Consider the following 144,179-nt stretch of genomic DNA (forward strand, 5'->3'; position numbering starts at 1 on the left):
CCAAAATCAGATCACATTGCAACTGCCCTGTGAGAAAAAACAGAACCAAAGGATAACTTCTTTTATGCATCAAGCCCTTCAATAATTTGGGATTACTAACTGCCATAGAGGCCATAGATTCCTAAAATGTCTTAGAATCAACATCAGCTGCTTATTGAGTCCATTATTGGGAGAGGCATGTACAGGAGGTAAATGTTGACTAGAAAAGAAGAAAAAGAAATAATAACATATTCCATATTCATGGGTCTATAAAACTCGATAACAGCAGTTATTTTCTGCAATGTAGAATGCACCATCTGGTGCATCTGGTGCACTGGTGTAAATTGCAGTCTAGAATTTGTCTGATTCCGTAAGTTTTTTTTTTTTTTTTTAATCTTTGAAGTCCTATTTACTCTTTTCATATGATTTACTGGACTGCTCCATAGAAGATCAATTTTTCTTTTATTTTTCCTTTATAGATTTGATTAGTGAAACCTTCCCTCTGGATCTGATCAGTGTTTGCTGTTTTAGTCGTGCCATGCTTCTCATAGAATTATGCTTTATTATTCTATAAGATGTTATTTTCAACTGCCAAGGGAATGTGCTTGCTGTTAAAGTGGCTGGAGTATCTAATTAAATGAACAGTTTACAGACCTGAAAGCTATGTGTTTATTCAAGATTTAACTTTAAAAAGTTATTAATAGCTGTACAGGAGAAAAATAAAACTGTTTATTCACTTCTTATCAAGCCTGGAGAATCATAATACAGGTAGCCCTTGACTTAGAACCGTAATTGAGCCCAAAATCTCTGTTAAGTGAGACATTTGTTAAGTGATTTTTGACCCATTTTATGATTTTTCTTGCCACGGTTGTTAAGTGAATCACTGCAGTTGGTAGGTTAGTAACCTGGTTGTTAAGTGAATCTGGTTTCCCCATTGACTTTGCTTGTCAGATGGCAAAATATGATTACATGACCCTGGGACACAGGAAGCATCTGAATTTTGATCACATGATCATGAGGATGCTGCAAAGGTCCTAACTATGAAAAACGGTCATAAGTCACATTTTTCAGTGCTGTTGTAACTTTGAGCAGTCACTAAATGAACTGTTGTAAGCCGAGAACTACCTGTATACAAGCACTGAGATACACATGACAGGAATTCATAGCCCCTCTACATAGGAGCAAGGCAACCCTTGGATTTTTCAGTGTTCTAAAGTTAGACATGCTTCTGCTTGCTTCTCAAATGCTGTTGCTTCCCTTGCTCTGTTCAATAGAGCTTTCACTAAAGATAGTTTGGGAACAGAATCAAGTGTATGGCTTGCTACTACTCAATTTACACCAGTACTTCATTTCTGAGATAAATTTGAAATGCTGATCTTGCTCTTTAAAACTCCTAGTGATTTGAAGAAAATGCCTGGAATGCACAATCTGACTCTGTGGTTTCATCCCCAAACCCCACAAATTTTAACCTAAGACTGTCTACTGTTGACCTCACCCCATTCCTAAGAAGTCTGTATGGGGCTTGCATAAGAGCACCAGCGTGCCTACCGTCCCTGTCCTAATGTTTCCTCTACTTGTATCTATTTTATGTATTCAAGTCATGCTTATAATTATATAAATTACCTAATACGTTCTTGACAAATAAATAAATATATATTTTTAAAATTATATTTCCATTATTTGAAGTTTGCCTACTTTCAGGAGTTCTGTTTTTTTAACCGTATATCACTTGCTGAAGATAGATCTTTCTCAGTGGTTATCTCATCTATATGGAATATCATCCTCATGCATCTTTGCAGAACCTTATTTATATTATTTTAAAATAGGCTCTATAAACAATTGATTTTGACTAGTTAATTTGGTTCTGTGATAATAAAAGTACAGTGATGCTCATTGGCTTTCATTAAAAAGTTGACATCTTTTTGTGAATGAAAATACATTTTTAGTAGGTACCTCTTGAAATAATGGTCCTTCTTAAAAATAACAGCTTTGGAGATTTTCCCAAGCTTATTTTTATATGACTCTGCTACAAATATTAGGTAAAGGTAAAGGTTCCCCTCGCACATATGTGTAGTCGTTCCCGAATTTAGGGGGTGGTGCTCATCTCCGTTTCAAAGCCGAAGAGCCAGCGCTGTCCGAAGATATCTCTGTGATCATGTGGACGGCATGACTAAATGCCAAGGGCACATGGAACACTGTTACCTTCCCACCAAAGGTGGTCCCTATTTTTCTACTTGCATTTTTTACCTGCTTTCGAACTGCTAGGTTAGAACCGCTGAACTGCCTACCTTTCGATCGACAACCTCATCATTTTAGCCACTGAGCCACCATATCCCTTTTGCTACAAATATTAAATGTAGCATATTGCATTCTCTTAAAAAATCATACAGCTTTTTTTTCCTGCATGTTAGTGCAGACTGTTAGTGTTTGTTTTATTTAAGTATTAAAATTTTTAGTTTATATAGTATTTTTATTTTACTACATGTACACATGCTTTTCTATTGTTTAGTATCAACTTCTATTATTTGATAACACATTATTGTAAAATCCTTGTCCTAAATATATTAAATAAGAATCTAAAAACAATGAAACAAATATATCCTTTTAAATCTTGGGTTATTACAAAATTACCCTTTTGTCACAGATTTTTGCAAATTCCTTTTCACTGCCTTTTACTCCTAAAATCAACTCACCTAAGAGTTACTCTACTCTATTGTTCCTAATCTCCATTCTTTATAGACTCCTGGTAGCTCTCTGAAAATATTCAGTCTGCAAAATAAAATGGTGACAGCAGTTGGGTTCTGCAGCTGTCTAGCATTTCTAGAGATGTACTATATACTTACTATATTTTATACAAAGGATTATAAGACATTCAATCAAATAGGCTTAGAAACATTCTTCCTGTATTTAATGGCTAAAACAAGAGTAGCATAACTCATATTACTATCATTTACTATTATCAAAAGATTTAGAGGTAATTGTAAAAGATGACAAGTCACAAGTATCCAAAAACTTCCTGCCACATGTATGCAAGCTCTAATAAATTAATTCCACTACATACTGTATTTCGTACAATACTTGAATTAAACAGTGTTTTTTTTAAAAAAAAATACCAATTCCGAATGTTTCGACATAAAAAGGACATTGTTCTTTTATAGATATATCTTCGTAACATTAATAGTATTGAATCCAATAAAGATAAATATAACCAGGACTTATTATAAGCCAGCTAGAACATTTGGTGAGATGGGCACATTGAAGTTTAATAAGTAAAATAAATACATTCTTATTCCTAAAATATTTAGGAATGACATTTCTTCCTTTTATCTAAACATTCCATGTCCACCATCAAAAAAGTCTCTAAATCCATGCTAGAAATAAAATCACCTTCCTTAACGAGAACTCTCCAGCTATATTACTGGCACCTAATTAAGAATGGATTCTTTATTGGAATGGAAGCTTGCATCTCTCCAAAAGCTCTTAAAAATATTACATTTGCAACATGTTTAATCCTATTATTTTTTTCTCCCTTACAGATATTTTTGCTTGCTTCTTGCCTATCAGAGCAAGGCAAGCAAATGACCCAATGATTTTGAAGCAGATGCATATGTTTGCCATCCATGTTTCAGAACAGTCTAACAAATGCTTGATAAATATCAATACTGTCAGCACCTGCCTAGGTATTACCTGAAATGACTCTTAACGATTCAGTTGAGCCTTATTTCTATTTATAATATATATGACTTTTTGCTCTAAATCAATTTTGCTCTAAATCAACATCCAAGAATTTTAATCTAGATACCAATTTAATCTCAATAATCAATTTTATCCCCTCTGAATATGTTGAAATGAATACTATTCTTGTGCTCTGTTGCTTATTTACTTATTTTTTTAAAAAAGCAACAAAAGCAATATTCTTCCTATCCTCCTTCAGTTTTTTTCACAAGTATATTAATTCTTTTATTTCAAATCCACATAACAGTATTTCTACATTCACACCTACCCCAATAATAAAAGATAAATCGTTTATCATCACTTTAAAGAAAGAAGGATTAATCACATTTCCATAGGGAATCTATATATCATTAGCTGAAATTTAGATATAATATTACCCACTTAAGCTTATAGTTAAGGTGTTGAAATTATATGGGGTTAAAGTAATATACTAGATCATCTTTCCTTAAATACCTTTTCAATCTAGTATACAATATATCAGTGGTGAAATCCAAATTTTTTTACTACCGGTTCTGTGGGTGTGGCTTGGTGGGCGTGGTGTGGCTTGGTGGGTGTGGCTTGGTGGACATGGCAGGGGAAGGATACTGCAAAATCCCCATTCCCTCCCCACTCCTGGGGGAATGATATTGCAAAATCTCCATTCCCACCCCACTCTGGGGCCAGCCAGAGGTAGTATTTGCCAGTTCTCCGAACTATTCAAAATTTCCGCTACCGGTTCTCCAGAACCTGCCAGAACCTACGGGATTTCACCCCTGCAATATATCATATATTATTTTACATATCTCAGATTCCAATCAATATGACCTACTGTACATAGCCAAGAAAATAATCCACTTTGTATATATGTCATTTTTTGTCCTTCCTGAGGAAAAAAAATCCAACATACATTATGCAATTTTTTATTATCTATAATGAACTGAACCCTCACATAGCACCAGTTCTGTTGGGCCTGAACACTATAGATTATTAAATTGGATTACGCATTCAGAAAATCCAAAATGAAACTATAATTAATAATTTCTTATTACAATTTATTAAATATTATTTAAGTTATAATTGCAAGATAATGGAGCTATCATTTATTTGCAACCTATCAGAGAGATTCTAAACAATTGATCAACCTAAAAGCTAACACTGGAATATTAAGTAATTAACACATTTTAACACGACAATACAACAACTAATGTATTTTAATTGACTGCAAGAGATAAAAGTTGAGAGTAAAGTAGAAAAGGATGGGAGTGTTGACAGATGCATTTAATTATTCTTGGCTGATCTCAAAAAAAGTTAGGCAGACATAAGGCAGGTTATTATTTTTATGGGAGACATCAAAAATCTTAGGGCTACACAGTCTAGATGGCCAAATTAGACAAAAAATCCAGAGTGAGAAACTCAAATCTTTCTACTTTGAATTATATAGATGAGGGAATCTGTACAGCATATATATGTGTGGCAGAAAATGCAACAACCCTTTTGATCAATGAAATGTATTGTATCTGTTCGAGATTAAAACAGCTCTTCTCAGAAATACAATAAATCAGGGTAGGCAGTAGTAACACTAAAATCCACCAGTATATATCTAAGTGAATTGCAGTACAAAAGCAGGAAGATATACAAGCCCCAATGACTGAATGACAGTAACATCAAGGGCCTTTTTATGCCTCCTTTTAAAATCAGGTACTCCTGGATAGCACTAGTTTTATACAGCAGAAAGAGAAAGTTAAAGTTAGGAATATATCTTCTATAAGAAAATATTCTTGAACTTGGTTTATCCTCCCCAATGTAGATATCATAGCTCCCTTCAGGGAGTAACATTCTGATGGGAAAGCCTAAATTGCTGAAGTCTATCTACAACTTACAAGGGATGTGGTGGCTCAATGGCTAAAACACTGAGCTTGTCAATCGAAAAGGTCGGCAGTTCAGCAGTTCGAATCCCTAGTGCTGTGTAACGGGGTGAGCTCCCATCACTTGTCCCAGCTTCTGCCAATCTAGCAGTTCGAAAGCACGTAAAAAATGCAAGTAGAAAAATAGGGACCACCTTTGGTGGGAAGGTAACAGAGTTCTCTGCGCCTTTGACATTTAGTCATGCTAGCTACATGACCACAGAGACATCTTCAGACAGTGCTGACTCTTTGGCTTTAAAACGAAGATGAGTACCGCCCCCTAGAGTCAGGAATGACTAGGACATATGTGCGAGGGGAACCTTTACCTTTTACCTAATCTACAACTTAGAAACTGTGCAGTCCTTTCCTCCTCTTGAGAAAGAGGATGAGTCTCATAAATTTCCAAAATGCACACATCAGAAGAACTAAACCCAAAGAAGAAAGTTATGAAAGTTCTGAGAAGAGCAATCTAACAGGTTTATTAAATAGAGATACATTATTTTTGGCAAGGAAAGCGGATCCTTGCAAAGTTCAGCTCCAACTATGAGGATGGACCTAAACCTGAGTACAAGTTCAAATACCAATATGGCAAACACATTCCTAGTCTAAGTTCTGACACGGAGACACAGCCTCTTGCAACTCTGTGTCTACCTACCTAAGCCACACTCCCCCCCCCTTGTTCTGATTGAAGGATGTCATGGTTCTAATGCAAACCTCAACATTGAACAAACTGAAACAGAAAAAAGATATCATTTTGATGGGATAAATGGGAAGGAATGATCATCCCTTTTAAACAACAGAAGTCCAGATTGAACTCAACCCATTTTTTTTAAAAGAAAAATTTAAAGGGGAACTGGAGGAAATACAAATGGAAAACCAAAGGATCATAGCACTCTGGCCTCTAAATAACTACAAGAAACTATGGGAGAGGCCACCCCATTAGATGCTACAGAAAACTGACTTTTCTCAGTTTTTGGCATAAATATGGGTTATAAGTGGCTAACATGAAATATAAATGAAGCAAATCATCTCAAAAAGAAGAAAACTCACTATTAAAAAATGAAACAAGAAGTAGTCTGTTTTCAAGAAACACATTTTGGGAGAGGGGAGATATGAAATATTTATTGCAAAACTTTGGGTGAAGAATTTATTTCAGGAGAAGTTAAAGAGAGAAATGGAATTGTTGTATATACAGTACATAAGTTCCCACTGACTTTTTGGGGAAGTCAGCAGAGAAGACTGCAAATGGCAATTACATGATCACAGGCATTTGGCATTTGGCAACCAGTCATAAAAGTGAAGAGGTTGCCAAGTGTCTGAAATGCAGTTATGTGAGTGGGGGAACCAACACAATTCTGTAGGATGGCTGGAAGTACTTTATGATCTGAAAGCACCCATTCCGAGACTGTTGTGACTATGAGTGGTCAATAAACGACAACTTGTTACAGCCAACTTCCCACAGCCAACTTGCAGTGACCAACTTGCCATGGACAACTCGCCATGGGACAAGAGTTACACTAATATCAAGAAATGGTGCAATAGAATAATTAAAGAAAGGATGCAAAAGGAGGAACAAAATGAAATGTGAATGATAAAAATTAAAATAGTTTTGAATTATTTTAAATTATTAATTTGAATTGATGAATTGTCCCATGGCAAGTTGTCCCGCAGCAAGTTGGCTGCAGAGAGTTGGTGATGGTGAGTTGTCTCATTCTGGGTCAAGATTATAACATAATGAGAGAAATTCCTGTTACTGAACCAAGGTGGCACAGTGGTTAGAGTGCAGCTCATTGCTAGCTGCAGTTCGGCAGTTCAAATCTTACCAGCTCAAGGTTGACTCAACCTTCCATCTTTCCGAGGTTGGTAAAATGAGGACCCAGACTGTTGGGGGCAATATGCTGACTCTGTAAGCCACTTAGACAGGGCTGTAAAAGCACTATGAAGCGGTATAAAAGTCTAAGTGCTATTGCTATTGCTACAGATAAGATCTCCAATTTTATTTGCTTGTATGTTTAAAGGCCTATTTCAGATGACTTTTCAAACCCAAAATTTTCCCTTCCAGTTGTTTTGGGGATAAAAGTATCCACATTACAATGAACATTCTAATGTTATCTCAGCAGTCATAGATGGATGCATGTACACTGAAAAAATGATATTATTTGATGAAATGAGTTAATTGTAAGAAATGATACAGCCATGTCTCAGGTGTGAAAACTACTTACCTTCCCTACCGGTTCAGAAGTGCATGTGCCACGCACACGTCACATGCTCGCGCGGACCCTCTGCGCATGTGCACATGCGAAGAGGATTAAAACCAGGAAGTAATGACAACCGGGCGGGTGGGCGGAGCCTAACGCTGCCATCACTACCGGTTCTCCGAACCACCCACCGCCATCATTACCAGTTCGGCCGAACCAGTCCAAACCGGTAGCATTTCATCCCTGCCATGTCTCCAAGAAAACAGAGGAAAAACAATGTTGAAATGCCAAAATGTGAAAAGTAATGTTAAGTAAGAATGCTATCGTACATTTCATGTACAATAAAATGAAATACATAGCTTTCTGTGATTCTTCCCTGTTGAAAAAAAGTAATTTTATATTAAGTAGGCTCCTGACAAAATGACCTTTCTATGGATTGATTTAAAGCAAGAAATGCACAGCATATTGTCTTTGCTATTGGCTACAACTAACTAGAATTCTCCAACCTGAAGAAAATGGAAAGTTTTTTACTACATATGCTGAATGTTTGCTTTAATAAATTACTAAGAATTACATTTCAGACTATTCAATTTTGCTTGAAACTGGAAAGATGGAAGGTGTTGTTTCTAAAGCTCCAACCTATATTCCTCACCTGGGACTAAGTCTTGTTGAACTCTATTCTATTTACTGAATTAAAAAAAATAGATAGAATATCGCTACAATATATATATATATATATATATATATATATATATATATATATATATATATATATATATATATATATATAATTTTTATTAATATATTCTATACACAAATACACAAATAAAATATACAATCCTGCCACCATGGTATAATGTGATTACATTGTCCATAAATATAAAGTCATTCCTTTATACATACATATTTGCCATCATATATATACATCATCATATATCTATTCTATCCCACCTTTTCTGGACCCAATCGTACCATACTTTCCAACTGTTATAAAATTCTGAATCTTTTTTACCATTGATCAATCTAGTTAATCTATCTGATTGCGCACACTCATTAATTTTATATATTATTTTCAAATCTATCGGTAAGTATTGATTTTTCCACTCCTGCGCATATGCTAATCTTGCTGCAGTAATAATGTGAATCAACAAGAACCATATATCTGATTTAACATTCAAAGGTTTTGCCCCCAATAGGAAAATCTCGGGCCTTAATTCCAAATTAATCTGTGTAATTTCCAAAATCCATTGCCGTATTTTTTTCCAATATTTAACTGCCTGCGGGCAGGTCCACCATTGGTGAAAATAAGTTCCATTACTGTAACCGCACTTCCAACAGCAGGCAGATGTCCCGGGAAACATTTTAGCTAATCTCGCCGGGGAGAGATGCCACCGGTAGACCATTTTATATATGTTTTCTTTGTATGAAGAAGCCATAGTTAATTTCATATTTTTCAACCAAATCTGTTCCCATTGCTGGAAGTCAAGGGGATATCCAAAATTTCGCCCCCATGCTATCATACTATCCTTCACTACATCCTGTCCTATCTGCAGAGACAATAAATATGCATAACATTTAGATAGTATCCCTCTCCCTCCTTCTAATAAGATCTTATCCAATTCTTGTCTTTTAGGGTAGATTCCTTCACTATATAAATCTTTTTTACACCTGGAGTGCACTTGAGAATAAGACTACCAGTCTATTTTATATCCTTGAAGAGTTAATAATTCTCGTGACTTCCGATTACCCTGAACATCCAAGAAAACTTCATACGTCAAGGTTTTCTCCCCTTTATACAATGTCGGGTAAATCTGAGCTTCCTGTGCCGAAATCCAACATGGAACTTTTGAATATACTCTTCTTCTAACCTTTTCCCAAGTGTACCCAAGCGTCCTACATAAATAGTGATCATCAAAGTGTCTAGGGCGGCCGGATGCTCCCGGCCATAGAAAATAGTGCCAGCCATGTTGAAGACTGGCTCCCTCAAATGTCAAAAGTCGTCTCTTTTGTAGGACCATCCATTCTTTCACCCAAATCAAGTTCGCTGCTTGGTGATAGAGCTCCCAATTTGGGAGTCCAAATCCTCTTCTATTTTTGGGTTCTTGTAACATTTTAAGTCTAATACACGGCCTCTTTCCCTGTCAGATAAATTTAGATATACTCCTATCCAAATTTGTAAAAAACTCTTTATTCAACCTTACCGGGGCTACAAAATATATTTTTGATTAGCACTGTTGAACTGAGCAAGGAACGGAAGGAATAAAGAAAGGAAGGAAGGAAAGTCCTGTGGTTGGCAACTGCATTTTCTTCCATTGTCAAACTCCTAATCAATTATGTTATACATTATAGAAGTCGCCAAGGCAAGCTTTGCATTTGGCAAACTACTGACCAATGTGTGGGAGTGCTGCGGAATAAGCCTTGCTACAAAGCTCAAAGTCTACCGAGCAGTAGTGCTAACTACCCTAATGTATGATGTTAGCCAGTGAGACTTGGGACTGTATACAGGAGGCACGCTTGGCAATTGAACCACTTCCACATGACCTGCCTCTGTAGAATTCTGAGGATCCGGTGGCAGGACACAGAAGTCCTCTCCAGAGCAGGCTTGCCATCAGTTCACACCCTGCTTATGAAAGCCCAGACACGCTGAGCAGGCCATGTTGCAAGGATGCCAGACCATCGCATCCCTAAACAGCTCCTCTATGGTGACCTGCCTCAAGGAAAGTGATTGCATGGGGGGAACAAAGGAAGCAATACAAAGATACATTGAAAGCCTTCTTCAAGTCCCTGGATATCGACACAACCTCCTGGGAAACCCTGGCACAAGATCGATCGACATGGCGCACACTGATCTACCAAGGCTGCCAGACATCTGAGGACAGAAGAACAACCATAGCACAAGAGAAGCGAGCACTCCACAAAGCCAGAGCTGCAAATGCTGCAACAATGGTGCCCACACATGTCTGCCCGACATGTGGCAGAATATTTCGTGCCCATATAGGCCTTACCAGGCACCTGCGGACACATTGTGGACAGCCCACAACCTATTAAATGTCAAGGTCCTCTTCGAACACGATGGACGGACTTCATCAGAAGTAGAATATGAAAGCATTATTTGGATGAAATAGTTTGTAATGTCATTCTTGAGAAAGTAAATGAAAATTTAAGATGACTGATTGGACACAGATTTACATACATTTTGCATCTGAAAATATTTATCTATAGCTATAATTTTGCAATAAGTACTTAAATGTTACCAAGAATGGATAGATTTTATAGCAAGAGTGGAGAAACTATGGTTGTACAATTGCCAATAGCTACAATTACTATCATTTGTAGGGTCCAGGAAGTCATAGCAAATGCCCTAAAATTATAGATTCATCAAATTGATGCAAATTCTTCTTCTCCATACATAAAATATTGTAATCAAGTTATCTGTGTTTAAAACTTGAAAATCTAAAATTTGTTTGCAGGTGCTGTGATACATAACTTCAAGGCCCTAGTCCTCTTTTAAACACTGTATATCCACAACTTCAAGGCAGCTTTATACTGAACATCTTTTGCTACATAGAAAATATTTGAAAAATGGCTCTTTAATTAGAATACATGGCTGCTTTATTCTTAAAAAAACTGCAGTTTGCAGTATTAGTTGGGTAGCAATAATTTGCAACTTTACCATGTGTTCTTTAGATGTATGCCTTCAAACAAAGAAATAATTTTTGATAGGCCTTCAAATGAAGGACTGTTCTTTGTATATACTTGTGAAAGTTGTAACGTTCTTTGGTGTGAGTTACCAAATTAATCCAAGACATTTTGCTTCATACAAAGACAAGTTTTGCTTTATCCCTAGTGTTAGGTGAATTGATGAAATTATTAAGTAACTTTTTTTTTTTAATTTGATTTATATGCCGCCCTTCTCCAAAGACTCAGGGCGGCTTACAATGTGCTCAGCAATAGCCTTCATCCTTTTGTATATTTATACAAAGTCAGTTTATTGCCCCCACAACTGGGTCCTCAATTTACCTACCTTAGAAAGGATGGAAGGCTGAGTCAACCTTGAGCCTTGGCGAGATTCAAACCCTGCAGTAATTGCAGGCAGCTGGTCTTAATAACCAGCTTAATAACAGGGTGCCTTAAACCACTTAAACCACTGTACTACCAAGGCTCTTGATGCCTGTTTTCTTCTTTTCTTTTTTCTTTTCCCAGGACAAAATTATATGAACCACATGCTTTGTCTTGCACCCTACAATCTAGCCCATTGCCATCAAGTTCTGTGGAAGACATCATTTTATCATCAGAACTGAAGGAAAATTCAAACAGCTTGTTTACGCAGAATAAGGGGTTCACTGTACTGTCCTTTTATTGATTTGTTTGTTTGTTTGTTTGTTTGTTTATTAAATTTATATGCCACCCCTCTCCGGAGACTCAGGGTGGCTCACAATACATTTAAAAAAAAAACCATTCTAAAAACATTTAAAAGATTAAAAAACATTAAAAACCTTAGAACACATTCACAACATTCATGGCCGGATCTCGCCAGATCACAAAGTGAGATCAACGGCCCCAGGCCTGCCAGAAAAGCCAGGTCTTCACAGCTTTTCGGAAGGCCAGTAGGGTGGGGATGGTCCAGACCTCAGGAGGTAACTGGTTCCAGAGAGCTGGGGCAGCCACAAAGAAGGCCCTCCCACGCGGGCCCGCCAGCCGGCATTGTTTAGCTGACGGGACCCAGAGGAGACCAACTCTGTGGGATCTTACCAGTTGCTGGGAGCTATGCAGTAGAAGGCAGTTTCGAAGCAGCAAAACATTTTGGATCAGCACTAACAAGATACTTATTTTCTCTTTTTCATATTCAAAGTTCACAAATGGTCTGAATTGAATCTCATTTTAATGGTAGAAATACAGGTAGTTCTCAACTTATGACCATAATTGAGCCCAACATTTCTGTTGCTAAGCAAAAGATTTGTTAAGTGAATTTGCCCCATTTTACCATCTTTCCTGCCATAATTGTTAAGTGAATCACTGCAGTTGTTAAGTTAATAACACAGTTGTTAAGTGAATCTGGTTTCTCTATTGACTTGAAGGTCGCAAAAGGAGATCACAGGACCCCGAGATGCTGCAACTGTCGTAAATATGAGTCAATTGCCAAGTGTCTGAATTTTGGTCATGTGACTATGGGGATACTGCAACAGTCATAAGTGTGAAAAACAGTCATAAATCATTTTTTCCGGTGCCGTTGTAACTTTGAAGAGTCATTAATTGAACTGTTGTAAATCAGGGACCACCTGTAAAATAACTTCATGCACCATACTCACGGAGATCAATCGTAGCTTAGGAAATATAAAGCCACATAGCATGTCAATTCTAGTACTTGACGGGCTATCACAGAACAGAGTGTTGACCTATTCTACAAAGCACCAGAGGTGCTCCATCACTGAGGGTTTTCAAGAAGACACTGGGCAACCATTTGTCTGGAATGGTATAGGTTTCCTGCTTAAGCAGGGGGTTGGACTAGAAGACCTTTAAGGTTCCTTCCAACCCTGTTATTCTATGTCTGTCCTCCAATATCTCACCATTCTTTGATCTCTGAGCCACTTTATTTTTCCTGAAGATAAAAATCAGCCTTGGTTTAGCACAATCTCCTCTAAAATATTTTATTTCCTTTATCAAAGTATGGATTTTATGTCCAGACTGAATAGAGAAAAATTTACAGTCTTCTGATTGTTTATATTGGAGGCCATTGAGTATAGAAAAGGTAGAATTAGAAAGCCAACAGATAGATTTTATGTATATGTTGCAGTTGTAGTTAAGTACTGGATCAAAGCAAATTGATATAGATGTTCCTCTTCTACTTAGTTATGTTCACGTGCCCACACTACTCTTTTTCTGCACATATTTTGCAAAGATTTTATTACTTCTAATACAGTAAGACAGAATAGTAATAACTGTAATAGTGTGAAGAAAATGTCATAACCCAGCCAGTCATTTGTTCTTCTTCCTGATTGTCTGAAGCCATCTCTTTAGCCATTTCATCTTCATTTCTTCAGTGATTTTTTGTACCATTGCCCAATCATCACTGAAATGAGGCAAAATCTGCCATACATTAAAGTGACTTTGGTTGGAAACTCTAGAAATCACTATAAATGGGAAAATGCATTCAGAAATGGAAAATATGTATGTTGCTCTTAATTTTTTCATACTTCTGATGGCCAAACTATGTTATCTCTTACATCTTACAGCATTCCAATCATGGCCCCCAAAGACTGAGGGTATTCTCTAGAACAGGGTTCCTCAAACTACAGCCAGTGGGAGGATATGGCCCGCTCAAGCCGGGGGCGGGCCGTAATCCGGGGACCCAGAGGCTGTCCTGTCCACCTCACCCCACCCACCTGCCAGCCCCCACCCTTCAGCCAAGTGCAGGACTTACCTTAGCAAGCCCTGCAGGCTTGAACTGGAAGATAAGGCCAACAGAGTGCTTCTGGGGATGAGGGAGGGAACAACGGCCGTGTGGAGGTCCCGGGAGGCCTTTGCGCACCTCGTTTTTGGCCGGCACAGTACTTCTGGGGACGGGAGAGGGCAAAAACTGCCCAGAAGGCCTCTGAGGCCACGTCCACCCAGTCACATGATCACTTAGCCACACCCAGCCAGCCAGTCTGGCCCCCCAACAGTCTGAGGATCTGTGAATTGGCCTCCTGTTTAAAAAGTTTGAGGACCCCTGCTCTAGAATGAGTGAGATAAAAATGTTCTGTGTTGATTTTTCATTTAGGAGAAATTAAGAAAGATTATGGAATCTTTAGGAATCCATAGCACCTTTTAAAAACATCATTTCTCAACCAAACATTGGCCAATTTTGCTTGTTTTGGAATGTTGAGGTGACAAAATGGATGCATTACTTTTTCCCCTTAAATTCCCCAGAAAATAAAATAAAAAAAATATCATCCTCATAATTTTAGCCCTAAAACACTGTTGATACATCCCTATGGCTACTAAGCAGGTGACAAATTGAAAGATTGTCCGTCCCTCTTTTATGCAATATCCCTGCAAAAATAATGGGAGAAAGCTATAGACGTACTTGTTCATATTTCATTAGTGTTTTTCAATAATGAATTATCACCAGGATGAACAGCCAGATTCAAGCTTGGAGAAAGCTTCATACCATCTGGTTCATGCATCATACATTAGCCCATTCTAAGGTGTGTTCATTTACAATTGGTATGATCGGTGAGCCATTTCCCTAAAGCTTAGCATGAAGTTTGACCTTAGGTTGCAAGCCACTACTAGCACACAAGTGAACTCTCTATGAAACTCCAAGGATGTGGTTGAAAAGCAGCTGTCTTGCTCAAGACAGCATAGCGAGTTTTCCTGACACCTTTTTAAATAACACAGAACACTGAGTCGCATCAGTCATGTTTCATTATATCTGCTACCCATCCATTGCTGGAAGGAAATTGCTTATCCTTGTCTTTTCACACTAAAGAACAGTACATTGAGGCATAAGTCTATTTCCACTTATCCACTGCAGCATCCACTAAATATAGACAGAAAAAGATGCAGCGACACTTGTCAATGCTTTTTCTAAATATTGAGTAAAGGACCAACATAATTGCAAATGCTCTTCCAGATTTGGAGGATATCAGCACTTATTAATTAGCATCTGCTAAAATTATATTTAAGACCAAGTAAACATGTCACTATGACAGCTTTTTTCCATGCATTCAATTTCAGTGATGGGGTGAAATCCAGCAGGTTCTCATAGGTTCTGGATAACCGGTAGCAGAAATTTTGAGTAGTTCAGAGAACCGGTAGTGGAAATTTTGAGTAGTTCTGAGAACTGGTAAATACTACCTCTGGCTGGCCCTAGAGTGGGGTGGGAATGGAGATTTTACAATATCCTTCCCTCAGGAGTGGGATGGGAATGGGGATTTTGCAAAATCCTTCCCCTGTAGTGGGCTGGGAATGGAGATTTTGAAGTAACCTTCCCCTGCCATGCTCACCAAGCCACGCACACCAAGCCACACCACACCCACCAAGCCACGCCCACAGAACCGGTAGGAAAAAAAAAAGAATTTCACCACTGGAGTACTTGCAACACTAAAGACCCCCACAAGAGGGATGGGTCTGGAAAGTGGCACCTATATAAAACAGCCCATCTGTAAAGAAAACACAGACTATTCATAAAATTGTTACCAAAGCTTTCTTAGGAAATCCATCATCATTTTGCATCTATGAGCCTTTTTAACCACTAGAACAAATGGCAAGTCATAAAGGAAAGAATCTGTCCCTGCATCTGTTTCTTGCCGATCTACGGTTACTTAAACTTAAATCAGCCTGTATGTTGAATTAATTGGAAAACTTCCCAAATCTTTTTCCTTCTCTTCAACGTATAGATAAGGTTTCTTATCCTCATGTATTTTCCAATAAAACTTTTTTTCTTTAAATACAATAAATACCTGTTAGAATTAACTGATAACTGAGCCAGGCTCATACTTGGCACTCAAGACAACATTATAAGAATGTTGTATTTTTTAATAGGACATTCTGCTACTGAATTATTCAATACTTTTTTAGTACTCTGAGTATGCTAAGCAGCAGCATCTACTCTTGCTGAATACAAATCTTCAATAAGATTGTAAATTAAGATACATACATACTCACATAAAGTTATACATCCATAACAGCACTGCTGTTGTTTCACACCTTCCACCTGGGGAAAAGTAAAGCCAGTTTCTTGAATCTCAAGATGTTCACTGTTCCCACAAGGAGCCATAGCAGAGATTGCCTAAATCAACTTACCCTTGGATTGGTAAAAAAAATATATGTTTAATTGGTTTTAAAAACACAATTGAGAGTGGGAGAATATTTCCTCAGAAAATTCAAATTGAGTTTACTTCCACTTAAGTTACATAATAGTGAGAGTTTGAGGATGATCCATGGAGGAAGTGATTGGATCCTGGTTATTTGTTGAACTATATTTCTCAGCAGAATAACCAATGGTGGGGAAACTAGTCATTGTATTTAAGCAGTATCGGACAGAATGTGACAATTCACCACAGCCAACTCATCACGGTTAACTCGCCATGGCCAACTCACCAGAGGACAACTCGCTGCGGGACAATTCAACAATTCAGTTTAAAACAGTTAAAAATTATTTTAATTTTTGTCATTCACATTTCATTTTTGTCATCCTTTCTTCAATGATTCTATTCCATTATTTCTTTGAAATTACTGTAACTCTTGTCCCGTGGAGAGTTGTCCCGTGACAAATTGTCCTGTGGTGAGTTGGCTGGGATGAGTTGGCCAAGGCAAGTTGGCTGTGGTGAATTGTCATAGACCCGTATCTGGGCGTTGCAAAGGAAAAGCAAAAGAAGTAAGATAGAGGTACAGTATGTGTATATATGCCTCTATATGTGAATAGATGCTTAGATAATCTCAGCTACTTTGTATTGTACATTATTATAGTTTAAGGCGAAATCAACTCTATTTTCAAGCAAATGTTTCCAACCAAAGACATATTTCATATTTGCAGACTGTATTCACTTCCTATAGCATTCCACATCTGCAAATATTTTACGTATTCTGATTCGTAAGTAATTACATAGACATGTCTTATTAAAAGAAGTACCAAGTTTAAGTTATGGGGAAAGTTTTCTTGTATTATGGGGAAAGAGACTAGTGCTTGTTGGCATTCAGCAAAGTCCAAAATCCTGTTCTTGGACTCAGTCAAAGATAAATACCTTAACTGCTCTTCTTCATTGTATAAGTTATTATTTATGAAATAATTACTCAACATACAAAAACCAATGAGCTAGCCAAGTAGGCCTGAAATTCATTGTGTTCTTGTTTTACAGCAGTAACATCATTGCTACAGAAAATCTCATATTTCTGAGAGAAAAGAGGCAGAAAAAATGGGGAATTCAAGATTTAAGGTGGGTGGGTCAATCTGTCAAACACTATAAATATATTTATGGTTAATGTTATATTCCAGGGGTGAGGTGGGGGCAATAGGTTGGGAAATGGAAATCATATCTACGTGATACACTTTAAGTAGAAGTGAAATTGTATTTTGGAACAAGGAGAAAGAAGGCATACATGAATGAATTTATTCAATGCCTATTCCTGTTCTATTTCTGCTCCTGATGCTTTGTTCTTAAAATTCATTAGTACAGTTTTTATATGCCAAGGATGAGTCATGAGTCATGGCTGCAGGCTGGGCAGAGCACTTCAAGTTAGTAAAATCACCTATGTTTAGCAGTGTGCTGCTTTTTTATTTTACTTTTACAAGACTCTCCAGAAGATGCCAGATGCTGGGCTATGCTAATGGAAGCCACTGCAGTGTCACAGACATTTGTGAGGGAGCATCTGATGTCACTTAAATCTATCGGAAGGATTTTATAAATTATAAATAGCAACAGAAAGGTAGGAAATGATATTATATGACAACACTGTTCCAGGAATGAGTGCTTGGGTATGATATTATTAGACAACTTCCTAGGTGGTTGATTGTTTTAAAAAAATTCTACTTCATCCCCCCCCCCCACTTCTTGGACCCATTTGAAGCAGTTCTCATCCCCTGCAACCTTTTTGTCCAATCAGAACAATTTATGCCTAGATTGTTTACGCTTGTTTTCACACCCACCTTTTTCTATTTTTCCTATTTTGATTTTTCTGAAATCTCTCCCCCCCACTTTCATTGCTTTCTTTTAATTTTGGATGTTACTGCATATTTGATTAACAGAAAGAGGGAACTTCATTGGCTGAGTTCGTGCTTTGTATCCTTCCTATTAGGTTTGGAAAGAGCCTGGAGAACTATTGCTTCAGCAACTTCAAACCTAGCACTCATCTGATATGATGGAACTATGTTTCTCATTATTCCTTGCCAGCAGGATTATTGCTCATGTTAACTGACAGTCCTGACAAAACTGACAAAGTACAGTCCAAATTGGTTGGGGGAGGGAATCATGCAGATAAATTGAACTACACAGTCCGCCGGTCAAATTAAAAAAAGAAAAGAAATGGATACAGCAGTTGATTTCTGAGCCATCTGCAAAGTCCATCCAAATCCAGTTCCCTAACCAGTTTAACTTATTTCCTTTTTTGCCAAAAACTGCATTGCAGTTGCTTGTCAGCCATTCTTCATTCAAGCTGCTTACCCTCACTGTGAGATCTCTTTACTGATGATGAAACGTTGGACATAACTGTTAGTGTCCAAGTTGCCAGTGTGTGATTATAGTGTTGGTATTCAGGTTTTTCTATCCTTTTGACTGAAAATGCATAAAAAAAAAAAAAGCTAGCGACATCTAAGAAAATAGGATAGCCTTTAGTTTTTAGAGCATCCACAGAAGGAATCAGTTTGGCAGTAAAGAATCAGCAGGCAGGAGAAATGCCCATATCCCAAAACATATATAATATGATCTAAACAAACATATATGTTGTTTTCCTATCCTCTTTCCCCAGTAAGAATAATAGAAGTATTATATGACAAAGCTGAGATAACAAGAATGGCAGTTTTGTGACCAAGACTGGGGGATAAAATAGCTGGTAGGGAGTAACAATATTGAGACAGAGCTGAAGAGACACACAGAATAGAACTAGACACAAATGGCCTTTTGAAAATCTCCATCCAAGTCATGGCAGTGAAATTGGGTGGAGGATTTCTCTGACAAGCCTGAGCATCTTTTTACCTTAACGGCCAAATAGACTGAGTGAGTTACCTCATGATATCTTCCTTTGGGATTTGATCAAAGAATGAGAAATCTTCCATGGAAATTGCAGACTACTAGAAAAAAGAATGTATAGTGAATTACAGTACATTCATACACATGTCATTACTGGAATCCAAGATTATCACATCCTGTTCATGACAATCTCTCTTACACATTATTTCATCAAATTGAATGAGAACTGGAGGGAGAGGAAGATATTTTCTATTCCATAGAGTAAGCTGGTAGAAACTACTAAGTTTAAATGAAGGTCTGTGCTTTTTTTTATTTTATTTTTCTTTCAATTTTTATTTAGAAGTACAAACTAAACAGAACAATGAAACGTACAAAACATAAAAACATATAAACATCCATTTCAATACATGTCCAGTTTGTCGCAACTGTAATATACATTTCTCTTTGTATTTTGACTCTTCCTTATTTGGTCATTCCTTTTGTCTATCTACTATTGATCTTTGTTGACCTATGTCTGTTCTTTGTTTCCATCATATTATATTTGGTCATTTTGTTTACTTCCTATTGCTTCATCTCTTTCCTATCTTTCAACCAACTATACAACTTTTCCCATACTAAGTAAAAGTCATGATCTTCCCTAGAAGGTCTGTGCTTTTTTAAAGTTCTGTCTGAATCACATGGGCAACCACAGAAATTTTATCAGTATTACTTTTATCAAAATTATGAGAGCACTGTTGGCTTGTTGCACTGCAAGGTCTGCCCATACATATATGTGATTTATAATAGATATACAGGTGAGGTAAACTTCGTGTCATAACAGCATGATGCTACTTTTACTCTTCTGGTGCTCTCACATTGTGGACACTGCAAATGATTCCTAAATATTTACAAACTGTAAGGTCTTGCCTCTCTAATCTTCCCAAGAAAGCAGGACTCTTGAAACTGCAGTTGTTCCAAAAGGAGTTTTTATTGAAAGGTTTTGTGATAACAAGAGATCTAGGCAAGAACTGAAGCTCCTCGCTTAAAACCAGCTATTTAAAGCAATGCTAACAAAACCCCTCCCACACTACATCATTGCAGGGAAACAGAAACTTCATATAGGGATCACTCCATTCCTCCCCACTTCCTCCCACCAAAATGCCAGCATCCCTGTAGAAATATCTGAGACCTGACACATACCCAACTTGAAAAAAAAACCTTAGTGTATTCCATACTGTATTTGTAATGTATTTGTAAGTCTGGAAGGTAAGAAAAGATAAACCCAGTTGGGAGACATTTCAAGCGAAATGTAGCAAATAGCAGCAAGTACTGTAAATACTTTTTCTTGGCTTCTTAATTAAAACTCTTTCTCTTGAAAGATATCTGGAACCAGAGATGTGACCAGGGGCTATGGAGTCTCTAATCTTTGGACCTGCTAGTGTAGATTGCTGGAATCTGGAATGCAACCGGTTTATCATCCCATGTTAAGACTGTTAACTTGCAATTTAGCTCTCAAATTCAGCCTCGTAAAAATACCCACAGGTAATGGATTCTATTTTATTGAATGGGTTTGAGCATAAACTGAGGAGCCATTTACTGAAAATGCTTTCTTTTAATTCGATAACCTAGACGGATGCTTCAAGAAAGAAAAATAAAGTCTTGAATTTTCTACATTTTCCTTAAAATCTGAGAAACTTGCAAATTGTTCCAAGAGTTAAAATCAATAATACATTTTAATGAGACTTTAAAAAGCCATTTCTCAGCTGGAAGTAGCATTCTCTATTAGTATTTCTGTATAGTATCCGTCAACATATTATTACTCAACTCTCAGCTCATGTTTTTGTGTTGGCCTCATTACAAAAGGATTATTACTTAGATAACTTTGCCCCAAACCTCATTTTGATGATGATTGGGCCAGGCTTACAACCCTATTGTGACAGTTCAGTATTGATGGGAGAAAACTACTTCCTGGCTGTTTAATTATATTCTAGGAACAAATGAACTTGGCTTTTTGGATTTTGCTTATATTCACCCATAATGAAAATCATTTTATTACAGTCAACAACCAGCTAATTATATTTTCTTGCCTTCTAAAGGGTTGTTAATGACTCATTGTCTCCTAATGAACTGATGATCTTAGGCATGCCACTTCTCTGTTTATATAGTTGTGCCTAGTTGGATTAGAGCAAAAAGGCAGAAACACAGCACCAAAATAACCAACAAGATATGTGAGAGGTATGCACTAGCAAGACAGCAGGACATTTAGAGTTGTTCACTATTGTTCCTTGACAGCTAGTATTCAGATACATAGTGTGATGCATAGTCTGATCCTGGAAGTAAGACAATATCATAATTGTGGTTAGTAGAATAATTTGTCCAAATCTCATCTACCTCTTAGTTACTACATCCTGTGGAAATAACTAGTAAAACTTTTATTATTATTATTATTATTATTATTATTATTATTATTATTATTATTATTATTATTATTATTGCTGCTGCTGCTGCTGCTGCTACTACTACTACTACTACTACTACTTATTATTATTATTATTATTATTATTATTATTATTATTATTATTATTATTATTATTATTATTATTATTATTATTATTATTACTTTCGGAGGTTTCTCCTTATTCTCCTATTTAAGAGAGAACTTCCTGTCACTATCTGAAGATAGTTTATCTCATCCCTGGAAAACTTTGGCAAAGGAAGGCATTTATCAGACTCTTAATATACTGATTTTATGACATGGTCTATCAAACACACATAGAAATCAACACTGCTGAAAATCACTATTCTGCTGTCAAATAATACTGGTGCAATACGGGGTATGGAGAGGCCCCGAAATCTCAACCATTGATCTAGGAGCTACATACAGGCTGAATATTTCTTACCTTAGAAATAATTCATATCTACCAAATGCTGGAAAAGGCTCCTATTATAAATCATTGCAAGAGTTATTTAAAATGCCTGCTACTAAAATGCCACCATCAGTGAGCTGTTGGAAAGCATTACTTGGTCTGTTGTGCGGATGTTTGGATGGTTTAGGGGTGGGGAATTGTGGTGGATGGGAGTGTGTTTTGGGATTGTTATGTGTGTTGGGCCTGGTCTTTGGGTGTTAAGTAAGTTTCATTGTATGGGTATACTGTGTATACATGTACAATGACAATAAAGTTGTGATGATGATGATGATGATGTACCGGTACTTTTACAGAAGAACAGTGAGAAAACACCACTGAAGGTCAAGATTTATTAAATGCAGATGACTTCCAAATGGTCCATTGTTTGATACCGAAAATTATTCCTGTCTCCCCTGAATCGTATCAAGGAATTCTGCAAGAAATGATTGACAAAAGTAACTGCTTAGTAAGCCTAAACTAATGAGATTGACTCTTTTTGCAGGCAGAGGAGGTGGGTGACTTCAAGAACCAAATCATCTGTTACCCCTTTGTTCATCTTGTTTGATCATACACATATGCATATGTTATTGAAACTTTTAATAAAGATGAAAGAAAAAAATCAGAGGAGTTGGCGAAACTGACAAGTGAGTTAAAAAATGAGGACAATTCAAAATATTATGACGTATCGGGTATTTGGTACCACTGGCTGAACAATAAGATGAAAACATGATCCTAGAATCTTGACCTGGCACATGAATCATAGGTATATTGTATAAAATAATGTATTGTTAAGGATGAAGTTTTTTTTTTTAACCTTTGTTTCACTATATTGTATAAACACTGCACCTCCGAAAGGAGAGATAGATTGTATATTTTCTTTTTTGTTTTGGAAAACTCAATAAAGTATTTATAAAAAAAAAAAAAGAAAGAAAGAAAAAAATCAAAGAAAAAGCAAAACATACAAGAAAAGGAAAAAAATGAAGAAAAATATAAAAGTTGGTTTCTGATATTCTTCCAACAGTTATAAGCCTATTTTAATCTCTCTTACTAAAAGTGCATCATAATATTCTTCTTTCTATAAACAATCCTGTCTAATCATCAAAGTCCTGATTGATCCTGTATCAAGAAGGTAAGTTAAGAATGGAAGAAGTCTGAGAAAACTTCCTCTTTGGGAAAAGTTTGTATTTGTATCTTTTTTTTACCTGAGTTTACATTTTGATTCTATCCGCACCTACTCAGCCAGGGACCCCATATGTTCAATGTGATCTAGTCCCAGATAAATGTATAAAATTTGCAATCCAAATGAGTTCATAAATGTGTTGTACTATTAGCAACAGCATGAAACTTGTTCTCCTACCTCCACACTTGATCGTATAACAACCATGACTGGTGCCAAACGCAAGGCTTTTTAATGCTCTCATCCTAAGAGAAATGCTTATCTTTTTATCTTCAGCACAAATATTGATTGACCTGCTTTCTGCTAGGTACTGCTGGCCTTGGGGCTTTCACAGAAAATGAGAAGCTCTCAGAGGAGATGCTGGAGAAAAGCAAGTAGGTCATAACTGAGAACATGGGGAGGGGAAATACTGCAATGAGAAGGTCTGCATATTTTTAACAGAATAAGGAGCCACCCAAAATGTATAAAAAAACAATTTACCCAAAGGTTTACTTTGAAGTGCAACTTATAACCTTTTATGCCCTCTATAGGATCTAGCTGATAGCCATTCTTGATTGACTTTGAATGGTCCAAGTTAGCACAAGGGTCAACAGAGATAGCAAAGAACAATGTATTGCAAATAATATTAACTTTAACATAAATTATACAAAAAAGTTTATGAGAACAAGGAATAAGTTTTTCTTTGGTCTAATTATATTACCAGTTGGCATTCCCTCTAGCCTCATGGAATTTAAATGCAAGGTCGCCACTCCATACAGCAAGACTTGGTAGACGTTTTATTTACTTTTCCCACTGTATCTCTTCCACTGTTCCTTGAGAGAACATCAAGGAAGGTGATTAGAAAATATGCAATCTATTCCAGCATGTTATATCCCAGAGCTGAAATATATGGCTTGCTTGTACAGCGTATAAGTTCTCCAGTTTTCCTTTTAATTCATTCCTGTACTTTTAGAACAGTTTTTGCTGTGCTGTAATTTCCTGTACAAATGACTTATTGGTATTGTACATTAAAGTCCGTGGACAGGAAATTCATGGCCAGGTCTTTTTCTTCTTCTTCTTCTCTCAGAGACTATATTTCACTGTGCACCTAAACCTCTCTGCAGTTAAAAATCTTGAACCTCATGTTGTTCTCAATTAGGATGGACAGTCCTGCGATGCCGCTAAATAAATATATATTAGGGTAAAACAATTTCTTGAATTCATAGGATATAGCAGTGGTGAAATCCATTTTTTTTACTACCGGTTCTGTGGGCGTGGCTTGGTGGGCGTGGTGTGGCTTGGTGGGTGTGGCTTGGTGGATATGGCAGGGGAAGGATACTGCAAAATCCCCATTCCCTCCCCACTCCTGGGGGAAGGATATTGAAAAATCCCCGTTCCCTCCCCACTCTGGGGCCAGCCAGAGGTGGTATTTGCCGGTTCTCCGAACTACTCAAAATTTCCGCTACCAGTTCTCCAGAACCTGTCAGAACCTGCTGGATTTCACCCGATACATATACATATATAGTACATACACACACACACACACACACAAACACACACACACACACACACACACACACACACACACGGTAATTTATGAATATCCTATCTTGCACTTGTTGTTTCAATGGTCAGTACTCAAGCTGTCTTCCCATACTTCAATAAAATCTTAAAAGAATGAACTGAACTGAACTGAACAAAGTGAAATGACACAACTCTAACCATCAACCTTTTCTCAGATCAGAAAGAATGGGCAGCCAGGAAAACTTCAAAGGTATGGAGAGAGTAAGTTCTAATGGATAGATTCAAGGCCTAAAGCACATCTACAGAAATGTCAAAGCACTTAAAAGTGATGTACAAAAAGGAGGGGGAAAAATATCTCTTTTGAAGGGGGGTAAAAACCCCAGGAAAAGTTCAATACTATTCATATTTTTAAACCTGCGTTTCTGCACAGCTACAGAGGTCAGTATGCAAAGCAAAATGAAATGAAATAGCATTTTCAAAACAACAGCAGAGGCCAGTGGGAAAAGGAAGAGAGGATTTCTTTAGAAATGCAAAGGAATTTGCTATTGAACCATGATATCCACGAGGTTGCCAATATGAACTCTTACTATACATCAATGAGAAAATATGTGAGCTTTCAAATTTTACCCTCTTCCCTTCCCTTTATGTATTGCTGTGCAGCAGATATTATACTAGATTTGTTAATGTATTCCTCTAGAGTAGCAATTAAGTTTATTTTTAAAAATACTGGCACAATAATTCTCAGAAATGAATGGCATTACAATGCTCACAACTGACTTTTTAAAGAATGATTGGGTTCACATACTGCACTAATACATGTCCCAAAGGGTTCCCCCCCCCCCAAAAGGCAACTGAACAAAGCACCTTTGGGACAATTATGATCTGGATGACTGAAAATCTCCATAGACGGTTGCATGAATACCTGGTTTGTTTAACCAGAGTTTATCACATAAACCACAATTGAACTTGTATGATGCCACATTTGTAAATCAGTGGCTGTTCTTAAACACAAGCCAAACACCCTTAAACACAGTAAGGCCAGCTGTTGAAAGAGCTGCTCTCTCCATGTCTATGGAGATTCTCAGACATCCAGGTCATGGCTGCCTCTTGAAAAAAGCACCGTTGGGACTGCTCTCGCCATGCTTCACCCACTAAGAAACAACTGGCATAAATGAACAAATAAAATGGGGTAGTTGGTTATAATGTTTTTGAAAGCAGTTTTCTGGGACGTCTGGACCAGAATGACATCAAGGGTGCAGGGCAGTGGTGAAATCCAATTTTTTTTACTACCGGTTCTGTCAGCATGGCTTGGGGGGCGTCGTGTGGTTTGGTGGGCATGGCAGGGGAAGGATACTGCAAAATCTCCATTCCCACCCCACTCCGGGGGAAGGATACTACAAAATCCCCATTCCATCCCCACTCCTGGGGGAAGGATATTGCAAAATCTCCATTCCCACCCCACTCTGGGACCAGCCAAAGGTGGTATTTGCCAGTTCTCCGAACTACTCAAAATTTCTGCTATCAGTTCTCCAGAACCTGTCACAACCTGGTGCAGGGGGTTGGACTAGATGACCTCCAAGGTCCCTTCCAATTCTGTTACTGTTACTGTATCTTACTGTGAAGGGGAACTGAGCTGATAACTCCTTTCTTCCAAGAAACAGAGTTGCCACAATGGTTGGGGCAAAAGTCAAGGTAGCTTTTTGGCTAGCGACTTCCTATTCTCCCTTTTTCCCAATTTCTGCTTTTCTGAGATGACTCCTATTTTCTGTGTTTGATGTTCTTTTTGAAGATAAGTGGCAGGATCAGCAAGCATGCCTTTCATGCTCATCGAGGCCCAAAATTGAACATACTCCTTCATCCTCCTAATTTGCCCACAACCACCACCATTTGAAATGGATACAGCTTTAAGTCACTAGCCTGCTCTGGACCCCTTCAGTGGGATATCAGATACAGGTAGTCTTCAATTTACGACCACAACTGGCCCCAAAATTTACCTTGCTAAGCGAGAAATTTGTTAAGTGAGTTTTGCCCCATTTTACGACTTTTCTCGCCACATCTGTTAAGTGAATCGCTGCAGTGTTTACATTAGTAACGCCGTTGTTAAGTGAATTTGCTTTCTCTATTGACCTTCCTTGTCAGAAGGTCGCAAAAGAAGATCCCCATCGCTCCGGGACATTGCAACCGTCATAAATGTGAGTCAATTGTCAAGCATCCGAATGTCAATCATGTGACCAGAAGGATACTGCAACGGTCATAAGTGTGAAAAAAGGGGTCCTAAGTCACTTTTTCTCAGCGCCGTTGTCACTTCGAACGGTCACTAAATGGAACTGTCGTAAGACGAGGACTATCTGTACTGGCAACAGGAAAGAAACAGGGCTAAATACGAAATAAGCATGTAACCTGCAGTTGTGGCAACATTCGGTCTCCGTGGCCAGGCTTCGGGCTACAATAGGCTTCAAAGCAGGCACGAAGCAGCTCTACGCCTATAGCCCACGCTCAAAGCTCTTGTTCTCGCTTCAAATCGTGAATCAGCCGCTCCAGTTCCTCGGCAACCTGTTCGGGGTATTTTTTTTTTGCTTCTGTAACGAAAGCACTTGCGCAGTTGGGGACCTTTGAACTGTACTTAACTGCATTCCGACGACCACAGTATTAATAATCAGGAGAGAACAGTTTTACGTTTGCTGCGGTCGCCCGGGTAAGAATGTCAAACAAACAGAAGGAAAGCGGCGCGTTTCCCTTTCGGGATCTGTTTTCGGAACAGCGGGGATATTTACTGCCACGATTGATGACGGGAGGGCTGTGAAGCAGGTGGATGTCACGACTGCGGAACAGGGCTGGAACAGGAGTATAATGTTTATTGAACGCCTCTGGAGAGTGTCTTTTTCCCCTCCACCTAAATCTGGATTGATTGTTCTCATGGCAAGCGAAAACGCCAATGTTGGAACAATGGCGCCATCTCGAGGCGGTAGAGGGCACCAAACCCTCGAGATGCGGAACAAAAAAACAAAAACAAACCCGAATCGGGTGGAAAAAGGGAGAGGCGAAGCGAATAGAGGTGGGGGTGTTTTTGGTTTTTTTTTTTTTTTCCGCCTACGTTGAATTTGACAGTAATTCTGAACCTGATTCTGGGAATATTTTGAGTTGGGTCAGTCTGACCTTCTCTACCTACAGGATTATCTTGTAGAAACAAAAATGACTAACCACAAACGACAGAGAACGTGGAAGCTAGGATGCTGCAAAGAAAATGCTAGAGTGTCTTTTCATCTTTATTTACTTGGTTTCAAAGACGTTCTTAGATAGCTTTTAGGGATGCTCAGTATTCGAATGAAGCAGATAGAGTCTAGATCCAAGCATCCTGCACCCCTGTGTCCTGAAATAAACAAATCAGTGAATATAATCTCCAATATGAGAGCATATCTATTCATCAGGGTTCAACTGTGAAGTTCCTTGTGTTCTCTGAACTTGGTTGCTTGCAGATATTTCCTTATCCAACTAAGTAACATCATCAGTGTAAGGCAGTGTGAGATTTCCTGCCTGTTTATGTACAAAAGCTTTCCCTGCCAGTTTTAGTGGGGCGTAGTTTCCTCTACCTGTGAAAACATTTCAAAATTAACCAAAACAAAAAACAAAAACCACCCAATATTTTATTTTAAAGTTATGCCTGCTGGACAGAGCACATAAAGACAAATAGGAGGACATGTCTTCCTTTTGCTGTACCTTAATCGTAATTTGGGGTTGGGGGCAACCCTAATTGTGACCATCATATCAACTATTATAAATAGGCACGAGTTCTAGCAACTATCTTCTGAGAAAACCCAGGATATGCTCTCAAAATTAGGCTTCCTGACTTGGAAATATTATCTAGGGCTATTGTAATCCTAGCTATCGGACCAATATTTTCCTATCAGCATAGTTCCAATCATTTGATTCTGATATTTAAGCATATTTATCTTGCATGTACGCAGTATGTAGTTCTTAGTTACCAGCCAAATTGTTATTGTTGGATTTCATTTTTGGGGGAAAAAAATCTCCAAAGCTTCCTAATCTGCAATACTATTACAGTACCTCCATCTGCTATTTTCTTCATCAAAATTCTCCATATTTCATCTCATAAGACATCAGTCAAGGATTATTATTTTGTCACAGAGAAGAGGCCTTCCTATTTGACTCTGCTTTCATGTAATTTATTTTTGGGGGGGGAGGGATTCTGGGATTTTATCCTAAGGTTTTGAAGGGGACAAAATACAAAACTGATACAAAACAGTATCTGTTTTCCTTCTCTGCTACTTACAAGCCATTGCAGGGGAGGGGAGCCACAAAGTAGAGATATCTTATCCTTTTATTGCTAACAGATGAAAGGAGGAAGTATTTACAGAAAGACCTGTGTTATGTATAGTTCCAAAATTCAAGGTGAGTACCCACAAAAATGAAGGTTTGCCACTTCATATCTCCACATGAAACTGTAATCAGGAGGAGTCATGCTTCATTGGTGACGGGACCCTAAACTTAACCTTTCCGTTACCTATGCATTTGTCAGACTGAAAAAGCACTCATGATGCTAGCCAGCTGAGAGAAGGCTAGTCTGCAGGAAATGACAACAACATTGATTTCTCCAAGGGAACTGTCAGAATACCTGATAGAAAATCACCATACTAGCTGAATTTTTATGGGTCAACAGGGTAGCAAAATTGTTGAAGAAAACAAATGAGTCACCTGGGAAAAAGTGTTTGATGTCAGAATAAAATAGAAATAATGCTAGGAAGGGATCATAAGCAACGATCATTTGAACCCCAAATTAATTTTAAAACTAAACTAAAATTCATTAATTTACTAGCCAAATATTGCAGCATCCCTTCAAACAATTGATACTCAAACTCTAGAATGGTTGTTGTTTTTGTAATAAAAAATACAGCAGACTTTGGTGGCTATGAGGATGCAGTCAAGATGAAAGAATCAGTAGTTTGATTATATCTGCAGTATTTGACTTAGTGACAACTATTTAAACTTTCGGGATTTTTCTGATTTATTTATTTATTTTTGTTCCAGTACCTGGCTTGGTCAATTTATAAGTACCTTCATGGATTAGTTGGCTGGGTAGTCTTCTATATATAGTTTCAGTTTAATGGGATGGATTTTCTTATATTTGGCTAGCCAAAGATGCTCAAAGAAGATTAGGGTCAGACCTAATTAAGCCACTAAAGATGATCTTTTCTCTTCTGAAAGATTTCTGGCCCCTGACTCTCCTGATTGTCTGGATTTTGTTCATTTGTCTAAACCAAACAAACGAACTTGTTACTTGAGTAACAAGTATGGATTCCTTGATGAGACTTGAGCTACCTAGTGAAAGATTTCTGTGAAATGTTCTACAAAGTAGTCACACATTATAAAATAAAATAATATATAAAGTTGGAAGGGACCTTGGAGGTCTTCTAGTCCAACCTCCTGCTTAAGCAGAAAACCCTATACCATTTCAGACAAATGGTTGTCCAATTGTTTAAAAACTTCCAGTGATGAAGAATTCACAACTTTTGGATGCTAGATGTTCCACTGATTAATTGTTCTATCCCGTTATCCTATCTATTTCATTCAGGCTGTGATCACATAATATGGTTTGTTAGCAACTGATTATAGTTGCTAAGGGATGTCTAATTAGACTTGATTTAGTAGTCACAGAATTCAAATTCTTGTAGTATCCTTGGTGCAACCTCAGTTCAACACTGAGCTACAAATATTCCCTTTTATTCAAATTCTTGGCCTAGATTCTGATCTAGATACAAAAGATGATCATGAGTGGAAGTATTTACAATAGAGGTGGGTAATCTGGGGTTCCACAGCCAAATATGACTTCCCCTTTTTCATGACACTTGTAGCCCTTTTAATAATAACTATGGAATTGACTTCTTGCTATTTTGCTTAAAATGCAGAGAGCCACCCAAACTTTCCCCAAATTTCTGCTCTATCGACTGCATGGTTGTGCAGTGGTTAGAATGCAGTATTGCAGGCTAACTCTGCCCACAGCCTGGAGTTCGATCCTGACCTGGTCAAGATTGATTCAGCCTTCCATCCTTTCAAGGTCAGTAAAATGAGGACCCATATTGTTGGAGGCAATATGCTGGCATTGTAAACCACTTAGAGAGTGTTGTAAATCACTGTGGAGTGGTACATAAATCTAAGTGCTAAGTGCTATTGCTAAGACAAATTCCTTGTGTGTCCAATCACACTTACCCAATAAAAAATTCTATTCTATTCTATTCTATTCTATTCTATTCTATTCTATTCTATTCTATTCTATTCTATTCTATTCTATTCTATTCTATTCTATTCTATTCTATTCTATTCTATTCTATTCTATTCTATTAACATTGACAGTGTTGCTTGTCCCTGAAATCTTTAGTTGCAGAAAGGCAAATTCCAGTTGAATGTCAGGAAAAAAATCCCTAACTTTAAGAACAGCTCTACAGGGAAGCCAATTATCTAGTGAACGGGTGACTTCCCCTTTATTGGATACATTCAGATACTTAGACAGCCATTTGGAGAAATTTGGATTCCTTCAAAGAGCAAAGGAGTTGGATTTAGTGACCTAAATTCTTCCTCCTAGCTTCATGATTCTTTATGCCACCATAGAAAAGTATTGTTCTGCGATTCCTGCTCCCTTTAGCTTGCAGTATAGCGGTTTCTAAGTATCCCCACTGGCATCAACATATTGAATAAGTAACAGTGAGTAAAGTTAATTTTCATAAAGTCAATAAGGGTGAGCATAGATGGAAACTCTGTAACCTTTGCACAGTAGACTCCAGTAATTTAATCCTGTGATCTGGTTATAAAGAGAAAGAAAACAAATTACAAGAAGAAAGGGACACTAAGTGGGATTACCATTAATGTGAGGGGGGGCAGCACTCTTGATTGTGAAAGAAAACAAACTATTGGATTGAAGAGTTTAACTTTATATGTTGGCTTTTTGTGTTCAGACAAGCTAGCAGATGCTGTCACTCTGTTTCTGATTATTTCTCTCCCCTTCTCATTATCCTAGTTGGCCTAGATTATCAGTGATAGTGCCCTGAGCCACTTTGTGTTGGTTGGTGAAACATGAGTGATGGTGGTGCGTCCCATTAAGAACATAAGCGGAGTCCTGCTGGATCCGATTCTTGGCCCATCTAACCCAACAGTCTGCTTTCACAGTGGCCAACCAACTGTATAGAGAAGCACACTAATCTCCCAACAGATGGCTTTCAGAGCCAGTCATGCTGTTATCAAGGCTAATAGCGATTGATCCTCATGATCTTCTTGAATCGATCCAATCCTTCTTTGAAACGAGAAAGCTGGTAGCCCAAAAGCATGTCTCACAGTGGCAAATTCCAAAGTTCAATTATACCCTGTGTAAAAATAAATAAAAAATTGAAGTCCTTTTGCCTGTCCATGGATTTTTTTAGGATTCCATGGGGTGAATTCTGTTTTTACTACTTTGAGAAGGGGAAAAGAGCTTTTACTTTTTACTTTATCCATACTGGCCATAATTTTGTATCAATAATTTCCTCTCTCAATTGCTCCTCTCTAGACTAAAAAGCCCTAAATTCCTCATAGGAAAGCTGTTCCAGCCTGTTGATCATATTAGTTGCCTCCCTCTGAACCTGCTGTAGTCTTGTACAGTACAGCCTTGTACTGTTCATTTACATATATGACTGTTCAAAGTTACAGCAGCACTGAAAAAAGTGACTTATGACTGTTTTTCACACTTATGACCATTGCAGCATCCCCATGGTCACGAATTCAAATGCTTTGCCATTGACTCATATTTAGGCTGCAGTGTCCTGAGGTCACGTAATCATCTTTTGTGACTTTCTGACAAGCAAAGTCAATGGAGAAGCCGGATTCACTTAACAACTGTGTTATTAACTTAACAACTGCAATGATTCACTTAACAATTGTGGCAAGAAAGGTCATAAAATGGGGCAATGAAATGTTGGGCTCAATTCTGGTTGTAAATCGAGGACTACCTGTAGTGGGAAAACAAAAGAGCCTTGCAGGACAGAAGGAAGAGCTGCTACCAAGGCAACATCATATTAAAAAATAACTCAGCTAATTTCCTGGCCTGGCCTTCCTAGTGTGGCTGACACATTATGAGGGTACAGCCTAGTTGGATTATGTGAGAGACGAAAAGACAAGGGAGAATGAGGGCACCTCTCAGGAGTAATTTAACTGATCGCGTTTCATTGCATAATATCTTTTGTATATTTGAATGGCACTTGGAGTTCTTGGAGTGCAGACCATGAGGAATTCTACGGCTGTTAATTAGAATATGAAATTGGGGGGTGGGGGGGTGGGGAAATCCTAAACATAAATGGTAATCACTGTTGTGCTTTTGCCAAGAAAGCAAATATGGATGTGTCAATGTAATTCCCAAGGACTCAAGCTCAAGTCTGAAGAGACTTGAATGGTACTTATAGGGCTGAAAAATGATAAAGTGCTAAAATAGAGACTGAAATCACAGAGGAAAATGTGTTTCAAAGCAAGAATTCCTTTGAAAAAAATAATACGGTAGCAAATATTTCTCATAACTTATTAACTCACCCTTGCTCCAATAAAATTATTATCTGAGGGACCGTCTCTTGCTGGTCACATCTACCCGACCCATCAGAGCGGGGAGGCAGGGAATGCTGTGGCTCCCATCCCTGCACAAGAAACACCTGGTGGGACCCAGAAGAGGGTATTCTTCGTGGTGGTTCGCTCTCTCTGGAACATCATTCCCCAGATATTAGAATGGCCCCCTCTCTAATACTCTTCCGGAAGGCGCTGAAGATCCAGTTCTGCCAGTGGCCCTGGGGAACCCAGAGTGGGATGGAGCCAGTGGTGAAATGTAAAATTTGTTACTACCAGTTCTGTGGGCGTGGCTTGATGGAGGGGGGTAATGTGACTGGGTGGGTGTGGCCAACTTTTTTTTTTTTACTTTTAAAACTAATTTTTCTGCAACCTCTTCAGCCGAAGAGGTTGTTAAAAAATGCTTTTAAAAGCCTCTGACAATCCCAGCTGAGCCGCACGATCATCAGAGGCTTTTTTTTTTTTTTACTTTTAAAAGCATTTTTTCGGCCAAAGAGGTTGTAGAAAAAATGCTTTAAAAAATTATTTTAAAAAGCCTCTGATGATTGCGCGGCTCAGCTGGGCATGGGGGGGGGGGCAGGGATTTTTGCTACCGGTTCTCCAAACCACCCGCTGCCATTGCTACCGGATTGGATGATCCAGTCCGAACTGGGAGCATTTCACCCCTGGATGGAGCCCATTAAATGGCTCGTGTGATCTGCTGTCGCCGGGGTGGGGGAGATTTTATTATATTGTATTATACTATATTAATTTATTTGATTTTTATTAGTTTTATTGTTTTGAATGTGGTTTTATTTTCTATAAACTGCCTTGAGTTGCCATGAGCGAATAGGCGGCAATATAAATTCAATAAATAAATAAATGTGTTAACCCTATAGGTCCGTGATGGCGAAACTATGGCACACATTCCGGAAGTGGCATGCAGAGCCATTTTTCCAGACACATGAGCTGTTCCCCAACTCACCAGCAGCTGTGCATGCATGCATGCCCCAGCTAGTGTTCACGCCTCTGGTACGCATGTGCACAATTCAGGGGACCCAGTTGGTCTTCAGAGATTTCCTGCGCATGTGCACACGTTTGCACATGCGCACGAGAGTACTGGTGCGCAGCAGACGCAAGCGCAGATGGTGTGATTGTGCACACAGTGCACGGTGGGAGCGGCACGAAAGCTGTGCACATGCACAGATGGTGCAGTTGCATACACAGCACATGGGGAGGAGCTGCGTGTTACCGCAAATGGCACACATGTGCGCAAAGCACGTACCTGTTCGGCACTCAGTGAGTAAAAGGTTCGCCACTACTGCTATAGGTAGTTCTGTCTTCTTTATTAGGAAAATAAGTATGTGAGAAACACTGCAACATAGTCACAAAAATTAAGGTTGATTGCTAGTTTTCAACCACATTTGTTTTTCCTCTTTTTTTTCCCCATGAAATGAAATGAAATGAAATACTAAATGGTTTTCCTGTTCTTTAAAACAGCAACAAAAGCTTTATTAACATGCATATTGCTGAATCCCACTGAATATGTTATGGCATTGCACTCATGTTTTTCATGCCAGATAAAAAATTAGGATTAAAAAATGCTTCATTCCTGTTGAAATGTAGGCCAAGAAATTGCCTACAAATAAATAATATGCATGCATGGGTGATAAGCTCTCTAGATGTTGTTGAACTACAGCTCCCAGCAAGCTTTGCTTTTGCTTTTGCAAACAGGAGTTGATAGGGAGTGGAGAACACACGTTCCCTGACTCATTGGTATGAAAAGTAAAAGCAGAGAAAAGCAGAACAGATTATTAATACTAGAAATAATTTTGTATAGTGTGCTACATAAAAACAATAGAAGCCAAATAGGAGCTTTGCCAATAATGGAAAGTGATGTAGTGTCATGAAATAATGAGAGTCAAAGTAAGATAGCCTGAAATGACATATGGCCATTTTTGACCATTTTTCATAGCTACAGCATGTAAAGTTCTCTATCTGCCTGTTACCTGGTTTTTCCTTACCTTGAGCTTCAAAAATACGTTTGAACTTAACATGAATTTGAAAACGGGTGGTTATTTTTTTTAAAAAAAATAAAATAAAATCAGCAAAATCATCATCATCATCAGAAAATTGGCACTTTTCATTTCCTTGGAAATATAATGTAGATGTCATATAAACCTTAAATAATATATTTCATTATATAATGGAATAATTTAATCATAGAGGTAAGTTTAGATGAGTATTAAGATGAGACAGTTTTTAAGTTTGTTTGCATGGAATTGCTCTTGGTCTTGACTTCCCTGATTTCCTGTCTTGAAGGTCACTCCATTTTGCTTGTGATAGAAGATTCTGAATGTGAATATTTATCAATACTGAATACAACTAATTTACCGTATTTTTCAAGTCGCTCCGAACTAGCTAGGTGCGTTTTTCAAGACACACCTAGCTTTTGGGGAGGAAAACAAGAAAAAAAAATCTGCCTCTGCTTCCCAGCATCCATCCAGTATTCATCTATCCTGTTTGCTGCCACAGCGCTGGCCCATTCGCTGCCACTACCGTGGCCCGATCACCACCACCACTGCAGCCTGTTTGCCACCGCCATGACCCATTCGCCGCCACCACAGCCCATTCTAGAACAGCTGATCGGTGCCACAACAACTCCCCTCCCCCGCTGCAATAGTCAGGTATAACATGCACAGACATTTCCACCAACTTTTTTTGGGGGGGAAAGTGCGTCTTATACTCTGAAAAATACGGTAGTTTTATGGGAAAATGGCACTGTCTTATAAGAGAGAACAGCTAAGTAGTACTTAGAAGCTGGCAATTTTCTGGAACACTACTTGCAGAGAAAGTGGCTTTAAAATATTTCAGTGTTAATATGGAAGATCTAATATTAACATAGTGGAGAAGGGATAATGTATGTTGAGAGTTCATTAGCAGCAAAGATAGTTATTTTAGTAAGCTAGTAGATGTTGTTGGAAGAAAAATCAGGCCCAGTTCCAAGCGGGGAGAAAGATGCTGAAAATGAAATGTAGGCTGGCTGCAGGAAAAAAAGGTCTCTGTTTATTTATTTATTATTTTTTGCTTTAATTTATATGCCGCCCTTCTCCGGAGACTCAGGGCAGTTTACAATGCGTTAAGCAATAGCCTTCATACTTTTGTATATTTATACAAAGGCATCTTATTGCCCCCACAATCTGGGTCCTCATTTCACCTACCTTAGAAAGGATGGAAGGCTGAGTCAATCTTGAGCCTGATGAGATTTGAATTTGCAGTAATTGCAAGCAGCAGATGTTAATAACAGTGCTTTAGTCCACTGTACTACAGGCTCTTTTTATTTGGATGCCAGAAACTTCAGTGATAGCAGCATGTTTTTGGGGTGGCTGACAAAATGAGGTTGAGATAGGTGGGCTTTTATACATTCTTTGGGGATTTGTGATTGAGATGCCTGTTCCTGTGTAAGAATGTGCTCTTTAATATTTTAATGGCTGTCCCAAGATTCCTGTGGGTTCATGGCCAATTCTAGGTGTTTCTCTGAGCTAATCTTGTCAGCTCTGGCTTGCCTAATTTTGTTGCTTATCTGGAGTCTCTTTGCTTATGAATAGATTGGCCCAGTCTTTCTGAATGGGTACAAAATCTCCATTCCAAAAGACCAGCTTTTTCAAGCTTCTGCTTGAGGTTGTTTTTCAATGACAGGAAGACTAGGGCTTCTTTCTGCCTTTGTTAATATTTTTCCTTCTCTCCTCCTTTAGGGAAAACATTCTATCTGCTTCATTTTAATATTAAGAATAAATAATATCTTAATCTGGGGAGGGGAGGCTTCCTACAATGTAAAGCAGTATCCAAAATTTTTCAAGCATAATTCCTGAGAAGGGATTAAATAAAGAAAGAAAAATTGAATACTTTGGGCAAGCATTGGCAACTTGAAGCCCTACAAATGTTAGGATTAGAACTCTCATATATTATTGCCATGGGCATGATGGTAAGACTGAGTTTAAAAGCAATTGAAGTGCATTAGTATGCTAACACCTCATTTAAACCAGTAGCATCATTCAGCACAAGGTTAAGGGTGGAGTGGAATTTGATTTAAATACTAGTTTCACTGTCATTTTCAACATTCTAAATTTAGCTCCAAGCACTTCTCTATCCTATAAAAACTAGAGGAAAGCTAACAGCAGAAAGATTGTTGGAGCAGCTCAATGTTCCTTTTCTTTAATCAGCACAGGCTTCTGAGCATTTAATATATAGCTTGTTCTGTAGACAATAATACTTATCCATTCAGTGAAAAGATTTCTGCAGACAAGCACACTGACAATTGTAGGGCTGCAAACCTATATATATACTGTATGTCCTTTTGGTATACAGACAGAGGATTAGCCGGTAAATGTAGGTGGAATTCATTTATCACACATGCTTCTGAAATTAAATATATTACATTTCCTATACAAATAAAAATGATAATATAGGACTACTACGTACATCTGAGCAGTGCAAATCTAAATAATGATTAGATGGCAACAAAGAGATTTTTTTAAAAAAAAAAAACAATAATCTTGCTGCCATCAGGTGATACTTTTGCAGTACAGTTGTTTCTTTGTGTTACCTTCCTCACATAGCACAATGAAGTCAAGGAAAGTAAGTTTAACTACATTAGGAAAGAGATAAGGCAATGCATATTTCTACGGAAAATACTTTTAATTTAGTAGCATTTTTACATCATCTTACCATATTTATCAGCCTGATACTGTGCAGCAATTTAGACCATAATACTTGCAAACAAAGTAGAGGGAGCTATATTACATTAAAACAGCAGGGAAATCACTAAATGCACATAATTTTATTTTATCTTTTTAAAGCTAAGAGAGTAAAAATCACTCCTTTCTTTCACTGAAAGTATTTACAGTAATTCAGGAGAAAAACCTGTTCCCATATGTCTGCTAAACAAGTCTTTATAGCAATGTTTCTCAACCTTGAGAAGTTTAATATGTCGGCTCTCAGAATGCCATGTCCACCATGCTGCTTGGGGAATTCTGGGAGTTGAAGTCTATACCTCTTAAAAGTTGTCAAGCTTGAGAAATATTGCTCAATAGACAGTAATGCAGAGAGTCTTCGACTTGAAACTATTCTTTAGTGACTGTTTGAAGTTACAATGGTACTGGAAAAAAAGTAATTTATGATCACTTACCACCACTGCAATATCTCCATGGTCACATAATCCAAATTCAGGTGCTTGGCAGCTGGCATGTATTTATGACAGTTGCACTGTCCCATGGTCATGTAATCACTATTTGTAATCTTTCCAGACGGCTTCAGATAAGCAAACTCAATGAGGGAAACCAGATTTGCTTAATAACCCCATGATTCATTTCACAACTGCAATGATTTGCCTAACAACTGTGGCAAAAAGGTTGTAAAATGGGGCAAGACTCACTTAACAACTTTGTTAATCTTGCTTACCAAAAAAAAAAAAATGTTGGACCCAATTTTCAAGGATTACCTGTATTCTCAAAAATGTTTCTGCAGATCTCAGCAACCAGTAAGCCATATTCTGAGGATTTGTTGTTAGTTGCGGAGTCGTGTCCGACCCGTCCCAACCCCGTGGACAATTTTCCTCCAGGCCTTCCTGTCCTCTACCATCCTCTGGAGTCCATTTAATCTCTGAAGCCTACTGCTTCAGTGACTCCATCCAGCCACCAAGTTCTCTGTCGTCCCTTTCTTCTCTTGCCCTCAATCTTTCTGAGGATAGACAAATGTGGTCCTACTTCTAATATTTTATTAGATCTATTCTGCCTCTGAGCAGTGCACAAATGAGAAATAATCAAATAATTAAGATCACCAATGAAATAAAGATTTCATATGTTGATTTGTGGAATGTAAGAAAGTTATATGCTGTGTGCTGAAACTTTAAGATAGGTAGATACATAAATCATAGACTATCCATAGAAATGTATAGAAAAACATTCTTATTTTACAAGGGATGTGTGGATACAAGCCATATCAAGAATTTTTTAACTTTTGAACAAGATCACATTTGTCTTTATTTCTAATGGATGTTCTCAAGACAAAAAATATGCCTCAAGTGCTATGATTATGTGTTTAATTTGACATTAATTAGCGCAATTTGATATCCTATCTCTCTCACACACCCTCATGTGTTCATCGGTTTGGGTTATAAAATAGATAATTTATGTATAGTTTTTAACTTAATTGTGTTCAAGTCTGCACTACCTCTCAGCAAATGGCTCTGTCAGCCTAAAAACAGCAACCATAAAATTGTATTTAACAGCTGAAAGACAGAATTATATGCAATCAACAGCTGTTAGACTTGCCACTTTAAGAGCACAGCTGTTTGATTGTATTCACTTTTAAAGTGTTATTCAACCCTCAGTTCCCAAGCCCTTTTCTAAAGAACTGTCATTCTTCTACAAAGAGGAACTTGGTTGTAAACAACTGTAGACTGTAAAAAGAATATGTGCTGTCAGCAGTCTTTCCTCTTTTAGCCAGATCATGTTATTTTGCAAGGCCAAATGCTTCCACAGGATGCCAATTAAATCAGAAAAAAAGCGGCAATTTGTAATTATTTCCTTTTCTAATCTTCTAAGTGTTTAAATTGTATACAGAACAATTGTGTATGCATTCATTCAGTCCCACTATGTTCATTGGGACTTATTCCCAGGTAAATAGTAATAACATCAGCATGATATAATTTGCTGGTTAAAAGTAAGAAAGCCTCTCTCTCTCCCCCCACCCCACCCTTTCCACTCTTCCACTCTTCCTTTCCTATAAAATTCAATAGAAAGAGGGTGGGGAATCTAAGTTATAACAGGCCTATCAGAGTTGTTGTTACTGATTTATCATGTGCTTTTTATTTTATTTTTTATATAGTTAGAACAATTAATAAATGGCTCCAGAAGTTATAGGTGCTCCAACACTGGAAGTTTTTAAGAAGAGACTGACAACCATTTGTCTGAAATGTTATAGGGTTTCCTGCTTAAGCAGGGAGTTGGACTAGAAGACCTCCAAGGTCCCTTCGAACTCTGTTATTCGGTAGCTCATCAGTTATCACAGAATTGGCTGAGATATTGGCCATGTTATCTGCTCACCAGGCAAACTGGCACCAAAACCTGATTAAACCTGATGTTACACCAATGTTACCCCCAAATAGCAAGAACTTTCTGACGCAGTTAAATTTAGTAGTCTAGTCCTCAGCATGTAATCTCATGACAGGACAACCTTTGCCTGATAAAAGAATCAGTCCTGTTTGTATAGAGGCCTCCTGCACAGTGAATAGAAATCTCAAAGGTTCTGGGTTTCTTTAGCAAAAAAAGAGAGGCTCCTATAACAAAAGATGGTTGTTGAATATAAATCAGTTGAGTTTGATGTCTCTGTGACTGTCTTGATCTGCTATCACATGATACAGCCTCTTGATTGGGACAGGGCTTTTTTTTCCTCCCCAGGAGAGGCCATGTCATATTGGCCAATTCAGAAATTTTCCTTGTAGGTTTACCACATTATGATGCCATTACCTGCAGATGTCTAGTAGTGATATTTCCCCCCCAAATACAGTATTCCCTATTAGCAGAGGAAACAAGTCTTTCTCCTTCTAAAATAATCAGCCAAGGTATATGAAACATTAATGTAATTATGTGCAGCTGTCTAAGTCTTGTTCTTATGTTTCAAAAATTCACACTTTGGATAGGTAGGAAGGGAGAGGAGAAGGGAGGAAGAGAGAGAGAGAGAAAAGAAAGGGAAAAGGAGAGGAAGAAAGGGAGGGGAAGGAGAGGAGAAAAGAAGGAAGTTGAAAAGAATAGAAGAAGGGAGGGAAGGGTAAGAGGGGAGAAGGAGAGGAATGGTTGGTGTGGAAGAAGGGAGATATGGAATGATAGAAGAGCAACTCCAAATGTATTTTAAAGTTTTAGGATGAAGAATGAACCAATATGGAAACCAAAAGATAATATGTGTGATAAGAATGGTTAAAGAGATTGCAAATTTTATGTATGTTTAATGAGAAATAAAAATAAAGTTTTATTTTAAAAAATTCACACTTTGCTGTCTTCTGGAACACATTGAAAACTGAGCCAAAAGTATGAATAAAAACACAAAAGCATAACATATATATAGATATGTTAAAGTTTGAAATTACAAAGGAATTTCTGAAGGGCAAAATTAGGGGATTGAGGTTTACTGTTGTGTTTAAGCATTCTTCACTCTACAGTAAATCATGGCCAAAGTTTATCATTTGTCTGGTTTGTTTTTCTCTAACAAGTAACACTTGGATTATCTATATTTTATCATTAGTATTGAGGCTTTTGAATGGGAGAATGCTATTTTTATGTAGGAAGCAAATATATGGCTAATCTGTTAATATAAGAAACATTACTCTCAAGTAGCATGTCCATCATACTTTTTATTTCCTATTTATTATTAGGGATTATAAACACAGAGAATATATGTTTAATGTTTCCAGGATGACATTCAGTTGATGAAATCTTTTGCAGCGCACACAGGGCCTTACCAGGTAACAGGGTTAAAATTGGCAAGATGGCAGATGGAGCATTACAGTGCAAACCTTATCTCTTTTGATGTGCATATGAAAGAGGCAGGATTTACAATGTGATAGTTTGCTCTGTAGATTAGCAGTTTAGACTCTCCCCTTGCAGACCTTTCTGTTCCTGCCTCCTTATTTTGTTTAGAGCAATTGTCAAAAATCACTGACAATTTTTGAAATAAAAACACACAAGCACTACAGAGTAAGCCATTTTTACACTATATAGTGTAAAAAAGGGGGATCCCATCACCCAGAGAATAAAAATGGTCAGTCATGATACAACTCTATCCATCTACTGTGATCCATGTCCTTTCCCCAAAGCTAAGTGTAGTTGCCACCCATCAAAAATATTGTTTACCCCTAACCTAGAACTTGATCCAAGATCCAAGATACTTCAGCTCTTAACTTAACAAAAGACATTTCTTTCATTGTCTTCAAAGTTAGCTGAATACAAGCTTAAGAACTTCTCCCAGAATCAAACAACAACACTTAGGCATGTACCTTTTGTAATATTCCTCACATGATACATAATCAAATGCTGAATACTATCAGACTTTGCGAACAATCCTTTGACAATCATCCAGCTACCAATACAAGAGAAGGTTGATGAGTTTTATGATTGTTCATTTTGAAATCAACAAAGATGCAAGCAAGATGTGCTCTTTGGGATAGGAGAGTGGAATACCAAAGTTGGAAACTTGACTTGAATTGTATGATTTAAGGAAACTGAAATAAGGCTGGAGTCTGACTTGACAATTTCTGCCAGTCCAATTATTTCTTCATAGTTAACACTGTTCTCAAACAAACAAAATAATACCTCTACACATGGATATCAGCAGAAAGAGTATATAGAAATTAAATTGACTATATTATTGCTAAAAGGAAATAGAAGAACTCAATTATAGCATCAAAGATATGGCCAGGTGCTGACTTTGGAAAAAGTTCAGAAACTGCTCATGTGCAAGTTCCATGTTAAGCTAATGAAGAATAAAAAGAAAGTCAGTTTTCAGGATATGATCTTGAATATATACCCTCCATTTTCAAAGAGGACACCAGAAACTGCTATGAAGTCCTGAGCTTCATTGATAGAGAATCAGGTAAATTATAGAATGAACTTAAAGAAGATATTAAGAATATATGTGAAAAGTGACTGCCAAACATGAAGAAAGAGAAGAAAGCAAACTGGCTATCAGAACAAACCATGGACATTTGTCAAGAAGAGAAGAGAAGCCAAGAAAGACAAAGTTCCCAGAAAAGAATTAAATAATTTCAGAGACCTGTTAGAAGAGATAAGAAGCAGCATTATAACACCTGTAAAATCCTTGAAAGATGGAAAGAAATGGAAGAACATCTTTCAAAAGATCTTTGAACTCAGAAGGAAGTTCCAGACTTACTGTACATGAAAAGAGATGCCAGATGCTCAAACTGACTTTAGAAAAGGTTGAGGAACATAAGAAATTACTGCTGATGCATGATGAATAATTGAAAAAGGCAAGGACACTATGTGCTTAATTGTTTATAGAAAAGCCTTTGATTATGTTGAGCAAGTTAAGCTGTGGAATTCGCTCTGAAAAATATGAATCCTCAAATATTGCATTGTTCTCATCTTATATACAGATAAGAAAGCCACAGTATAAACAGAACACAGCAAAACAGACTGGGTTCAGATTGGCAAAGGAATGTGACAAGGTTGTAGTCTCTTATTTATTCAGTCTATATGCTGAATATATATATATTAAGGGAAGCTGGATTGGAGATGATGTGTGGTTTTAAAATTGGAGGAAGAAACTTCAATAACCTGTGCTATGCTGATGACAGTATTCTGATAGCAAAAAATACAACAGATCTGCAACCTCTAGTAATGAAAGTCAAAGAGCAAAATGAAAAAAAAATGAAACAAATTGAAATATAAAGAACACCAAACTAATGACCACAAGTAGGAAATGTATCCTTAGAACTGATAAAGATAGCAAAGTGATATATAGCTTCTACTTTTTAGATCAACTACTGGCAAGTCAAGAAATGTGCCATACATTAAACTTGATAAAGCAGTCCTGAAGGCCTTGTTAAATATATTCAAATGTCATATGTCTATACCTACAAAAATGAAAACTGTGAAGACATAGTATTCCCTGTGACAATTCCCTTTTGCTGTGGAAGCAAAAGTTAGACTTTGAGGAAGCAGCATAGGAAGACTATTGATGCTTTTGAACTTTTATTTTGGATAAAACTCTTGAAACATTATGGACAGCCAAGAAAACAAGCCAATGGATCATTGAACAAAATCCAGAGTTTTCATTAGATTGGGCTCAAATTTATTCATTTATATATTTATCTCACACTTTTATTATTTTAACAAATAACTCAAGGCGGCAAACATATCCAACACACCTTCCTCCTCCTATTATCTCCACAGCAATCTTGTGAGGAGGGTTCAGCTGAGAAGAGAGAGTGACTGGCCCAAGGTCACGCCACTGACTTTCATGGTTAAGGTGACACTTGAATTCATGGTCTGCTTTTCAGCCTGATTCTTTAAGTACTAGACCAAACTGACTTTTTTTAAAAAAAATATCCTAAATTTATCCTAACTTTTTTTTAAAAAAAAATATCCTAACTCAAAACACATTATGTGAAAACCTAGCCCTCTAGAGAAAACTTTAATGCTGAGAAAGATGTAAGAGAAGGACAACCATTAGCAAAGTGGATGGATTCAATTACAGTGGTGATTACTACACTGTTGGAAGACCTGAAAAGACCATGTTAGGGAAAGATGGTCAGGGAGAAAAATCTATCCTTGTGGTTTTTAGGAGTAAAAAATATTTGATGGCACCTAATCAAGTCATCAATCAAAGCATACTGTATGTCATTTATCTGGGAGTAAACTGTACTGACTTATTCGGAGGGTGTAGGTACTCTTTATTCCTTATATCCTTTCCAGACTTCTGTTCTAGAAAGGCTATAGTCAGCATGTTGTACAAAATAATTGTTCTTCTTGGACCTTTTTAAAAAACTGAACCAACAGTCCTGGGATTGGCAACAAACTGTGATGTTGGTAAGTTTATATTCCATACTAAACCAACACCTTTCTAAAAAGTCGACTTTGTGATTAAATGTAATACATAAATCAAGCCTGCTGACAATCTATTTCTACTCCCCCCCCCCAAGACAGCAACTTATTATGCATTTTCAATTGACAGCTTAACCATGTGATGCAAATTCTTAAATAGTGTCACCCGCTCAAGTCTTCTGCAAACATGTATTGCTGTCTATTATAGATGGACACAGGACGTGACTGCCAGGTATTATTTATGACAAGCCTGTAATGTACTGCGATTCTATTACTTTCATACAGTAGAGGTTGGAATGATCGTCATAGCAATTTGTCCGATTGTCTTGTCTGAAAGGAACGCCTGAGTAAATATCACCTGTGATATTGTGGTTGTGTAATTCTTTCAATCACTCAGTCGTACTGCGACGGGTAAAGAGGGCTTGTGGGGTGGGGTTTCCTTTCCTAGGATTACCTCTAGAAAAACATTTATCATACAAATCTACCTTAAACTGAAACAAAAGTTAACTCTCTTTCTCTTCCCCCCCAAACTCAACGGAAAGTCGGTGGTCGCGGTACTAAAAGACGAATGAAGACATTAAAACGCACAACAGACGCGCAATTCCAGCTCCATATAACTTTTCAGTTCACGATTGGAGCAAATTGCGGGCTGAGAGGCTCTGATTGGTCTACTAGATTAAGACAATAGCCAATCAGAAGAACTCTCATTTTTTTTTCTATAAAAGCCGGGGCGGAGTTTAGAGTAAGCAGAAGTAATGCCTGTAGAATCTAGATTTCACCGGAGCTGAAAGAGGTGGGGAACCTTCGCGTGATTTACTCCCACCACCACCACAAAGCTGCAGACATCTACTCTAATTCTGTGCTTTTGTAAAATAAATAAAAGGCTAATTTATTTTTTTAAAAATCTGGAGGTAGCTATTTATATATTTATTTTTTAAAAGTCCATAGTTTATTTTTTGTTTCAACTTGGATTATCTGAAGACTCTCCGACCGCCTGTATTTTTCTTAGGATAAAGGTAAGAGGCTGGAATTCCGGGAGCTGGGCTATTTATTTCACCATACAATAACTCGCTCCTACTGGCGAGTGGCTTGTTAGCGTGCTGTATGGGTCGAGAGAGCAAGTCCAGACATGTCTTTGAACTTGGTGTCGTTAATAGAGATAACTAACTTGACAGGGTCTACTTAAGCATAATAATAATTCCTATGTCTATCAACTTTGTATTATGTCTATGAAGTAATACAAAGGGGGCAAGGGGGGGAAGAGAGAACCAGGAGTGAAAGGTTTGCTATATTTTCCAAATAAGGATTCCCGAAAGGAAAGTGAGTGAGATAAAGCCAGCTGTGCTAGAGAATGTTATTAAGATGTTACTTGATACATTCATTTGGTTAAACTTGGTCACACTTAACTCGGTGTCTCTCAAACATGCCCATTTAGCTGTTTGGCAGCTCAGTCAAGTCCAAGGTTTCTAGAAGCCGCTAGATAGTGACAGGCTAATTTAACAGATTTATTATGTAAGGATCCTCTAATAAATTATGGTTAATCTTTTCCTACTGGGAGAAAGCAAGGATTTCCTAGTGAGGGGAGTCAGGATAATGTTCACAGCAGTGCTCTGTAACTAATACAGAATTAATGGACTGGTAAATAAATCCTAGGCTTCAACCTATTGTGTGTGCTGCTCTTCACAATGTCTTAAAAGCTTAAATTATAGGCCATTTATAGAATTACTGTTTAAATATTTCACTTTTTAAAAATTAAAGAAAATATAGAAATATAATGAAGGTGGGATCATGATATATGAAAAACAGCACTGTGGATACAATGGCTCTGTTACAACTTTAATTCATATTTGTATTTTTAACCTCTTCAGAGGCTCGGTTTATATACTCTATTCAATTAATCCAACCATTTCTGCTCATTTTCCCCTTCTTGTTAAGCTTCATTTTGTTTGTGCATTTTGTGTTACTTCTGCAAATGTTACATATGTGGTTAAAGAGTAGACGTGCAGCAGGATCTCTGCAGCTTTGCTGAAAGGTGCAAAAGCAAACAAACTTCTCTAAGTGTTTTGCTTAATCTAAATTTTGTATTTCAGATGATTGATACCTTTGCAACAAATGGGACTGAGTTACTAGTGCAGCTCAATGGGTTGCTTGAGCAGGAATTAAGATATCAGCCAAAGGTCTCTGGCTTGCGAATAATTGAAGCAGCTCATGATAATGGGCTCCGGATGACAGCAAGATTGCGGGATTTTGAAGTGAAAGACCTGCTTAGTTTGATTCAATTCTTCGGCTTTCGCACAGAGACGTTTTCTCTTGCCGTGAATTACTTAGATCGTTTTTTATCAAAAATGAAGGTAGGTTTTTAGAGTATGAATTTACAGTATAAGCCAGTTTATTTCTATTTTGACGCAAGTCTTCACAGATTACTGCTAATTTGGTTTTCAGCTGCCAAAGAAAATTTTATCACTACAGCATTAGTCCTAATGTAATCCTAACATGCAGTTTTGCCATGTAAATCTTTTTAACTGGAATCAACACTTATTTTTAGCTGAATATATAGTATATAAACAGCTCATAGATGGAGCATTTACATCAGAATTTATAGCAGCTAGTATGGCTTAATATCATTACAAATACCAACTGCATTTGGACTTTTCAGGATGTTTAATAAGGACCAACAAGGGAACCTACTATGATTATTTAAAACTTTTCCTTGCCAGTCTTATTAACAGTACCAGAGTGTTTTTTTTTCCTTTTGGTAAATGCAGATTATCCTTTCATAGCCTAGTACTAGATTGTTTGACTGCAACTCCCATAATTCTCATGGTGTCTGTGGTTCCTGGAATCTCTAGTTCATTGCAGAAGATTGTCTTAATAGATCTTTCTGTTGCCTTATGCAACGTACATTGTTTCAAGCTTCTGTACCTGTTTTTGGAGAAGAGACTGAATGGATCTGTGTGGTCTTTAAAAGTTCTGGGTTCTTCAGTGAAGCAAAGATGAGAGAAGTTCCAAGCAAATGCATCCCTCTAATAATATGTTTTAGAAAGTGCTATTTTAGATGGGTGGGTGCCTTTCTGACCATTATACTGAACTAAATTACTTTGAGGGATAATGTACAATGATAGGTGCTTGATTGATGTTGAACAGCAAGACATGAAAGCTTACTTTTCTGAACAATAGACAAATTAATTGCTTGGTACCAAAGTGGTTCCACACTGGGAATTCTTATTTTCTTGTAAATAAGCACACTAAAAGTTTAAAACATAGCATAGTAGAAAACAGATAGCCCAATCTTAACATTTTTAGGTCAAAGGTTCAATGGACTTACATAATATTTACTTTGTAGGTTTGCAATGTGTATATAAACTAAGTATATTGTAACTTCAACTGAAAGTCTTTTCTTCTCCTAGGTGCAGCCAAAACACTTGGGCTGTGTTGGCTTAAGTTGCTTTTACTTGGCTGTGAAAGTCATGGAAGAAGAGAGTAATATTCCACTAGCTACTGACTTAATCCGAATAAGTCAGTATCGGTTTACTGTTAGTGACCTAATGAGAATGGAGGGAATTCTTTTAGAGAAGCTACATGGAAAAGTAAAAGCAACAACTGCCTTCCAGTTTCTGCAACTTTATTGTTCAATTCTGTGTGACAGCATCAACTGTGAAAGGTAAGTGTCTTTTTCTGGACCAATTTGGAAGTGTCAATTCCTTTAGACCAAAGACAAATTTATGGAGAGAAAATGTCCTATGTTGCTAGCAAGGTGTGGTAAATATCCAAGAATTCCTTTTTAAAATAATCCAGGTGTGCATTTGCAATTCAAATTTTAATCATGGGGTTGAAACCATTAAACAATACCAAATATATGTACGTTATAGCAGACAGACATTCTGGTTTTAAGAGGTATTGATATTTATAAGACTGTGATGTACAATTCTATTAATCCCACACAGCAGTTTGAAGTGTTATTAGAATCCCATCAGATTTAACCTATCTGAAACAGGGTTGAATAAATACCACTTAATACATTTGTGTAAATCCAGTATTCATTCTTGCCATGCCATCATAGTTAGATTACAGTAGTGGTTACACGGTGGAACTATTTCTCCTTGCCTCTTAAATAGTAACTTTCTGTTAGGGGTCTTTGAGGTTTCTAGAAAAACATTTTCATACAAATGTAGCTAATCTGCATGCAGATAAATGCAACCCAGTTAACTCTCTTTAATAACCCGATTTACCTCAATCCTGCAGAATGCAGTGGAAAATGTCCTTGTGTAGCTTTGATCATAGTGCAAGAACTGCATGGATGAACCTAATGAAAACAGAAAATAAAGGGCAATCAATATTCAATTTTGCTAATCCTCTGTAGTTACTCACTCTCTACTCAGAGCAAGTTTCTGAATAAAGGTTTATGATTTATTTACCAAAAATACTCTTCTGTACCTGAATGTAATCTTGGCCTGAACTACTGTTAATTTCTGTTTTTAAATATGGTATGAGTGAAACATGAATGTATTTAGATGATTTTTTTTATAATTTGAGAATTTAGAGCTGTGTTGTTAAATATTAGGTAATGTGCATTTGATTTAACTTAAAAAAATCCACTTTATGCTGTTAGTTTTTCATATCTTCTACCTACTCAGTTTATTTTTTACTTTGTGCTAATCCTTATATAAACATATTGAAAATCAACAAATTAACCTTTGTTTTATACAGGAACGATAATCTTAAATTAGAGAGACTTGAAGCCCAACTAAAGGCCTGCCACTGCAGACTTATTCTTTCAAAAGCAAAGGTATGGGCTATGATTAATTAATGATCAATTCAGTTTTGTAAAAGCTTAACATATTTGATTGATCTTAATTATTTTATTTTTCACTAGCCTTCAGTATTGGCACTTTCAATAATGGCTCTAGAAGCTGAAGAGGAAAAAGTACCAGAATTGGTTGAAATAATACAGTGTCTCCGAATACATTCCAAGGTAGGCCATAATTAAATATCTGTTTGATATTTACTTTTAACTTTATTAACTTGGAAATATGATGATTGCCTTCTTAAGATAGGTACGTATCAACCAAGGGTGCTTTCAACTAAAAATGTTTGGTTTAGTTTGGTTAGAGGAAGACAGAAATAGCTATCTAAGTGGCAAGAGAAACAGAATAATTTTCAGGAGAATCCTTGCTGACAGTTTTGGGAAACATATTTTTGAAGAGATCTCAAGTATATGTTTGGAGTCACAATTTCAATCTCTTGCAAATATCTTTAACAATAGTTATTTTGCATTTCAACGTTAAAATAACTTGTGTGGCTTAACTCCTGTCATAGCAAATAGTGCAGTTCAGCAGATTTCATTGTTTAATTACTTGTTAAAATGGAATAAAGTAGCTGGCTTAGATTTCCAACCAGAAAGTCCCTTAGTGCTTAGCAGAATGGTAGTTAAAGGGCAAACCTGACACTAGGAAACAGAATATAGTTCTGGATTAAGGGTGCTGATATTTGGGCAGTGGTGAAGGCCAGCTGAGTAGGAATGCTGTGAATGAAAACTTTTACAGCTTATAAATTTAGAAACCTTTTTGTGGAGGTATGGTGAGGTTCATAGGCTAATTCATAGATTAGCCGTGATTTGTTGAATTAGCCCCATGAGGTGGTCCAATATAAACACTAGACAATCATTATTTTCCAGATCACATATTAATTTGTGTGTATGTTCATGAATTTTACTTTATTTGACCCACCTGGTTTTATATATAAATTCATTAATTTTTAGTTTATGGTAGCTCAGCAGACTAAAAGCATTGTGATTAACACCAGCTGTCTTCAATTACTGTAAGTTCGAATCTCACCAGCCTCAAGGTTGACTCAGCCTTCCATCCTTTCTAAGATAGGTTAAATGAGGACCCAGTTTGTGGGGGCAATAAGGTGACTTTGTATAAATATACAAAAGTATGAAGGCTATTGCTTAATGCATTGTAAGCCGCCCTGAGTCTCCAGAGAAAGGCGGCATATAAATCAAATAAAAAAAAATGATAATATCAAAAATGGTAATATCAATATACCATAGATTATGGTATAAAAAGTCTTAAATGGTAATATCAAAAATGTCAGGGCTTTGAAGACCTGCATTTCCTAAAGACCAAATGGAGAACATTTCAAGTCTTAAAACTGGTCATAAACTGATCATTTATTTCTCTCAAAGTATTTGGAAAGTTCAGATTATTCGCTCTGCTGCAATGAAAGAATTGAGTGGATTTAATTGTAGGAAACACTGGCAAGTTTGTGTTTCTGGGCACAATTCAAAATTTTTATAACTCTTAAATTCTTAAATTTGGATTGAAGTTATTTAAATGATATCATTCCTTCTTATGAGTGTATTTAAATCTTTACATCTTTTGGAAGGGCACACCTATTTTTTTAACTATTAGAGATACATTTGGTGAAAGCATGAACCTTTTCAGTTTTATTTTATGGGCTATATTTGCAAATGAATCAAATTTTATGTATGTGTGTGTCAGTAGTGGGTTCCACTTACCTTTGCTACCGGTTCGGAATAGGGAGCGCGCGAGTGTGTGTGCTTGCTTTGCTTGCGCGCTGCGCTGCGCTTCTGCACATGTGCAGAGCATCCATGATGATGTCTGGGTAGGTGGGCGGAGCTTCCCGCCGCCGCCACTACCGGTTATCCCGAATCGGGGCAAACCGGTAGAAACCCACCACTGTGGGTTCTACTTACCTTTACTACCAGTTCACAACGGGATCGCTCGCGCATGTGCCTTGCTTCTGTGCATGCGCAGATCACTTCTGATGATGTCAGGGTCAGTGGGCAGAGCCTTCTGCCGGTTTTACTACTGGTTCTATAGAACCGGTCAGAACCGGGCACAACCCACCACTGCACCACTGGTGTATGTGTATGTATATATTGATACATAAATTTTAACTATTTTTTCTCTGATGTATAACTATATTTTATTGTAAATCAGTAACTTTAACACTAAAGTCTCATTGTTGAGAAATTTATTTGAAAACATACTGTTTTATTTTACATTTTTCCCTAGACAGTGATATATTGCGTACAGTACTGAAATTATTTTTTTAATTATTTACCTAAAACATCTTGCATATATATATTTTATGACAGATACTAATAACTAATTTTGAACCTGCTTGCATTTTGGTGTATTTTCTGGCAATAAATCATTTTTAACCTCATATTTATATCTCCAGAGTTTTATAGTATCTTGACAACCTAAAATCTTATTAAATAAGCTAAAGTTATGAATTGAATAAGTATTTTTAAACTCACACGATAAATGAAAATATGTCAGTTATTATGTGTTATCTGATCAACACTGACATGTATTAGTTGCTCATGAGTGGTACTGATTGGTTTTTAATTTCCCATTTTTTTTCCTCTAGATAAATAGTAGAGAATTTTCCTTTTGGAAAGAACTTGTATCAAAGTGCCTCTCAGAATATTCCTCAAGCAAATGTTCTAAACCAAGTGGACAAAAGCTAAAATGGATTGTGTCTGGTCGCACAGCCCGGCAACTGAAACACAGTTATTACAGAATTGCCCATCTTCCCACAATCCCAGAAACTGGTCCCTAAAACGGTGAACTTTCTAAATGTGTTTTTGACTCTGTGTCATAGGAATAATTTAAAAGCTACACCAAAAAACTTAAATAGAATTTTTAACTATTCTGAATTCTTGAGTTGAAATAAAAATAGTGTAAAAGTTTCAGCAATCTTTTTAGGAATCTGGAAGATATAACTTTGTATGAACAAAAATATGTATATGTATATATATATATATATATATATGGTTCAGAAAAAAATGTCTAGGGATTTATAAGGAAAACATGTTGAAAGCCTATTGAAATCTAGTTTCTGTTCTATATTCTCAAGTTTCCTAATGTGCTTCAGTATACAGGTAGTTCTCGCTTACTAACTGTCCTGTTTAGCCACTGTTCAAAGTTACAAAGGTGCTGAAAAACTTAACTTTAGTTCCTTCAATTACAATTGTCACAATTGTTTCTCTGATCACATGATTATCATTTGAGAGTTTCACAGCGGGTTTCCAGAGTCTGGAGAAGCTGGCAGTGAAATCACAAGTTGTAGTTACATGATGTCTCACTTAGCAACGGCATCACATAGTGCTATAGTGACCAATCCCAATTGCACTCCTGAAGATTACCCATATCCTTTGTTGCTAATATACTTGCCTGCATTGTTCAGTTTAAAACGGCACAAAAAGCTGTTCGTAGTAGATGAGCATGTAATAGTCAAGAGGTAAAACCCTAAACTATGAGAAATATACCATATTTTTCAGAGTATAAGACGCACCGGACTATAAGACGCACCTACCTTTTTTGGTGAGGAAAAGAAGAAAAAGAAATCTCCCTCTGCCTCTGAGCAATTTTGCCTCGTTGGAGCAAACAGCAAACAGCCTGCCTTACTTTCATTTTCATTTTCAACATAGCTTGATTAGCACAAGGGGAAAAAGAAAAATCTGTTCCAGCAATTTACCTCTTTGCAGCAAGCAGCAGAGCCCTGTGCAAAACAGCTGAGAGCAAATCAGCTGAGAGTCGGGAGGCCAATCCAATCAACTTGTGCTAATTAGGCTTTGAAGCTAAAAGGAGCCGTTTTTTTCTTGCTGTTTGCTTGCAAGGAGGTAACTGCTGTGAGGCAGAGGCCAAAGGGTGGGGGCCAGTGGGTGGGCGGGGCTACATTCTGTATATAAGACGCACCTAAATTTTCACCCCTTTAGGGGAAAAAGGTGCGTCTTATACTCCGAAAAATATGGTAAATGTGGAGTTTTCTTACAGTTTGTATGAATATAAATGTACTTTCATACAGAGTCCCCCCTTACCGACTATTTGTTTGGTTAAGACCTGTCTTTGAACTTGCCATCACACCATCCCAATAGTCATGTGATTGTGATTCAGGTACTGGCGCACATTTTACAATGGTCACCGCATCCCACAGTCATGTAATTGCCTTTTGCTTCATAGCCAGCCTCTAAAAAGCAAAGTCAATAGAGAAGCTGTCTGGAAGCTTGCAAGTCTAGTTGAAACTAATTTTGTAAGTGGGTTGTGGCATTTCATTTTATGACTGAGTTGCTTAGCGACAGCTTTGTTGATCCCCAATTGTGGTCAGAAAGTGAGGATTACTTGTAATCTTAAAGACCTTAATTAATGGGAGAATAGAGAATTCACCTTTACAAAACCAGGATCCTTTCAGATACTTTAAACTTTCATTCCAGCAATGCCTTGCTGATAGGGTTATTGCCATCCATGACAGTGCATTCAGCAAAGATTACAGTACAGGTAGTCCTTGACTTGCGACCACAACTGAGCCCCAAATTTCTGCTGCTAAGTGAGACAGTTGTTACATGAATTTTGCCCATTTCACAAACTTTTTTGCCTTTCTTGACACTCAAGTGCATCACTACAATTGTTAATAACATGATTATTAAGTGAATCTGGCTTCCCAATTGACTTTGCTTGTCAGAAGGTCGCAAAAGGTGATCATGTGACACTGGGATGCTGCAACCGTCATAAATATGAGTCAGTTGTCAAACATCTGAATTTTGACCATGTGACCATGGGGATGATACAACAGTCGTGTGAAAAATGTTCATAAGTCACTGGTTTCAGTGTCGTAACTTCTAACGGACGCTCAGTGAACTGTTGTAAGTAGACGACTACCTGTAATACAGATAGTTTTGTTTAATAACATAAAAATGGAATAGTCAAAAAATTAGGATCTTCAAAAGAGATACATTCCTGTTTGTTGTTTTAGAATGCATTACTTGTAAACAATGCTAATTCACCTCATATTTGCATCAGTGTATTTTATGTTACAATAATTTTCAAATTTCTTTTTGATTTAGTGGTAATCCTGAAGAAGAGCAGATGGGACATTGGCCACATATGTTTAATCAACAAGGATATAAGCTTTCTGGTGCTGAAACAGAATTTCTTGGATTCTTCTGGCCTATGGAAAGTCTGATTTCATGAATATTAAACTGCAACCACATTTTTTTAAGCTCTGAACTATACAGCAATATAGTGTGTTGCCACAAGACTTAATTTTCTCAAGGTTCTTAATAAAACTGAAGATTTTTTTTTATAAAGCAATGTTTAGGGCTAAAATACAAACAAGTCAGATGCTTTTGTTTTTATCTGCTTTCTGGAAATGTGAAAACGTGAGTCATAAGCTTGATCCTTAATTCTGCACTTCTGAACTAAATGGTGGTAGAAGATGAATATGAAAATGAACATAACTATCACTAAACTAGTAAAATAGATATGCATGTATTTTCTAGAGAGAGTAGAACATTACTAAGGGAAAGAAAGTTGCTACATCTAATTCATGGTAATGGTAATAATGATTGAGAAACTGTAACTAAGAATTTCAAATCAATCCAAAATTAAATAATTCCTTTAAACTAGAAGTGGGGAACTACGGCCCCTTTATGAGCATGGATGCCTCAGGGATATTGGGAGTTTAAGTCCACAAATCATAAAAGAGTCATAGTTCCCCACTTCTGCTTTAAACCTTGATTCACATTAGAGGTTGGGAATTGAATTAAAGATATGTTAGTCCTAGATCATTCTGAGTTCAAGAGCCAAATTTAGAGATCTGTATTTACAGTGTATTAACATAAAGAATACATTTTTAGCAAGTATCATTACAGTTCAGATTGTAGCCAAGTAAATTTGAAAGAAGTTGGAAAGTCGCTGTGGAAATTAAAGCTGTTTGAAGAATGCAAGTCAGGCACCAGCTGAGAATGTGGGCAATGTCTAAAAATAGAATTAACATTTTAAATTTCTCCCAGAGTGTTTCACCTCAATCTTTAGTTCTGTTTGCATGTACCAAAATTGGTGGGGCAAATTAAGCATGATTTAAGCTCTGCATTTCACTGCAAACTGAAGCTAATTTTACTGCACTTTCCTGGTTTGGATTAAACTTTACAGGTTGCTATTAGAAGCATAAAAAGTTCTATGTTTATATTAAGCATGTATTTTGGGAAGTGTGTCTCTGATTTTGGATTACCATCAAGCTTTCAGTAAAACATGTTAAATCATTTCAAAGCATAGAATTTAGCATTATGCTACTTTAAACAGTTTTAATTCTTTCCAATTTATGTATTCTACCATACCATAGTGTGTGCTGCTTTGTTCAGCCCAAAGTTGGAGTGAATTTTACTAGGAAGAACTATGGGAGCTGATGCTAAAAGCTAGGCAGGATTAAACTACTATTTTGCTCATTCTATTTATAATTATCAGTTGATTCAGATGAATAATTGAGGTGGAATAATTGAGCACAAGTTGTGCATTGCGATTTCTTGAATGTTAAAAGCCTAAGGAAGCAACAGTTGCTACCCAGCAATGACCTGTTAAATCAACTGTCAACATGTTCAATAGCTTTTGGACTTCGGTTCTTTTTAAATCACTTTTTGCAATGTCTGTTTGTAGTTGTATTGTGTTCAATTTAGTATTCTCCCTAAGTACAGGCATTTTACTGGTTGTTTAAACTGCTACAAGAAAAACTGAAAGGATAATGCAACAATTCTTATCTTTTTAATTTTAGCACATATACCTGGTGTAATTTCACATTGTTTACTTAAAGCTGACTGGCTTGTCTTTAGAATCAAAGTAACAAATTTAGGAGACTTACTACAATTACAGAAATCTGAAGACTTGTTTTTGGTTTAACCCAGCATTTGGACAAACCATTTACTTCTACCTCATTGCAAGCTGCTCTTCAGAACAAAACTGATGGGAAGTTTACTCAAACTATCATTTTTATGGACGTTATTAATTGAATAATTGTATCTTATATGCCTTTAGTATTTGAAGATTGAAACTGAACAATGTTCAATATGTTTACAGTGTCAAGAAGGAACAAACTCGTTATCAAAATGTCCTATTATGCCTATAAGCAACAAGAGTACCTTTCAATAAAACACATTGAAATGGAATTGCATGAATTGAATGGCCTTGGATTGTGAAAGTAACTTGCTTAAAGAATATTAAAATGTGTTAATATTTATTGTGTTCTAAACAAGGCTATATGTTGAGATATGTATGCCTGTGTTTACAAGACCTGGTTATGCCGGGTCAGACACATACCTGGAACACACTTTGCTAGCAATCATTGTGGTGCACTTTTGATGCTCTCTCAGCAATTGCAAAGAAAAACTTTCAGAAAATGTAATTTCTGCAGCCTAATAGAATTGATTACAACACAGCTGGGCTTCCGGGAACTTACCTTGTCTCTAAAACAGATCAACTAACTTGGATTTGGAAATGGGTGTTGTGTGAATTCATTTACTCTGTTCCTAGATTATGGATAGCAATAGCACTCACTTATATACCGCTCCATATTGCTTTACACACACTCTGAGCTTTACAACATCAGCATATTGGTCTAAACAGTCTGGGTCCTGGCCTTGGAAAGCTGAGTCAACCTTGAGCTGGTTAGGATTAAACTCCTGGCTGTGGACAATTAGCCTGCAATACTGCATTCTAACCTTTGCACCAATGGTGGTTAGATATTTTGGATTTCAGCTTCTAGTCATCTGAGCCTCTATGGCCAATAATAAAAAATATATCTGGAAGTCCACAGATGATACTAGCCTAGATTTAAGGCATTTAATTTGGAACCCTATCTGTAGAGAATGATAAAACCACGTACAACTGTGTTCAAGGATTTAAACTCCCCTGTTCAAGTAGTACATTTTAGTGAATACTATTTTCCTGCAAATTTGAATGCATAATTATCACAATTGTTTATAGATTCAAAAAAAAAATGTAAAATACGGCAAGTGCAGAAGTCTGGACACTGACTACACTCAATCAGTCATTGTAGAATCAGATAGCATACAAGTTTAAAAAATTACACCTATGGCAGAAATAACAGCTTTCAAGTTTCCTGTAGCCAGCTAAGAATTTCTTCTTGTGGAATTTTTCCCACCCCCCTTTGTAGATTTCTTCCAGCTTAACAATATTTGGTCTCCATTGGCTGCATGTTTTGAGATTTTTTGCAGATTTTCAACAACATTCATCTAGGAATTGAAAAGATCATTCAAAAATCTTCATACTTTTCTTTCCTGTGAGCACATCATGGTTTGAAGATCATTGCCTTGTCAAAATATTTGTTTCCAACATCCTCATATAAGTACCGTTTCCCTGAAAACAAGACATCTCCTCATAATAAGCACAATTGGGCTTTTGAGCACATGCACTAAAATAAGCCTCCCCCCGAAAATAACCCCTCCCTGAAAATATCAGGTAAGACAGCAAGAGTAGCCCTATCTTGCTCCACCCGTCCAAAAATAATAAGACCTCCCCGAAAATAAGGCCAAGCGCTTATTTCAGGGTTCAAAAAAATATAAGACAGGGTCTTATTTTCGGGGAAACTCTACTACTGATAATTACTTGTGACAATGTTATTTGGGCTTGATGTATTTTTTCTTTCCTCACGCTTTGTATTTCAAGTCTGCCTTAGGCATACAAAATCAATTTTATTGATTCCATTTCCTCAATTTGTATAAACAATACAAGTTCTCCTTGTGGCATCTTAATAGCTGAAATAGCAGCCTTGAATTCTTAGCAGACAAAACACTTAGCATTCCCTGGCAATGTACAATTAAAACATACTATAGAACAAACTGAGGTAGTTTAAATCTTTTTTAAACATGAAAATTACTACTTCACTTTACTATAGATAACTAAACATGTCTAAGCATAAAGATACAAAAATTATAGATAGGGCACACATGGTTAGGGAGTGAATCAGACTACAATTAACTCTCATTCTGTTAATTGGATGAGTATATACATGCATAAAGCAAAGTGTGGTGCAACTATTAGAATTTTTCATTACATATGATGTATGTACTTTCTTCTTGCGTATATAAACAAAAGATATATGCCATGTTGTCCAAATGGATTTCCAGTCACTCAATGAGAATTAAGCTCATTGTTTTGTCCTGCCACTGGTTCCATAAACTCTAACATGCTGCAGCCAATTTGGGATGCAAAAGGAAGCTTTTTGGGTAGTCCAGGAAAGGAGCATCACAGGATACAACCCAGATCTTTTTAACAAAAGTGTTACATGCTTGACTATAAATCCACACCTTGGGCTGCAGAAAAATATAATTGTCAGATTAAGCAGAACTATGTTGCATGAAAAAGTTCACATGCTTTAATTATTTTATCAAGTGTTCCAGCCAGTTTGATATATAACACAAAGGTGCCCAAAATCGAAACAAGAAGTCAAAAATCTTCCTTGGCATGCAATAGTTCTTTAAAGTGGCTAAAATGGTTTTCTGAATTTCATTAAGAAAATATACACACTGGAACTCCTATTCTTATAAAGAATGTCAGGGATAAATTTATGAACGCGAAATGGCTTTACCCAAGATTCATATTGCATGTTATGCTTTGAACAGTACAGTTTGGCACAAAATTATGGAAGGTATTAATTATACCAGATTTTAACATTACTAGTTTTAATGACTCTTCTATGTTGAAGTTGGCTTAGTACAAATTTTCAGGATGGGAAATCTGTTTTTAATCATTAGCCTTCAAAATGTGTTTATAGCATTTAGGTAGTAACGTTTTTTTACTTATCTGCTTTGCCAAAGTTATAAGCCAGATCACAGACTTTCAAGAAAAATATTACTGGCTTATCAATTAACAATTTAAAGTGAAACTGTATGCTGTTAACCTTGCAGAACAGTGTCATCATACAAATAATATTGCTCTGAGTATGCATGAAATGTTTATTTTTAATTACTGTCAAGTGCAATTCTGGTAACAGTCATTATTTTGTGGTTTAAAGCTGTCCAGAAAAAAACAGTAAGCTATTCTGAAGCTTAATGCTTTGTCATTTTGGAGAAACTGGAAGAAATATAGCTGAAAGGACACACTATCTTTCAAGACTAGAAAAGTCTGGCCCTCCTTTGGTATAATTTCCAGAAATTTCTGCTCCACTGAAGTCAAATCCAGGGTTCTGCAAGAGAAGGCATAGCATTTTATTTATATTCTTGCTGAATACACCTACTGGGATATATTTCAAACTAAGACTACACAGAATTCTGTTATGTATGCTTTTGAACATTTTCTATTTACTGTATTAGTACCTGAAGAATATAAATAATTTTAAATTGCCTGTATATAATTTATTTCATAATATTTATATCCTGCACCTATGCAAATGCCTCTTCTATTTCTTCCATCTTCCCCTCATTTTTAAATAAAGCTAAATGTAAAAACAACCAGCTGTGTTCTAGCAACATTAATAACACATTTGAAATGTGAAATTAAATGTCAGAATGTACTGTATTTTTCAGACTATAAGACGCTTCAGACTATAAAACGCACCTAGCTTTTGGGGAGGAAAACAAGAAAAAAAAATCTGCCTCTGCTTCCCAGCATCAATCCGGTATGGTCCGTGGTCTGGATCATGTGGTCCGTTTGCTGCAGCCCATTCACTGAGGCCAGTTTGCCACCGCAGCCCATTCGCCGCCACCACCGCCTTTCGCCACCACCTGTTTGCTACCTCCACAGCCCGTTCGCCGCCGTGGTCCATTCTAGAATAGCTGATCTGCGCCGCACCAACCCCTACCCCGCCGCTATATTCTCTGTATAAGATGCACAGACATTTCCACCCACTTTTTTTGGGTGGGAGGGGGGGAGAAGTGTGCTTATATTCAGAAAAATATGGTATTTAAAGTACACTCCATGAATCTTGATCCTGGTAAATTAATATAGAACTTCGGATAATAGTATATGATATATATGATATTATATTCTGATATAGATGGTCTGTAAATATATTTTTTATTTGTTTATAATACCTTGTCTATGAAACAGGGTTTTAAATGAAAATATCACTTAGCAATAGCACTTAGACTTATATACTGCTCCATAGTACTGTACAGCACTCTTTGAGGGGTTTACAAGTATCAGCATATTGCCTCTCACAATCTGGGTCCTCATTTTATTGATCTTAGAAGAATAGAAGGCTGAGTCAAGCTTGAACCAGTCAGGATTGAACTGACTGTGGGCAGAGTTTGCAATACTGCATTCTAACCACTGGGCCACCATTGTTTTACAATATAGGTAATATTGAGTCGCCATGGGCGAATAGGCGTCAATATAAATTCAGTAGATAAACAAACAAACATCTATTGACTTGCCTCTCTCTGGAACCTTTCTAATGTAAGCTTCCTTTGCATTTGGTCTTGAACCCAGGGATCAGCAGCATACTCATTCTTCAGCAGGGAACTCCAACAGTTTCCAGCATCACGGTTGGTTTTTGTCAAGGTGATTCGTATCAATTTCTGATCCTCTTTTCAAACAAAAAAACACTGGATTTATTCACAATTATTTGAAAGAAGAGAATGATTAGGTTGATGGACTAAATTATAGAACCAAGAGTACACTGTTAGAAGACAAAGTTGAGGACAAATTATCCTGGAGAAAATCTATCTATGTGATCCCTAAAATTCAGCACTGATTTGATGGCATATAATCATAATAAATGCTCATATTTTGAATTGTAAGGAAGTACAACACAAATTTTGTAGACATCCTCAGTTGTTTTCCAGAGTGAAGGGACAAAGTCTAATGATATTCCAACTGAGATTAACTTAATGCAATTGCTCGGGTATAGTCCTATTTTCCTTTACAGCTAAAAAAACGGACAGATACTTGTACTAATTATGATAAATTTCAGGTTGTTAGAAATCAGCAAGATGTTTCATGAATTTCTAAGATGGTCAGTGCAACATGGGGAAGAACTTTTCCGTTCTCCCACGTTCTGAATGCAATGTAGCATTTGAGTAACCTTCAAACTTTTCTAAGTTAGAAGGTCCATAAAAACTGTTGTAGTTTTATTCATATACAGCATTAACAAAATATTAATCATTGCATTCTGTCGATCTTTGTATAATACATGCACATCATGGGTATCAACCTTCCCTATTTCTGTTTTTCTTCCATCTATCCATGTTCTGACATTACAATAAACATTTTAAGACTTTAAAGAGATTAGTGCAGTGTTGTAACATCCCAATCATTTTCTTTTTTTTTTATTGAAAAAGTTTTCAAATACAAGTTTTCCCCCCTTTCCCCCCTTCTTCCCTAACCCCCCCTCACCACCCATCCCCCCCTGTGACTTCTTCTTCACAACAATAAGCTAATTCATAATTAATTACATAATATTTTACCATGCCCTTACTCACTCCTCAAAGTACTGACCCTTAGCATAATATTCTTATAACTCCGCTTTTCTCCGCTTTTCGCAATAATCTACCCTTTTTCTCCTCCCCCAAACTTATAAAATATTATTATTATTACAACAACATAACCTTTAATCTTTTATATATATTAATATAACATTTCAAAGCAGCCTTCTCCAAATTTAACATTTATTCAGTTCTATCCAATTCTTCCACTCCCCAAAATATATGACTTAAAAATCCTTTTTCTTAAACTAATCAATCACTAAACTAGCCTATTTCAACCCAGTTTCCTGCAAGATTACCATACACTACAATTCTAAATAATTCTAAATATAATCCACTGCCCACTCTGCTAAAATATACATATGTCTATATATACATTCCATTTTATAAAAAGAGAAAAGACAATAACTTTAAATTTATAATTCATTTAGTATCTTCTTTGATGTCTTTCCACTAGATTGTTAAATCCATCATCCATAATAGGGTAACATAGCATCCTGGTGCAACAGTTTATTCAAAATCTTCAGTCATCTTCTGCCCCCATCAATAATGAATATCCTCATGTATATATAAAAGTAAAAACAACCACCCGAGTGACATTGTAATTATATTCCATATAGTTGTAATTGTGGTTTTCATCAGGATTATAAATTCCCATCATCTTAGTGGGTAACAGCCAGATCTTCTGCATGCCCCAGCATGACTCTTTTGCCTTGTAACTCAAAATAGTTATAATATATTTATCGGTAAAAGAAATCCAAAATAGATAGTTCAAATCCAACAATGTAAGGCTCTTTCCACATCCCAAAATCACGGCATTGCAGAGATCTGCCACTTTCCTCAAGATAGTATTAAACGATAATTCGCCTCCAATATCTTTTCACATATTCATTTATTTTTTAAAATCCCTGGCTTCACTGTTGCTTGGTTTAGAAACTACTATTTCTACGAGATCTGTTTCTTTTCTTTTTCTTTTTCGGGTTGCATTTCCATCCAGATTTCCTTCCTACAAGTTGTGTATCAGCTGATCGGTTGTCATTCTGCTTTGTAAATTGATCTTGTTGGTTTTGTTTTATTATCTCATATGTCTTTTCCATCACTTGTATATCAACTGGTTGATTTACGCACTTGTCTGTAACTTGATAATTCATCACATTAGAATCAGATGACACTGCTCTCAAATTTATAGACAGTCCAGCTGGGGTATCCAAGGAGTCCGAAGACAGTTTATCTACCACAGCCTCTGTAATTTGATGTTTTCCCTTTATTTCCAACTCCTTTTGCTTGTCCTGTGTTATGCCTAAAGATGTTAAATTTATTTTTAAAATTTTTTGATAAAATTCTTCCGCTTTTTCGACAGTATTCAGTTGGTATCTTACTCCTTGGTGTCTCAATATTAAACCAACTGGGACGTCCCACCTAAATAGAATATTCCTTTTTTTTAACTCATTCACTAGAAAACCAAATTTCTTCCTCTCCATTAACATCTTGGGCGGGAGTTCCTTAAAAATCCAAATCTTTCTTCCACGAAATTGCAAAGTAGAATCATAAGAATTCTGCACAATATTATTTCTAATTTCTTTGTCTATAAAATAAATCACCACATCTCTAGGCAATTGCCTTTGTTTTGCCAACCAGGAGTTTATTCTATAAATTCTGTCAATCCTGCAAAACACTTCATCAGGTTGAACCTTTAAAATCCCAGCCAGAATTTCAGAAGATATCTTCCTTAAATCATCTCTGTCATTTTCCTGCAACCTCTCAGTCTAATTGCATATTCTGTAAAATTGTGTTGGATCATTAAAACTTCTCTTTCAATCCTCTGTTGTACATTTTCTTCATTACCAGTCTTTTGGTCAGCCTCCATTTTAAGTTTGTCTTCTGAGCTATTATCCTGAGTGTTTGCCAAATCCTTTTTAATTTTTTGGATCTTGTCATCCAAATTCTCCTCAGTTTCTTTCATTTTAGACTCTAATAATTTAGTATTTGCTTCCAACTGAATCACAAAGTCTGCTAAGCCATTAGCTGTTTTTAAAATCTTTCGATCCAAAAAGCCAAACTTAGATTTCACCAATTCACCAATTTCTTTGATTTCCAACTTAAATTTTTCAAGTTGCTGATTCACAATCTCATCCCTTCTTACAATCTCCTCAAGAAGAAATTCTATTATATTAAAGTCAGGTTTCTGAGACTGGAGAGTTAAAACTTGTTGATGTAATTTATTAATGGGGGAATCCCCCCCCCCACTGCCTGTTTGTCTAGCTTTATAAGTCTCAGTGCCATTTTTCCATGCAGACAAAATTCACTGGAAAAGAGAAAAAAAAAACTTTTTTCCAACCAAGATCAATATCAGATCCCCAAGGAAAAAAAAAGGAAAAAAAAACAAAAGTGAGTGAGGTTTTGCCTTCAGTTACAGCCAAAAGTATTCATTCCGCTACTTTGTAATTGAAAACGGAAGGAGTTTCCCTTTCAGCCTCTCTTCAAGCCGCAGCAGCAATCGCCATTTTAAAAAAACTTTTTTCCCTTCACTTCACTTCTTAGGCAAAATAGAATAAAAAGAATACTTGCGCTTCAGGATCAGAGGTCCAGCTCATATCTTCTTTAATTAATTTATTTGACAGATTTACAGGCTTGCTTCTGCCCCCTAGCTCTGCGTGTAGCAGAGATTTCCCAGAGCCCGGAGCATCGGCTGGGGATACGGGGAGTCTCTTCCGCTCCCTCCCAAAAGTAAATAAAAAACTTTTGGGATTAGGCAGAGGACTCTACCCACCCCAGCCGGCTCTATCTCCGTTTCCCAATGGAAACGGAGTTTTTTCGAGCCGCCATTCCGCTGAAAAAGGCGGCTCTTACAGGCAGTGGGTTCGACGATCCCGAAGGAGCGTCCAGCGGGGACAAGCAGCAAACCGGAAGTCCCCAATCATTTTCTTCAACGGTCCATCAAATTAGAAAAAATCTGAATTCAAGGTAGCTGAAGTATTTACATGGAAATCAGCAGACTCATTTTTACATCCACTTCTATTAACAACCCAGAATATGAGAATGGTAGTTTATGCAAACTCAGCCTTAAGCAGCTTTCTTTTTATTTAAAAAAGTCTTGAGAAAAGGAAAACGATGTTATCCATTCAGTTGTGTCTGACTCTTGGTGATTCTATGGACCAGATCTCTCTATTTTCTATGTTCTGGTTGGTGTCAGCTTTGATGGTGTTTAGACACCATGTTCTTTGGCGGCTTGCTTTGCTTTATCACTAACTCTTCCCAGCATAATTGCTTTCGCTAGTGAATTCCCTCACATGACATGGCCAAAGTAAGTGAGACACAGATTTGTGATTTTGCCAAAAGGGAAAAATGGTAGCAAAATCACATCTCCCATGTCCTTACCAAATAATACCATATACCACGTGATTTTTTAAAAAAATAATTAAAAAATCCAAGCTAGTAGATGGAAAGTCCACAATGAAACTAAATTGTTGTGTAAAGTTTTCTGAAGCACAGATCTTACCTAGTGTCCAGGTTGCTTCATCAGCTATTGTAGAGTCAAATAGATTACCCTGGAAAATAAAAATAAAAATATAGGAGCCCAGTTTCAAAAGAAAATATTATAGATTTATAATATTTGAATGTCACACAAATTGGTTACAGAAATATAGTTTTGCATATAATTTTGTAAACTTTGAATAAATATTAAGATTTAGTATATCATCAAAAAGGTCAGATTGCTTAACAGTACTATTATAGCATAAGAGGAGGCCACATTTTTAACAGATTTGGCTATTTTAATTGACGTCTTTGAAGATCCTAATGTACTAAAATTCCAAGCTTAATTATGCCCATTTGTTTTTTCTTTCATTTGAACGCTATCCTTCTAAAATGGGAAGTTTTAATTCCAAATTAGATCTCTTTTGGAAAGGAGAAAGAAATGATTAAGTTGTCAACTGTTTAGTGACACCTAAGGTGATAGACAGGTTTTTAATTCTGAAGCCATAATTCCAAAGATAGTGAATGAATCAGCACACATGATTGTAGTCTGGGTGCTTGGAAATGTGTTTACATTTATGATCAGTTTCTAAGTGCCCCACAATTGTGGGATCACCATTTGCAATCGTCTTCACTGGTTTTCCCAGAAGTTCATTGGGAAAGTCAGCAGGGAAGGTTACAATCTGCTATCGCCTGCCAAGAGGACTCTCACTTGTTTCTGGGCCGGCTGAAAAGACTTCCTTCTGAAGAATTTCAGCTTTGTGCCTGCTTGGATTGCAGCAGGCAAGATTTTCAGCTTCCTGATTTGCAAAATACTGGAAAAATGAGCATACTTCACCAAATGAGGATATAATTTGTAAAATGTTAGACTGTGCTGAGATGGACAGACTGACTTTAAAAATAAAAGACAAGGATGACACAGAATATTACGTGATATGGAATAGATTTTATGGGTGGTTAGAGATAAGAGGTAGAAATTAGATGAAGGAAGATTATTGCTACGTATGAATTAAAGATAAAGATGGTTTATAACTATAAATATGCCAATATATTTAACAGAATTATAAATAACCCAATATAAAGAGAAGTTTAGCCAAATTACTCTGTTATATTATCACGACTGTTACCAATATATGCCTTTTCTTTGTTTTTCTTTTGTAAATGATATACCCTGACAATACACTGTATTCAAAATGTTTATGAATAAAAAAAAGATTTAAAAAAAGCAAATGTCTTAGAGAGAGGGAATAAAGGAGTTTGGAAGTTAAAAAAAAACATTTTCAGCTCCTGAGTTGAGAAGCAATGAGATAAAGTATAGAGGACAAGGTGCTTGGGGTGCTTGGGGGAAGCCCTAGGAAACCCAGTCCAGGCTGCAGTGTCCCTTTACTTGGTTGATGAGAATCCTTTCTGAATTTTGGCAGGGAGGAATTTCATCTCATAAGCAGAAAGAGACTCGCTTGTAGTCTGTGCAAGGCCTCCCCCAAGCCCAAAGCAAACCTGTTCCCTACCTCATACTATATCTGTTTAACATCCTACAAGCTCATTTAACAATGCAGCCAGAAGTGTTGGGATTGTGGTCAACTGAGCAAAGCATTTATATGACATCTTAACAACTGCTTTATTCAATGACAGATGCCAATTGCAATTGGCATCTCCGAGGACTACCTGTTAGCACAAATGTTACATTTTAATCAGCTTGTCAAGACAGACTGGCATCTAAAAAGATTATACAACACAAATATTATTTATTCTTCTAAGTGTATTCTTGGCTTTACTGTTGGCTTTTTTTCGTCAATGGTAGACTAGAAATCTGAATTGTCTGCCTAAGATAGGAGACCCAGAAGCTTTTATCTCCAGTACTCAAGATGAGAGTGGGGCAATTAAACCAGAATTCTACATATTCTCCTGCGTATTCTACAGAATTCTCCTGGGTGAGCAGGGTATTGGTCTAGATGACCTCCAAGGTCCCTTCCAACTCTGTTACTGTTAAAGATCCATATAACCTGTTTTCTTCAATTTTTTTTAACTAATCAATGTGACCAGACCACAAGTTTCCCTTGAGATAAGTCCCTGCAGTTTTCGTGGCAATGTTTTCAGAAGTGGCTTGTCATTGCCTGCTTTCTAGGGGTGAGAGTGAGCGACCGGTTCAAAGTCACCCAATTGGCTTCGTGTTTAAGGCAGGACTCACAGATTCCTGGTTTCTAGGGGAAATGATAAAATGACGATAAAAACGATTTATTGGCAAATCACTTCCAAAATCGTGGCAACTAAACTGCAGGGCATTATCCAGGCAGTCATCAGACCAAGATTGTGTGCATAAACACGCCAACGTGCCTACCGTCCCTTTTTATTTGTATCCATTTCATGTATTCATAATCATGTTTGTACTTTTATCTGTTATCTTATATACTTAAATAAATTGACTCAAACACACACACACACGCACACACACACCCCTCTTCCCTGCCCCGCCAAAAAAGTTCAGCATAGCTGAACATAGGAAGCATTAAGCAAAACTCAATACGAGACCACACAGCACTGAGTCTGTGCTACGCCCTCCCATGTCACATCATCACCATCATAACTTTATTGTCATTGTACATGTATACACAGTATACCCATACAACGAAATTCACTTAACACCCAAAGACCAGGTCCAACACACATTACAATCCCCAAACAGCTCCCCCCAACACCCACCACAAATTCCCCACCCCTAAACCACCCAAACATCCACACAACAGGCCAAGTAATGCTGTCCAACAGCTCACTGATGGTGACCCTTTAGCTGAGTGCAATTATAGCTCTGGGATAAAAAAAACTATTCAGGAAACGTGTGGTCCGAGTTTTAACTTATTTATTTTATGTTATTTATAAATATTATATATTTATATTAATTTAATAATCACGAGGACTAAACTGAAGTAGCATGGAAGGAAATGATGGGTGTGTGTGTGTGTGTGTGTGTGTGTGTGTGTCTCTCTCTCTCTCCCGTTTTGCAGAGGTACCTTGAGCACCTCCTTCCCCGCTACGGTCAAAGCCAAGTGGCGGCTCTTCAGGCTGCATTCCACGTCCCGCGCGCGGGTCCCTTGCGGCACGTTCACTTCAACGAAGACCTCTTCCATGGTTTGATACCAGCGTCCCCAGGGAGTGGCGCAGGGCACAAGCCCGCTCCGCTCTTCGAACGGCGCAGACATCTACTTGGCCGCCTAAGCCTGAAAAAGACGCATGCGCCTTTGCCCGGCTGCCTCTAGGCGGATCTCCTTCGGAACTATTTCAGTAGAAAGCGCGAGGCCAAGCATGCCAGGCTTCCGCCAGCTTCTTACGACACCGCCCCTAGATCCAGAACAGGGACAAAAAGTGTAGAGTGCGCGTTTCACAACTGATCACAGCACAATCTATCGTTTTGTGTGGGAACAGCTGGTTTAAGCTTCTAGTTGTTTTCCCTCTATGTGTTTTCATTTCATTTATGAATGAAAAACCTTTAAGTCAGGCAATACGACAGCCTGTCAAGAACTACTGAGAGACAATACGGTCAACCGAGACTGAGAAAGACCTATTGCTATCCGCTACGTTTGGTCAATTTTGTTTGCCCAGCGCTAGTAAAAAAAAGAATATGCGTAGATACACGGGCCGCTTTAAAATAAAATCACATTTAATTTTGCTGTTCACTCAGAACAATAATATTTTGCGTGAAGAAAGGGTTTAGAAACAATGCTTCGGTACTATAATCACGTACGTTACTCTTGATCGAGAGATGTTTTGAAGTTAAATTCCCAAAATCATTGACTGGCCAGCAGATTATGAGTTCAAACAAGATTGATTTGGAAGTAAAACCCGGCAAACTGGGGAAACTTGCTAAATGTATTCCACAATCTAATTGACGTGTTACAAGCTGCATTCTATGTGCACAGTATAAAATGCATTTACATTTGACAACATAAAATGCTTTATTGAAAACCGAAGTTTTTCCTTAAGAGAAAAAAAAAAGCGGGTCTAAAATATGTTAAATACTCATTTTACTTTACAACCTCAAACTGTTAATCATTTCTGTTCACATTTCATTGCACTCAGTATGGGAGCCTAAAATCATATCGCACCATGCCTAGCTTCGCAATCTTTATTATCATACTCTTATATTACTTCTTAAAGATCTATTACCTAATTATCTATCCGGCCACCTACGGCGCATGCTCCACCGTGAAGACCTGATTTGTTGACTAACTGGTTGGTCGAATTCTCCGATTGGCTGATTCGGGCGTGCCTGAAAGCGGGCGGGATCCTGTTCAATTTTTGAATTTGTTCTGGGCGTTCTGGCTGTGGGAAGCTGCGGACTGGCTATGTCTTTTCCGAAGGCTCCGATCAAGCGCTTCAATGAGGCACCAAGTAAGTGAATGGGTGCTGGGCCATGCTGGGGCTTGGTTTGTTTTTCCAGAGGCTGTGGTTGCTCTTCCGAAGAAAAAGATCTTTGAAAATATATTTTTCGAGCATGATGGAAAATATGCGCGGTAACGTGTTATACCTCTCCTTCCGCCTTACTTTGCTGCACTTCTGTGCAACCTTCCAAAGGAATGGTAAATTGCACGAAGTTACCTTCTTGACATGTTTAGGGTATCATTATTATATCACAGTTATTATCTCACAGTGACTGTGAGAGGGATCTTGGAGTCTTAGTGGACAATCAGCTAAATAGGAGCCAGCAGTGTGCAGCTAAAAAAGCCAATGCAATCCTAAATTGCATTAACAGAGGGATACAATGAAGATCAAGTGAGGTACTAATTCCACTCTATAAAGCCCTAGTGCAGGAGTCAGCAAACTGCGGCTCCGGAGCCACATGTGGCTCTTTGGGCCCTCTGCTGTGGCTCCCTGTTAGATGATCCTACCACTGGCCGGCCCCGCCCCTCGCCTCCCAGTTACTCCTCGCCTGGCCTAAGAAGTAAGAGCGACAGCGGGGGATGGAGAAACAGCCAGGGCAGAGACAGAGATACAGAGAGAGGGGGAAGAGAGGAGGGGAGACAGATGTCAAAAGGGTTTTGTGGTTCCTGGTGTTTTTTAACAACCAATTCTCTGCCCTAATGACCGGCTGGGTAGGTGTGACTAGGGGAGGGGTCATGTGACTGGTGGAAGTGAGTGACATCGAGTTGGCCACACCCATCCAGGTTTTGTGGCTTCTGGTGTTTTCTTTACTGTGGGAAATGGGTCCAAATGGCTCTTTGAGTATTTAAGGTTGCAGACCCCTGCCCTAGTAAGACCACACCTAGAGTACTGCATCCAGTTTTGGTCACCACATTATAAAAAAGATGTTGAGACTCTAGAAAAAGTGCAGAGGAGAGCAACCAAGATGATTAGGGAACTAGAGACTAAAACATATGAAGAACGGTTACATGAACTGGGCATGGCTATTCTAGTGAAGAGAAGGACCAGGGGAGACATGATAGCAGTCTTCCAATATTTGAGGGGCTGCCACAGAGGGGGTCAAAGCACCTGAGCGCCAGACAAGAAATAATGGATGGAAACTGAACAAGGAGAGATTCAAACTAGAAATGAGGAGGAACTTTCTGACAGTGAGAACAATCAACCAATGGAACAGCTTGCCTTCGGAAGTTGTGGGAGCTTCATCACTTGAGACTTTCAAGAAAAGATTGGACTGCCATTTGTCAGAAATGGTATAGGGTCTCCTGTTTGAGCGGGGGAGGGGGGGTTTGGACTAGATGACCTATAAGGTCCCTTGTTAATCTGTTAATCACCATTTCCTTCCTCTATCATGTCCGTATCCAATCCAGAGCTTTCCTAATGAAGTGGATTATAACTCCCATTATCACCAACAAGCATTACCATTGGCTTGTAGAGGAACAGGATACTAAAGCATTGCTGGAAAAAAAAAAATTGGAATTGCTTGGCCCTAATGCACTAGGATAGTGCTATGATCAATGTTAGTAGGTGAAAAGATTGAAAAAGGAGATGCCTGCTTATCCCATGATAAACTACAGATTTTTTTAAAAAAAATCTATTTTGCATCATATTTTCACAGTGAACAATTGCAAACCTCATGAAAAAAGTAGAGCTCAAACAGATAATTCATTTGCTGGTAGGTCAGAAAGAAAGAAAAAGAAAAATCCATTTCAATAGGACGCTTTAGTGTGTCCAGCTCTGGAAATGGTGCAACAATGGTTATTAGGTTCCTTCCCACCTCTCCAGTCCACATGAGCAGTGGAATTAAATGGAAAGAGATGGAAATGTACAATGTAGGTTTGATCTTGTTCAATAGTAACCGATAATGAAAGGCCCAGTTAGAAATTTAGGATGGTAAAAATTTGTCTCTTTTGAGCTGAATTTAATTTCATGGCAACATTTTACAAGTGGTTTGTTATTGCATTCTGGATTTTTTTTAAAAAAAATCTCAGCTTTGATATTCCTTGAAGTTTCCTACTTAGGTTGTAATCAGACATAACCCTGATTAGTTCCAAGCCAAGACAAGGTCAGAGCTAGATAATAGGGAGTTTCCTGTTGTTTTAATATCACAAATCCAATGCAATCCTTGGCAGTTGTGCAATCACATTCCAGAGGCCTGGAATGTACCATTAGTAGCTGAAATCTCAGGAAATATCTTGTATTCTAGCTGTGAATACAAGATTGCTAACAAAATAAATCTTCAAACGAAATGACCTTTCTTCTGAAGGAAGAAATCAGGGTTCCCAATAATGTGTGAAATCTCAGTTGTGTATATTGTTAGACTGAGACATGCTTATCACTCTCTTAAGTTTGGTGGCATTTTCTCCTTTCTGAGGCATTAATCTATTCCTTAAGTAGCCATATAGGCTGTTCATGTGCAAGCTATTGGCTGCTGTAGGAGTCATAGCTAGCCTTGTAGGTTTTCTGAGTCAAGCTTGGTTGAAGCTTGGGCTTGGTTGAAGCTTGAAGGGGCTTACTGCGCAGTTCCTATTGTGGCTGAATGGCTTTTCCCTGAAGGATAATCCCATCATCCTGGAGCTGAAGGTCTTTTGTTTTGTGGATAGGCTGCCTCAGTCTTTCTTAATGGGCACCAAATATCTGCTGGGAGCAGGGAGTTTCTGTCTCCCTTAAGATTTTCATTTCTCTTTTAGGGGAAATATAATATTCTGCCTTTTTAAATATTTCTCAAAATGTTTCATTCTTCTAGGAAGGATGACTTCCCTCAGTCTCAAGTTATATTTTTTGGAACAGATACAATTTACCTTCTCTCCCTGTGATGGGGGCATTTTATTAAGAGTTCATAAATATTCAAAGGTATCTTTTATATTTAGTGGAACCATGAAAACAAGGAAAAAAACCCCACAAAATAAATATGAATTTAAGTTAAATATAATCATTCTAATAGATTATTTTTTTAAAAAAGTAATTAAACTTATTGTAACTGGGGCTCTGACTTTGATTAATATCTGTCTCCTACGCACATCTCTAGCTTGTGCCCCACCACCCGGCTCTTATGATATCAAAACTTCAGACCCATCAAAAGGACCCGTGTCTTTTGAAAAGTCTCAACGATTCAAGATGCAGATGGGTAAGTAATTGGGTTATGAATGGCAATGGCTTTTGCAAAGTTTTTTCATCAGCTTTTTACTTGTATGTACAGTTGCTTGTTTGTGTCTGGAGATAGTCTGCTTTTAATTTACATTGCAGTTTGATCATGTGTAGCAGTTGAATGTTGAAGAACACCTTATTCACTGGGGTATCTTTCCTGATTTATCTCCTCTGTAACAACCCTTAGCAAACATAGCAGGACTTATTTCCTATCAAATTCTAGGAACTAAGAATTAAGCAGTGAGTGGCAAAATGAGGCTCAATGCAGTGTCTAACTTGATCAGTTGGCAACCTTACGTCAAGATTGTTGTTTCTTAAGCTCAAGAGATAGAATGGGATAGAGATAAACAAGTTCATCCACAGCTAGTTAGCAACCTGACAGTGAAATAATATGAAAACAACAAAATTCAGAATGCACTATGTAACAGTACAGTGAGTAATTTAATTTTTTTTAAAAAAAAAATACGACATAATTGGCATTTATTTTTTAAATTTGAAATTGCTGAAATGATTCTAAATAGTATTAGCACCCTTAACTATGTGTCTTATATAAATAACTGTTTATGTTTGACTATTCTACTTTTAAATAAGGTAATCCTTGACTTAACAACAATTCATTTAGTGACCATTTGAGTTACAATGGCACTGAAAAAAATGACTTATGATCATTTTTCACATTTACGACTGTTGCAGCCTCGCTATGGTCACATGATCAAAATTCAGACTCATATTTGACAGTTCCAGCTCATGTGATCACCTTTTCTAATCTTCTGACAAGCAAAGTCAATGGGGAAGCCAGATTCACTTAACAACCATGTTAATAATTTAACACCTGTACTGATTCACTTAGCAACTGTGGCAACAAAGGTCATAAAATTGGGCAAAACTCACTTAACAAATTTCTTACTTAGCGACAGAAATTTTGGATTCAATTATGGTTGTAAGTTGAGGACCACCTGCATACACAAAAAAATTACATTTTCATTTTACTGTAACTGTATTCAACTGATCTTAGTTTACTAAACCAAATCTTGCAAAAATATGTGTATGTGTTTCCCTGCCTAACTCCAGCATTTCTATTCTGCCAGTTCACATTTAACATAATTTTGTTAAAATAAAGCAGTCTCTTTGGTCTTTTTAGCTGGAAGACTCCAAATAGCTTAAGAAAATGAAATCCTATATTTACAGGAATTATGCATTTAACAAGTTAACATTTCTCTTTGGGATTCACATTAATCTCATTATAAAACTGTTAATATGCTTACATTTGGCATGTAAGCTTTCATGGAGCATAGAAATGGGGCAAATGATAATGTTAACTTTTTGAAATGACATCATTGCTAAGTGGTGCTTGTTACATACACCATTGATTTGGAACATTTGGAAGTCAAATAGATAATGTGCCTGATTTTCTATTTCAAGCTTTCTGTATAAAGTGTCTCTATTTTCTAGTGTTTGGATTGAGTTAATAGCTTTGAAATATATTTGGAAGAAATTACATTTTTTAGTATGGAGAATGAAACCTCTTATTTTATATTTTTGTAGAAGATGGAGGAGTCCAGCCAAATTCAAACAACATGAAACCCATGCCTTCCCCAGCAACTACAAGAAAGCTTCCATCTCTCGGTGCAAGAGTAAGAGTCATATTCTTCTTGTACCATTAACATTATTTTGTAGAGAGTGAAAGATCTTTTTTTTTCTAAGTAGGAGTTTTTAAAATTTACAGTAGAATATGTAATATCTAAAAGTTAAGCAAACTGTTAGTCACATTAAAGGAGACAGAATTTGGCATTGTAATACCCTGTTTCCCCCAAAATAAGACATGCTCTGATAATAAGCCCAATCGGGCTTTTGATCGCATGGCAATAAGGCCAAGCGCTTATTTCAGGGACCGCCTACTACCACCAATAGCCTCCCACCGGCCAGTACGCTCCCATAGAGAGAGGCTCCTCCGGGTGCCGTCAGCCAAACAATGCCGACCGGCGGCCCCCAGGGGGAGAGCCTTCTCTGTGGGGGCACCTACTATCTGGAACGAGCTCCCCCCAGAGATACGGAGGATCCCGGATCTGCGCACCTTCCGCCACGCTTTAAAGACCTTACTATTTCACCAGGCGGGCCTGGCCTAATTTTCCCCCTCTTTTATAAAAGATTTTTAATTTTTAAACATCTTTTAGTATTTTATACATTCAATTTTAAATTGGTTTTAAAAGTTTGGGGTTTTAAGTTTGTCGGGGCCAAGATTATTTAATTTGATTTTATTCTACTTTTAAATTTTGTATGTATGTGTTTTATTGTTTGGCTGTGCACCGCCCTGAGTCCTTCGGGAGTAGGGCGGTATAGAAATCAAATAAAATAAAATAAATAAATTTCAGGGTTCAAAAAAATATAAGAAGGGTCTTATTTTTGGGGAAACACGGTAATTATGACAATGCCAATTGTTGTATGGAGGTGTGGTGGGTTTTCCAAACCCACATATTAAACTGAATAATTTAAAATTTGCTAAACTGTTTTTCAAAGTATTTTCACCATATGTCATTAAAGATGTGTAACTATGCATCTACGGTATGATTTCCCAGCAATTGTGTGTTTCTCAGCTGTGTGGCCATTGAAGCTGCATTTATACTTTTAAATGTTGTTTTCATAAAACGTGAAAGCAAAATCTCATTTCTATCTTTCAGTAACTTTATGAAGCAAACTTGCAGAGTTTTAATTTTAGTTTTGTATGTCTTGAATTTAAAGCCAAAAAGCTTAGGAAGAAAGTCTGACAAGAGTCTGATTGCCATTAAAGAACTGAAAAAGCAAAAAGAGCTGGAAAAGGAGGTATGAATCAACATTATTTTAAGTCTAATGTGGAATCAACACATTAGTTGATGATACATCTTAATCAATAAGCTAGCTGTGCAGAGTGGGCTTATAGTTTTTTGTCTTAACTATATGTTTTTATCTTGTATGCCAGGAATTCTTAAACTGTTGACCCAATTAGTTGTTTTTCTGGTTTTGAACAATGTCATTACTCCCACAAAAAAGACAACTCTGTTATACCAATAAAGGAGGATATTTGTAGTTTAGGGTTGAAATGAGGGGCCCTTTGTGTTCTCTGAGCTTGCTTGTTTTCTTACAGGTGTTTCATTACCCAAGTTAGGGAATATCATCAGTGCTAGTAAAGAATGTGGTTTGTTGTCAATTTATATTAGAGATTCTTTGGTTGGGCTGTTTACTGTTGGTTTCTTTGGCAGTTTCTTGATTGGGGCATTGTTTACTTGATTGTTGGTCTGATATGGAATTAATCTTTGCTGATCTGGGTGCTGATTGCTGGTGAAGAGGTGCTTTAGTCTTTTTGGCCGGTTGTTTGTCTCTTGCATAGTCCATAGATGTTGTTAATGTATATGTGTCTATTGATGGCTATATAAACTGACAGTAAACTGCACTCTTTACTAGCACTGATGATGTTGCCTACAAGAAAACAAGTTTGGGTAATGAAACATCTACAAGAAAACAAGCAAGCACAGAGAGCACCAAGGATCCTCAACTCACAGACAATGACAAATTGCTCCATTACCCCCATATTTCTAAATTACCATTGAGAGTCCTTACCTCCAGTTTCGGAACCAGTGTTGTATGCTGACCAGAGATGTTATGAGTTGAGTTGCCTACAAATTTAATAAACAAATAGGGTATCAGTAAAATTCCATATTGTTTTCAGATACTTGATGGAGAATCCGTCTGATTGTTAGACTTCGTAAACTAGCCGCTAGTTGAAGAGAATGTTATAAATGCTTTAATTTACATCTTTATTTGTAGGAGTACATTAATTAATTTCTCTTGTTTTATTTAACCTGTGTTTTGTGATTTAAATATGCTATTTTGAAATTATTCAGAGAAGGCGGTGCATATTACAAATAAATATATGGTTGCTTCTTTCAATGAACATGTAGGAATGGAATCTTTCAGTCCAGTGGTTTTATATTAGCAATAAATTCAATAGTATATAGATATAGATATATAGATATATAGATATAGTTTTAAATAGGTTTTATATTAGCAATAAATTAGCAATAATTTTTGCTAAACTATATAAAGGGATGAATTTGCTTTCTGTCTAATGTTTCAGTTAATTTCATCCTGTTTGAGTAGATTCGGATACTAATTGGAATACGTGCCCAGCAACATAAAAAATTGCAAGCCCTGGAGGAAGATCTTGCCAAGTCTGAATCAAAGCTGTCTGCTGCAGTCCGAGAGAAAAACACACTTTTAGCAAATGTTGCTTCTCTGGAAAAACAGCTTTTGGAGTTGAGAAAAAGCAATGACTTGCTCAAAACAAAGGTGCATATCGATAGTTCTCTTTAAAGGCATTAGAATACCTTTTTTGGGGGGTGGGGTAATGCTGGGCTCCTGCATTTATAGTTAGAAGATAAAATGTAATGTAGTATAGATATGTAATGGTCTGTAATTCTGTGAAGATAGATGTTTTATATAGGTAACCCTTGGTTAACAACTGTTCGTTTTAGTTACCATTTAAAGTTACAATGGTGTTATAAAAGTAACAACCATTCCTTGCACTTATGACTGTCACAGTGTCCCTGTGGTCATGCAGTCAACTTTGCTTATCATCATAGTGTCCTGCAGTCACATGATTATCATTTATGAGCTTTGCAGCCAAATTTCCAACAAGCAGACTCAACGAAGAAGAGTAAAATCGCAAGTCGCGGTTGTATGTCTCAATTGTTGTGGTGAGTTTGCTTAACAATCAGAGTGAAAGTGAGGTCATACGTTTGTTATCGTCAAATAATGTCTCACTTAATTTTCCGACAGTGTTCCAATTGTGGTTGTTAAGCGAGGAGTATCTGCACACTTAAAATACACAAGTGAAAGTCATTTCTTCTATTAGAGTATTATGGTAATAATGCTGTGTGGCAAACTTATGCATGTTTGTATTCATATTAAGTCATGAAAGAGGGTTTGTTTTTAAGACCACCTTTGGAATACTTCATCCAGTTTTGGTCACCATAATATAAAAAAGATGTTGAGACTCTGGAAACAGGGTAGAGAAGAGCAACAAAGATGATTAGGGGACTGGAAGCTAAAACATATAAAGTTGAAGGAATTGGGTATATCTAGTTTAATGGAAAAAAAAGAACTTGGGATGATCTGATAACAGTGTTCCAATATTTGAGGGGCTGCCACAAGGAGAGGTGGTCAATCTATTCTCCAAAGCACCTGCAGACAGGATAAGAAGCAATGAATGGAAACTAATCAAGGAGAGAACAACCTAGAACTAAGGAGAAATTTCCTGACAGAACAATTAATCAGTGGAACGAGTTTCCTCCAGAAATTGTGAGTGCTCCAACACTGGAGATTTTTAAGAAGGGATTGGACAACCATTTATCTGAAATGGTATAGGGTTTCCTGGTTAAGCAGGGGATTGGAATATAAGACCTCTAAGGTCCCTTCCAACTCTATTATTCTGTTATTTGGTAGCTCATCAGTTATCACAGATTTGGATGAGATAAGTTTTTCTCATCCTTCATACGTTTGGCCAAGGAATTTGGAGTGCCTGCTTTCTTTTTCATGCCACAACTTCTACAGCAGTCTGGAGTTTTCGTGGCTTTCTGTAACTCCAAGGGGAAGGAGCATAAATGAACTCTTCCTATTGAAATTGTTTCAGACTGTGCTGGCACAGCCAGGGAGACTTCAGAGTGGCGGAGAAATTCAGAGCAGAAAACATAATCAGTTGAGGTATCTGCCACTCCCAGCAATTCAGTTTAAAAAAACTAAGAGAAATCAGAAAGAAATGTTCAAGTACCCCCATGAATAAGGTTAAAAAAAATAGAGTGCTTGCGACACTGATATATGCAGTGATTATTCCATGCAAGTAGTTGCACATGTTATGTATACAGTATACTAGCCCTGAGCATAGTGTATATTTTCTTTTTGCTTCTACTTTGAATTTAAAGGAAAGGTTTTATATTGACATGTAGTGGAGTATCTTCATGAAATATTGGTATCACTTAGGTACATCTTAAGTATAGTAGTCCTCGACTTATGACCACAGTTGAGCCCAATATTTCTGTTGCTAAGTAAAACATTTGTTAAGTGAGTTTTGCCCCCATTTTACCACCTTTCTTGCCACAGTTCTTAAGTGAATCACTGCAGTTAAGTTAGTAATATGGTTGTTAAGTGAATCTGGCTTTGCTTGTCAGAAGGTGATAAAAGGTGATCACATGACCTTGGGACACTGCAATCATAAATATGAGTCAGTTGCTAAGTATTCTAAATTTTGATCATGTGACCATGGGGATGCTACAACAGTTGTAAGTGCAAAATGGTCATAATTCATTTTTTCAGTGCCATTGTAACTTTGAACAGTCACTAAATGAATTGCGAGTCGAGGACTACCTGTATTATGATAACTTAAACCTCATTTATCTCCAGTGGAGAATCCAGAGTATGTTTAAGACTGTATCTGGGAACAAAAAGGATTTCTGAATTAGGCATAGGGTTATCTTTTTCTACTGGAACCAGATATGTCAAAGTCATGTTTTCTTGTATAATTTCTGAAGTCAATTTTAATAATTTAAATTTAATAATAAAACTGACTTGCTCTGCCTTCTGTCATTTTTAAGTGTTTTGAAGATGGAACCCAGAAGAAAATGCACAATCTCTATTTAGAATTAATGAAGTTTAGGAGCAAAATGAATGTGAAAAAGATATGTATATTACCAATGTGGATTACATTTTCTCACTTTAAAAATTTGCAAGTATCACAAGATAGTATGTTAGGCCTATAGTTTTCACTAGAGAATATGAGTTAGAATTATAACTAAAAAGGTTATTTTATTTTTCATACCTTTTCCTGGCTTAAAGAAAGTTTAGGACAGTCATAGTTCCTCTCATAATAAGCCACTGTTTGTTGATGCAATTTTAGATGGTTCCTGTTAAAAATGGAGACATGAAAATTAAACTAAATGTGGTCCAAGGAACTGTGGAGGAAAAACTAGCCCAGCCCGAAAAATTGTAAGTTATCTCAAATTGTCATGTACCAGCTATTTTTATTAACTTCAATGAAAGTAGTTTGGTAAGAATGTATTTTAGGTTTGATATCCTTAGTATGCTATTGGTACCCAGCTTCATCTCTCTCTGAGTTGGACTTGAGAAACTGCTGAGCTACTGAATCTGTGGCTGGAGGCTGTTTGGTTCTGGATAGGGAAGAACAGACCAGCTCAATCCTGACAAGGTGTTAATTAAATACAAGTATCTTTTTTTGCCTGCTTGAGGCTTGAGATATATTGTGTCCTTTTTCTAAAATTTAATACTCTGATCAAACTTTATTTCAGAATAGAAACAGAAAGGCCAGCAGAAGAGAAATATGACTCGGAGAAACTCCTGGAATGTATTGTAGAACTTGGGTAAGTCTAGTATGCATATGCAATCCTAATTTTAGACAAGCCGTGTTGTATAAAAATTATGAGGCTTGTTCTCTATCTACTAATAGAAGTATATTTAAATATTTGTATGTCTAGACATGTTAAATGAATGAAAATTATAGATAGGCACATTGCTTACAAACCCTGATTTTCTCAAGCTACAGTTGTACATGTGATGGATGAATCTCCAGTTACCAAAATGGCTATCCTAACATTCTAATATGGTGTATGGAACCATGGGGGATGTAGCAAATATTATCAATTAATATTGGTTACTGGCAATAAATCCTTGCTAGCTAAATGTTTAATTCTAAACTTGTATAGTGGGCAGAGATTAAATTGATATTGCTAGATATGCATGTAAAAACAATAGGAGGCATGCATTCACATTTCTCCCTTCAAAAGAATAATTTATATAAGGCTACATGTATCTTGAACCCCTCAAGGACAGCAGAAAAGTAAACTGATTAAAGTAATTATTTTAGTTCTCTGTTCCTGAAAATCAGTTCTGCAGAAATTCAGAACAGAAAACCTGTCCATTTAACCATCCGTCTTTACTGATTATCACTTTATGGGAATTGTCAAATATGTCAATGTTTTCACATGAAATCTCTTAAATCTTTTAAGATTTCAGCCTGCAAAGCACTAAATTCAAACTAAGATCAGATAGGACCTCTGATTTTGATCATTTTAACTTATTTTTGACCAATTAATTTTCATGTTTGTGAAATTGTTTTGTGATGCTTGATGCCACTCATCTTACTGCATACAATGCAACTGAAGAGTCAGTGAAAGTATTGGCTGGGAACAGATATAATCTAAACTTCAACTGGAAGCAAAAGGCTGTGTGATATAGAAGGAAGATACTGTGATTTATCTTCAGTGGTTATATATGGCTATTACTGCTTGACTACTTTTCGGAAGAGATTACTTTAAAAGAAGTTACAATAAATAAGACCCCCTCCAATTAATTTGTATATTATACAGAAGAAAATGAGCTGGAATATACTTATTTCACCAACCATATAGTAAAATATAATGACAAAACTAGTGTGATTTTTCTTTCATTCTAACAGTAATGTTGCAGAACAAGATGATGATAAATACAAGCTGCATATTGTCCAACTACAAGAAATAATAGAATCTAAAAACAAGGACATTGAAACATTGGAAAGTACTCTTCATCTGAAAGAAACTATGCTATCTACACAAACTGAAGAACTGAATGGAAAGTGCAAAATACTTGAGGAACAGAAAGGTAATTCCAAATATATAGTTTACTATTACTGTACAACAAAATAAACCATTTGTTAGGATTTAGAATCAAAACTATTTCTAAGCTTGGCTGAGAAATATTTTCTTTCTTCCCATCATGACAAATGAAAATCATATGACCTATTATTAGATGAAAGAATTACTAGATGATAATGTCTGATCTCCAAGCAAATACTATCTTGAGAGCAATATTTTTCTGCTTTAACTGGGTTGCATACTAATATAGATTATAACAGGAATATATGTCAGAAGATTTTTTTTATACTGACTTGCTTCATCCCAACTCCCTCAGTGCAGTGGGCTGTTCTATGTTAACTAGAAAGGGATTTAAGGAAAATGCATCTACCTGTGCTTTTGGAATATATTAAGCAACATATAGTTAGGTGCTTAAAGTACTATTCAAAATATTGAAAAGTTGTAACATGAGTTCTTATCATGTTCCTTAGAAGTTAATGAAATGGGTTCTATATTGATTTCTTAAGGGAATCAGATTACCAACATGCATGCTTATGCATTCAGTTTTCTAACTCTAAAGATGGAATCCATTAGCCTTTCCATTAACATTGATTATTAAATATTTGTCCTTTCTATGGCCTCCGTTTAGCATCACATCAACTTTCTTTCTTCTACCTGCATCTTTCTATAATAGCTTAGGGCAGTGTTTCTCAGCCTTGGCAGTTTTAAGACACATGGACTTCAACTCCCAGAATTCCAGCTTTGCTTGAATGATAGAGTGTTGCTGGCTGGGAAATTCTGGGAACTAAAGTCCACACATCTTAAAGTTGCTACATTTGAGAAATACTGGGTTAGGGAAATGGGAAGATTAAGAAGAAAGGGAGCCTAAATTGATATTCCAAAGGCAGATGGAACTACTGGAAACTTTGTGCATATAATTTCTACATAATCAGGGCATTGCTAAATCAGGACAGAGCCTACAAAACACTTAGGTGCTTTTTTCACATCTAAGTTATATATTCTGTATACAACAGAAAAAAAATCTTTTAAGAAGTTGTGCCAAGAAATGTACTCTTTTTGCCTTTAATAGGATGATATAAAAATTTAGAGAGTGCTCTAAAAAGTGTTGCTATTTTAATGGATCCTAGCAGCTTGAATAGAAAATGTTCAATCATTTACTGGGATTTTTAAAGAAGAAAAATATTTAAAAACCCACTCTGGAAATCACTTTTGCTCTGTCAGTTGCATTTCTAAGAAATAATTCAGGTTTGAGAGCTTCTAAGTTCAGATGGTATTCAATGGGCTCTAATAATATGTTATTATGAAACAGTTTATGGGGAGAAGCCTAAACTATCAGATTTTCCTGTAATAGTAAAAATAATCAAGGAATGTAGAAAATATATGAAAATGTCAATAGAATTATAAATGTGTATATAAGTTCTTATGTAAAAAGCAAAGTTCTCATTTAGAGAAATGCGTCCATGAATATGAAGAAAAGGAGCAAGTTATGAATGCTGAGATACAATGCTTAAAAGAAAAACTTTCTATAGAAGAACAGGAGCTCCAAAAGCAACAAAAGATTTTTAAGGTAAAAAAAAAGATTAAGATAACTAAAGGTTTGTTGTGTTTGTTTATAAATGTGTAAAATTCAGCATTTTCACCCGCTTTGGGAGGGGGGGGGTGCGACTTATATTCCAAAAAATATGGTAAATGGGAAGTCTGAGTAAATTGCCACACGTGAAGGTTACAAGTTCTTGTTTCATTCCTTCTGTTAAATATTATATTTTTCAGGTGGAAGGAAAACTTGTTGTTAATGGCCATATTTTATTTGTATTTTGTTGACACTTCAGGAAACTTCAGCTGATATGCATCAGAAGTTACTTAAATTCCAAGAGGAGGTAGCTAAAGAGAGAGATATACTAAAGACAGAATTGAAAGAAGCCATGGATGAGCTGGATAAATTGCACACTAAAGAAGCTAAAGTTGAGAAGCTTTTAAAGCATTTGGAACAGGTTAATGAATCCCAAAATGAGGAGTTATCAAAGCTGGAAACAAAACTGCAAAGGTTTGTAGAAAAGCAGGCTCCTATTGAAATTATCTGTGTCAATTAGCTAATAGGATTATAGAATAGATTTCTTTCTTGAAGCCTGTATTCTCAGATCTCTTCTGAATGTTCAAATTCCCTTTGGAGAGTATCTGTGCTAAGAAGGAACATAATTTTCCCATTGAACAAGCAGAAGTATGGCCATGAACTAATGGATAATGCCCTTTTCATAAATGTAGACAATGTAGTCCAGTAGTGCATGGCTTGTGATCCCAGGTGTGTCTCCAGAGATTCCCAAAGTTGTTACCAAAGTGTAAAGTTTTATATGACAGGAAAAGAAAATGAATAAATGTGTGAGTAAGAAATAATCATGTCAACTTTTTTGGTTTAAATTAAACAGATTATTGAAAATTAAGGATGAGTCAAAAGATTTTGTATTGTCTTTTCTACCCTTAATTCTATATTGCCCAAATGTTTCAAGCTATTTGTGGCTGGAAATAGAAATTTCTAGAGGTCTTCCATTCCCCTCCATTTAAGTGAGAACTAATTAAATCCAATTTAAAAGAATAATCCTACTCCCTTATGCTCTGTTTGTAGTTTCCAGTTCAATCAGTGGATTTTGGAGTGCTAAAATATTAACTGTTGAATATTATTACTTTGTGTAGGAAAAGTGCAGAGTTGGACGAAATGGCTGCATCACACAAGAATATCATTGAAAAGCTTCAAGAGGAATACAACCAGCTCCAGTTTAAATTTGGAGAGACTGCCACTGAATTTGAAAAGTATGCCAGTACCATGGGGCATAGAAGGATTGGAAGGGTCTTATTTGTTTGGTATTGGGAACTCTTGTCTTTCCATAGTCTGGAAGTAGTCATCTGTTTCAGAGTGACTATATAGAAACAGAGGAATCAATAGCTTGTACTGTGTTTCCTTGCTTTAAGTAGCAAAGGCTCACTGAAGTGAACAAATTTCATTTTAAAAATGAATAAGCTCTATTGTTTCTCTCTCTTAGTACAACCTGTCATACATGAGCTTTGGGATAACCCTTTGTATTTGGATGGTGGGTAAAAGTTTAGCATAAAGATGATGGAGGTTAAGAGTACTATGCACAAGTCAAAAGAAATGTAAACTTTTAAATTTTTTCTTAGTTACAAAGTCTGCATGACTGAAGAGATTACATGCCTGAAACAAGACAAAGCTGTTTTGCAGGAGAGATTAACTGAGATGAATAGGACAGTCCAGAATGCGACTCATGCAATGCAAGAAGAACAGCATGCTAAAGACCAGGCGAAAGAAGATTGTATGAGGTATGGACAGTTGGGAAATTTTGCTGAGATGATTTGACTACAAAGACTGTACTTGGTGTTTTGTGGCATTTATAGAATCAGATAATTGAAAGAGACAGTTTAGCTCATCAAGTCCAAAACTTTCTTTATATAGGAATTCAAATTAGTGTCAGTGACAATTGGATACCCAATCTCCATTATGTATTCAGTGAAGAGAGACTCACATTTCTCTTTTCCAAACTGATTCTATTGTCAAACTGCTATGACTATGATTGGGACTTTCTCGCCAATATTTTCTTCTGTTGTGTTCTGTTTTCTGACTGCTTTAGAATTGTGTAGTTTCCATCAAAATGCTAGTTTATAGGAAATTCTAATTTCTATCAAGTTTATTTTGGATTAGTTTAAAAGGGAATAAACTACTTGGGGAAGATTTTCTGTCTTGATTCAACCAGAAAGTTTTTCTGGAAAGATGTTTTCCAATACTTGAGCTATATTAATTTTAGCAGTATAATTTAGACAGTGGGATTTTTATTGTTTTCTGATCTAGAGATCGACCTACCTTTTGCCCATTGATGGCATAACATGTAGCACATTCTTTTTTTAGACTAAAACTTTGCCAATTTCCAACCATGCTTAAAATTATTGAGAATTTCTCATTTTTCTTCTCCCTTTAAGGATGCTTCTTGACAGTCAAACAAAAATAGCACTAAAAGATGCAGAAATAGACAAAATCAAGGAATCAAGCACTATGCAAATTGCTAACCTACAAGCCAAACTGGAGCAGCAAAGTGAAGAACTGAACAAAAAACTGGAAATAGAAAGGTGAGTTTCAGCTGTCTTGCGTGGGAACTTCAGATGAAAATACTTTTGAGTCTTGGGGGAAAAAGAATGTGAGTTCTGTTCACATTTAAAAATAAATCACATTCTAGGCATTAGAGCAGCAGTGAGCAACCTGGGACTCTTTGATAGGAATACCTGTTTTTTTCTCTCTCTCCCCCCCGCCCCAGGTAAAACATAAAGTTGGCCTTTGAATGACTTTTAATTGATCTTATTTTCCCCAAATCCCAGACAAAAATATGGCACAGTAGATTAAAAACTAATTTTGATTTAATTTACATATAAATTACATTTAGTAGAATATAGTTAAAATTATCACAGTTAAGATTAAGGGATTATGTACTTTAGCAAAAATTGGCAGAATTTCCAAAGCCAGACATTTTATCATAAACCGGTTTGAAAAGCTTTGGCATATAAAGATAAATATATATATATTAATTAAATGAAAATTATCATTTGCTGTCATCTAGAGAATAGGGAAGCGGGGAGAATAAAGGTGATATCAGACAAAAGGTTATCAGAAGAAGAAAAAGCCCCCCAAAAGTGAAAACGTTGTCTTATCCCATCCATTGGCATGCTGTGTTCCAAAATAATGTGGTCCCAGAGAGAATGGCTGCCTGCATAAATAGAGTTAATTAGAAAACGTATCCAATATTTTTTATTTCTAGGAAAACCGTTACAGAAAAAATTGGAGCAGATTACAAAAAGAATATAAAAACTTGGCGTGCGCTCTATGAAGACCTGTATAATAAAGTAAAACCTTTTCAGGTTAGTCCTTAATAAGCACTGATGGGTTTGGGCAGTTTTTGATATTACTTTGGAACTCCAAAATCAACCTGGATTTTTGACTATGTCTTGGATGCTCCCATGGTTTTAATACTACAAATGCCCTGTATTGATGGATGGCATTTGCAGTGAATTGGTTATTATGGTTTGTTGCACAGTCAACCAGATGCTCAGTCTGGATTTGGCATTTTTATCCTATCCAATTTTTCCCAAGGACCTGGAATAGGCAGATGTTCATAATGTTAAAGATATAATCACAGAATGTAAGCTATTACAAGTAAAGTTGCCTTTTGCAATTGACTGATGGTGATTTTGTGATTTTTTGACACTACTTTGAACAAAGATAGTCAACTGATATTCCAGTTCTTTTGGGATTGTATTCAAAGAGCTTATTTACCATTGGTACTACCTTTATTTTCTTTGGCACAAACATTCTATTTCTATGTGAAGGTGTTTGTATTTTGTTATCTTCTCCAGTTGTTATTATTTAAACATAGATATAGTCTGAGGGTAAAAGAATTTTTCATCACAAGCATGTGCAGGAAAGTAATTCTTCCTACATCATTGATAATTGTACCATACGGGGATTGGGAGGCCCTTCTGAACGGTGAAATGGGTAGCACAACTGAGAAAGAGATCACCTCATCCTATTTTTATGGATTCTGTTGAGTCAATCAGGGACATCAGTTGGGATTTGCTGGTCGTCATGATTCAAAGATATATTTTACTTTGCATTTCAGCAACAGTTAGATGCATATGAGGCAGAGAGAAATGCCCTTCTAAATGAGCATGGTGCAACCCAAGAAGAACTGAACAAAATTAGTGATGCTTATGCTAAGTTGCTGGGCCATCAGAATCAGAAGCAGAAGATCAAACATGTAATGAAACTGAAAGAAGAGAACACCCAACTAAAACAGGTCTGTGCTGCTCCATGAAGGACACAGATTTATGTTTACCTGTGATAGGGAGAGACAAATATCAAAAGATAGATAAATAACCAAGGTGCCTCTATATGTGTCTATTAAAGGTGGGAGAAAACTCAAAATAGGATGTCAAATTGAGACATTTGTGAATAAAGAACATTTGTTTAGCAATAGCACGTAGCAACAGGGTTTATTTACTCCATTGTTTTACAATGTCAGCATAATGGCACCAACAATCTGGGTCCTCATTTTATGAATCTCAGAAGGATGGAAGGCTGAATCAGCTTTGAGCCCCATCAGGATCGAACTTCAGACTGAGGGCAAAGTTAGCCTGCAATACTACATTCTAACTATTGTGCTACCAGGTTCCTAATATATAATTGAACAACTATATGTTAAGCAGCTATGAAACAATCAAACATATGTTGAAGGTAGTGTTTCATTCCATCCCCATCAATTAGCAGGGAGTAAAGCCAACATTTATGGAACTTTATTGGTGATAAAACCCACTATTGGTAGAAGTAAGTAGAAAAAAGAGGATCAAGACAGCAACATAGTAGCTGTAGCATAGTAGCTAGTAACATTTGCTGAACAAAAAAACATATGCCTTGAATTGTCAAACACTAGCCATGTGAAGAACAACAGAAACAAAAAAAAGGGATGGGGAATCTATCCATCAGGAAATTGAACAGTTCATAATATATGCCTGAAACTGTGGATTGAGTTTGGAAGGGAGAAAGTGATAATCAAGAACCACGTCTTCTATATATAGATAGTACAATATAATAGGACTAGACAAAATTTAGGCTGATAAAACTCAGGAAAATAAAACAGTCTATAGTTCTCAGCTTCAAACATAAATTGCATGCATTCTACTATGAATATTTTTCCCTTTCTTCCCTAGATTTATTTGATAAGAAAGAAAAATCTTTTGTTCTTTGAACTAAAGATTTAGCCACTCCTTTCTCCTATTATATGAACCTTTCTTATAAATCTAAGCAAATACCTACTCTTAGCTTCTTGCTAACCACAAAATTTGCTTCTTGCTAACCACAAAATTTGTTTCTTGCTAACCACAAAATTTGCAAAAACTGGCTCAAAAACATTTGTTTGGATTAGAACATGGCAGTTTTGATATGTGATAGAGATATGAGAAATGAAAGATTCATGTCATGAGTGTTTTGAACCCTCAACAATACCACTCAGCTTTTTGGTGGAATTGATCAGGGGACATATATTGTCATGTTTGCAATATATGGAATTTATCTTGAATTTGGATGTTTTCTTTTAGGACTTATTAAGGTTGCGTGCCCAAGTAGCAAAGGAAAAACAAGCAAGGGAAGAACTCCAAGATCAAATTAATGAAATTCAAGGTGTTAAACGGTTTGATCCTTCTAAAGCTTTTGAGCATCCTAGCAAGGAAAATGTTGCTCCCAAAACACCTTTTAAAGAAAGTGAGTACTTATAACTATCTTCCATAAATATTAACAACTTGGCCCTGTATACATCAACCAGCAGAGTAGCTTTAATATGTTTATTCTTTTTAGCAGTATCAATGTATTTATTGTTTTATTGATGCTTAATTAACTAATTGGTGGCAGTAATTCCAGTTATTGAACAGATCAGAAATGCAATAATATTAAATCTTCTGTAATTATAATTTCAATTAACTTCTTATTTATTTAACAGGTAACAGAAACAAAAATCAAGCTGTTCTACACTGATAAAGAACAAATTGACACTTGAGAGATTCATCTTTCCAAGAAAGTGTTGTCTACTGCGTTGTGTGCTCCAATCTATATTTCTACAATAGAAAGTTGTCTTTAAATATATATATATATATATATTAATAAAGCAAGTAATTAGTACTTTTAAATTATCTAAAACGCAAATGGGCACAGCAATTCTAAAAATATCAATAGAGCACAATTATCAAACATTTAAGTGAAAGCCTGGTAGTTTTTCTTGCCGACTCGACTCCGTATAAAAGACCTAAGTGAAACTTCTTTAGATGCATACACAGGATATGTTACATAGTTAAACTTTTGACTTTTGTACAGTGTTTTAGAAATTGAAAGAGTTGCTTCAATGATGTAACTTTTATGTACATTGAGAGCATATATATCAAGACAAACTCCTAGTGCTTAGTCTTCAAACATGCAGCTCATAATTTCATTTTTTTAAAAATTTACCATGCTAATTTATATTTTTTGCTTCTGAATTAGCTATGTATGATTCTGATTTTAAATATTATTTGTATTGGGTCATAATAGTAATTGGTTTTATTAGTAAATAAAATGAGCCTTCATTTTATTAAAAGAAATGTGTGGAACTCACAATTACTAGATGCTTTCCTGAATCATATTTTAATTTTGTATGTAACTGTTAACTGTATGTAACTGTTATATCCTTTAGTTTTCTATTTGTTATCTAGGTCTTATTCTGTAGACAGCAAAGTGGGAAGCCAAACAGCTTCCATCAATAAAACAAACAAACAAACAAACAAGGCAATTTTTCCCACATCCTCAATTTGACTACCCTGGGGAAATTCTTTCTTTTCACAATACTGATGATGCTAAATTTATTACTAACTTCACTGTGGAACTAATTACATTTCCATAAGGACTCACAAGAAGCCTTTGTAGTAAGGATCTCTCCAGGACTGGATGTGATATATATTTTCAACATGCTGAAGGCTGACCTCTGGATATGCAATAAATACATTTATGGCCATCCATCTTACAAGAAGTGACTCTGGGCAGCAAATGGGGAAAAAAATAGCATAAAAACAAACATCTATAGTGATAATAATTTCAAACTTGTGATGGCTTGTCTTTCAGATTTTACTGTGCAGTTTCTGGAAGCTAGTTAATACAAAGTAAATTTAGTTTAGAGCTACAAATATCTTGAGAGCAATCAGATTGCAACCTTCCTTCAACAGTTTCAAATAAGTAAAAGCTTAAGGCCGTAAGAAATTAGATTTCAATTTCACTTTCAATTGGATATAAAAGCTCACCAGGTTCCTTTTTATCTGCATTAACGCAACCTACTTTGAACTGGGTGGCAAGTTTGAGCATGCCGTTTTTACGCATATTTCCCATGGCTTTTTAGTAATGTAATGAAGCGGGCTCTGATAGATGACCACTGGATAACTTTCTATTCACTCTATTCTAAAAAGCAATGCATCCGGTTGGAAAAAGTACAAACTCAGCCAATTGGTTCCTCTAGGAGGCCTCTAAGTTGTCAAGAGAGGAACATTCTAATGACATACAACTTAAAGGTTGGTTAGGTCAAGGGGATCCACATGAGTTAAAAGTTGTCCATCGTCAAAAGATGATTTGAATCTGCTTCAGTAATCTACAAAAAGAATTATAACTGTTTGCAAAGAAACTCTGTAATTAGGAAATGTCAATTAAAAATGATAAATGTATATGACCATATGAATTGCTGAGTTAACAGAATCCTTTGTCTAGAAGGGTATAAAACCATTGTACCTAATTTCTGTCTGTTCAACGCTTCATGTACAGAGCCTTGAACCTATTGCGCAATATATAAAATCTGTCTCTGATTAATCTAAAAGTTGTGTTTGTCTTATTAAATCCACAACATTAGTACATGCCTATCACACATTACCTCATTTGCAAAGATTTCTGGCTTAGAGAATCAACTAAAGTCTGTCTTGCATATTAAACCAGTAGCGTGTTACACTTGACTTTAAGAAGTGCTTTGAGGCAAAGAACAAGAAGTAAGAAATTCTGTTCATGGGGAGGCGGGGTCAGGCTGTTTTCATGTTTTGTTTTGTTTTTTGCCCTGCGGCTCTAATATTTCCGGGATAGGAAAATGTACAAAGAGCAGTCTCTGGCTGCTTTCTCAGGATGGGTGGAGATACATATATTTGCTCTAATATATATATACATGGACTCCCCGCAGTGTGTGTGTGTGTATGCGGAGATTCCAGTTCAGAAAGTTAAGAAGCTCCCAAAGAAGCCAGCAAAGCCTTCCCGAAGACGAAAAACTGGGTCGGGTTTGCCCCGCCCCTCTCTCCCTCCCTCCTTTCCCTCCATAGCGCACGCCGTCCGCACGTCCGCAGTGAGGCGCTCCTTCTGAACCCCGCCTCCCGCGGAGGAAAGGACCAATCCGCGGCTCGGCTGGAGGAAAGGGGCGGGCTTTGAGCGACGGCCGCCGCCACAGTCTAGCTGAACGCGGGCGGAGGCGGCGGCTCCTACGGACCAAGGCAGGAGGGATGGTCGGGTGGGAGAAAGGGCTCCGCATCCATTTTGAGCCGGGGAGCTGCTGGCTCGAAGAGGTGAGGAAGGATTTTCAAGGCGTGTCACCCCCTCCCCCCTCGTCCTCTTCGCTGGCTTTTCCGTGGTAAACAAACTAACCGCGCCTCCTCGCCCTTCTTCCGGCTCGGCTGCTCGGCTTTGGCGACGGTTCCTTTGATCTTTCCTGCGGAGCGGACGACGCCCTAAAAGGGGTCCTCGAGGCTGCAAAGCTTGAGTTGGGCTCGTCCCTCTGCGCTCCGAGAGGGTTTCCTTTCCGCCGCCTGTGTTTATATGGCAGTTTTACCTCCCTGCTCTTTCCAATGTGTTGGATCGGGACGCCCATAATCCCCAGCCAGCATTAGTTACGGGGGAGGGGGAGTTTTACAGCTTGTGTGTGTGGGGGTTTCAAATCCAGCTTCAGGGGCGCCTGTTTGGATGAACACTTGTAAACACTCGGGGGAGGAAGCGAGAAAGCTGCGGAGGGACTTTCCTTGTTCCCGTTAGTACTGCGTGGGAGGAGAGTTGTTAAAATACACGTGATTGTTTAAATCTACTGCTCGCTGTTGAATGAAAAACAGCCTATCCGGGGAGGCGAACAGTTAAACGGCAAATGTTGCATAAAACTAAATATTCACAGTTCCATTATCATGGGCCTAGTAAAAAAAAAAATCTTTCAGCAGTAATGTGCTTCAAATGAAATTCCTAAGTTTTTTTTTCTCTCTCTCTCATGGTTGCTCTTGGACAGACTTGGAGGCTCTTTCTTTTTGACTGAGGTGGGATAATTCATTTGCATCCCTCCTCCTCCTGTAAGAATGCCTTACTTTTTGCCTAGCCTGAAGTAATCATTCCTAGTTCTTCGAGTCACAAAAAGTAAAGAAAAACGCTGATTTTATTATTTGTCAAGGGCTTTTTCTACTTCAAGGACAGACCTTGTGTTTGTTTAAAGTTGGTTTAAGTGCTTGATAGGGATATGAAATTACATTAACCCTTTGCTGATCAGCTACATTTTCAGAGCATTTATGCCCTTGCTTCTAAGTTTACATGGAACCCCAGACAAATGTATGGATCAACAAAGGCAAGACAGAACTTGCTGTCACACCTAGCAATCTAAAAAAGACAAGTCATGAAAGGAAAATACCTCTCAGTATCAACCTTGTGTAATTCCAATAACTCATTTTCATAAGCAATTGGAATTACAATTACTGTACATCAGCTATAATTCCAGAAACCTGCCTAAAAGTCATTGATCCGTCTGGAATGGAAATGCTTTCTGAAATAATTATAAGGAAGGTAAAACTTCCTTATAATAGGATTTTTGGTAACTCTGTTTCTCCTTTCTGCCGTTAAAGAATCTTGATAGAAAAACCTACTGGTTGATAGGTAGAGAAAAGTAATTTTGTATTGTTTCATTTTTTAAAAGAAATAACCCGCCTTGGAAAGATTTTGTCTTGACAGTTTAAAGTAGAATAAAAAGAATGCATATTTTTTTCAGTTAACCTTTTTGTAGATATCACTTTCAATCATATGCAATGAAAAGTTATAGTCATCTATATATACCCTGTTTCTCCCAAAATAAGACATCCTCTGATAATAAACCCAATTGGACTTTCGAGCGCACAGCAATAAGGCCAAGTGCTTATTTCAGGGTTCAAAAAAATATAAGACAGGGTCTTATTTTCGGGGAAACACTGTAGTATGTTATCTTTCTGTAGGTGTGTTAGCACTTAAACTGCCGTAGTCTGACTCATATTAATTTGATCCTGTTCTGTTATGATTCCATTAAATCTGTGACTGCAAACTTGGGGGGAAAACGTACATAGTACGTTATCTTTGATATTTGAACTTTATTTACCACACAGATTATTGTAGCTGATATTCTGTGGCTTACGTTCAGTTGAATATGTAAAAATAAGGGAAAGAGATATACAGGAGGAGCATGCAACAGTTCTGGGAAAAACACTTGATAATTTTATATGACTATAGATCATATTTTCTTTTTTTTTAGGAAGATGTTGATATCCCAAATAGACGTGTCCTAATTACTGGTGCCACTGGACTCCTTGGCAGAGCTGTTTATAAAGAATTTAAAGCAAGTCATTGGCACACTCTTGGCTGTGGCTACAGTAGAGCTCGACCTTTGTTTGAACAAGTTAATCTTTTAGATTCTGCTGCTATTCACAGTGTAATTCAAGATTTTCAGGTGAGAATTTTTAAAGGAAAGGAAATGTTTCTTATATTGTTCAGAATTGCTCAATAATTTAACTGGTTTTCCTAAATACTAGCATATCCTATTCATTATGTAGCAGGAATATTCTGCTTTTAAACAACGGGGACTTTATTTATTTTTTTAAATGATTTAATTAGAAAAAATGATATTGCAGAAAGTAGTTTTTATTGAATTTATTAAAAGTAGGGTCATACTAGACCTACTAGTGTGCTAGAATTCTTCACTTCATGTTGTACGTTTGAAATTCTTTGAAATGGAACAAGGAAATAAAACTGCTAAACAGGAAAGAATTTTGGAAGGATAAATATTGTATATATTCTCGGGGATCTCAGGTAAATTAGTCTTTCAGCAATATAACAAAGTTTTAGGTAGATAAAGGATATTTAAATGAAAGTTCAGTGGCCCTGTTTGAATGAACTTACTCATATGTGTATATTCCAGCCTCATGTGATAATACATTGTGCAGCTGAGAGAAGGCCAGATATTGTAGACAGTCAACCAGATGCTGCTGCTCAGCTCAATGTGACTGCTTCAGGAATTATAGCAAAAGAAGCAGGTAAAAATTACTGATTTTTTTTAAAAAAAATAAGGTTAAATTATTATCTTCTATATTCTAAGTGTAGGTAGTTTGACCAGAGTTGAAGAATTTCTGTCAGTTAATGTTTTATAACATGGTTTGTTAAAAATGGAATGTGGGACCTACTGATTGCTATTTTAAATAGAAGGTCTTTGGTATAATTCAGCAAGTTTCTAAGTGGTATAATTTACTGAAGAACTGAAAGACAGATGGAATAGTCCCTTAGTTACACATTTAATTATGATAAATGTCTTTCAAATTTAGCTCAAGTGGAAGCATTTCTGATTTACATTAGTACAGACTATGTATTTGATGGAACAAACCCTCCATACAAGGAGAATGATGTACCAAATCCTTTAAATCTCTATGGCAGAACCAAACTAGAAGGTGAAAGAGCAGTTTTAACAAACAATGAAGGTAAGTTTATTTTTGGGTACACATTTCCCCTTCTCTCTTTTATTGTTTTATATCAGTGAGATACAATAAAAACAACAATAAATGGTAACATTACAGTAAAAAGATATATATTTTTGTGGTTAAAATGAGCTAAGAAAAAGGAATGGAAAATCCAAATAATTAATACAAAAGTAGCTCAGACCTTAGATACCTAGACCATATCAAAATGCACTTTGCCATCTTTTTAATAAGATTTGAAAAAGGATTCAAGAGCCAATCTCTAGAACGTTGTATTATTTTAATTGACCAAAATTAATTCTCCATTGAAATTCCATATTTTTGCAATGTTAATTCAATGTCACTTTTACATCTTTAACTACTATGTTCCCCCTTCACCCCCAAGTTTATGTTCACAGATTTGATGGAGTCAGAACAGAACAGGACCAAATCAATATGAGTCAGATTAGTTTAAGAGCTAACACACATACAGAAAGAATCTGATATCCATCCTTTTCTAAAATATTCTTTGGAAATTCCAGTAGAAAAGATTTCTTTTTAATGTCTTAACATCTAATTCATAAGATGGTTCACTTCTTGGATGAGAACATCTTCAAAGAAAAAACAAAGTCCAGTTGTCTCTTGAAAAAGTATCTTTGGAACAACCATGACCTGGATGACTGAGAATCTCCATAGACTTTTAGCTATGCGCTTTTGAATGGTGTAGGGATATGAATGGATTTCCAGAAAAAAAATGCAGACTACAGGAACCATTTGCCCTTCAGTTTGAGGTGCAGACAACACAGACACTCATCTCCAACAGCCTGCACCTGTCTTTAACAGTGAAGGCACACAGAGCAGAAAACATCCTGCAGCCAAGACCCAATATCCATTTGCACTACTCAGGTGACCTGAGGAGAGGGATAAACTTCCAGGTGGCCTCAACGACTCTCTAAAAGAATGCAAATGACCATGACCTTCAAGGAATATAAATACTTCCATTCCTCACCATCCAGTCAGAGCTGAAGAAGCTTCTTGGATGAGAAGTGAAACTACGTTTTCAAAGAAAAAACAAAGGTGAAAAAGCACCTTTGGGAAAACCATGACCTGGATGATTGAGAATCTCCATAGATTTTTTGCTAGTTGGATGTGCACATAAGAATCAACTTGCTATGTTCTTGAAGGAAAAATTTAAGGAATGAAAGAATGTTAAATAAATATGGCTAAGTGAAAATTAAAGGAAACACTCTGAATGAGTTGTGCATTACATAGATAATAGAAATAGAAAGAGGAAAGGCTGAAATGAAATGAGCAGTTGTAAAGACTTTGTATTTTTGAATTTTTAAATAATATTTCTTGTATTTCAGAACCTGTTGAATTTGCAAGGTCATGTTGGTAGTTTCCCAGGTATTATTACCTTAAGAATGCACTATGAGATATTTTATTGTCAAAGTTATGGGAAGCAAAGCTGCCTGGAGTTCATTTTGACAGTTGAAATTATTCTAGGAAACATTGCCAGAAGCGGTTTTGAAGCAGTTTCCAGCCTTTTCTTCTTTTTTTGTTCACACACCTTATGTAAAATAATTTGCCTTAGCCCAGTTAAATCCGTCCCTTTTCCATTTTTTTCTATTGGTGTGAAGTTTATAGCATGCTGGGCAATTGTGTGGATATGTATTTTGATTTGTGCAACATTTATGGCTTTTCTTTCTTTTCTCTTAGGTGCTGCCATCCTTAGAATCCCTATTTTATATGGAGAAGTTGAAAAGTTGGAAGAGAGTGCTGTGACAATTATGTTTGATAAGGTACAATTCAATAACAAATCAGCCAACATGGACCACTGGCAGCAAAGATTTCCAACATATGTCAAGGATGTAGCCATTGTTTGCCAACAGCTAGCTGAGAGGAGAATGGTGGTAAGAACTTTCTTATAATGTATTATATCAAAATTTGAAGACTGCATCACATGTTCAATGTCTACATATAATTTTTTTATGTATTTGAGGTTTCAAAAATACATGCAGACTTCCTAGAACAGATAATGTCTGATTATAGTGCAGCATGAACAATGTAATAAAATTCTGATTAAAACATGTGGGATACTTGTACAAAATCACGTGGTTAAAATTTTTGATACAATATATGATGCCGTAGTTAAGATTGAGATAATAGGTAAATAGGAATTCTATGGTGCCAGAACAATGGTATTGTTGGAAGATGAAAAATATAGATTTTTTTTATGCTTATCTGAAAAAAAAAACACATCTAGATGATTCAAGGTTTTAAACAAAAGTCGCTTTCGTCAACTTCTTCGTGTGTGTGTCTGTACATTCCGTATTTCTTTGCCAGCTTTGAAACATTTTAAAAAAATAGCTGTGATTAAAGGTGAATCTGTCTTTCTGATGTTCATTATATTTATGAAGCTTCCTGCTGTTAATCTAAATGCTGTATGTTCAGGATCTATATTCATTTAACACTTAAAGCATCTGATATTCTAACCAAGTATAAACGTCTAATATTCAGAGGCCTCACTGAGATTTTTTTAAATGTTGTGTTATATTAATGCATCTTGGAGATCTAGAAATTATTTGTAACAATAACAACAAAAACAGTTGTAAAAAAGCCATAACTATTCTTTTGGATAAGACATTGAGTTTTTTTCTAGTAATACTTGTATACAAAGTAACATGTAGCTGAGTTGAATACATGTATAGTCAGTATTACATTATCTAGCAGAAAAATATGTTCTAATAATGCAAAAAACACTGCATTGAATTAAATGCTGCTTCTGATATTATTTAGTGGCTTCCCACAAAGCTTGTAATTTATATTCCCCTTCCTGGAAATGAATTCAAATTGTATGTGTTTGTTGCTTTTCCAAGGATCCATCCATTAAGGGAACATTCCACTGGTCTGGTAATGAACAGATGACCAAGTTTGAAATGGCACGTGCTATGGCTGATGCTTTCAATCTTCCTAGTAGCCACTTAAGACCAGTAAGTAATTAATCTGAATGAGCGAACTTATAGTTGGTAAACATCTAATGAAATTTTGAAATTGATAATCCAATTATTTGATCTTCCTTTGGCTCTTTGGGAAGCAATGTTTGTTTTTGTCCCTGCAATTTTAAGTGATAACCTTAAAACAATGTAATTCAGAAATTTCAGCTGCAATTAAGATGGTATTTGGAAAGGATGAAAAATTGCTTTTTGATTATGGTTTCTCATAGCTCAGTGAATGACTATCTGAATTGTCCTTTTACATTGCCTTTTATGTAAACACTCACCTAATAAATGATTGCATGAAGGCAGGTGCAAGGAATTTTAGGCACCTGAGATCCTGAAAAATTAGAAAAGGAAAACTTTAAAGTATATCAAATTTATCGAATAGAGAAATGAATTCCTCTATGTCTTTTCTGTACACCTCTAGTTTCCTAGTAAAGTGAAAATTCAGGTAGAGGTAGAACTCAACTTCCAACCACAATTGAGCCCAAAATTTCTGTTGCTAAGCAAGACTGGTTAAGTGAGTTTTGCCCCATTTTACAGCCTTGTCACAATTATTAAGTGAATCATTGCAGTTGTTAAATTAGTGATACTATTGCTAAGTGAATCTGGCTTCCCCATTGACTTTGCTTGTCAGAAGGTTGCAAAAGGTGATCACATGACAGCAGAACACCGCAAGCGTCATAAATATATACTTGTTGCCATGTGTCCAAATGTTGTTCACGTAACCACAAGGATGCTGCAACAGTCATAAATATGGAAAACAGTTGTGTCACTTTTTTCAGTGCCGTTATAACTTTGAATGGTCTTTAAATGAATGGTTGTAAGTTGAGCACAGCTTGTAGCAACTTTTGCTTAATTTACAGTCAAAGGCTACCTTTAGAAGCTTCTTTTCAGGCGACACAAATGACTTTAATATCTGCATGTATCTTTGATTCAGCAACTAAAATGTGGATAGACGTTTTGGCAGATAATCTGTGATTCTGTTCTGCACTTTTGGCAGATTTCAGGATTCCTTGCTGATATTATTACAATATTACAGTAGGAGAAGAAAAGTGGTTTTGGGATGGGAGAGAGAGGATCCTTAGAAACAACTGCATTTCAGTATTTTTTTTATTCTGAACAATAAGTACATTGGTCTTTTAAATTAAAGATTACAGATAGCCCAGTGCTGGGTGCTCCTCGTCCTAAGAATGCTCAGCTTGACTGTTCCCGTCTTCTGATGCTGGGCATTGGTCATCATACTCCGTTTCAAGTTGGGATCAAGGAATCACTTTGGCCTTTCCTCACTGACAAGAGATGGAGACAGACAGTGTTCCACTAGCTTGTAAATATTTTAGTGTAAGTATGGTATATGATGCACTTTTTTAAAAAGGGGAGAAAGAATAGTTTTGTATTCAGCATTCTGTGTTTCAAGTTGAATCAGGTAAAAAATATGGTCTTGCACTAGTGAAATTGTAAGAAGTGTTGATAAAAAAAAGTTAACCTTGTTTGAAACTGTTAATATATGTTTGTTTATCACTGACTTATCATAAAGACCTAGTGATCTACAATTATTCCAGTCATCAGTAACATGGAAGGAGAATGTTTCCTCACATGCAATTTTTGTGTTTAAAATTGTTGGATAGAATCTCTCTTGGCATTTATTTTCCTGATTAGTATAAATAAACATTGTAATGCAGAACTTCAATGTTTCCAAATGCAATTTGAAATTAAAGTAAAAAAAGCACTGGCACTGCTTTAGATATGATTTAAAAAATTCTAATAAAATAAAACTTTATTTTTGTTTGGAATGAATGTGTACTTACACTTCACCTGTTACCACATTGTACTGCATCTTGAAACTCCAGCATTGCATTAAACAGTTCACATCCCTTTCTCAAAAATGCCTTTGTAAATGCACACTTAAGGTGTATTAACTGATGTTATTTACTATATCGTAAAAGTACATTTCCCCTCACTTTAGTTAATAATATTTGAAGGAAAAAAATCTTGAAAACTATTCAAAGAAATATTAATTAATTAAATTCAAATAATTACAGAATTTTACTTGTTTGGGTAAAGAGAGAGCTATTGCAGAACAACTATTTGCAGGCAGTGACATCATTAAATAGTACATTATAATATTATAAAAGGCAAAACCTAAAGAATGCAAGTACTTAATAGAATTTGGAATCCGTATCCACTTTAAGTTTACTTTTTAAAATGCAAATGTAGTATTTTTACCTTAGTAATGGGAGTATTATTTACAAGGATTCTGCTAAAACAGAACATAACATACATTGTAACAGCATCTTTTACCTACTCTTTTACCTGATCTCCCAAGGTAATGCACCCAAGAAAAAAAAATTGCTTGTTCCTATGATTTTTCCTTCAAATTATGCTGATAGAGTGGCAGTCTAATTAATAAAATAATTTGAGGTGTTCTGACTGTCATTTCCTTCATATAAGAAAACATTGCTTTTATTGAAGTCTTTCTAATGCTTTGCTAAATTGAAAATATAAAATTAAATAACTATCATTAACATAATAGGTAATGATAAAAGGTTTCCCCTATCCAGTTGTGTGCGACTCTGGGGGGCAGTGCTCATCTCCATTACTTAGCCAGTGACGCCTGAAGACATTTTCATGGTCTTGTGGTCAGCAGGACATCACAGCGCAGAGTGTGGTGAAACACGGAATGCTGTTATCTTCACACCAAGTGGTGCCTATTTATCTACTCACATTTTCATGCTTTCAAACTGCAAGGTGGGTAGGAGCTCAACCTTTGCACGGCACTTTCCAGCTGATATTCACCTTACCCGCTGACCAGTAGTGGGTTCCAGTTACCTTCACTACTGGTTCGGAACCGGGAGCTCTGGCGTGCTTGCTTCGCTCGCGCACAGCACTTCTGCATATGTGAAGTGGGTGGGTTCTACTTACCTTTACTACCGGTTTGCAGCGGGGCCGCGTGCTGCGAACCGGTAGATTCCCTGAACCGGGGCGAACCGATAGACGCCCACCACTGCTCCTGACCCATAGCACCTCCATCACTAACATAATAAACATGTTATATTTCTTGAAAAATTTGTTATGGAAATTAGAAGCATGTTTCTTAAACTTTGAAGGAATCACAAGCATATATATTAGAATTTAATTTAATAGATATTTGGGTGTTTTAAAATACAGAATGTAGAGAATACACTTTTTTACACGTACTTCAAAATTGTTTCAAATTAATTAAAAAAACAAGATTCTTCAACTTTATCAAATTACAGATTCTTCAATAAACCCTCTGCAATCTCAAACCAAGCTCCAGGGCCTCTTAAGTATGAAGTTTAATTATTATAAGCCAACAAATTCTACATGGTATTTGAATATGTTCTTATAAGAGTTCTCTTTTTATACAACATATTAAGACTTTTTTTAAAAAATTAAAGGTTCATTCATTTACAAGAACTCTACAGACCACATCAAGCACATAGAGTAATAAAGTATTTATTGGAGCTAATACACTCAGAACAATTTAAATATTCTTTGAAATTTATTAACAAAAAATATTAAGAATTATAAGAGAAAACTACTGAATTTACACTAATTTATAGAAATTAGTATCTTATTACTTGAAACATCAAAACAGAAAGTTTTATCCCTGCAGTTCAGGCTGATGATGGACAGTTATTTACCTAAACAAAATGGTATTTGTATTAACTTGCATCGACTAGGGATTCTGGTAACTGCGCAACAAATTATCAATTTCCTGAGAAGTACTGAAGAGATTTCTTGGGATGATGAAATTAAATACAGCTGTTCATATTGCAAGAAGTCATAGAAATTTGGCAATCTGTGAAGCTAGGGAAAGACCTTGAATCAGATGGACTTCCAAATGAATACAGGCTTATTGGCACCTACAGAGTTAGAGATTTATAATCATTTAATATTTTTATTTTCTGTTTATCATTTTACGTTCCCACAAGATATACACACTAGTTCAATACTTTTGCTTGATGTGAATGCTAAAATAGCCTTTCTATCAAGGAGGCTTCATAAAATAATGTACAATTTGGCCACATGAATCTGGATTTATTAAAAAAATAGACAAGAACCTGACAGTGATTAATATGGATATCGCAGCTGATGGAATTAGTTGTTCTAATTTTCTTCCTTTCATATCAAAGAAAGGCCTTTGAAATGGTACGAATCAAATTAAAGATTAAAGTTTTTCATTTTTTTTTGTTCATTGGATTACAGTTGGGTGTCTACCCAATAGCTAGAGTTATTAAGAATGGAATTGTTTTTCAAACTTTCAAATTATATTATGGCATCTGTAAGGATGCACTTAATTTCTTAATTTTCAATTTGTTTCCTGAACTATTGGCTTCTTTGGATAGCTATTTTCAAGATACTGATGGTATTTGACAATGAATATAAATTGTTCTTACATGCTGATGATATCCTTGGTAACTATGCAGTGTCATTACCAAAACCTTATTGAAGTCCTATAGCATTATGGTTAATACTTTGGTTATACTGTTACCTGGAACAAGGCTAATTTGCCTTTGGCAGTTTGTCCATGAATTACTGTAAGAGATTAGGATTTACCATTTGTGCAGGCTGCATAAAATACTTGGATTTATATCTTTTTTAATTATGTCACAATATGTTAAATTCAATATATGTATACATGTAATTTAAGTAAATATAATTTGATAGTTAAAAGTCGATTAAGTCTTGGGACAAAGTTAATGTTATCTAAATAAAGTCTACACTGAGATTAATATATATTTTAAGAGATTTAAATGTTAATTCCTACTATAAACTGATAATGAGAAAAAAATTATGGCGGGCAAAGCCCCTCAAATATCCTTGACCAAATTGAAGTTACTTATGATAATGATGCTTCAATGTATCATATTTTCCACTATATGATCTGGCTTTGTTTTAAAAGCCAGATCATATAGCTTTGTTTTAACATTTTTGGAGGGAAGAATGAGATTTGTATCCCCTTCTTTTTGGAGAGAATGGTTAGAATGCAGTACTGCTCACTCCAGGAGTTCAATTCAACATTGACTCATCCTTCCATCCTTTCGAAGTTGATAAAATGAGGATCCAGATTGTTGGGGGCAATATGCTAACTTTGTAATCTGCTTAGGGAGGGCTATAAAGCACTATGAAGCAGTATATACGGTAAGTCTTAAGTGCTATTGCTGTGTACTGTATGTAACAGTTCTGAAACCTTAGCAAGATGCAGGTCGCAGGTATATTAAACGGATGTTCATTTCCAAGTTGGAAGCTGCTATGGACATTTGGCTGTGCATAGGTTAGTAAATATATTTTTCATACAGAATAAAATGGGGAAAAAAATCATGCCACATTTGAAAGTAGTGGGGAAATTGTTTTATCAGAATACTTGAATTAAACAAGTTAACTACACTTCAGATAAATCAATTCATAATGGTTCCTTTGAAAATGTAGAGAGGTTGAGTATTGAATATGATTTATCTTTAATACTCCCTGGAAATCTATATGTAGAACATAATCAAACAGCCCTGGATATGCTAGCAACCTCCAGGGTACCTATTTAGATCCCTGTTTATATTAAATAGGGATGAACATTGACATTAGCAGTGTAAGAAATTTGAAGGTTCATTAGCTTTTATGATTGTCCAGTTGTAATTTTGGTTTCAATTAACTACATACAGTATATCAAAACTTGCTATGAGCAATCCTATTATATAAAAAAATTCTTAAACTTGGATTAAACAGCGGTAAGCATTCTTTTGAAAAATATTTTATAATTTTGTTTTAGAAATTAGAATTTAGGATGCTTATAATGTGACTAGTTTTCTAGGGAACAATTTCCCTAAGAGTTGCCTAAATTACTGGAAAATTGCTGGATGCTTTTTGGTTGTTGGCTGAAATCACAAAGTTGTTTATTTTAAAAGACGGAAGAGTCGTTAATTGAAGAAGCTGTCAAAAATATTCTGTGAAAATGAACCAGGAAACAGTTACTCAAGTGTGTGTGTAGAAAAATATGGCTAACCAGCTTTTTCTTTGGAATAAACTGATCCCTGACAGTTGAACTTCTGAATATCTCAGTTGTCCTATAAAAGTATAGGATGCAGTCCTAGTAAGTAGATAGAATGGAATTGTTTCTATGTTCCAACTATAGTATGATCTCAGTAATCTGAGTGACAAGCCTTGCATAGCCCATCTACCAGTGGTGCAATTCAAATTTTTTTACTACCGGTTCTGTGGGTGTGGCTTGGTGGGCGTAGTGTGTGGCTTGATGGACATGGCAGGGGAAGGGTACTGCAAAATCTCCATTCCCACCCCACTCCTGGGGGAAGGATATTGCAAAATCTCCATTCCCACCCCACTCTGGCGCCAGCCAGAGGTGATAGTTGCCGGTTCTCCGAACTACTCAAAATTTCCGCTACCAGTTCTCCAGAACTTGTCAGAACCTGCTGAAGAGCATCCCTGCTATGTGAGTAGGAAGTAGAGGGAGGGAAGGAGGGAGCAAAGTTTGTGGGGAAATCACCCATTTTCATAATCCAGAAATATAGTTAGTGGGCAAAGAGAAATTGATGTGGCAAAGACAAATACCAAAATGTACATACTGTAAGTCTATGTATATAAATATTCACCTAACAAAACATCTCTAGTTTGCATATGTATATTTTTATGCAATGAGAGCACATTAATGAAAATTAAGCCTTATAAATTTCTAACATAATAATCATCAAAGAAAAAGTGAGAAACTTTGTCCAATTATCATAACTAACTACCTTTCTTCCGTGCTTTATATATGTTTCATTGATATCTTCAATTGTGATCTATTAAAAGCCCCTCTTTAGGTAACAAAATGGGTGTTCTTAGGAAGCCGAATTTTGAAGTTCTGGCCTTATTTTGTTTTTTGTCTTCCTCCACTCTCATATGAAGGGGGTCTTTCTCCCATTCTAGGATGCATCCCTATTTAATAGCAGTTGGGAAACATACGTTTAAAATGAATGATGTTAAAGCATCTCTATTAATAATTTGAGAAGATGTGTGAACAAAGAAAAAGAATGATGCTTAAGTGATAAATGCAGTAATTCATATAAATATCTAAAGCTGCAAAAAGACAGTGGGAAATCAATGAGGAAAAATGAAGATGGATGGTGCTGAATTTGCTAAAACCTCAAATGGTAGCCTATTATTCATTAGACTGACTGAAGGAGGTCACATGCTGCAAGCAAGAATAAGTGAGATGTCAAAAGACTTGATATTATAGTGGAATCAACAGACAATTATAATTATTATAGGCTGATGTGAAATGCCATGTTCATCTAATGTTAACTGATCAGACTGCCGCTCCTTTAAAATACTTGAACTGAATGTGGTTATCTTTTAAAGGTAATAATTATCCAAAGGGTTAGAGTCCGGAGCAAGCCACATCATTCATTGTAATGTGAAAGAGATTGTTTACATATATATCTCAATGGATTTCTAGGCAACAATTGTTTTAAATCCTCCTTTATTATTGTTTCTAATAACTCAAGATGGTAAACATACCTAATATTTCTTCCTCTTTTGAGGGGAGTTAGGCTGAGAGAGAGTGACTGGTCCAATGTCATCCAGGTGGGTTTTCATGCTTAAGGTGGGGACTAGAATTCATAGTCTCCTAGTTTTGGGATTGGCAGCTTTACTACACCAAACAGGCTGTTAAAGTCTTGCACAGTCTGGCTGGGATTTATTCATTTGACTGAAGGAGGTGACATTCTGCAAGCAATATTAAGTGAGATAAGATGGCTCCATTGTTTGTGATATCTGACACTCTTCTACCCTTTTAATAGTAATTTTAATTTTTATATTTTGACAGTATGCTGCTCAGAGTCACGTTTTATGAATGGCCTTATAAATACGATACATAAATTAAAAAAAAAACATTCAATAGGAATCTGTCCTTTTTTAAGGCTGGAAAGAAGATGCAAATAAATTATTTTTCAAAACTAAATTGCATGTCTTTCAAAAAGCATGGATTTTATTAGCAATTTGGATAAGGATGTGGAGCTAGAGATGACATAAAATCTGAAGAGGTATAACTAAAACACCAGAAGACAGAAATAATTTATTTAAAGAAAAAACAATATTGAAATTTTGGGGAAATGTTCTGAAAATAACAAAATGAAATTAACAATGCAAAGTGCATGCAGTGATTTATTTGGGGAAACAAATGCACATGAGGGGTATAGGATGGTAACACTATTTATGAAAAAGAGTAACAATACAAATTAAACGTTACTTGGCAGTATGAAGTAGCTTCCAAGTACACGCTCAAGACACACAAACCACAATTTTAGGTTGCATACATGGAATTATTAGATTTTCTAAACAAGAATTAATACATCCATTTTTCCCCCTGCACTGATCATGCCACCTTTAGTATTGTATACCATTCTGGACATCACTTTAAGAAAAATTGAGACTACTTGGATTAGGTTAAGAGAAGCTCAGTAAAGATAATCAGAGGACTAGGAAATATGTCCAACAAAGAGAGATTGAAGTGATTTATCCTGGAAAAGTGCAAAGAACCTAGAAGAGTATTTCATGGGAAGAAAGTCAAATTTTGTTTTTTTTTTTTCCTCAATGAATCAGTTAGATGAGTATAGTTGATTTAAGTGACAGGAATGCCAATTCTAGCTGAATTTTAAGGGAAAAGTCCTAAGAACAATAGCTGTTCAATATGGGAACCAGTTATTGAGAACATTTGAAGACTCCTCTTTATTGGATGAATTCACTCTTCTGGTTATTAGTCAGATCACAAAAGAGTTTGCATTATTTTATTTTACTAATAATGTGTCACCTTTTCTGAGTAAAAGCTATATAGTTGTGACTGGTGATGCTTTTCTTAATAAGACTGTGAGTTCAAGTCTCACCTTAGCCATGAAAGCCAGCTGGGTGACTGGGCCAATCATTCTCTCTCAGCCTCACCCTTCTCACAGTGTTGTGGGGAAACGAGTGGAGGAAGGTATATTGGATATGTTCGCCACCTTAAATAATTTGTAAAAATAATAAAGGTGGGATACAAATAAATGAAATCAAATTGGACTTAGTGACCCAAATAAGCCCTCTTAACTTTAAAAGTTTTCTTGACTTTGATTTTTACTTAAAGATGGAAAGAATGACTACCTTCAGATAAATTATCTGACCTGAATCTGACAGGAGTTAAAACTCAGGTATATATACTTTCTAAAACATTGATTTTAATCGGAATTGAATCCAAGGTCCAATTTCAAATTATATGATTGCTCTAGGTGCATTGTACTAGTTTAATGTGCTGGGCATATCAAGCTATAACAATTACTTTCTTATCCCGAAGTATCATACCATTATACTATTTCTAATAATATAATACTGGTGTTTTCCGAAAATAAGACCCTGTCTTATATTTTTTTGAACCCTGAAATAAGCGCTTGGCCTTATTGCCATGCGCTCAAAAGCCCGATTGGGCTTATTATCAAGGGATGTCTTATTTTGGGGGAAACAGGGTATTTTAAATAATATTACAGGTAGTCCTTGACTTACAACCACAACTGAGCCCAAAATTTCTGTTGCTGAAAAGATAGTTGTTAAATGACTTTTGCTCATTTTACAACCTTTCTTGCCACCGTTGTTAAATGAATCACTGCAGTTGTCAGTGACAGGTTGTTAAGTAAATCTGGCTTCCCCATTGACTTTGCTTGTCAGAAGGGCAAAAACGGCGATTGCACGATCCTGGGACACTGTAACTGTCATAAGTACATGCCAGTTGCCAAGCATCTGAATGTTGATCCCATGACATGGGGATGCTACAACAATCATAAGTGTGAAAACAGTCATAAGTCATTTTTTTCAGCACTGTTATAACTTCGATCAGTTATATTGATAGTGATCAGATCACTATACACATATAGTTGTAAGTCAAAACTACCTGTACTATTATTATTCCAATAGTAATACTAAGATACTGTTTCTAATAGTATAATAAACCTAATTGAAGTTTTATTTTCTACTGTTTCCTTTGTTATAGTAACTAAATAGTTAAATAGTAATATAAGCTATGAGCTGCTGGATTCTTTATTAGGATGCAAAGGATAACAAAATGGAGGAAATAATTCAGATTTGTTCACCTTTTGAAGTGGAACTATGTATGAACAACTATTCTAAAAATGAAGAGGCCAACCAATTAGAACCAGGTCATTAAGAAAGCCATATTTGGTTTTTAAATGTATATTTGTTTTTAAAACAAACTATAATGTTTGTATTTATTATTTGAGCATTTTTTATTTTATTAGTTTCTTCAGCAATAGTTTGCAAGATCATTAAAATTACAGTTCTCATATGTGCATCCCCTCCCTGCATTGAAGTTTTGTTTGCTTTCTTTAAAAAAAAAGTCCCTTTTAAGTAAATTAAGAGTAAAACGTCTTTGAAAACCAAACAAAAAAAAAGTAAACAGTTGTGAAAATAGCAAAAAGGAAAATGTTATTGATGTAAAAAAAATCCCTTGGAGGGTGGGTCTGCTTTTATTATTTTTTCCTTTGGCTCTGTAATGTATTTTGAAAGCTGAATGCTAATCCAAGTTTAAAAAGAAATAAAGACTGTAGAGATCAAACAGCAAAGGCATTATCATTCCAGGATGAAGTTCCTTGTCTCAAGCACCAGGGGTCAGCCTTGTCCTATGAAAAGGACTCCTCTTTTAAAGGTTGAGATGTAGTGATTTGTTAGATTTCACTGTGTGCATGTGTGCATTATTTTTTTGCAAGCAGCCAGAACCTAATTATAAGTGTATACGTGTATTTTTATGTGTGGGATTTAGATCAATGGAAAAGGCAAAAGTGGTGATTCGTCTTCATATGCCAGTCCAATTGACACACGTTAATAATTTGAACAGGTAGTTCAGTTCTGCTCTGATAGAGCAATTACAGAACGGGAGATATAAGGCAAGAAATGTCACTATGATATTATGCATACCAAAGTGAATGGAAGAAAATCTGGACACTGTTTAGCAATCCCTGACATTCATCTATGTAATTCAACTGACAGCAAGAAACATGGGAGGGTTGGCAATGATCTATTTATTTCTAATTTTAAAACATAATTCTGCTGTGTGTGGAGTTCAGCAGGTGAGCTTCAAGAAGCAGAAATAGGCAGCCTTTATCACACCAGCCTCCAAAGCAGTTTATTAACGGGCAGACCCACAATGCAACTTTGTGTTCTATTTTTGCAACCCACTTGTCCATTTCTGCCCGCTCTGAAATTGGGGTCAAGATAGATGTGACATTAAACATATCTTTGCATCCTACACATTGGATCACATTTCATCTTTTTTAAAAAAATTAATAGCATGTATAAGGCATCCCAATCACATTGTGACATTACCACTTTCCTTCCACTTAAATTCCTCAATGAAAAGTGCCATTTGTTTACTCTACTATTTAGTGAAAACATGCAGTCTGCAGCTTGGGAAGCAACATGTCACTAATTATTTAAAATGTTATTATCTTTCATGAAATGAAAGATAGACTTAGATACACTAAGGTTTAAATCATATTTAAAACCATGGGTTTTGTAAATTAAAAAAACCATGTTTTTTGAACACTGATAATGTTACCTAGTTGGATAATGAAATATCTGCAAACAAACAACCATGCTCGGGGAACATCAAAGCCTCCACAGTTCAACCCTAAGTTACATGTATATCCTTCTATTGGCATTTTAAAGCCTAATTCAACACCGTGAAACAATAAGTTCACCCAGTGAATATAATTGGTGGTAGATATGGAGAAAACAAAAGAAGCAATTTCTCTGGATTTAGACTGGTAATATTTGGAATTGTTAGTAGCCTTCATGCCTATAAAATAATTCCAACTTTTAAAAAGGATACATCGGTTGTCATAAATCAAGATTAGTAACTGAATTGTAAGCATCTGCTGGTAGAATGGAATAATCAGGTCATTTATGGACTAGTGATTTGTGATTTGTAAAATCTTCTACATTCATCCAGCCAGTATTGTGTGAAAATAATACAGACAAGCTTTATAACCCTTCAACGATGGCTGGATGATGCTATGAAGATGCAATCAGTCCCTAGAACAGAAATAACCTCAGTGCAAAGAAAAATGATGTAAAAGGATTATCACCACTAACATTCTCATTTCTGTATCAGCTAGATGATATTGAGCCCATTATGAAAGCCAAAATCGACCTCCCTACCATGGTGCCCTGTTAATTTTTTTTGGACTTTATCTACTATAAAAGAGCCCTGGTGACCCAGTGGTTAAAATTTAGCATTGCAGGCTAACTCCGCCTATAGCCTGGAGATTGATCCTGATGGGGCTCAAGATTGACTCAGCCTTCCATCCTTCCGAGGTCAGTAAAATGAGGATTCAGATTGTTGGAGGCAATAGGCTGACATTGTAAACCACCCAGAGAGTGCTATAAAGCACTAGGAGGTGGTATATAAGTTTAAGTGCTATGGCAATTGCTATAATTCTCAGTCAGCATGGCTTTGTATGGGAAATATATAGCTGAACCTCAACACACATCCGGAAGCACTCAGTCCAATAGAAACCTCATTTGTTTTTAATTAATATTACCAAATTAATTGGTTTTCTCAGTTGCAATGTATGGCTGTGAAAGTTGGACCGTAAGGAAGGCTGAGTGCCAAAGAATTGAGGCCTTTGAACTCTGGTGCTGGAGAAGACTCCTGCGAGTCCCTTGGACTGCAAGGCGATCAAACCGGTCAGTTCTAGAGGAGATCAACCCTGACTGCTCTTTAGAAGGCTGGATCCTGAAGATGAAACTCAAATACTTTGGCCACCTAATGAGGAGGAAGGACTCACTGGAGAAGAGCCTAATGCTGGGAAAGATTGGGGGCAAAAGAAGAATGAGAAGACAGAGAATGAGGTGACTGGCTGGAGTCACTGAAGCAGTAGGCGTGAGATTAAATGGACTCTGGGGGATGATAGAGTACAGGAAGGCCTGGAGGAATATTGTCCATGGGGTCACGGTGGGTCAGACATGACATCACGACTAACAACAACACCAAATTAATATAAATCTCAATGAAGGAGCTAATGTATTCAGTCACAAGTTCCAATCAGAACGATTCATTTTGCAGCAGAATGGGCGGTAACTATCATATCAAATCTCTGCTTGATGCAAAAAAGGAAATCAAGAAAATGTCCATTTAAGAAGGGTTACAATTGATTAATATTAGAACTATGTAAATATGGGGAGTATGCATTTAAAAAGTTCCGTGTACTGTATGTACAAAATTTCAGTATAAATGGGAACTATTTTTCAATTAAATAAGTGTATATGTAAAAAATCTGTGGCGATTTAATGACATGAATACTATTGAAATGTGGCTTAAGCATTACTGAAGTAATGATTAAACAAACAAATAACAAAAACCAGACAGTTGCCTTTTCATGGTGTGAAAGGAGGCAGTATAAGGACAAAATGCATGCATTTTTTTATGGTACTTAGTGTTGCTATCTAAGGTAGGAATAGAATCCCAAATTTGTGGCACCACAATAAGATTATCTTCTAAGTATTATCAGAGAGAAATCAGAGTATGACTTATATAGTTTTGTACATTTCTACAAAATGTAGAAAACTCTATATACCAAAGATATACAACCTGATACTTTGCTTACTTCAAGGTTCTTCTATGTTTCTCCAGCCCAGTAATCATTGTAGTACTGCTTGTACTTTGTTTCTTTATTACAGCTATTTCCAATCATTTTGATTCTTAATTTCAATATGCTAGACTAAAATACTGAGATAAATCGACTGGAGTTTTACTAAGCCCCTTCTTGGTTCTCTGTTGGGACCTGATCGACTAAAGTTACTTCTCATGTTCTAATGCTCATCTATAATGCTTCAACAAACTTGGGAGTTTTAATTCTTGTGTTTTTTATCTAAAAAAATAAAAAAAAACAAAATACAAGGAAGAACAAAATGCCTATGCCAACTGAAGCATAATTAAAAACCATAACAATTCAATCAAAGTAACAGCAATGTGGAGAAAGTAAGATTTTCCACAGTAGCAGTTCCAGAACATGCCTGACCTACTGTGTCATTGATAGAAAATATCATTCATAAAAATGACCTGCTGCTGTTCTCCCAATGTTGTCTTCTTATGTTGGCCAGCAGATGGGGAAAAAAGAAATCTCTTCTATACCTTGTCTGCAGGGTTTTGTTTTGTTTTAAAAAGATACTATTGTTTTCAAAAATTGACAGTTTGAGACAGCATGAGAACAACAATAAGAAAAGAAGAAATGAAGACAGGGACAGAGAGAAGGAAAGGAAGGAAGGAGGGAGGGAGGGAGGAGGGAGGGAGGGAGGGAGGGAGGGAGGAAGGAAGGAAGGAAGGAAGGAAGGAAGGAAGGAAGGAAGGAAGGAAGGAGAAAAATCTGGCAGTCTCATGAATTAGGTACTCTTTGTTGCCACCTATCTCAAACTTGATCGCTTTTTCTGTTACTTTTTCAATTGTTTTCAGATTCCTTGAATTGAAAAGATTAGAGTATATGAGGAAGGGGTGGGATAGCTTTGTTGTGCAAACCGGTAATTCAGTGAATAGCTGCTCCACTTTACAAATCCTCTGGATGGCACTGGAGCCTTGCAGATATTTTTAAGACTCTTCTTTTGGGCACCAAATCCTATTATCAGGGTTAGCTCATCTGTATTCAAAAGATCAATGTTGCATTATTACAAAGATCCTTTCAAGTGTAAAAAGGATGGCACTTCATTACAGAAAGTAAAAGAAACTAATCAAACTTTCTTGGGGAAATCATTGACTTTTTTCAGTAAAGGGCAAATTTAAGAATTTGAAAGTCCAAGATGTGAGTGAGCTGCATTGGATGTTTCTTGCTTTGACTTAAATCTTGCATTACACATTCCTTAGATTTTCATGTAACCTGAAGAAGAAAGTGGCACAGCACTGCTCTCTAAATGGATTCCAATTACCTAACTGTTGCCACTCACTTTCCCTGAATCCTTTTCAGTATTCTATCTCTGGCAGCTTGCCTGATTTGTAAGAGGTTTCCTGCACAGCAGTGTATTGGAAAAGAGTAAAACTGCCAAGAGCAAACACCATGCACTGCTGCATTCTTAGATGTGTAGAATGATTTGCAAAATCTGAAATCATGTGTTTTTGAAATTCAGCACACATAATTGGAAAAATTCTGGAAAGATTTTGTATATTATTTACTTTGAATCAGGCTGGATTTTTTTTTTTTTTTGGTAGATTCTTTCCCCTTCACATTTTCCCAAGTATCTTAAAAGAATATATGGCTTTATAAAGATCAATTTTACATTGATTTTGTCTTAATTTTTAAAATTGCACTAAACCTATCTGGACTGATGACTGATCGCTAGTCAGTGGGTTAGAAGGAGCATTTTCTGATTCTTTTTGTTGCCATCTAGTAGTCATTCAGATTTCTGCAACTCAAATATGTGTCAGTCTTGCAAGGTAGACCACACAGGAAACATGGACAAGTAGAGCTAATTCTACTTTTATTGTCACATTACATCAACAGAATCTTGCAGAAGATTCTGTTGATGTGGGAGAGGGTGTCTCTTCTGAGCCTCTTGATCCACCCACATTTCTGCTATGGGCTAAGCTGCCTTTTAACTTGCCCTGTTTCTCAAGGCCATTGCCACATATCATTATATCACCCACCCACCCTTTTCAGACTTACTCCCCAAGTTCACAGAGGAAATTGATTGGCTGTGAGAATTATCTGCAGCTGGGTTGCTTTACTCTTCTGCTGATACTCCCCAAGATCACATGAAGTGTCCTCAGCCCAGCTGTACCTGGGTAAATGATTGCCAATGATTGTCACATTTCATCCCCCCCCCATTTTTCTGTATGCCTGATGTTGAAGGTGCATGTATAATTTTCCTTGCCCCTTCCTGGTCACTTGTTATCTCAAAGACTCTTGCCCATTTTAGCCAGTGCCTAGCTCCTGCAAGGTCAGTGGTTGTGAAGGATGGGTCTTGTCATGGTATTGGTCATAATAGTGGGACATCTTTAACAATACTTATGACATCGCCTTCTGCCACAGATAGCCTCCCACCGGCCAATACGCTCCCACACAGAGGGACTCCTCAGGGTGCCGTCGGTCAAACAATGTTGACTGGCGACCCCCAGAGGGAGAGCCTTCTCTGTGGGAGCACCTGCCCTCTGGAATGAATTGCCCCCGGAGATTCGTATGATCCCTGACCTACGTACCTTTCTCCGTGCCCTTAAGACTTTACTGTTTCAACAGGCTGGGCTGGCTTAATAACGAATTTTAATGCGTGTTTTAGTTTTAATATTGGGCCAAATTATTTAATATGTTTTAAATTGTTTTTAAATTTTATGGATATATGTGTTTTATTGTGGCTGTGCACTGCCCTGAGTCCCTCGGGAGAAGGGCGGTATAAAAATTTAAATAAATAAATAATAAATAAATAAATAAATAAATAAATAAATAAATAAATAAATAAATAAATAAGTAAGTAAGTGCAAGTCAGTTGCTGCCTCCCATGACCTTTCCATCTCTGGGTAGCCTTTGATCAGGTATTCAACCTATTCCCCTCTGCATTTAGAGTCTAGAACTGACTCAACCGTGTACTCTTTCATCCCATTTACCAGTAAGGGGAAAGGGCTGCTACTTGCAAACACAGAGGTATGTCTCTTTCACCAGCAAAGACCAATGGAATACAGGATGAGGCTTCACCAAGGCTGTGTTGTGGTCCGCCAGCAGCCTGAGGAGCTGGCAGCAGAGTCGGACAGTGAGGAGGCTGGGGAGGACCATGGCCAGTCCTGGAGTCTGGGGAAGGCTAGGACAAGGGCTTTGTGTCAGAGGCAGAGAAAGGGCCATATGAGAGGTATGGGCTGCCTCCAGAGCCGGACCTCAGCGAGGCAGAGGAACAGGGGGAACCTATTCCCAATGCGCGCATGCGGAGAGCTGCCAGAAGACAAGACAAACAAAAGCTAAAACAAAAGGGACGACTTGGGAGTAGGGCTGGGAGATGATTGGCCCCATAAGACTTAAAAGAGGAGCAAAGGCATGTGGGCCTTTGCAGGAAGCAACATATGTTCATTCTGTTCAGCTTAAAGCCTGAAGCTCTGTTTGATTCTGGACTCCATGTTGCTTTGCCAATTAGGTCTTTGGCAGCGTGTCAAGGGAGATAAAGGTGGGTGATTATCCCGAAGGACTTCTCCCGAAGGATGCTTTACAACTGTTTGGGACTCATCTGGGAATGAACAGAATTCACAGCTGTTGCAATAAAAGAAGTTTTTGGGACTACTCATGTGTTTTAATGACTCAGGAAGCCTAGGTCAGAACAGGCTGGCAGTTGAAACTGGAATGCTATTGGTTTAATTGCTAGGGAGGGGTGAATAATTTTCAAGCTCCAGTTTGAAAGGCCAAACAGAACTCTGGGGGTTCCAAAGCCTTCCTAACAGTGAGAGCAATTAACGAATGGAACAGCTTGCCTTCAGAAGTTGTGGGTGCTCCATCACTGAAGGCTTTCAAAATGAGACGGGACAGCCATTTGTCTGAAATGATATAGGGTCTCCTGCTCAAGCAGGGGGTTGGACTAGAAGATCTCCAAGGCCCCATCTAACTCTATTATTCTATGTTCTGTGATTTTGGAAGTAAAAAAAGTTGGAAAAATGCCACACTAAACACTCTTTTGTAATTCCAACTCCCTCTTGTCTGCTTGGATATGTTGATTTTTTTGCATGTGACCTTTACTAGGATTAAGGTAAAGGTTGCCCTCGCACATATGTGCTAGTCATTCCCGACTCTAGGGGGTGGTGTTCATCTCTGTTTCAAAGCTGAAGAGCCAGCGTTGTCCAAAGACATGTCTGTGATCATGTGGCCGGCATGACTAAATGCCAAAGGGACACGGAACGCTGTTACCTTCTCACCAAAGGCTGGGACAAGTAATGGGAGCTCACCCTGTTCTGCAGCACTAGGGATTTGAACCACTGAACTGCCGACCTTTCGATCAACAAGCTCAGTGTCTTGGCTACTGAGCCACCGCATCCCATCTAGGATTAACTGCTTTTTAAAGAGGCTTTGGGCCACTTGCCTCTGATATAAGAAATCTTTCCAAAATTTGGAAGCAAACATGTTTGGTATGAAATCACATGATTAACTAATCCTCTGTATCTAAAAATGTGGTCCAAAAAGAGCTGAGGTGAAATGTGTCAGCTATTTCAGGATTGCTTCTACCACTGCATCTATACCACAAAGGGATGGGAAGGGTTTGGGTGGCGGAGGAGGGGTTGAGAAGCAAAGGGTTATTTGAACTCTTGACATGCTGTCCCAAAGGTACTTTTTCAGGATGCAACTGGACTTTTGTTGTTTTTTTTATTTGGAGACATTTCTCTTCTCATCCAAGAAGCTTCTTCATTCTGGCTAAAGAAAAAGAAAAAACAAGAAAGTCCAGTTGCCTCCTGAAAAAGTATCTTTGGACAGCCATGACCTGGATGACTGAGACTCTCTACTGTCTTGACATGCTTCTTGCTCTTAAATAGACCATGAGAATCACCAAACATTTCCTAGCAGTTGAAACAGCAATTTTACACCGTAAGCAAAATTAAGGATGGGTTTTTAGTAGAAATTAGCAAAGCCCAGAGGACATTGCACAATGCACATCGTTCACATTTCGAGCTGTCTTTCTGTATGTGCCCTTGTAGGAAAGACTGTGTGTGCCTTTGCTAGAGCCACCTTTGCATGCCTTCTGTTGAGATTCCAAATGCCAAACAGTCTAACTGAAGTAAATAAAATAACACATTTCTCCAGCTTAGCAAAGCAGTTGTTGTCCTATAGCTTTTTGGTGCCGAGTGCCCAAAGTGTGTGCATGCGAATGCACGCACTCATGCCCCATCCCCAAAATGCAATGTGAGCGCCCCCCATGCATGTGCGGCAAAGACCCAAAGACCAGATGGCCGGCAGGAGGCGCATGCGCATGCCTGGTGGAGCTGGCTGGGGCAGTGGCTGACGTGCCCGCATAGAGGGCTCTACATGCCACCTGTGGCACACATGCCATAGGTTCGCCATCACGGTCCTATAGTTTTTGCATCACTTTTCTGGTAATGGGTGGCATGCAAGGAGGATCTTCAGAATCAACCAGAATCTAAGTATATCACCTGTCTAAAAATATCTTAAAATACTTTGTTCATGAATCTAGAAAAACTGGCCAAAAGGGATCATTCTATATTCATACTTCTCCTACCTTGTATCGAAGGATGTCAAATATATATATATATATATATATTAATTTGATTTATATGCTGCCCTTCTCCGGAGACTCAGGGTGGCTTACAGTGCGTAAAGCAATAGCCTTCATACTTTTGTATATTTTTATACAAAGTCAGCTTATTGCCCCCACAAACTGGGTCCTCAATTTACCTACCTTAGAAAGGATGGAAGGCTGAGTCAACCTTGAGCCTGGCGAGATTCGATCTTACTTTAATTGCAGACAGCTGGTGTTAAATTACAGTGCTCTGTCTGTTGAGCTATCCAGGCTCCTTCTTTCATTCTGATTAGGTTATAAGCCCTTCTCGGGTCTAGGTTGTAAAAATGCATGCATTTTGTAGTTTATCTCTTATGTCTGATGTAAGTGAGAGTGGTAATATTCTTTAACCATCTCTGTTCAAGTTTTTGCAGTCACCAATGGTATGCATGGAGGGAATTTAGATACAAGGCTCTTAGCTTATAAATAGAGAAATACAAGGCAGCAATCTGATTACTTCCTCCTTAACATAGTGAGGTACAAGTGAGAGACAACAGTGCTTGAAAAATGTTCATGAATTAGACAGATCTGTTGTGCAATTTCCTGCCACTAACCTCTACATTTTAGAAAAACATCATAGCTCATCTCATTGACCACTAGGTTCTTTCTCTTGTAAAATATGAAAAGCTATCAGTAAAAACCCATGTAGTTGTTAAAATTTCTAGGGCAGCCCTCTTTGTAGACGATTTACTTTCAGAGATGCATCATGGATACATCCTTCTCCTGAAAAGTATAGACTTCACACATGCAGGGCTTGTACCATCAGTTTCTATTTTGATGTTTCCATTTCTTGCAGCGGTCATAAACTTGATCTTTTTGATATTTAGAAAGAGACCAAAATTCTCACTTTCTTCTTTGATTTTCTTGATTAGAAGTTTCAGGCCTTCTTTGGTTTCATCACTTTTATCAGGCTTTTGACTATTACATAGTCTTAGAATTTATTTTATTGTTAATTTTAATCTGTACTTTTAACATTTTATTTTAAATAAAATTTTAATTTAAACATTTGGTTTTTATTTTAGATTTTTGTGAGCTACATTAAGGATGTTTCAGATTAGAAATACTGGGGGTAAATGAATGAAACAGCTAAATAATAGAAAAATAAATACAGAATAAGTATCAAAGAATGGGAAATTTGTGTATGTGAATTTTATTTATTTATATTTTTTAAATATAAATAAAAAGAACAACATATTCAATATCCACATAAACAGTGTGTTGTCTGGTTACAATTATTTTGGGTAATACTCATAATAGTTATTATTATTATTATTATTATTATTATTATTATTATTATTATTATTATTATTATTATTATTATTATTAAATGATAATAATAATATAATAATAATAATAATAATAATAATAATAATAAAATAATACTAGTAATAATAATAATATTCTCTAGTAGTAATCTCATAATAACAGTGCTTTTCCCTCATAATATTAATACATATTAATTATTAATACTAATCAAAATTAATAAGTTACAATATTTTAGAAGTTCTAACTTCTGTTTCTCTTATTTAACCACCAATAGAACAGATCCCATTTCTCAAAATATTCAGTGTCTTCCTTTTCTTTAATTTCAAGTTTTAGTTTATTTCTAAAATTTCTGTTATTATCTTTTCTTCTGTAGGGATCTCCTTGCCCTTCCAGTGTTGTGCCTTCTGGATGCTGTTAACACATGTACAATTAAATATACCTTCCTTTTACTGTATTATTCTGGTATAATGCCAACAGAAATATTTCCTGTTTTAATTCTATATGCTCTTTTATCATTTTTTCTATCCAGGTGTGTATTTTAGTCCAATATATATATATATATATATATATATATATATATATATATATATATATATATATATATATATATATATATATATATATATATATATATATATATATATATATATATATATATATATATATATATATATATATATAAATATATAAAAATATATATATATATATATATATATATATATTGCTTTAGGGCATGTGGTAGTATGAGCCCAGGGTTTGGTTGCACTTCCAACACTTGGCAGACATATTCTTAAACATTCGAACTAATCTTGTTGGTGGGAAATGCTATAAAACATTTAGTATAGGTTTTCTTTATATGCAGTGGATGTTGTCAATTTATAGTTTCTATCCCACAACTTTTGCCATTTGTCCAATTCTATAAAATAACCAAAGTTTTTAGTCCATGCTATCATGGTTTCTTTTACTTGCTCCTCTTCCATTCTAATAGTCAATAAATAATTATAGAATTTTTAAATTAGTTTCTTCTCCTGTGCTGTTAAGATTTGATCCAATTCTGTTGGTTCTTTATAAAAACCATATGTTTTAGCATCTTTATAATATCTAGATCTGTACATGTAGCCACTATACTAAGTCTATCCCTTGGCTATTCAATTCCTGTTTGTTTTTCAATTCCCCCTTCCCATTCAAAATATCTTTGTATCTTACAATTTTTCTCATATCCATCACGCTTGGATGTATTAGTGCCTCCATCATGGAGAGCCAGACTGGTATTTTCAAATAGTATTTTTCCTTAATTTTTGCCCATACTGCAAACAGAGCATTTCTATTATAGTGTCCTTGAAAATATTTGTGTGCTTTGTGTTTCTCATACCATAGGAAGGCATGCCACCCCAGTTGCAAATCATGTCCCTCCAGTACAAGTAATTGTCTATGTCTCAGAATTATCCATTCTTTTAGCCAAGTAAGGGCAGCTGCTTGGTAGTATAATTTCCAGTTTGACAACCCAAAGCCTCTTCTATTGGTAGAGTCTTGTGTATCAGAATTTTAATTGTACGTGCATTAAAGGAAGTTATACCCTTGGGTATTATACACCTTTGACTTGAATAGCAAATGCTGTGGTCCACCAACAGCCTGCAGAGCTGGCAGCAGAGTCGGACAGTGAGGACGCTGGGGAGGAACATGGGCCAGTTCTGGAGTCTGGGGAAGGCTCGGACAAGGGCTCTGCATCAGAGGCAGAGAAAGGGCCATCTGGGAGGTACGGGCTGCCTCCAGAGCCTCCAGAATCAGATCTCAGTGTGGCAGAGGAACAGGGGAAGCCTGTTCCCAGTGCGCGCATGCGCAGAGCTGCCAGAAGCAAAAACAGCTAAAACAAAAGGGACGACTTGGGAATAGGGCTGGGAGATGATTGGCCCCTCCCATAAGATTTAAAAGAGGAGCAAAGACACATTTGCAGGAAGCAACGTTTGTTCATTCTGTTCAGCTTAAAAGCTCTGTTTCATTCTGGACTCCATGTGGCTTTGCCAATCTTTGGCAGCATGTCAAGGAAGATAAAATGGGTGATTATCAGCCTTATCCTGAAGGACTCTTTACAACTGTTCATCTGTGAATGAACAGAATTGACAGCTGTTAAAATAAAGGTTTTTGGACTATTCATGTGTTTTACTGACTCAGGAAGCATAGGCCAGAACCTTCATGGTGACGGAAAAGAGGGGGAAAAAGAATAATTTTCAAAATAAAAAAATCCCAATGATAAATTACTTAATAGAGATTTGTATACTCAGAAATGATTCAGAAGAACTTTGGATGTTGTATGAGTGCAATACTTTCTGGCTATTCATTAAAGCAGTCTTGCTTTTTCCAAATTTCTAGGTGAAAAATGTGCTACTGTTTTAAGAATAAGATCATCTATAGCAAGAAATTAAAGTATATTTCTCTCTCTCTCTCTCTCTCCCCCTCTCCCTCTCCCTCCCCTTTCTCTCCATGTGCACCCCCCTCCAAGAAAAAAAAGAGCTTTTGGGTTCATGGGAGATCTGATGAACTTCTAAGACATTGTAGAAGTCCATGGGCATCCTTTTTACTTAAATTCTTTTGCTTTTTTTTTATTTTTTTAAACAAAGTAGTCCTCAGATGACTTATGGTCTTTATGCCAGACTATCTACTGAATCAATATTTTCAGACATGGATCAGGATAATTCTGCTGCATTCATTTAGTAGGAACAGTCAATGCAATTTGTTATCTGAAATATATCTGCTCCCCTGCTCCCATTGGTAACTAATACTTTTGTGGATATTTAGCTTATTACTAGTAGATCTTTAGATTTGCTTTTTCTTTTTATAATATAGGCATCAATGGAACTGTTATTGTCTCAGAGTAAATGGCAGGCAGGCAGGAAGGTTGAAGGCAGGAAGGACTTTTATTTCTGTGAAATCAATTTGAAAACAATCCATGAAGTAAATTCTTGATGAAGGAAGCTGATGTTATTATTTTTGAAATGCACATATTCAAGTTACTATTAATATTGGTATATTTCTGCCAAAGAAGTATCAATCTCTGTGTTAACTAATAAAGTGTGAAGCTCTAAAAATAAGCAAGCTAATCAACAAATACCAGTATTCATCTCCAAGCAGACTATGTGAGCTATGTGACTATCCAAGCACGGTCCCCAGTACTTATATTAGGCATTTGATGAACATATTTTTTAACGAATGACAAGCTTTAGGAAGACTCTGCCAAAAAATAGTGCAAAAGTGCACATTTGTTTATTTAGAAATAATATGTAATAATAACTTGTATATCTCTATCGAATTATTCCTTCCCTCTTTTTGGTACTAATTTTAGTGAACTAAGAAAAGCTGTGGAGTATAGAACCAGTTCTGCCTTGAAAATCCTTTTTTCAGCCTTTTAGTTGGAGGCTATGGATGGCATTCTGAGCCATTCATTTCAAGTGATGTTTAAGCTATTTGACTTGAGGCGAGACAGAATTGTGTGAGATTATTAGCTGGTGCTGAAGAGAACAGTCAGATATCTCAGTAGGGAGTCACTCCCTAATAAGTTGAGAGGGCTACTACTATCCCCTAAATGGTCTGGGCACCCCTGAGTACACACACTGACACTCTGCCCTGCAGTTGCTATGGTTACTGTTGTTTTCTTTGCTCCTGTTACCTGCTCATGACAGAACAGGTGGATGCAGATGTGCTTGCCCTTCACAATCAGGAGAAGATGATCAGGAAGGCGAGTCAGCCATGGCTAAGAACGAAAGTCGTAATTTTTAGTCAGAAGAAGTTCTGCCTCTGCCGTAGCTGCCTCAAATTTACCTTTGTTTCCCAAGAGTCAGTTAGATTTGTGACATTTCTGTACACTGCACAGTTCACACAGTCATTTGATTGTTTTCCTGCTTTCACCAATTACTCAGTCGCTATCGATGGTGTAACTTATAAGACTGCTTTCCAGCTGGAACAGAAGAGCACTTGTGTTTTTATAAGAAGAAAATAACAGCAATGAAGCTGTATGTGCTGGCTATCAACTTGTGTGGAAGATTCTTGTAAAGACAATATACATTTCTGCACCGTGTTACTGAAGGATATAGTTTTATTTGCTTAGCATCAAAGAGTCAAGCTTTCTTGACTGGCTTCATTTTGCTGTATTTGTATTGTTCCCACAGAATGAGTGATACTTGATATTGTTCGCTTAATGACATGGCAAGACATGTCTGAGGCACTCAAAATGAGATGAACCAAACTTCTATTTTATTGAAGGAACAAGGTCATCGTGCTGCAATTAATCAATGGGATTCAAATCAATGGAAAAAGCTTATTTTATTGCCCTAGTCTGCAAATTGGAGTTTAAAGAAGCACCTCTAAAATTTATTCAGCTTTTTCTTTCTGAAGTGTGCCCATATTTTACACCCAGGGCACTTTACTTTAGTTGTTTATAGTGATATGGTAATTGCTTCCATAAATTACTGATCTGACACCAACAGTATTTGTACAGAACATCATAGCTGAGGACTGTGGATATTTCAAAATGCCATCAATGGCAAAAAGAGCTAGAAATGAATCAGGCAATAGAGTTTGACTATTTAGCACAAATGCCAGCATGGAGTGATAGGTTCATAGGTTGATTTCTGCTTCTTTTTCATGTGATTAGTTCAATTGCAAGATCAGTACAACACAATGCTATATTCTTTCCAATTACTAATTAATTAATGGAATAGTAAACCAATAACATTCTACATAACTATAAGAGTCTTATTATTCATAGAACACAAAACACACACAAAAAAAGTAAAAAAGGATCAGGAAACCTGAAGACAATAAATTTGCACGGTCTTTGTTTTGTTTTATTACTGCTGTATTTCATTGCCTCAGTTATGGAACTATTGGCGTTATAGATTTGTAGCATCCTAGAGTTGGCAGCAGTCAGTATTCTGAAAATAAAAAAAAGATTTTTTGAAAAAAATTGCAGGTAATTTTACATTTGTGTGTGTACCTATGTATATATTATACATATGTCTATATATACGTGTGTGTGTGTTGCAGCTACATATCTAGTATCATTTTGCTAAGCCTCTAGACTCTACATGTCTATGCATCCTATGCGCAACCTTAGAGTGTGCTCCTTCCAAATAGTTCCATTTTTTAAAAAAAATTCTCCTTTTACCTGATCTTTTGATTTGTTCTGTAATAGTAGCAGAAATAAAGACTTCTTTAAGTCAAACAGCAAAACTTTCATATAGTTTTCTTGGCAGCATTACTGAAGTCATTTGGATTGTCTTCTAGGACATTTTGAAGACAAAGAAGTGAAAGTCCGCAAGCAGTTATGTGGCTGCTGTTGGGTGATGAGGAAGCAAAAGGGTAAATTGGGTTATGGGTGAGGTTTGAGACACTTGCACAAAATGTGTGAGGTGGGTTGTAAGCAGTGGTGGGATTCTGGGGGTTCTAGGGGGTTCGGCCGAACCCTTTGTTAAATTACTGGCTCGCCCCGCCCCTTGCCCCGCCCCTCCGCACTACTATTTATTCCCAATAAATGGGGCGAGCGAGCCAGCAATTTAACAAACGGTTTGGTGTTTTTTTGTAATTTATTGGCCCCGCAGCACACCGAACCGTTTGTTAAATTGCTAGCTCGCCTGCCCCTCGCCCCGCCCCGCCTCCCACCCGCGCGGCGCCAGCCTACCGTAGCCAGGGGTAGGCAATTGTGGCTCTTTTACCACCTGTGGACTTCAACTTCCAGAATTCCTGAGACAGCTTGGCTGTCTCAGGGATTCTGGGAGTTGAAGGCCACAGGTGGTAAAAGAGCCACAATTGCCCACCCCTTCCCTAGCCTTAGTTCCACTGCCTGGGATCCATGTGGGCTGCCACGTGGTTCCCCACCGGCTCCGCACGCAAGAGAGCAGGATGGAGAAAGCAGCTTCCACACCTTCACTCACCCTCACTCTCTGCTCTGTTGGATCGCCGGCCGTTCGCTTACCCTGCCCACTCCCAATCTATTGCTGCCTCCGGAGTCCCAGCTGATGGCTAGAGGAAAAAAAAACTTCAAATTCTTGCCACGGGGCTTCAAAGGGCCACCCTATAGCCAGTGGTGCAGCCGAACCATTTGTTAAATTGCTGGCTTGCCCCGCCCCTCCGCACCACTATTTATTGCCAATAAATAGTGGTGGGCGAGGGGCGGGGGAGCCTGCAATTTAACAAATGGTTCGGTGTTTTTTTGTAATTTTATTGGCCCACAGAGCTTCAGCATAGGCTAATTAGCCCCTTGATTCTATCGGCCTCCCGGCTCTCAGCTGATTTGTCTCAGCTGTTTTGCTCAGGGCTTTGCTTCCTTGCAAAGAGTCCTGGAGCAGATTTTTTTCCCTTAGCTCTGCTGAAACACGAAACTGAAACGGCTTTGCTGTTGCTGCAAGGTTGGAAAATTAGGCAGACAGAATTCTTTTCTTTTTCCTCACCAAAAAAGGTAGGTGCAAACAATGGGAAATTTAGGGAAAAAGAGGAGAGTTCAGGATTTTAAAACACAAAAGAAAAAAAGCTCTATTTAACTAGGGAATTGTAGTAATTGAGATACTATTAATTGTATATTTCTGAAAGCAGAAATGGTTAAGTTGTGGTTTGGAGGAATATATGGGGGAAATTATTTGGTTTATTATTATTGGTAAATATAATTAATTGATTTGTAAGAAATTGGATTGCATGGAAATAATTGGAATATTCATGTTCATATTGATTAATATACAAAAAAGGTAGTTATATAACTAATTGATTTATATTAAAATGTTGAATTTATATTAAACAACTAATATTACATAATTAACCAATGTGAGGATGGATATAAAAATAGATGACAATGGGAAGGGGTATAATATAGAATAGAAGGGAAAAATTGAATTTGATTAAGATTAGAGATGAGGATGAAGGGTAATATTGTTTTTTTACAAAAATAGATGAGGAATAAATATGGCAAAAAGGAAATATAGAAATTGTAAATTTAATTGAAATGACTAAACACTGTTTAAATTTGTGAACCGGCCAAATACTCTGTTCAAAGAAAATACATTGTATGTTTGTATGTGTGTTTCTAATTATTGTTATTTATTCATATTTGTTCTCTTTTATTCTTTAAAGTTTAACAATTCATTCTTTATCTTAATATCTTTATATTTGTTTGGGGTTGGCTTTCTTCCCTTTCATCTTTTTTATTGTACAGCAATCTTTCTCCTCAAACCTACCACCTCTCTCTTTTCTTTCCTTCTTACTTTCTCTTCCTCCCCCTCTTCTTCTCCTCCCTACTTCCTCTTCCTTTCTCTTTCTCCTCCTCTCTTCCTCCCTCTCTTACCCTCCCTCCTACTCTAATTTCCCTTTCCTTCCGTCATCCCTCTCTATTGCTGTATCCTTTTATGCATATGGACTACTCAGAGGGCTGAAAAAGTTATTTCTGACTGGTCCTCGCACTTTTGACCAGTCCTCGAACTTACGACTGTCCTCACATTTTACGTTTTTGCCCTATCTTGTCACCATGGTGAAGAGAAGCAGTTGTGAAATGAGTGACATGGTTGTTAAGAATGCTACAATGGGCATAAATGATGACCAGTCATAAGTGCGAAGACCGGTCAAAAGTGCGAGGACCTGTCAGAAATCACTTTTTTCAGCCCTCTGGGTAGTCCTTTTGTGTATATGGACTACTCAGAGGACTGAAAAAGTTATTTTGACTGGTCCTCGCACTTTTGACCAGTCCTCGAATTTACGACTGTCCTCACATTTTACGTTTTTGCCCTATCTTGTCACCATGGTGAAGAGAAGCAGTTGTGAAATGAGTGACATGGTTGTTAAGAAATGTGTATAAATGTGAGGATGGTCATAAGTGTGAGGACCGGTCAAAAGTGCGAGGCCCAGTCAGAAATGACTTTTTTCAGCCCTCTGAGTAGTCTCTATGCACATAGCCACGCCCACCCGGTCACATGACAAGCTAGCCATGCCTACACAGCCACGTGACAAGCTAGCCACGCCCACCCAGTCACATGATTGCCAAGCCACACCCCCAACTAAGCCACGCCCACAGAACCTGTTGTTAAAAAAATTGAATCCCGAGACTTCCGGGTTGCTGTTTGTCGCTGCCAGACGTTCCTTTGGGATCGTCAGCTTCCATCGCCTGTTAGAGCCGCCTTCACAACGGAACGGCGGCTCGAAAAAACTCCGTTTCCATGAGGAAATGGAGATAGAGCCGGCAGGGGTGGGTAGAACTCTCTGCGGAGTCCCAAAAGTTTTTCCTTTACTTTTGGGACGGAGCGGATGAGATGCCCCGTATCCCCAGCCGCCGCTCCGGGCTTTGGGAGACCTCTGCTGATGCAGAGCCAGGCGTCAAAAGCAAGCCTGCAAATTTAACAGACTACTCAAAGAAAATGTGAGCTGGACCTGTAATATTGAACCGCAAGTATTTTACTGATTTTTTTAAAAAAATTACTTAAGAGAGAGGAGGAAAAGAAAGAGGAAAAAAAAAAGCCCTTTAAAATGGCGTCGGCTGGAGGAGAGGCTGAAAGGGAAAGTCCTTCCGTTTTCTATTACTACAATGTAGCGGAATAAATATCACTGGCTACATTTGTAGACAAAACTTCGCTCCTGTGTCTTTTTCTCTTTTTTTTCCCTTGGAGACCTGATATTGTTGTTGATTGGAAAGAAGTCCTTTTTTTTTTCCTTTCTTGCTTTTTTTTTAACAAAGCCTGCCTGGGCGGAAACATGGCACTGAGACTCATAAAGTCAGATAAACAAGAAGGGGGGGGGGATCCCCCCACCAACAACTTAAAGGAACAAGTCTTAATTCTTCAGTCTCAGAAACCTGATTTTAATATAATAGAATTTTTTATAGAGGAGATTGAAAGAAGGGAGGAGATTGTGAATCAGCAATTTGAAAAATTTAAGCAGGAAATTAAAGAATTGGTGAAATCTAAGTTTGATTTTTTGGAGAAAAAATTCTCAAAAGTGGTTAATGGTTTTACAGGATTTATGATACAGTTGGACACAAATACTAATGTACTAGAGTCTAAAATGGAAGAAATTCAAGATAAATTGGACAATAGAATTCAAAAAATTGAAAATGATTTGACAAACACTCAGGATAATAGCTTAGAAGAAAAACCTAAAATGGATGCTGATCAAAAGTATGGTAATGCAGAAAATCTGCAACAGAAGATTGAAAAAGAGATTTTAATGGTACAATATAATTTTACAGAATATGCGATAAGATTAAGAGGTTTGCAGGAAAATAATAGAGATGATTTAAGGAAAATATCTTCTGAATTTCTAGCTGGGATTCTAAAGGTTCAACCTGACGAAGTGTTTTGTAGGATCGACAGAGTTTATCGAATCAACTCCTGGATTGCCAAGCAAAGGCAATTGCCTAGAGATGTGGTGATTTACTTTACAGATAAAGAAATTAGGAATAATATCGTACAAAATTCCTTCAATTCTAATTTGCAATTGTATGGAAGAAAGATTTGGATTTACAAGGAACTCCCACCTAAGATATTGATGGAAAGGAAGAAATTTGGTTTTCTGGTGAATGAGTTAAAAAAGAGAAATATCTTATACAGGTGGGACGCCCCAGTTGGTATTATATTTAGATACCAAGGAGAAAGATATCAGCTAAATACTGTTGAAAGAGCAGAAGAATTTTATCAAAATAGGTTGAAAATGAACTTAACATCTTCAGGTATAATACAGGATAAGCAGAAGGAGCCGGAAATAAAGGTAAAATATCGAATTACAGAGACTGTACCAGATGAATTGCCTTTGGATTTATTGGATACCCCAGCTGGATTATCTACAAATTTGAGAGAAGAGGCATCTAATCTTAATGTGATGACTTATCAAGGCAAGGATAAACATGGAAACCAATTAGGGGATATACAAGGGATAAAAAAGAAACATGAAGTACAAAAGCAAAACCAACAAGACCAATCTACAAAGCAGAATAAAAACCGACCAGATGATACACATTTTGTAGAAAGGGAACCAGGATGGAAACCAAACCCACAAAAAGAAAAGAAAAAAAGAAATAGGTGGCATAAAAATAGAAATTTCTAAATCAGGCAACAGTGAAGCCAGTGATTTTAAAATATGAACGATTATGTGTAAACACAGAAGAGGCGACGTATTGGTTAATATCATCCTGAGGTTTGTGGCAGATCTCTGCATGGCCGTAATCTGGGGACGTGAAACGAGCCTTAAACTGATGGATTTGAATTATCCATTTTGGAATTTCTTTTTGTGTTGATAAACATATTATATTATCTTGAATCACAAGGCAAGAGAATTATGCTGGGGCATGCAGAAGATCGGGTTGTTACCCACTACGATGATGGGAATTAATAATCCTGATGAAACCCACAATTATTACTATATGGAATATAATTATAATGTCACTCGGGTGGTTGTTTTTACTTTTATACATATAAGAAGATATTTACTACTGATGGGGGCAGATATGATTGAAGATTCTGAATAAACTGTTGCACCAGTAAGCTATGTTACCCGATTATGGATGTTGGTTCTACCAATCCAGTGGAAAGACCTCAAAGAAGATACTATATGGATTATAAATTTAAAGTCATTGTCTTTTCTTTTTTTTTATTTAGATATAATGGAAAATATAGACATATATTTTTAAGTAGTGTGGGCAGTGAATCAAAGATGTTAAGAAATGTTGTGTATGGCAATTTTGCATGATAGTGGGTGAATAAGCTAGTTAGTAGATTGATTAGTCTAAGAAAAGGGATTTTTAAGTGTTATATTTAGGGGAGTGGAGGAAATGGATAGAGTGGAATAAATGTTAAACTAGATTTTATGGGGAAGGCCGCTTTGAAATGTTATAGTAATATATATAGAAGATTAAATGTTAAAGTAGGACTTATCGTATAGTTTTAAAGTGGAGAAGTTATTCTATAATGTCATAGTATAATGTCTTTTTTTTTCCTTTCTTTTCTCTTTTCTGATATGTATGGATAAAGGGGGATGTTATAATATTAATAATATTTTTAGTAAGTAAAGGTCAATATCTAGAGGAGGGAGTAAGTAATCTGTTATGAATTAGGTTTTTTTTTGTTATGAAGAAGTCACAGGGGGGGATGGGTGGGGAGGGGGGGTTAGGGAGGGGGAGGGAGAGGGGGGAAAAAAGGGGGAAAAATTTGTATTTGAAAACTTTTTCAATAAAAAAAAAAATTGAATCCCACCACTGGTTGTAAGAGTGTGAGAGGGTGAGGAGTGAGCAAGAATATCAGTGTGTCAGCTTTGGAAGCCATATTAGGCTGGAAGCTTCCATGCTGCCATCTTCTCCTGTGTGGGAAAGTAGGAGGGGGGATTTAGTAGAGGAGTTGTCTTTAGACATAATAGCATTCTTCCTGTCGGTCAAGGTCAGGGCGATCCTGCATCTGGAGAAGGAGTGGTCAGAGTGTTGCTCGAGATGGGACGGCAGTTGATTGGAGCATGTGATCGACTGGGGAGTGAGGGGATAGTTTTGAGGGTTTTGATTTACTGAGGGAAAACCCGGACCTCTCAGATTCGGGTTTTCCCAGATGTGCTAGTTTACCTATTCTAGTAAATAGAACTTTGAAAAATGCTTGCTTCAGAATCTGTACTTGGAGTTGGGGTTTTTCTGGAATGCTGACAGTGTGAAGATACAACATGGTCAGGCAGGGTGCATGTGGGGGGTGAGTAGTGTGCATGTCACAAATATAGAGGACCTGTGGGACGGTGCATAGTTGGCGTGACTTATCCCAGTGACTTATGACTTTTCCCTGCCAGCTTCCCTATTGATTTTCTGAGGAAGCCAGCAGGGAAAGTTGCAAATGGTGATCACATTATTACAAAGCTCTCAACAACTGGTTGCAACAGCAACAAGTTGCTGAGCACCCAAATCACAACCATATGACCTTGGGGGTCCAGGGATGGAAAGAACCAGTTGTTAGTCCTCCTGGATATACAGACATGAAACTAGATAAGTAATTCTACTTTATTGTAAGGCTATATTAACATAATATTTCAAGTCTGAAGCTATAAACTTCCCACTGCCACTTTTTATCACCTGTACAATTAGGCCATGTCTTTCCTGAGTTTCTTTCTCTGATCTTTAAGTCACCGGAGGCTTCTTCTTCTCTTGTCTGATTGTTTCCTAGACAGGATCTCTTCCTCTCACTCCCAAAGGTTATCCACACATTCCATTACACTAGTCATAAGTATCATTCATTCAGCACCATCATAACTTGGTGCAGTTACTGACTGAATGGTTGTAGGCCAAGGACTATCTGCAAACCCAATTAATTAATCAATCAATTGTTTCTCAGCTTCCTAATTTTACCTATGAGTACTTGGTTGTTTTCAGATACTAGCTGGAGATGTTCTTGCTGAGATGTTTGAGATCAGTCAAAGTGGGTGGCTTCCCCCCCCATAACTTATTTGATCATAATACTCACACAACTGTTTACACGACAGAAGAAAAAGGCATGAAAGAGCCAGGACTGGGTCTTTTGCACCAGGATATCACAGTCTCAATCTGGCTAAAATTCTCTGTAATTCACTGTGGTTTATAAATGCTAGATTACAGCACAGTGCCATATCAAGGAAGATTATTAGTTGTTTTCCAGGGCTATTTTCTTTGCATTTTGACATTTTTTTTGTTTTCACAAGACACATTTGAACACTATTCATTTAAGAAAAAGTAAAAAAAAAAGTTTATATATTACCTTGACAATGCTCTGGACAAAAGGATAAATAAAACTGAATCCACACTTTGTTAAAAGTTTTTTCTCTCCATCACATCCCAGTCTTTATATCAAAGAATTCTCAGAATTCAGAAAGAGCAGCAATTGTAACAATGGCTGGGTTTCTGTTGTACTACACAAGTCCTGGGGATGTTCAAGAATGTGTTGGGCACATCAGGGGATCTACATAATGAACACATTTTTATCTCCCAGTTGCTGCAGATGTGATAGATGGGTGAATTCCGTTCTGTTCTTAAAAATGTAAAGGTAAATATTCCCATGCACATATGTGCTAGTCATTCCCGACTCTAGGGGGCAGTGCTGATCTCCGTTTCAAAGCCGAAGAGCCAGCGCTGTCCGAAGACATATCCTTGGTCATGTGGCTGGCATGACTAAATGCCAAAGGCGCACGGAATGCTGTTACCTTTCCACCAAAGGTGGTCCCTATTTTTCTACTTGCATTTTTTACGTGCTTTCGAACTGCTAGGTTGGCAGAAGCTGAGACAAGTAATGGGAGCTCATCCCGTTACGCGGCACTAGGGATTTGAACCGCTGAACTGCCGTCCTTTCAATTGACAAGCTCAGTGCCTTAAAGTTGCAACATAAGCCCCTGAGAAATCTGCTATACTGAAAAATGTTCTTCTGTCACCAAATCTTGAATTAATTAAAGCCATTATATTTACAAGCCACTTTTTGAAAGAAAAACAATAAGGCAGGGAATAGATACACACTTTTTTGAATCCATACTGCATGCTGTCTTGGGAAGAAGACTCGTCTATTTTAATGAAAATGCTTCTCTCCATCTCCCCATTTGCTTCTCTTTTGTTTGGCTAGCAGATATTTCTGGTTACAAACATAAGGGCCATATACACAGGTTGTATGATTTTAATTTAATAATATACTAACACTACTACCTTTTTTATGCTTTCAGGTCAGGGTTGACTCCTGGCAACTGCCTGGACTAGTCCTTCCAGTTTTCAGGGCAAGGTTTTTCAGAAATGGTTTGTCATTGTTGCTTGCTTCCTATGGTTGAGAGAGAGTGATTGGCCCAAGTTCACCCAGCTTGCTTTGTGCCTGAGATGGAACTATTCATTAATTACCGGTAATCAAATGTGTACAGTTGTCCGTTTCACCAAAAGTGATTCTGGGCAGGACACAACAATCAGATAAAAATGATAAAGATAAGAAAAAAAACCTTACAAACTATATAAAAATCTACATGAAAAATAAATATTATATAAAACAAATATGCAAACCCTAGGAAAAGAGAGATAAGAGCACTTAAGCATATCTCTTCAGTGATTAAGGGACTAGAACTCAAAGTTTCTAGCCTCCTGCCTTAACCACTATACCACACTGGCTTTCCATACCAGTAATAATAATAATTTGTATCTCCTTTTTTGATGAAAACCCATTAGGGATGCATTAATTTGGATTCCTGCACTGTGCAGGGAAGGAATAGGTGCTGCTCCTTGAGTGTATGGGCAGTGTATTAATATTAGGAAACAATTATTTTAATATGATTTAAAAAGTCAGTTGGTTGCCTTCTATGTAATAGCATTCAATCTGAAGATGGGGTTTCCAATGGTTAGTTTTGTGTTTGGGAACTCAGACCTTTTCCTGCCTTATGAACTTTTGGGAAACTTGCTCGCTTTATAATCTTCTTTCTGTTTCCCTTCTGTGAAATAGATCTATTGTAGCAGTAGTAATTATTATTGTAATTATTTACATCATATTTGTAGTCATTTTTTTTTTCAGCTGGGTATGCCTGTTCCCATCCAGCCATTTTATGACACTTGACACTTAAAAAAAAAAAAACGAAACAGTAAACTGGACCCTTCAACACAGAGAGAGACGCACATATCCACTGTCATGTCCTCATTGGAGCCTGAATCTGCGGGGGAAGATGAGCTGGAACTGGTGCCGACAGAGATTGAGGGGGTGGTTTTGTTGGTTCGGAGAACAATGGGGAAGGGAAGGGCCAGTCAGGCCAGGGCCTTTCAGGATTAGGACAGCTTGTAGGCAGGGAGGAACAGGGGCATGATGGCCAAGAGAGGCTAAGCAGTGAACATGAGAGACAGCTCAGGCAATGAGCAAGGACTACCCCCTCCTGATCTGAGAGCACGGAGAGTGGAGAGAAGGCAAGAACAACACAGACTGAGCAGGCTACTCAGGAAAAGAATGCCATGCCCCTCTTCACAAGGCACACCTGGGAATGAGACTTAAGGAGACGCTGTGGGAAGGGGCATTTTTCGGGAACAAACGCTGAATTCCTGAAGTGTTGAGTCCCGAACTTTGAACTTTCCAAGAGTCCTTGCATTCTTTCTGGCTTTCTGGACTAATTACCTGGATCCTTTGCTTCCTGAACTCATTGATTTGCCCTGCTGGATTTATTGCTGTGCAGCCATGGTGTACACAGTGCTGGGCTGGACTATTTGCAACCAGAGATTGCTTGAGGTGTGTGTGTGTGTTTGTGTTTGTCATCACTTTGCTCTGGGACTTGCCAGAAACATGGGAACTTTTGGGGAAATTTGGAGCATTAAAGGGGTGGTTTGTGTTACGAGGAATGGTGGATCGGGCCCAATAAAGAGACTTGAGTCATCAAGTAAAATATCTCACTTTTATTTGCAGGTTCATCATATCATCACTTGGGTACATCACTTGGAACATGGAGGAGTGTGCCCACCTTTTATACCTGTGGGCGGGGATTCAGGTAAGGAGGGGTCTATGGGAGGAGCTGACCAGGTGGGAGTCTGGGTTAACCCCTGCACTACTGCGCTATAGCTGATCCCTGGCATGGGCAGAGCATTTATACCTGACAAATCCCCCTCTAAATGCCTAACCCGTGTCTGTAGGCCTGACTGACTGGTCGGTATCCTGGGGTGGATGTTGAGCTTGGAAACTAAGTGTGAGTGTTGTTTGCCCTGTAGGGGTTTCGTGAGTATGTCTGCGGTCTGTTCCTCTGTATCGCAGTGTATGGCCTTTATGAAACCAATTCTGGAGAGCTGTCTAACGTGTTTGTACTTTATGTCTATGTGCCTTGACCTTTGCCCTACAGCGTCAGACATGGATATTTCTATAGCGGCTTTGTTATCTTCGTAGATATTTATTGGGTAAGCTGGTTCTCTCCACACGCTGGCAAGAAGGTCGTCGAACCAGATGAGATTGTTGGCGGCTTTGGAGAGGCATATGTATTCAGCTTCAGTAGTCGAGGTTGCCACCAAGATTTGTTTGCCTGTGTACCAATGCACCGGACAGTTATTTAAGTAGAATATGTACCCAGATGTGCTTTTGCGGCCTTTGGCGTCTCCGGCCCAGTCAGCATCAGCGTAGCATGAGAGGATGGGTTCTTCGGATTTTTCAGGCTCTAGGGTTAAGCATGCATTGGCACTCTGATTCAGGTATCTTAGCACCCTTTTCACTGCGTCCCAGTGGTATGTGGTGGGTTTGCTCACGTGCCTGGATAGTAAATTAACGGATAGAGCAATGTCCGGTCTTGTCCAGTTAGCGATATACAGGAGGGAGCCTATGATTGACCTGTACAGCGTGTTGTCTCCAAATTCGGGTGATTCATCATGCATGTTTTTTAGGAAGTCCGCCTGCATGGGTGAATCACATCCCTTGGCGTCTGCCATGTTGCACTTATGGAGTAACTCTTCTATTTTCTCTTTCTGTGACAGTTGGAAACCTTTTGGCGTCTGGCTGACTTGTACCCCCAGGTATCGGTTTATCCTCCCAAGGTACTTTAGGGTGAAATGCTCGCTCAGCCTGCTGGCGAAGGTGTTGCGGTTGGCTTCGTGTTTGCTGATGTATAGAATGTCATCCACGTAAACTAGGATGTATTCTGGTGAGTCCCCCTCTTTCCTGGTGAAGAAACAGTTGTCAGCTATGGTCGCCGTGAATCCCATAGACTTCAGGGCCTCTACCAGGCATTCGTACCATCGTTTGCCTGATTGTTTTAGTCCGTACAGGCTCTTATGAAGTAACCAGGTGTCCCCTCTGTTGGTTTCTTTGCTGTGGGGGGCTCTGATGTATATCTCTTTGTCTAGTTTGGCGTGCAGGTAGGCGGTCTGCACGTCGAACTGGTGCACTTCCAGCCCTAGCAAGGATGCGATGACCAAGGCGCTTTTGACGCTCTCTGTTCTTACGGTGGGCGAATAGGTGTCTGTGTAGTCCTCCGGAAACCTTTGAGCAAACCCCTGGGCAACTAATCTTGCCTTGTATAGGCTTTGGCCGCCCTCTAAGTTCTTGATTTTAAATATCCACCGGGTGCCTATTGTGTTCTTGCCCTCTGGTACTTTGGTGGGTGTGTATACCTCCAGCTTCCTCAGGCTGTCCAGTTCTTTGGCCATGGCTAACTCCCACTTTGCCCTCTCCCCCTGGGGTAGTCTCAGTACCTCTTCGTAGGAGTTTGGCGTAACGTGGTTTGTGTGCACGTGCATCATGTAATCATTCAGCCTTTTTGGCAGCTGGTTTCTGGTTGACCTGACCGGTCTGGTTGCTGCCTGCTCAGTGTCATGCAGATATCTGGCCTCTCTTTGTGTCAGTGATTCGACACTTATCTTGGGATGATTCTCTTTCCATCCCTCAACCTTGATGCCTTGGAGGTCGGGCTTGGGCCTGCTCCCTTCCTGTTTACTCACTGTCTCGTTTTTGTTTTGAGTTTGCTCGATTGGACTATCCTCCCGCTCGGTGGGTACCTCATTTAGGTGTAATCTGGACCAGTTGGCTTGCTCATGGAATGCCGCTGTTCTAGAGATCACAAACCTATTATTGTTGTCCACAAACCTGAAGCCCTTGGTTCCTGGCTCGTATCCCATAAACCTGAGCCTTCTGGACACCTTATCCCCTTTTTTGCGCAACTGCTTGGGTATGTGTACATCAGCCGTTACACCGAACACATGTAGGTGTGCTGTCTGTGGCTTCTTGTTATACATGACCTCGTATGGTGTTTTATCTATCACACTGGACCATGTTCTATTTAATGTATAGTTGGAGTAGACCAGGGCTTCAGACCAGAAGTGTTGGCCAATGCCCGCGTCCTCTAAGGCGCACCTGACCATCGTTTGCAGCGTGGAGTTCCATCGTTCTACGACCCCGTTCTGAAAGGCGGAAAACGGGGACGACGTAAAGTGAATCACGCCTTTGGACCTGAGCCAATGTGAGAAGTCCTTAGATAGAAACTCAGACCCTCTGTCGGTCATGATCTGTTTGATCTGTTTGTTGTTTTGGGTTTCTACTCTTTTATAAAACTCTTTGAATTTTTGGAAGGCCTCATCCTTTTTTCTTAAGGTGTAGACGAAGCCATATCGACTATGGTCATCCACTATGGTGAGGAAGTACTTTTTCTTATAATTTATGGATGGCCTTAGGGGCCCTACCAGGTCCATGTGTACTAAGTCGAATATTTGGTTGGCGGCACGTAACGACTTCTTGGGTCTGGGTTTTACCTTCAGTTTTGAACACTTGCACACCGAGCACTCGAGGTAGTTTTCACAGTTTTTTATTATGGCACCCTCGGTACAATTGGCCATTTTCTGTATCACGGGAAAACTGGCGTGTCCAAGCTTGCGGTGCAGCAGATGGGCGCAGTTGTCATGCATTGGTTTGCCTATTGAGGGCCTCTTTTGGGTGTGTTTGTTGTGTTGTGTTTTTGGTGTCGTGTTACTATTGTTATCTACCTCTTTCCCGCCTACCTGTTCACCCTCAGTCCTGCCTTGGTCAGTGTCTTCTGCGTTCTCTGAACTGGTGTTTATGCTGTGGGTGTAATCCTCATAGAAAGTTATGTAGGGTAACCCTTGGTTAATGGTTACTCTTCCTATATCTTTCCTGTCCTTGCTAACCTTGACGTTGCCTTTTGTGAATATCATCTCAACCCCTGATTCCTTGCTAAGCTTTACTGCGGCCAGGATGTTGTGGGGTATCTCCGGGACTAGCAGTACCCCCTCTATTTTCCCTACGCCTGGTAATGTAATTGTCCCTTTGCCTGTTACTCTAACCTGGTTTTGGTCTGCAACTTTGATCGAAAAATCCTCTCTCTTGAATGATGAGAGTAGTTTCTGATTGTATGTGGTGTGGTTGGAGGCCCCCGAGTCCAGGAGCCAAGAGCTGGTGTCCTTGTCTTGGTGTGTGGTGTGTGTGTGCTCCCCTATCCCATATAGGGATCCTGTCCTGCTGTCGCATGAACTGTCTCTGTTCCCCCTCTTATCCCTGGGAATGGGTGAGTCTCTACGTCTATACCTTTCTTCGGATGTGTGCCTTTCTGTTTGTCTGTACCTATGCTCAGGCCTGCCTCTCTCCCTATAGTTCTTGGGGCAGTCCCTTTTGATGTGTCCCCTCGACCCGCAGATGTAGCACTCGGGCGTGTTGTGTTGTTTCTCTTGGAAGACTACTCTCTTTTCACTCTTGTGTTCTCTGGGAGGGCCGGGGCGGCTCCTCCTCAGATTATCTTCTGCGATAAGTTTGTTGGATAGCTTCTCCACGGATAGCATCCCTAGGCTAACTGTGTCTAAGTGTGTCAGAAAGTTATTCCATGAGTGATCTAAAGAGTTGATTATCACACTCTTCATGATTTGGTCAGAAATAACTTCTCCCCTAAGGTGTAGCTCTGCTCTGGTACCGCTTAAGGACACTAGGTGCTCACTCATGGGGGTCCCTGGCTTAAGTCTGGCGGAAAAGAAGTCTTTGGAAATTTGTGTGGTGGTGGACACACTCTCACTGTAAAACAACCCAAACATTTTCCCTATAATTTCTGATACTGTGAGGTTATGGCCAATACAGTGGTAAATTGTGGGGGAAATACTGGCAATTAAAAGGTAGAATGCCCTATGGTGCATGCAATCCAGCTCTAAAGTCCATGGTCTCTCTGGAGGGTCATTAATAAAATGAGACATGTTTTCTTTCAGAAACACCACCTGGAGCTGCTGTGACCACTCTAGGATATTGCCCCCATCCATCCTCAACTTGGGAAAGTCTACTGGTAAGTTTCCAGCACTATTAGTAAAGTTACTTACTGCTGGCTGCTGTCCATGGTTCCTTATGTGCCTGTAGCAGCAGTAAGGCATGGGAACGCTTGCCGGTAGTTTAAAAGTCCCGCTTTGTAATTTTTTTCTTTTTTCTTCCTCTAGGCAGAAGAGCGCATGCGCGAAGTCCATTTCAGCTCCGCCGTCGCCGAGGAAGGACCTGTTCATCGCGGCTCCGCTGTAGAGGCCTCTGCGGTCGGGTAGGCCTCGGCTTCGGACTTGGGGGTCCAGGTGTGTTCCGGAGGGTGTCGTCCAGCGGCTGCTTCTCCGGAGTGAAGATCCTGGCGGCGTTGAGGCTCCGGTGATGGCTGTAAGTAGCTGCCCCAGTCTGCGCGGTCCGGGGTGTGCGGCCTGGGCGATCGGAGGCGCGGTGTCCCTGGGGTGCGTAGGTGGGCTGGCGGGCTGGCACGGGCGTCGGTGGCTCTCGGGTGGGTGCTTCGTTGCCCCTCTCCTCGCCTTCCTTTCTGTTTTGGCCTCTCCGGCTTCTCTTTTGTAATTTTGAGGCCTGGGCCGAAGGCGGCGGCAAGGGTCTTCATGGCCCTATCTACTTGTCGCTCGCTGGGGGTGTACCAGGGGTCAGAGTCGGATTCGATCCCCTCTCCCCGGTCACTTTCCTCGTGGTTCATGGTCCGGCATTTTTCGCGCGCCGGCCATTTTGAACTCTGGCTTTCGATTGGTTGGAGGTCGGCCATCTTGTCCGAGCACGTGGACAAAGATGGCCACCGTTTCAAATTTAGAGCCAGGCTTTGGGGCTCGGTGGCCGTTGGAAGTGCCCCTTTGGGCGATACACTCACCGAGTCCAGCTCCTCGAGTTCTGAGTCCGAGCCTTCTTCGCTCCTTGCCGCCTCGCGATCGAGTATGAAGCTCCGCAGGTCGGCAAGGAGGTTTTTGTCGCCGGCTCTCTCCTTTAACAGCTGTAGGACGTCGAGTCGCAGCTCCTCTCCTTCTTGGTCGCCGTGGTGGCCCTTTTTCCTTTTCTCGATCTCCCCCTTTTCTTCCGTTGCGGTGGTTTTGGGAGTGGTTGAGGATCCTGCCTTCTCTGGCGAGTCCGGTGGGTTGCCTTCCCGTTGCTTCGGGGGTGTCGCCATTCTGCAGGTAGGTATGGGTCCTTGTCTTGTGGCTTGGGATCTTTGGGCCTTACCAACCATCCTCTGCTACCATTTTGTTACGAGGAATGGTGGATCGGGCCCAATAAAGAGACTTGAGTCATCAAGTAAAATATCTCACTTTTATTTGCAGGTTCATCATATCATCACTTGGGTACATCAGGAACTGGAACATGGAGGAGTGTGCCCACCTTTTATACCTGTGGGCGGGGATTCAGGTAAGGAGGGGTCTATGGGAGGAGCTGACCAGGTGGGAGTCTGGGTTAACCCCTGCACTACTGCGCTATAGCTGATCCCTGGCACGGGCAGAGCATTTATACCTGACAGTTTGAACTGCCAGCTGCCTGTGTTATTTCTGTGCTATGCCCCGGGTCATCACACTCACACCCATGTTGAAGTAAACATCTCATTTTGAAATGTTATTCTGCATTAATCACTGAATGCCAAAATGTCATACTATTTGTCTGGAACAATTCTAGGAAGCACAACTGTGTCGTTGTTTTATGAAAAGTCTGGAAAGTTTTGGTTAATGCAAATGGCTTAATGTTGGATTAGCAAGACTTGGATTCAAGTCTTCTCTCAATCATGGGAATTCAGTTCAACATGCATCCTAAGATTATATAGTGCGGGGATAGCAGAGAAGGAAGGGCTGTTAGCAGGCCCACTCTCTTCTAGCACTGATGAGGTAACCTAGTTGGTCATGGAATATCTGCAAGAGAAAAGCCCAACTCGGATAGTACTCAAGACCTTTCAGTTCACAGCTACAAATATTCTCTTCCATTGATAATTTCCAAAGTCCCTGAATATGACTATTGAGGAAAAGTGCCCTTCTAACAGCGCCCTCCTTCTCTCCAAATCCTCTCCATTGATTGGCCCATCCTAAGCTTCTCCTCTTCGTTAATAGACCTAATAACAGATTAACTGTATTTTTTTTTTTATCATTAGTGCTGCTTTGAGATCCTGCACAAAAGGTAGGATGTAAATAAAATAATCAATGTCGAGTTTTTCATGATGCACGGTGCAATTGTTCTATAGGACTGCAGAATGATTCTGCTTTGCATAAGACTAGTCTCTCTGGCCATATATGTGAGACTCCTAAAAAAAACTGAAGGGGAAATATCAAAGATAGACACTAAATATTTATGATTCTGCCACAGAAAGTTAATAAAGAGATTAAAAACGAAAACACACGTGCCTGGTTTATTTTTCCTCTGTTTTCTTTCTGCTTTCAACTTGTATAGCCCAAATTTCTGGTTTGTCTTCTGCTGCCTTCCTTAGTTCTAAATGCAAAGGTTACCTTGTGATTGAGCCACAATGATTCTATTAAGCCTGTCTTCCCACTATTTTACCTCATTAATTGTCTGATCACTGGAAATAAAAATAACCTGCCATTAGTTCACAACTTCAAAAGACCCTGTGCTAAGATCAAGCATCTCTTTAATAGCTCTTTAAACATCCAATAGGTTAACTTCAAGATATACCCTGTAGGTGTCTTGATTTCTACTGACAAGTAAACAGTAATTGATGGCCAAAGATAGGACTGTAATGAAGTGCTTGCTTAACTATAGATGCTGTCCTTTTCCTCCTCTGAGGAATAAATTTGTTTTTATTTTTAAACTACCAAAACATTCAGTTACAACAAGACTGAATAGTCCTAAAGTCCTCCATTTTTACACTCACACACACACTCACACATGGTGGGATTCAAATTTTTTTTACTACCGGTTATGTGGATGTGGCTTGGTGGGCATGGCATGGCTTGTGGGCCTGGCTTGGTGGGCGTGGCAGGGGAAGGATACTGTAAAATCTCCATTCCCACCCCACCCCACTCCATTCCCACCCCACTCCAGGGGAAGGGTACTGCAAAATCCCCATTTCCTCCTGATCAGCTGGGACTTGGGAGGCAGAGAATAGATGGGGGCGGGGCTAGTCAGAAGTGGTATTTACCGATTCTCCGAACTAATCAAAATTTCTGTTACCGATTCTCCAGAACTGGTCAGAACCTGCTGAATATTACCTTTCTCTCTTTCTCTCTCTCTCACACATACAACTTTGGTTTCATATATGAGACTTAATGCAATGCTTACATGAGACATGATTTTGCTTCATGGACAAGTGTCCTCACCAGAATGCTAATGTGTATTTTCCCTTATGGCGATCAACTACTAATATAGTTCAAGCACAAATATGGCTGAGGCAGACTTTTATTAATTATAGGAACTGCTTTTGTTTTGGCTTCAACCTTGAGGACTACAGTTCCTATCATTCAGCATAGCCAAAACTCATGAACGAAGAGGGGATTAAAAATTATTTTAACTACTGCAATTGTGAAATCTCTCCGGTACGTGGTTGCTAACAAAGCGCTGTGGTATGAAATGGACTTCTTTATTGTCATCAATCTCCTCTCTGAGCATCTGTGAACAGTGAAAGAGAGAGATGGAGGGCAATGAGGCACTTTGCCATGGTAGCTCTTAAAAAGTCATGTTCAGGTCAGTATCTGGCAGCTTACTTAGCTTAGATCTACCATCAGGGAACCATTTCTATGCAGTTCTGTTACTTACCCACCTTGTTCCTCTGCCCTTTGCTCCGTATTTTCCCTAGCCAAACTGGCCTTTCACTTCTCTCAAAGGAGCTGAACTATTTGCAAACATTAGGTGGCTGACAGTTCAACTCCCTTACCAGTTAAACTGTTCCTGAATGTTATAGGACATCAAGCATCTCAGGCTAAATCTGGCTTCAAAATATAGATGGATTCTTGGATAGAATAGATGCTTCTGGACACTCTATAAAGCCGTGTTTGTAATAGCCATTACAAGTGGAGACCCACAAGGAATTTCAGTAGGGAAGAAAGGGGGGTGATTCATTTCCTTCCTGTGAAACAAATCAATTACTAGAAGAAAGAGGGCTGCATTCAGATAAAGTTTCCCTTGAGCTAAAGCGAGTATTTCAACAGTTCCTTTGGAGACAAAGGATGAGAAGTTCTTCTTTTCATCCTCCACAGGATACTCGAGGAAGAAATACTTCTTGGCACTAGTTCAAAATTAATTAAAATTATTTTTTTCGGAAGCAGGGGTAATAGTCTTTTGTTTTATAGTAGGCTGTAAAAAGGAGGAGATAAATTCATGGAAGAAGTCTTTATTCTTGATTAAGCTACCGTGTTAAAAGTCCCATGTAAATGTCTGCCACTGAAAAAACTAGCTGGAGCAAGTCATTGCTTCCATGTGTTGTTTGCTAATTTCTAGAAGGCAAATTCATCTTTGTGGGAGGCAGGATGCTGTTATTGAGGAGTCGTCTTCTTTCCTGAACACAATCTCTGTTAGTGAAACAACGGCTGAAGAAGTAAAGGAAGAATTGGCTGCAAAAATAGCAAAGGGGGTATCAAACTTCCCCTACACAAGAACTATCAGGTCTCTAATGATTTGGATAAACATCTCTCTCACACACACACAAACATATATGTAAACCCACTGAAGTCAGTTAACAGTGTCTGAACTAATTAAAGAGATGGTACAGAACGTATGCCTAATCCTGGTCAAATCCTTTGCACTCTGTTCTGTTCCTGCTCTGTGCAAAGTGGTTTTCTGCTTTTTCCCCCTTCTTTCCATGCTCCCTTAGCCCCCTAATAATAGCACTTATTATTGCCCCATGAGTACTTTACAATGTCAGTATATTGCCCCCAACAATTTTACTGACCTTGAAAGGATGGAAGGCAACCTCGGGTCTCATCAGGATCGAACTTCACACTGTGGGCAGAGTTAGCCTGCAATACTGCATTTTAACCACTGCACACCAGGTTTCCTGTAGTTCCGTAGTTGAACTGTTGCATGTTTACATTTATATTTGACAGTTATAAAACTTTTTTTCATCGCCTTCATTTCTTCCTTTTAAACTCATATAATTTATTTTACCGTATTTTTCAGAGTATAAAACACACCTTTTTCTCCTAAAAGAGGCTGAAAATTTGGGTGCGTCTTATACTCTGAATGTAGCTTTTTCAAAGCTTTTTTTCAGCCCTAACGAGGCGCTAACGAGGCGCTAGCTGAGTGAAGCGATTTCCCCATGCTTTGCTGCTTTTCTCATTTCTGCTTCCTCTCAGCTGTGCCTTAGAAGCTGTTTTTTATCCCCAAGCAGGGGATAATGTGCTAAACTAACTAATGTGCTAAAGCTGACCAGACTAAGCAGGGGTGAGTTCTACTTACCTTTACTACTGGTTCACAACGGGGCTCTGCGTGCGCTCTTCTGAGCA

At 37.6% G+C, this 144,179-nt stretch overlaps 4 protein-coding genes across 5 annotated transcripts; 3 read left to right on the forward strand and 1 right to left on the reverse strand.

The window, feature by feature from the left end:
- Positions 1-45,953: 45,953 nt before the first annotated feature.
- Positions 45,954-57,192, forward strand: CCNG1 (cyclin G1). The gene is made up of 7 exons (XM_034406267.3): positions 45,954-46,237; positions 47,312-47,572; positions 48,629-48,882; positions 49,929-50,007; positions 50,095-50,193; positions 52,623-52,818; positions 55,099-57,192. The coding sequence occupies exons 2-6, from the start codon at positions 47,312-47,314 to the stop codon at positions 52,812-52,814; spliced, it is 885 nt and encodes a 294-aa protein (XP_034262158.1). The 5' UTR covers positions 45,954-46,237; the 3' UTR covers positions 52,815-52,818; positions 55,099-57,192.
- A 2,794-nt stretch (positions 57,193-59,986) lies between these two features.
- On the reverse strand, positions 59,987-69,279 carry NUDCD2 (NudC domain containing 2). The gene is made up of 4 exons (XM_034406277.3): positions 68,952-69,279; positions 65,969-66,017; positions 61,420-61,571; positions 59,987-60,230 (listed from the first exon to the last, which is right to left on the reverse strand). The coding sequence occupies exons 1-4, from the start codon at positions 69,138-69,140 to the stop codon at positions 60,147-60,149; spliced, it is 474 nt and encodes a 157-aa protein (XP_034262168.1). The 5' UTR covers positions 69,141-69,279; the 3' UTR covers positions 59,987-60,146.
- Positions 69,280-70,215: 936 nt separating this feature from the next.
- HMMR (hyaluronan mediated motility receptor) lies at positions 70,216-91,612 on the forward strand. Its single transcript, XM_034406258.3, has 17 exons — positions 70,216-70,329; positions 73,385-73,483; positions 75,049-75,137; positions 76,243-76,323; positions 77,638-77,826; positions 80,429-80,517; positions 80,838-80,909; positions 82,004-82,185; positions 83,627-83,745; positions 84,008-84,222; positions 84,867-84,983; positions 85,350-85,508; positions 86,163-86,309; positions 86,993-87,092; positions 87,851-88,027; positions 89,325-89,487; positions 89,723-91,612. Exons 1-17 carry the CDS (start codon positions 70,284-70,286, stop codon positions 89,755-89,757), a joined length of 2,079 nt encoding a protein of 692 aa, XP_034262149.2. The 5' UTR covers positions 70,216-70,283; the 3' UTR covers positions 89,758-91,612.
- Positions 91,613-92,138: 526 nt separating this feature from the next.
- MAT2B (methionine adenosyltransferase 2 non-catalytic beta subunit) lies at positions 92,139-100,287 on the forward strand. Of its 2 annotated transcripts, XM_034406245.2 has the most exons (7): positions 92,139-92,339; positions 94,304-94,498; positions 94,967-95,081; positions 95,367-95,519; positions 97,215-97,408; positions 98,375-98,488; positions 99,648-100,287. In XM_034406245.2, exons 1-7 carry the CDS (start codon positions 92,277-92,279, stop codon positions 99,816-99,818), a joined length of 1,005 nt encoding a protein of 334 aa, XP_034262136.1. In that variant the 5' UTR covers positions 92,139-92,276; the 3' UTR covers positions 99,819-100,287. The 2 variants fall into 2 exon arrangements, with proteins under 2 accessions (XP_034262136.1, XP_034262142.1); XM_034406251.2 differs by lacking the exon at positions 95,367-95,519 and having other exon boundaries at positions 92,192-92,339.
- The last annotated feature ends 43,892 nt before the right edge of the window (positions 100,288-144,179 follow it).

Source organism: Pantherophis guttatus, chromosome 2 (assembly GCF_059756535.1).
Source record: "Pantherophis guttatus breed Tessera chromosome 2, ASM5975653v1, whole genome shotgun sequence".
Classification (NCBI taxonomy): Eukaryota; Metazoa; Chordata; class Lepidosauria; order Squamata; family Colubridae; genus Pantherophis; species Pantherophis guttatus.

What these genes read in the sequence shown, in the direction of transcription:
- HMMR (XM_034406258.3), top strand. Translation starts at nt 70,284, where the DNA reads ATGTCTTTTCCGAAGGCTCCGATCAAGCGCTTCAATGAGGCACCAA. An exon ending in ATGACTTGCTCAAAACAAAG is followed by an intron (nt 77,827 to 80,428) that starts GTGCATATCGAT and finishes ATGCAATTTTAG; the next exon opens with ATGGTTCCTGTTAAAAATGG. An exon ending in CTGGAAACAAAACTGCAAAG is followed by an intron (nt 84,223 to 84,866) that starts GTTTGTAGAAAA and finishes TACTTTGTGTAG; the next exon opens with GAAAAGTGCAGAGTTGGACG.
- MAT2B (XM_034406245.2), top strand. Translation starts at nt 92,277, where the DNA reads ATGGTCGGGTGGGAGAAAGGGCTCCGCATCCATTTTGAGCCGGGGAGC. An exon ending in AGTTTTAACAAACAATGAAG is followed by an intron (nt 95,520 to 97,214) that starts GTAAGTTTATTT and finishes CTTTTCTCTTAG; the next exon opens with GTGCTGCCATCCTTAGAATC. An exon ending in TAGCTGAGAGGAGAATGGTG is followed by an intron (nt 97,409 to 98,374) that starts GTAAGAACTTTC and finishes TGCTTTTCCAAG; the next exon opens with GATCCATCCATTAAGGGAAC.
- NUDCD2 (XM_034406277.3), bottom strand. Translation starts at nt 69,140, where the DNA reads ATGTCTGCGCCGTTCGAAGAGCGGAGCGGGCTTGTGCCCTGCGCCACT. An exon ending in CGGGGAAGGAGGTGCTCAAG is followed by an intron (nt 66,018 to 68,951) that starts GTACCTCTGCAA and finishes TTTATTTTCCAG; the next exon opens with GGTAATCTATTTGACTCTAC. An exon ending in TGAAGCAACCTGGACACTAG is followed by an intron (nt 61,572 to 65,968) that starts GTAAGATCTGTG and finishes TTGTTTGAAAAG; the next exon opens with AGGATCAGAAATTGATACGA.
- CCNG1 (XM_034406267.3), top strand. Translation starts at nt 47,312, where the DNA reads ATGATTGATACCTTTGCAACAAATGGGACTGAGTTACTAGTGCAGCTC. An exon ending in GTTTTTTATCAAAAATGAAG is followed by an intron (nt 47,573 to 48,628) that starts GTAGGTTTTTAG and finishes TTCTTCTCCTAG; the next exon opens with GTGCAGCCAAAACACTTGGG. An exon ending in TTATTCTTTCAAAAGCAAAG is followed by an intron (nt 50,008 to 50,094) that starts GTATGGGCTATG and finishes ATTTTTCACTAG; the next exon opens with CCTTCAGTATTGGCACTTTC.